The 121,896-nt window shown below is 57.0% G+C and overlaps 2 protein-coding genes across 2 annotated transcripts; both read left to right on the top strand.

The window, feature by feature from the left end:
* On the top strand, window positions 12,792-106,828 carry CFAP46 (cilia and flagella associated protein 46). The gene is made up of 60 exons (XM_018041099.1): window positions 12,792-12,840; window positions 13,221-13,513; window positions 13,661-13,792; window positions 14,247-14,311; window positions 15,153-15,317; window positions 16,289-16,412; window positions 16,844-16,938; window positions 17,857-17,967; window positions 20,574-20,673; window positions 27,524-27,622; window positions 29,252-29,442; window positions 35,400-35,628; window positions 35,723-35,843; window positions 36,451-36,574; window positions 36,698-36,828; window positions 37,340-37,467; window positions 38,316-38,449; window positions 39,655-39,867; window positions 40,751-40,916; window positions 42,677-42,826; window positions 44,038-44,145; window positions 47,587-47,753; window positions 55,520-55,651; window positions 55,976-56,138; window positions 57,747-57,831; window positions 61,110-61,248; window positions 61,938-62,121; window positions 65,217-65,372; window positions 66,199-66,393; window positions 67,646-67,801; window positions 68,402-68,551; window positions 70,318-70,466; window positions 71,307-71,405; window positions 72,256-72,388; window positions 73,045-73,191; window positions 74,606-74,806; window positions 74,890-74,996; window positions 76,087-76,263; window positions 76,951-77,086; window positions 84,014-84,202; window positions 84,847-85,035; window positions 85,932-85,982; window positions 86,350-86,481; window positions 86,569-86,748; window positions 87,170-87,340; window positions 92,027-92,124; window positions 92,541-92,617; window positions 93,251-93,381; window positions 93,568-93,692; window positions 94,416-94,504; window positions 95,049-95,210; window positions 102,380-102,450; window positions 102,572-102,632; window positions 102,702-102,737; window positions 103,183-103,285; window positions 103,861-103,973; window positions 104,670-104,751; window positions 105,282-105,418; window positions 105,517-105,597; window positions 106,397-106,828. The coding sequence occupies exons 1-60, from the start codon at window positions 12,792-12,794 to the stop codon at window positions 106,519-106,521; spliced, it is 8,007 nt and encodes a 2,668-aa protein (XP_017896588.1). The 3' UTR covers window positions 106,522-106,828.
* Window positions 114,180-121,449, top strand: LOC108634002. The gene is made up of 5 exons (XM_018041100.1): window positions 114,180-114,185; window positions 117,841-118,228; window positions 120,065-120,204; window positions 120,460-120,768; window positions 120,878-121,449. Exons 1-5 carry the CDS (start codon window positions 114,180-114,182, stop codon window positions 121,418-121,420), a joined length of 1,386 nt encoding a protein of 461 aa, XP_017896589.1. The 3' UTR covers window positions 121,421-121,449.

A 121,896-nucleotide genomic window follows, 5' to 3' on the forward strand; every position in this document is an offset into this window, starting at 1 on the left:
TAGCGCTTAGGCTTGTTCTCACTTTGTCGAAACTGGGCGTCAATGTTGTTCTGCCTTCATAGTGCTGTCTGTAAGCTTTCCTTCTAAACTCTGAAGCTGTAAATAGCATTAATTATTGATTCTGTTTAAGGAGTTAGCATCTTTGTCATAGTGAATCTTTCCATCCAAAAATATGGCAGTTCCTTCTCTTTTTCTCCAGTCTTCTGGAAGCAGTGACAGTTATGTTTTCCTAGAAGATTTTGCGCACTGTCCCTGTGAAATTGGCTAATTTTAGGGGTGGCTAGTTCTTAACTTGTCCATTGAGACATCTTCTCTCTTCTGGGGTAGATTGTACACTTTACATTTTTCTAGAAAAGCATCCATAGAGCAAAGTACTCTCTTAGGATTTTAAATTTTAAGTCTCTACGTGGTTTCGCCATCATCTATTGTTCTGTGTATTTGTGCTTTCTCAATTTTTCTTAATTAGTGACAGGCTAACCATGTGTTGCCAACAAAGTCCGTCTAGTCAAGGCTATGGTTTTTCCAGCGGTCGAGTATGGATGTGAGAGTTGGACTGTGAAGAAAGCTGAGCGTCGGAGAATTGATGCTTTTGAACTATGGTGTTGGAGAAGACTCTTGAGAGTTCCTTGGACTGCAAGGAGATCCAACCAGTCCATCCTAAAGGAGATCATTGGAAGTGATCTGGGTGTTCATTGGAAGGAATGATGCTAAAGCTGAAACTTCAGTACTTCGGCCACCTCATGCGAAGAGTTGACTTATTGGAAAAGACCCTGATGCTGGGAGGGATTGGGGGCAGGAGGAGAAGGGGACGACAGAGGATGAGATGGCTGGATGGCATCACCGACTCGATGGACATGAGTCTGAGTGAACTCTGGGAGTTGGTGATGGACAGGGAGGCCTGGCGTGCTGTGGGTCATGGGGTCGCAAAGAGTCGGACACGACTGAGCTACTGGACTGAGCTGAACATGTGTTGATTTATCGCTGCTTTGGTTCTCCTGTTTTCTAATTATTGTCTATTATTATCTTAATTATGTCCTTGCATTTTTCTTAGGTTAAGTTGATTCTATTCTAAAACTCGGGTTGGAAGGCTAATATTAGGCTTGGTTTATAATCACAAGCATTTATTTTATTTTTAAGCTCTGTCTTTGGCAAGAAGGTACACGACCTCCCCTCTGGCTATTTTGAAATACTCTATTTAATAGATTTAAGTTTTGATTTCTTCTTGAATCTGAGAGTTGTTTAAAATATTCGTGCACGCTAAGTCGCTTCGTCGTGTCTGACTCTTTGAGACCCCATGGACTCCCAGGCTCCTCTGTCCATGGGATTCCCAGGCAAGAACACTGGAGTGGGTGGCCACTTCCTTCTCCAGGGGGTCTTCCCGACCCGGGGGTGGAGCCTGCGTCTCTCGTCTCCTGCTTTGGCAGGCCGGCTCTTTGCCACCAGCGCCGCCTGGGAAGGCCCTAGAGTGGCCACTGGTGCCGCCTGGGCAGCCCCTAAGAGTGGCCACCAGCGCCGCCTGGGACTAGAGTGGCCACCGGCGCCGCCTGGGACTAGAGTGGCCACCGGCGCCGCCTGGGCAGCCCTAGGATGGCTGGTTCTAGATGCGCTTTGTCTTATGATCAGACAGGTGTCTCCACTGCTTCTACTTTGGGAGACTATACTGAGGGATTGTTGGTAACCCAATTCATGATCTAATAATTGAATGTTCCCTGGGTACTTGAAAAAAAGTTTGTTCTCTATTTTCAGCAGGATATACATATTATAGCTGGATATCTGAGTCTGAGGACTCATTAATATGTAAAATCTTACATTCGTCTGCTGGATCCGTCCTTAACTGAGGCAGAACTAAAGTCTCCCGTACGAATGTCTCTCTCCTGTCTCGACTGGGCTTTTCAGGTTTGATGCTGCCCTTGCCCGACCCCGGATGCTGCCTCAGCTTCCTCCTCCCTTCCCCTTCTGCGGCCCCTGTCTCCTGTTTTCTGTTCGAGCTTCCAGGTTCCTTAATCGTGAGCTTCTTTCAACAGCGAGCAACCATGTTTGTTCTGTGCTCCGATTTGGGGGGAGGGGAGACATGGGGGACAGAGGGGGGAGGGGGCAGAGGGGAAGGGGAGACAAAGGGGGAGGGGGGAAGAGAGGGGAGGGAGGAGGGAGGGGGAGGGGGCAGAGAGGAGGGGCAGAGGGGGAGGGCTGGGCTCTGGAAAGGGGGGCTCAGGCCTCACGGGCACCAGAGTTCCCCCTGGGCAGCGGGGCTCCATGTCCGGCCTGGCCACAAGGTTCGTTCTCGGGAGAAGATGCTGCCAAGGGCTCTGGCCCAAGACTGCAAGCAGCTGGCTGGCCAGGGAGCAGGTCAGGGGTGAGGATTGCCCTGCGAGACCACTGAGGGCCGGGCTCAGCCAGAAGCAAAGGACGTGTGATCTCCTGGAGGTGCTGCTGGATCAGGGTGCCGAGCATGTGAACAGGAGCCCCAGGCCCCTCTGACCTGAGGGCAGCAATCTCCAGGGGGGGGCCAGAAACTGTGGGGCCAGATTTATAACAAACCTCGGTCAGATCACACCTGAAGCTCAACTCTGACCCACAACCTCAGCGTCCAGACCAAACCCGCCAGGACTGCCACCTTCCCCCACGCAGCTCTAACCCACCAGGAAGGCCTCGGGCTCCTCAGCTCATCTCGAGGATGCAGCCTCCCGGGGCCCTGAGCCCCTCCCACTGGGAGGCCTTTCACCCCTGGGCTTGTCTTTGGGACTCCACCAAACCCCGGAGACCTGAACCCCGCTCCAGTGCACCCTGGGGACCTGCCTTCTGTGCCCGCCTGGGGTCTCTGGGGATGTCCACGTTTAGGGGCGCAGAGAAAGGAGCCACCTGTGCCCCCCTGGTTCCTGGGCTGAGGCTGCCTGGGCCCCACTGGCTGTCGATGGGTGTGGGGGCGGGCAGCCAGCCCCTCCCCACCCCCGACTGCCCAGACCGGAGTGACCACTCTCGGGGGCAGAAGTGGGCACGGGTGTGAGCAGTATGTAGAGGGCCTGGCCCTGTCCCCCACCCGGACACCAGCCTCTTCCCTCTGATGAAGCTCCTGGTGGGCTGGGGTCCGCGCAGAGCCCGCGGAACCTGCTGGGTCAGCGCCGCCCCACCTTCCTTTTTTTTTTTTTAAAAAAAGCAAAATAATAACAACAATGAAATCTCTAAACCAACTGATAATTGAATCAAGGAAATAATCAAAGGAAAAGTCAACATACAAAATTAGCTCTGGGAGGGGAGGTTAACCTGGGAGGCGAGGCTGACCTGGGAGGGGAGGCTGACCTGGGAGGGGAGGCTGAATTGGGAGGGGAGGCTGACCTGGGAGGGGAGGCTGACCTGGGAGGGGAGGCTGACCGCAGATGCAGAAAATCACTGCTCGACTGGGTCAGCAGTTTTGTGCTAATGACCCGAAAGCCAGGATGCGAGCAGCAGTTCTCGAGGAGGCCGAGGTGACCAGACACTTCACACAGGAAGACATACAACGGCCCAGAAGCACATTCATTCATCACTAAGGAAACGCAAGCTCAAACCACGATGAGATGCCACTTCACACCTGCGAGAACAGTTAAAACCACAGACAGTAACACCAACGGTCGCCCGATGTCCAGGGAACTCAGGGACCAGGCATCCTCCAGCCTTGGTGGGTGTGAAAAGTGGTGCCGTCTTTCGGGAAAGAGTTTGCGGTTTTTGTGAAGCATGTGTACGGCTGCCCTGGACCTCGGCCTTCCGCTGCTCAGCTTTTGCCCCAGAGAGACGAAAACACTCGTCCAAGGACACCAGCAGTGAGCTCGTGGTGACCTTGTTTATAATACCCGGGCCTACACCACAACATCCTGCAGCGGTGGAGCAACCACGCATGCTCAAGTGAGCACCTCGGGGCCGCGTCAAGGAGGCTGGACTCCACGAAAAGATGGAGCCGGACGAGAGGTGACGACCCCCGGTGCAGAGGGCAGGCCAGTAACACCCACACGCACGAGGTGCAGGACCAGTGGCAGCGAAGGCAGGGAAGCCCCCGGCGGGGTGGGGGGCTGCCATGTTCTCAAAGGGGAGGCTGCCGCGACGCTACTAGGCTGACACGTGTTCGGGCTGACGTGTCTGGCGCCGCACGGCCGTCTCAAGGACGGGTGTGCACCTGCGCTGGAAGGAGCCTGGGGAAACGCAGGGCAGGTGCCGCCCGCCCAGTGCTCTCTGCTCACAGAGGAGCTAAAGCTGCTGCTGCTGCTGCTAAGTCACTTCAGTCGTGTCTGACTCTGTGTGACCCCATAGACGGCAGCCCACCAGGCTCCCCCGTCCCTGGGACTCTCCAGGCAAGAACACTGGAGTGGGGTGCCATTTCCTTCTCCAGTGCATGAAAATGAAAAGTGAAAGTGAAGTCGCTCAGTCGTGTCCGACTCTTAGTGACCCCGTGGACTGCAGCCCACCAGGCTCCTCCGTCCACGGGATTTTCCAGGCAAGAGCACTGGAGTGGGTGCCATTGCCTCCTCCGGGAGCTAAAGCAGCAGCAGGCAAACAGCTTCCAACTTCCATAATAAACTACTGAGCTGAAGAAGAAAGACTCCTTCAGGACAGACGGTCTAGGAAGCAATCCCGGGAGACCTCACCGCTTGAGAAAATGCACCCGACTTGTGAGAGGAGGCGGCTGAGGGCTCTGACTCAACACCCGGCTCTGCCCTCGCCTGGGGAGCGGCAGGCGCAGCTCCGGGGGCTCAGAGCTGGGAGGTCAGGGCTCACCCTGTGGAAAGGTGACGGCGGGCGGGCAGAGAAGTGACCTCAGGCGATGCTGTCACCCATGTGACGCGCACCAGCTGCAGATCTGACGCGGAACCTGATTCACCGCCCCCGCCTCTCAGCGGGATCCCAGGTCCTCCAGCCTCAGACCTCATGGGCATCCACCAGTCTCCTCAGCAACAGGCCAACGGGCACCCTACCCCCCACCAGCTATTAGAGAACCAAGCTTCTACATTACACGTCAGAAATCATGGGTTAGAGCTAATAGAGTGCCCAGATGAAAATTCACCCTTTTTAACTTACATTAACAAGAAAAGGTGAAAATAATCAATCTTGCACCGAATTCAACAACTAAAAATACAGCTAAGTTAAGCAGACAGAAGGCTAATAACTAAAGAAGAAGTGACTTAAAAAATAGAAAATGATCGGACCAATAAATAAATCCAAAAGTTGGTTCTTTAAAGAAGGAAAAGAATAAAATAAAAAATAAGTTAGCTAACAATCAAGAAAAAGAGAGACACACAAAATTAGGAAATCAGAAGCAGTCAGGAGGAGCCAGGTACCACAAACGAGAGTGTCGTCAGAGCCCTACCAGACCCTCACGTGTGCGCCCATATACATGTACACACACATCCATAGAGGCCTGAACATACATGCAGACGTATGTACCCACATATACACACATCACTCAGCAGCTCAAAACAAGAAAGAAAATGTTCTGTTTCACAAGCTCTAGAGAACCTTTAAGAAACACACAATTACAATGTTATGAAACCAGTTCAAGAGTACCAGGGTTGGGGGGGGAAGGAAAGAGAGAAGTTTCTAAATTATTTGTTTGGGAAGAAAGCACAGAACAACCTTACGCTCCAGGGTGAGGCACAGAGGGCAGGTCAGATGTTCCCAGGAGCAGGGTCTTTCCTCCCTCGGCAGCTGGAGCTCCGGCTGCGACCAGACCCTCCCCTCCCCACCCTCCTCCACTCCTCACCTCTCCCCCTCCTCCCCCCCCTCCCCTCCCCCTCCTCCACCCTTCCCCCTCCTCCCTTCCAGCCCCTCCCCTCCGCCTCCCCCGGGCCCTGTGCTCCCCTCGCCCACCCTTGCCATCGATGCAGCGGACCTCTGTGCCACCCACAGTGACCTGATGGCGCTCTGGTGTACCAGCAGGTGCCCAGGGGCGTGCTGCTCCTGGTGGGCACAGGCGCGCAGGGGAGTCTGAGGCGAGGAGAGGCCCGCGGGACCCCCCTGGGCAGACGCCGGGCCCTTCTGTCCAGGCTCCCCCAGGCCTCCTATGTTTGGAGGGAGGGGAGGAGAATTACAGGGGTGAATGCCTGGTGACCCACAATTTCCAACTAGATTTTTGGGCAAATAAAGCAAAGAGCAAGGCTGACCTGAAATGCCTTTGCTAAATGACACACCGTCCTGCAAAAATAACTTTGCTTTCCAGTCTTCTTAATGTTTAAGGCGGCTGCAAACCTGGAAACACAAGTTTTAATATTTAATGCTCTAGGACTCTGGAAGTCTCTTACCACACAATGTCTGTGAGACACTTCCTTGGTGGCAATAAATATTTCATAACTACTGCGCACACGGTGCCTGATGTCTTCATGAATAAACAAAGACTCAGTTGAGAACCATCTGTGAGGACTCATCGCTGGCTGATTCAGCAGGGACTTGAGCCTTCTCCCTTCAAGGCGGTGCACCGCTCTGCACCCAGGGAAGAACGGTATTTAGGTTTCAAAGTGAAGTCCAGAGGGAGCGTTTGCCCCCATGGACCTGAGCATCCATATTTTATCAAGCACTGGGCTCTACACTCTACCTAATAAAACTGTGTCAGAAAGCACGTCAGATGTCTGCCCCTTCCTCCCACTGCCCTTTAGTTCAGTTCCGTTCCGTTGCTCGGTGGTGTCTGACTCTTTGCGACCCCATGGACTGCAGCACGCCAGGCCTCCCTGTCCACCACCAACTCCCAGAGCTTACTGAAATTCATGTCCATTGAGTTGGTGATGCCATCCAACCATCTCATCCTCTGTCATCCCCTTCTCCTCCCGCCTTCAATCTTTCCCAGCATCAGGGTCTTTTCAAATGAGTCATCTCTTCGCTTCAAGTGGCCGAAGTATTGGAGCTTGAGCTTGAGCTTGAGCATCAATCCTTCCAATGAATCCTCAGGACTGATCTCCTTGGTTGGATCTCCTTGCTGTCCAGGGGACTCTCAAGAGTCTTCTCCAATACCACAGTTCAAAAGCATCAATTCTTCGGTGCTCAGCTTTCTTTATGGTCCAACTCTCATATCCATACAAGACCATTGGGAAAACCAAAGCTTTGACTAGACAGATCTTTTTTGGCAAAGTAATGTCTCTGTTTTTTAATATGCCATCTAGGTTGGTCATAAATTTTCTTCCAAGGAGCAAGCATCTTTTAATTTTGTGGTTGCAGTCACCATCTGTGGAGATTTTGGAGCCCCCCAAAATAAAGTCTGTCACTGTTTCCACTGTTTCCCCATCTATTTCCCATGAAGTGATGGGACCAGATGCCATGATCTTAGTTTTCTGAATGTTGAGTTTTAAGCCGGCTTTTTCACTCTCCACTTTCATTTTCTTCAAGAGGCTCTTTAGTTCTTCTTCACTTTCTGCCATAAGGGTGGTGTCATCTGCATATCTGAGGTGATTGATATTTCTCCCGGCAATCTTGATTCCAGCTTGTGCTTCATCCAGCCCAGCATTTCTCATGATGCACTCTGCATAGAAGTTAAATAAGCAGGGTGACAATATACAGCCTTGATGTACTCCTTTTCCTATTTGGGACCAGTCTGTTGTTCCACGTCCATGTTGTTCCACGTCCAGTTCTATCTGTTGCTTCTTAACCTGCATACAGATTTCTCAAGAGGGAGGTCAGGTGGTCTGGTGTTCCCATCTCTTTCAGAATTTTCCAGTTTATTGTGATCCACACAGTCAAAGGTTTTGGCATAGTCAATAAAGCAGAAATAGATGTTTTTCTGGAACTCTCTTGTTTTCCCATGATCCAACAGATGTTAGCAATTTGATCTCTGGTTCCTCTGCCTTTTCTAAAACCAGCTTGAACATCTGGAATTTCATGGTTCATGTACTGTTGAAGCCTGGCTTGGAGAATTTAAGCATTACTTTACTAGCGTGTGAGATGAGTGCAATTGTGCGGTAGTTTGAGCATTCTTTGGCATTGCCTTTCTTTGGGATTGGACTGAACACTGACCTTTTCCAGTCCTGTGGCCACTGCTGAGTTTTCCAAATTTGCTGGCATATTGAGTGCAGCACTTTCACAGCATCATCTTTTCGGATTTGAAACAGCTCTACTGGAATTCCATCACCTCCACTAGCTTTGTTTGTAGTGATGCTTCCTAAGGCCCACTTGACTTCGCATTCCAGGATGTCTGGTTCTAGGTGACTGATCACACCATTGTGGTTATCTGGGTCATGAAGATCTTTTTTTGTATAGTTCTTCTGTGTATTCTTGCCACCTCTTCTTAATATCTCCTGCTTCTGTTAGGTCCATACCATTTCTGTCCTTTATCGAGCCCATCTTTGCATGAAATGTTCCCATGGTATCTCTAATTTTCTTGAAGAGATCTCTAGTCTTTCCCATTCTGTTGTTTCCCTCTATTTCTTTGCCTTGATCAATGAGGAAGGCTTTCTTACTCTCCTTGCTATTCTTTGGAACTCTGCATACAAATAAGTATCTTTCCTTTTCTCCTTTGCTTTTAGCTTCTCTTCTTTTTGCAGCTATTTGTAAGGCCACATCAGACAACCATTTTGCCTTTTTGCATTTCTTTTTCTTGGGGATGGTCTTGATCCCTGCCTCCTGTACGATGTCATGAACCTCTGTCCATAGTTCTTCAGGCACTCTATATATCAGATCTAATCCCTTGAATCTATTTCTCACGTTCACTGTATTAAGGGATTTGATTTAGGTCATTCCTGAATGGTCTAGTGGTTTTCCCTACTTTCTTCAACTTAACTCTGAATTTGTCAGTAAGGAGTTCATGATCTGAGCCACAGCCAGCTCCTGGTCTTGTTTTTGTTGACGGTATAGAGCTTCTCCATCTTTGGCTGCAAAGAATATAATCAATCTGACTTCGGTGTTGACCATCTGGTGATGTCCATGTGTAGAGTCTTCTCTTGTTTGAAGAGGGTGTTTGCTATGACCAGAGCGTTCTTTTGGCAAAACTCTATTAGCCTTTCCTCTGCTTCATTCTGCATTCCAAGGCCAAATTTGCTTGTTACTCCAGGTGTTTCTGACTTCCTACTTTTGCATTCCAGTCCCCTATAATGAAAAGGACATCTTTTTGGGGTGTTAGTTCTAAAAGGTCTTGTAGGTCTTCTAGAACTGTTCAACTTCAGCTTCTTCAGCATTACTGGTTGGGGCATAGACTTGGATTACTGTGATATTGAATGGTTTGCCTTGGGAATGAACAGAGATCATTCTGTCGTTTTTGAGACTGCATCCAGGTACTGCATTTCGGACTCTTTTGTTGACCATGATGGCTACTCCATTTCTGAGGGATTCCTGCCCGCAGCAGTAGATATAATGGTCATCTGAGTCAAATTCACCCATCCCAGTCCATCTTAGTTCACTGATTCCTAATATGCTGATGTTCACTCTTGCCATCTGGTTTGACCACTTCCAATTTGCCTTGATTCATGGACCTAACATTCCAGGCCCCTGTGCAATATTGCTCTTTACAGCATCAGACTTTACTTCCATCACCAGTCACATCTACAACTGGGTGTTGTTTTTGCTTTGGCTCCGTCTCTTCATTCTTTCTGGAGTTATTTCTCCACTGATCTCCAGTAGCGTGTTGGGCACCTACCGCCCTGGGGAGTTCCTCTTTCAGTGTCCTGTCGTTTTTGCCTTTTCACACTGTTCATGGGGCTCTCAAGGCAAGAACACTGAAGTGGCTTGCCATTCCCTTCTCCACTGGCCCACTGGCCCACTGCCCTGGGGCCTGCGTCTGGGCCCTACCCTTCACCCACAGGCACAGCTACAGCCCTGGTGATGGTGTCAGCTGGGCATCTCAGGAAACGCAGGGGCCGCAGGGTCAGCGAGGGGGAAGGCTGCTCCCCCTGCTGTGAGGGCCCCTGACTGAGCAGCCACCTGCATGGGTCACCGGGCTCCTTCCCCCAGCACAAGGCCTCCTTCTCACGGCACAAAACAGCCGCTCAAGCCCCGGTCTTCACAGCCACCCCCCAGCAGCAGCCTAAAGGAAGGGCCAAAGAAAGGCGCTCTCCCCGTGAGGACACCCCCGAGGCCACGGCACAGTGACCAGAACACTGCTCACGATGAAGGTGGGTAGCAGGACCATCCCGTGCCTGGCCAAACCAGGGCTGACTCCTGAGTTCAAGGGGAGGAGAGAGAAGACCTCCCCGAAGGCAGGAGGATGAGTGAGGGAGAGCCGCTCCGCTGCCCCTCAGCCACCGTCAAAGGGCCCACAACACTCTCCTCCTCCCAGGTGGGCCTGCCGGGCTCCTCTGGCCACGTCTCCAGGGCCGAGCCTCTGCCTGCCGGCCCTCCCTCCTGCTCTCCTCGGTCCAGCATTCACAGCCCCTCACCTGCCCCTTCAGCCTCCCACCCCCTGGGCCCCAGGGGACCTTCTCTAGCCCTGGATGTGATTAGCTGGGCCCTGCGGGAGACTCAAGGGGAGATTACCACCTGGGGTTCACAGCCCCCAACCCAGGTTCCAGGAGCCTCTTTTCAGCCAGCCCCCACCCTCCTCCACACCCAGCACCCCTCCCCAGACCACCTGGTCTCCCTCAGCTTCCCAGGCAAGGTGCCCACTGGCTGACCGCTGGTCCTCTCCCCTCTCCTGGCGAAGTATTTTGTTTTACTCAAGGAGCTGTACCCACTTACATTTTTCTTTCAAAGTCTATCTGTGGCCCAGCTCAAACTAGCTCTGTCCACGGTATGATGTGGGTCCCTGGCCACTCCCTGCCCAGCTGTCCTGGCATCCTTGTTGCCAAGACTTGCCTTTCCCTCTTGAAATGGCACGTCTGGCAAGCGCGTGCGGCTCAGTTCTGAACTGTTCTGTCCTGCCGTCTATTCACCGACATAATACTGTTTGAAACACCCCGGCTTTAGAGTAAGTCTCCGAATCCAGGAGTTTGCGTCCCCCACCTTTGTTCTTCTTCCTCAAGGCGATCTTGGCCATTCCAGGCCCTTTGTGTTTCCATGTAAACTTCAGAATCACTGTCGATTTCCAAAAGGCGCTGCTGAGACTCTGAGATTGTGCCAAGAGGAAAGATCAGGCTGGAAGGAAGGATGGGTCACAGGTCAGGCTTGGTTCACGAGCTCGGGGTCCACGGGGAGCTTCTAGTTTTCCCTGGATCAGTACTGACACATCTGGTCAAGTTTATTCCGCAGGCGTTGGTCTGACGCTGTCCTCCTCTGGGCTGTCAGGACACGCAGTTGCCATCCGCCGTGGCGCTGGTCCCGACCCCACAGGATGTTTAACTTCCATCACTTTGTTTATGGATAAGAGCCCATCAACTTGAAAGGTGCTCAGTTGTCATAAACCTTTAAAAGACCGCTCTCCAGACCCCAAAGGCCCCACACCACCTCCCCAGTCTCTTTCTTCCCCATTAGGAGCCGGACTTCTGGACAGAATTATGGATCCAAGTCTTTACCTCCCGCTCCTCCCCCTGCTCACTCTCCCACCCGCCCTCCCCCGCCCCTCCCCCACAGTCCTATTAGACATGCCATTCCTGAGCCTCCTCCTGGGTGCTGTTAAACCCACAGGACTTCTCAGAGCTGACCTCACCGCTGTCTGGGCCTCATGTGACTGGCTGACCCTTCCCTGCCGCTTCCTCTGGCTCCCAGACCCAGCCCTGCCCGGCATCCGGACCAGCTCTCCAGTCTCCCTTCTGTATCCCTGATGCTCTACCTGCTGCCTGAGGCCCAGGGGTCTGCAGGGCTACCTCGGGACCCTGCTCCCCCTCTGGGATCTCACCCGCACCCCATCCCCTCTGCGCACCCCCTACAGGCCTGCACCTCCAGCCCTGACCTCTCCTCCCACAAACGTCGGCCCTGATCCACCTGTCCCAGACAGAAGGCCTGCCACCCCCTCTGAGTCCTCCAACATCCGCCCTTTCCCAGAGCGTCCCAGGGCAACCCCATGCCCCGTCCACCTCCTGGGCGTACAGTCTCTGTGCTGTGGGCCCCCGGCCCTTCCCAGCCCCACAGCCATCACCAACCACTCTCTGCTCCCGCCCTCACCCTGTGTGCCAGCCGGAGGAGGACGCTCCTCACCTGCGCCCTCTTGTCAGTCTTTCCCTGGCGCCAGCACCCCGGTTCAGGCTGTAGGAAGGGGAGCCCTCCCTCCAGACCTCAGCAGAGGCTACTCCCTTGGCGTCCTCACCGCTCCTTTGTCCAGCACTGTCCACTCTTTCAGACTTCAGCTCAACTGCCCTGAGCTTGGGGCGTTCCCCCAGCGCCCTTCCAGGGCCGTGCCTTCTCTACCAAGGGCCAGGCTCCCCGCTTCCCCTGCAGGGCGGGGCACACAGAGACTCGGTGAGGTGTCCTGTCCTCCCCCACGCGGGCGGCCGTCCCTCCCGCAGGCCCGGATCAGCCCCTGCGAGCGGCGGGGGCACCGAACTATTTGCAGGGTAAGTGCGTGAACACGCTGAGGAACAGGGCCGCTTTCTGGGGGGCTGGGAGGGGCTCAGGCGAGGGAGGCACTTGGACCAGCGACACCCAACCGGGACCCCCCGAATCCAGCGCGGACCGGGTGCAGCTGCGGTCTGCAGCCCGGCCAGGGGCGCGGGCAGAGGCAGGGCTGCGGACCTGCCGGCGAGGGTGCGGCCCCGGCTCCGCCCGGCGCCCCCGACCGGCCCGGACTCCTCCCCAGGCCCCTCCCCAGGCCCTCTCCGCGGGGCTGGTGGGCGCCGGCGCGGTACGCCTCGGGACAAGTTTGGTCCCGCCGCCGACCCGTAGTCTCGCGTCCATCCCCGTCGCTAGGCAACCTCGAGGCCCCAGCAGAGAAAAAACCAACAGACCTCGGGGCAGTGGGCACCTCGGACGCCGGCGCCATGGACCTGGTCATAACGCAGGAGCTGGCCCGCGCCGAGAGCCAGCAGGGTGGGCGGGGGAGGTCGAGACCCCCTGACCCCCACCCCCGGGAGGACTCCGGGACCTGCTGGATCCCAGCCCCTGGGGACACCTCGGGACCCAGGGATCCCTGCCCCCGGGAGACCCCAGAACCCGCCCACCACCCGCCCCCAGGGAGGCCCGGGGCCTCGCTGAATCCCAGCCCCTGGGGAGACCCCGGGGCCTACCAGGACCCCCTCCGCACCTTGATGACCCCCGCCCTACCTGATCCAGTGACCCCTTGAAGCCAGCACTTCGAGGATGTGTCTGACCTGGGCAAACTGAGGTGCCTTTTTAAAGGAAAGCTTTCGTTTTTCCTAACTGTTCCTCAGAATCACTTACGTCGCAGGCTCCCGAAGCCTGAGCCGCAGGGCTGCCGCGGGGTTCTCCGGCTGGGCTCCTCCCTGGAGAGGAGCGCACCAGTGGGGCCCAGCCTGCCCGAGTCCAGCCCCGTCCTCCGCCTCCCGACCGTCCCCACTGCTGCTCTGCGGGGCGGTGGACGCTTGATGACCGCCTCTTCCTCACTCCTATCCTGGTAGACACTGACTCTCTGAAGAGGGCTTACCAGTTGATTAAGTCCGCCAACCTGGGCAAGTCCGAGTTCGACCCCACAGAAAGCTTCAGCCCCGACCTGTTTGTTTTATGTGCAGAGCAGGCCCTGAAGGTGATCAGTCCCAGGGCTCCTAGGGAGGCAGCTTCAGGGGACCCCGATCTCCTGGTTTACACCGGAATCGGGAAGCAGGGGGCCCCTGGTGGGTGGTCCAAGGGCTGCTGATCTCCCAGCCTCCCCCGGGGCTCTGTGCTCACGCAGATGGGGCAGCGGGAGGTGAGTGAAGACTGTATCCAGATGTACTTCAAGGTGAAGGGGCCGGTCACCCAGTTTCTGGGCCGGGCGCACCTGTGCAGGGCCCAGCTGTGTGCCCCCAAGTCCACGAAAAACATGGTGAGAGGGGGCCCTGAGCCCGGCGGGCTGGTTCCTCCTGATTCCCGTCCTTCTGAGTGAGGGAGCCCTGGAGTACACCACCTCGAGTCTGCTGGCACGGCGAAGTGCACCCGCAGCTCGCTTGCCATCCTGCGCTGAACTCCTTATTGCTGGCGCTGCTGTGTCTCCCCTGCGTTCCTCTGATTCTCAGAATCCCACATCTCGCCCCGCAGCAGCTCCCCCACCTCCAGCGTGGTTTTGCTGGGAGTTGGGCGACCGGGTTCATCTTCAGTGAATGTGATGCTGCATTTCCATCTGTGCTTTTCCCTAAGCCCCGGGGTCTGGCTTGTGTCCTTTTGACCTCTGACCTTTGCGCCCTAGTGTGTGGTCATGCCTGCTCACAGAGGGGTGTGGGGGGAGCAGGGGGTGGGCTTTCAGGGAGGGGGCTCACTGTGCAGTCTTTATTTTGTTTTAGGAGGAATTTGAAAATTGTGTGACTCAGTATATGAAGGCGATCAGCTTTGCAAAAGGAGAACCGAGGTGGGCACAACGGGGCGGCCATTCCTAGTTGGAGGGTCTGGAGCCGGAGTTTGCCAGGTGGCTCTGCGCAGGCGACAGGCTTTGTCTTCTTTCGCTCGTGCTTTCCTGCAGCTCTGGCGTGTGCGCCCGTCTCCTGACGCTGGAGCCGGCCACGCGCACGCCCATCTGCCCTGGCTGCCTCCTCTCCTGTGCAAAGCCTGTGGCCTGCAGATGGCCTTTGTCTGCTGTCCCTGTGGGAGCCTCACCCTTGGCCAGTCCCTAGGAGTCTCCTTTTCGGTCCTCTCTGGGGGACTGGCACTGGGCCCCCTCCCTGCCCTCCCCCACAGTCCTGTACACCCCCTGGCCTAAGGCTTTGTGTCTGGAGGGGTGAATCTCCTGAAACTCTGGCAGTTTTCCGCTTAGTTAATATTCATCAAAAAGAAGTGTTACTGAAATTGTTAAATCTGCGTACAGACTGGTGTTGACACAGCGTATCTGAGATGGACACGCTCAGCCCTAGGAGCTGCGTGTCAGCCCTGGGATTATTTGTCCGTCCTCCCTGCGTCTGCTGTGGACGGCCTCCTCTGCGCAGGACCTGGGCAGGGATGTCTGGGGGGCGAGGCCTGACCCTGAGCCGAAGCTCTGAGGACAGTGGGTGTTTCTGGAGCCTCGGAGCCCGAGGGGTGGGCGCCCTTGGGAAGGGGCCTGGTCAGTGCCGTGCCCCTCCGTCGCGGCGGGGTCTGAGCTGGAGCGGGGAGCACAGCTGCCCTGGGCGGGGCTGCCGCACTGCTGAACATGAGCCGGTTCCCTCGGGCAGGCCCGGGCAGCCCCGGGGCCTCACTGTCCCCTCTTGGCGCCGCAGGTATTACTTCCTGGTGTACAACGCGTCGGTGCTTTACTGGCAGATGGTGAGGCCGTTTCTCAGGCCTGGCTACCGCCACTACCTGGTCCCCAGCCTGGCCCAGATGGTGAGCGCGCTCAGCCAGACGGAGGAGGAGGACAAGGAGTGGCAGGCAGAGCTGATGCTGTGAGTCCCCCGCCCCCGCCGGCCCCTCCGCTCTCTGGTCTGAACTGGGAACCAGGTTTGGGGCGCCCTGTCCGCAGAAGTTTCTCAACTCTGCCCAAGGCGCCACGGTGTCCCGAGCAGACGGGCGTTATCGCGGGAAGCGTGCTTCTACTCAAAACCCAGGGACTGAAGAAACCGGGAAAGCAGACGTTCTAGCAACAGCGCGCCCCACCCAAGGAAGCTCGCCCCCCGCGCGCCAGGCTGGCTGGGTGGCCCTGTGGGGCCACAGCGAGTGGCTCAGCAGCTGGTCCCAGAGAGCAGGCGGCCGGGTGGGCGGGCTGAAGGGCACTTGGTGACGCTCTCCTGTATCTGGGGGACGCTGTGTGTGGCCAGCAACTGCGCGGGTGCCAGGAAGGCCCAGAGGGCCGGCTGTGAAGTTGGAACCCAGAGTCTGCAGGTGTTTCTCACCTTTCATGCAGTTTGGGGAAGCTTTAACAGAAAATCAGTAAAACCATGCCTTTTCTCTGAAGGCTGTTGTTTGAGGTACACAGAATCACTGCTGGACAGGCCCCGGCCCCTTTGCGAGTCGGGGCCCAGCCCTCTAGGTCTGGGCCAGTCAGGTGAGCCCCAGACCGTGCATGGGGTGAGGAGCTGTCCAATTTCTGCATCTTTCTGAAGTTTGTAAAACATAAAATTAATAAAACATGATAACCCAGGCTGTGCTAGTCGTAAAGAACCTGCTGCAGGAGACCTAAGAGACTTGGGTTCGATTCCTGGGTCAGGAAGCTTCCCTGGAGGAGGGCATGGCAACCCGCTCCAGGATTCTTGCCTGGAGAGTCCCACGGACCGAGGAGGCTGGTGGGCTACAGTCCACAGGGTCTCAAAGAGCTGGACACGACTGAAGTGACTTCACACGCATGTTGCAATCGGTTATTAGACCTTAGTGGCAGCAAATGCGAGTGTCCAGGCCTGACTGCTCCTCTGTCATCCAGGGAGCTCCTGGAGTGTTACCTGCAGGCTGGGGAAAGCGGCGAGGCGGCGAAGTTTTGTGCCACCGCAGCGCCGTTCATCAAGGCCCATGTGCCGCAGAAATACCGGCAAATATTTGCCCTGATGGTGAGTCGGAATATTCACATGTGCAGAAAGAAGTCATTTTGTCTGAAAACAGCCGAGACCATCCGTTGGGATATAGACACACACACACAGGCGTGCCAGCCTAAACAGGACGAAACACCATCTTTCCCTCCTCGTGGCTGAATGTTCCCTTTTTAACCACACTGAGTTTTTTTTTTTTTAATTAGCAGAAACTTCATAAAATAGTTACTGCGACAGTGTGTGTAAAGAGCGCTCATCACCTATTCATTTTATGTATAAAATTCAACTGGAATTATGTGCAGAACTAAGCATAAGGCATATGAAACGAGAAAGTACTTGTCAGTTACAAACGCCGTTTTAAAGGAACAATATCGGCAAAATAATAGCTGAACACAGTACCTGGCCGCTCCCTGACTGTTTAAATCGCGATATTCTGTTCCATCTTATGACAGGTCCAGCACGAGCTCATGGACGAGCCTCAGTTAAAGGAAGAGAGGAGAAGCTCCATCAGCCTGTCTGTCACTTTCCACATTAATATGCTGAAAGCGTAGGTGTTGTGGGGCGGGGACAGACGCCCAGGAGGCTCTGTGCCCCGGGCAGGGGTGTGTGTGCAGTGGCGGCCAGGTTGGAGGGCAGGCCCGACCTCGCCTCCATCTGCTGAGAGGCTCCGGAGAGGCGGCCAGAGTGAGTGCGCTCCTCAGGCAGTACGGTGGGTGGCTTTTAGGGAGCGGGGACAGCAGCCACGTCAGATGCCTCTGACGGCCCTGCCGGAGGAGGCCTGAGACTTGACCATGAGGCTGACAGAATGGTGGTGCTCTGTGCGCGAGGCCCTGATGGGACGGGCGAGGGTGCGGGGGAGAGACTGTACCAGGCAGAGGCCTGCTGCTGGGGCGAGCGGGGGACAGGGGGGTGGAGGACTCGGTGTGTGCGGTGAGGAGATCCGAGTGTGTGAGTGGGGAGGTCCCGGTGTGTGTGGGTGAGTGGGGAGGTCCCGGTGTGTGTGTGGGGAGATCCCGGTGTGTGTGTGAGTGAGTGGGGAGGTCCCGGTGTGTGAGTGGGGAGGTCCCGGTGTGTGTGTGAGTGGGGAGGTCCCGGTGTGCGAGTGAGTGGGGAGGACAGCTGTCCAGAGGGAGGCAGCGGCTGTCTGGGCTGGACCCAGCCGGTGGGAAGGACCCCGCCTCCCTCCCGGGTGGGCTGCAGGTGTGGGGCTGGATCGGGTGTGTGGCCTGTGCACGCCTCCTCCGGGCTCGCTCTTAGCGGCAGAGCAAGACAGAGGCTGGACTGGGGGCGGGCAGAAGAGCTGTGAGGTCACCAGCAGCCCGGCGGAGAGAAAGCAGCAGGTGTTACCTAGGCCTTCTGTTCGTGGAGGACACAAGTTCATAGATAAATTAGTTTTAGAATAATTACTTAAAGAAATATGATCTTTTCGTTATTTAATACTTGATTAAATTAATCTACATTCTAGAAAACTGGATCAAAATGATTTGCCTGAAGACGTCAACAAAATTCTGAAGGACACCTACACACTCTTAAGTCAGTACAATCACCAGCGCTTGCCTTCAGTCAGAGAGGAAAAGTAAGTGTGTGTCTCTCCAGCTTCCCGTCTGTGTACAGCATTTGGAAACTACAGGAAAACATGAAAGAAAAGCGGAAACAACACCGTCACCATAATTCCGCAAGCAAGCGTCAGCCGTATGGAGGCTCTGGGGCCTCTCTCTCTAGTCTTTTTTGTCCTGAAGTTGCACTGTTTGGCAGCGCTTGGGATATGAAACTTCATATTGGACTTTCAAAAGTCCAGTTGCCTTCTATCACAAGTGCTTTTCCAGTCACACCTCACACCTTCTGAAGAGTCATCCCAGTGGCTGAAGAACAACCCCCCCAACCCCGGGTTTCCATCATCAGTTCTCTGCTCGAGTGCTGGGGGGCTGCTCAGAGCTCTGTCCCGGGCGGAGTTCCCGGAGCTGCGGGCTGAGCAGGAGGCTGAAAGAGAGGTCTGGGTGCGCCCAGCGCAGCTCTTTGACCAGGCTCGCGCTCTAACTCAGAGCAGGTCCAGCTGGTCCCTGGGCATGGCCTCCCCAAGGTTTCGGGGGGTAGGGGCTCTGGGGACAGAGTGGACCCAGCGACCAGGACGCCCGCCCGCCTCCTGGGGCCGCGCCCCTCCGGGCAGGCCTGCTGCTGCTGACTGAGTGGAACGGCCATTCATGTATCTGCGAACACTTTTCCTTCTGTTAATTTTCCAGTCCTTTCCTCGCCCCAGCTTTTATAGAGTAGGTTGTGAATCATCTTACTGGAGACTTGCTGCAGCCTCTGCTGTCTCGGGATCTGAGCGCTCCTGCTCCAGCGCACTTACCAGCTGTTCCACTCTGTTTACTCTTTCGGGCTTTTCAGATAATTTTTGATGTCCAGATGGGTTTTATTTAAGATAAGAATTGTTTGAGCTGATGTTCACCCCCCACCAGTGCTGGGCCAGACACGTTTAAGGCCGTCAGGGAGTCCCCGAGGTCCCAGCCCAGCAGCCAGCTCGGTGGGCGGTGACCCGGGTTCCCGGCCCCGGTCCTGACCCTCTGCACCTGCCCCGCACTCTGTGCCCACCCCCCGCCCTCCCGTGCGTCTGTGGCGCCCCTGCTGCCCGTCTCTGTGTTGTGGCCGGGAGGACACAGCGTCTTCTGCTGCGGTTCCAGTGTGTTCAGCTCCGTCACTGCTGCCGCACCTGGAAGGCGCGTGTTCCCTGCTGGCCCGGGTCCCGGGCTTAGCCGCTCACAGCCGCCGTCTGTGAGGTCAGGCCCTCCCTCAGCCCCAGAGCCTCAGCGGCTCCAGGCGTCATCGAGGGGCCCTCTGACCCCTCCCTACCTGGGCTTCAGTGTGTGGCACTCTGGGTGGGAAAAAAAAGGTCTTTGAGTTTAAAGCCAAAAAAGGCCTGAAAACCAGTGATGGGTACCTTGGTGGGTTCTCTTCTTAGCTGTGTGTGGTGGGGCTTGGGAAGGCCAGAGGGTCTTGGTGGTCCAGACTGGGTGGGGCTGGATGGAGGGCCAGGACCACCTGTCCATGCAGGGAAGGGAGGTGCCTTTTCCTGCAAAGGACGAGGGGAGGGGAGGCGCGATACAGGATAGTATCCTCTGAGCTCAGAAGGGTCTTTGAGAACAAAGGCCTAGCTCCATGACACACAGTTAGGAACTCACTGCGGGGGCTGCACACGGAGGAAGGCCTGTGATGACGACCCAGAGGTGTCCTCAGAGCTCAGAGCAGCCAGAGGGGCACGGGGACTCGGGGCCAGAGCTAAAGTGGCGCCTGCCCGCCAGCTGGAGCTGAGGGTTTTCCTCCCCCAGCCCCCCGTGACCACTCACCTTCCGCATCAGCAAAGGGCACGCTCCCATTTGCACGTCAGGTGAAGGTGAGGGGTAGTGTTGATGGGCTCCTCTGGCGTGGTCCCGCCCCTCGGGAGTGGGCAGAAGCTGGGTCACCATCACTGGAGGAGGGCGGAGAATGGGCCTGCCCAGCTGGGAGGAGCTGCCCAAGGGCAGAGAGTGTGTCCCGGCCACAGTCAGGCATCGATGCTGCCTCAGGAAGAGCAGGGACGCCAGCTTGTTCCCAAGGGATGCTGGCGTGTCTGGGGACACTGCTCACCAACCACCCCGTGCAGGCCAGGTCCCCACCCAGCAGAGAACCACCACGTCCAGACGTGAGGGGGTTAGGCTGGGAAGCCTGGCCCGTCTCCCCCACCCAGAACACTGCCCTGATTCTGCTAGTTCTTTGTTAAGCCTTAAATTCAGGGGGCTCATCCTCCCGCTTTGTTCTTTCTGGAGTTGCTCACGCTCCTCCAGGGGCTTTGCATCTCTGCACACGTTAGCCCCAGCCTGTTGGTTTCTGCAGAGAGCTGATCGGCCACTACGACCGCTCTGGTCACCTGGTCAAGGCGTAGGAGGAGTCCGCCTCGAGGACATGTCCTCCCTCGCTGCTCCCCGCCCCGGGGCTGCGGTGCGGACGCACGGGGCTGACAGCGGCGCTCCCTCCAAACCCCCTGTCAGGGCCGCGGCAGCTGGGCTTGGGAGCCCTCGCCGTGGGACTCCTTTGCTCTCCCGTTTTGTTCGTGCCCCAGAGTGAAGGCTGGAGGCTTATCCCACTGCAGGCAGAGGTGTCTTGTTGCCTCCTGTTGACCTAATGATGTTTCATTTCTGTTTCCAGAATGATTTTGCTTTTTGAATTAGCCCATCTTTCTCTGACCTTGAAGTGCTGGGAGATCGCCTCTGATTGCCTCTCAGACCTGAAGAAGATGGACAGCAAAGTAAGTAGTCGCGGCCGGAAGCCCGGCTCCTGCTCACTGTGATCCAGACGCAAAGGGCCAAAAGTAGGCACGGAATTCAGAAGCCCCTCGCCAGGGGGCCTGAAGTGTTGCGTTGTTGCTAAATTCCCTTCTAGCCTTTTTAAAGTGCGTTTCGCATGGTTCAAATGGTGCGGTTTTTGCACCAGTAGGAGATTAGTGGAAGCTGGATCAGTGCATTGAAGAGAACACAGCCTCCATCCATGCGTGCGCTCCCAGCGCTGGAGCACCTGCCTACACCACGCAGACGCCAGCAACCCTGAGAGCAGAGACAGGCGTCGTCACAGCAGCAGCGGGGTCTGTAATGGCCCACTGTCAGCGTGGATAGGTCGCCCAGACAGAAGAGCAATATGCATGTTTTGGGATTGAGCAGAGCGAGCCTAATCGGCACCTCGGAAGGAGGAGAGTGCTCACTCTTCAGGGCAGATCATGTTAGATCACAAAACAAGTCTTAACCAATTTAAGATGACAGGAACCATGCTAAGTGTCTTTTTGGACTGAAATGGTGTGAAACTAGAAATCGGCAACAGGAGGTAAAAGCTATGATTTCACAAAAGTGTGGCAGTCAGATAGCATGCTCCCGAACAACCAACGGGTCAGAAAAGAAGCGAGACGGAAAAGAAGATTTAGAAACACGGGACAACAGAAACACGCCTCACCAAAACCTATGGGCCGCAGCACAGCCGTCCTCAGAGGGGCGTTCGGTACACACGCCTGCAACGAGAAAAAAGGACGCCTGAAAGTGAACCGCCACGTGCACGCCTCACCAAAACCTATGGGCTGCAGCACAGCCGTCCTCAGGGACATTTAGCAGACACGCCTGCAGCAAGAAAAGAGAGCGCCTGAAGGCACACCACCATGTGTATGCCTCAGCTAAGCTCAGCTCAGTCGCTCAGTTGCGTCAGACCCTTTGTGACCCCACGGACTGCAGCACGCCAGGCCTCCCTGTCCATCACCAACTCCTGGAGCTTGCTCAAACTCATGTCCATCGAGTGGGTGACGCCATCCAACCACCTCATCCTCGGTCGTCCCCTTCTCCTCCCACCTTCAATTTATGCCTCAAGAAACTAGGGGGGAAAAAACCAAACCAGAACAAAGCCCGCAGTTAGTGGAAGGAAGGAAATGGTGAAGATCAGAGCGAAAGCAAAGGAAACAGAGATGAGAAAACCAGTAGAGGTCAGTGGAGCCAACAGCGGGTTTTTTGAGGAAACAACTCTGCAAACATTAGCTCAACCAGGAAAAACAGAAGATCGAAATCGGAGACGAAAGAGGAGGCTTACGACTGATAACACAGAAACAAAAGGGATCTTAAGAGACCAGTATGACATGTGCCAGGAGGATGGGCAACCTATACGAAACTGGTAAATTCCTGGAAACATACAACCCTCCAAGACCGACTCGTGGGGAAACAGAAAGCCTGAAAGACCAGTGAGTAAGCAGGTTGTATTAGTGACCAAAAAATCTCCAAGTAAAGAAACACCCAGTGACCCAACAATCCCACTTCTGGGCATGTACGCAGAGAAAATGTGATTTTAAAAGACGCACGTATCCCAGTGCCCACTGCAGCATGATGTTCAATAGCCAGCCATGAAGGCAGCCTAAAGGTCAGCAGAGAAGTGGATAGAGAAGACGTGGGGTACTCGTACACAGTGCAACGTTCAGGCCAGTTCAGTCGCTCAGCGTGTCCGACTCTTTGCGACCCCATGAACCTCAGCACGCCAGGCCTCCCTGTCCATCACCAACTCCCAGAGTCCAGCAAATCCATGTCCATTGAGTCAGTGACGCCATCCAACCGTCTATCGTCCCCTTCTCCTCCTGCCCTCAATCTTTCCCAGCATCAGGGTCTTTTCCAGTGAGTCAGGTGGCCAAAGGACTGGAGTTTCAGCTTCAGCATCAGTCCTTCCAATGAACACTGTGGACTGATCTCCTTTAGAATGGACTGGTTGGACCTCCTTGCAGTCCAAAGGACTCTCAAGAGTCTTCTCTAACACCACAATTCAAAAGCATCAATTCTTCGGTGCTCAGCTTTCTTTATAGTCCAACTCTCACAATGGAATATTACTTGGCCATAAAAAGGAATGAAATTGGGTCATTTTTAGAGATACGGATGGACCAGGAGACACTCATACAGAGTGAAGTAAGTCAGAAAGAGAAAAATAAATATATTAGTGCATATATGTGGAATCTAGAAAAATGATATATTAAACTTATCTCCTGTGTATTTTGAGGACTCCCTGGTGGCTCAGATGGTAAAGCATCTGCCCGTGATGTGGGAGACCCGGGTTCGGTCCCTGGGTCAGGAAGATCCCCTGGAGAAGGAAATGGCAACCCATTCCAGTACTCTTGCCTAGAAAATTCCATGGATGGAGGAGCCTGGTGGGCTATAGTCCATGGGGTCGCAAAGAGTCAGACATGACTGAGCGACTTCACTCACTGACTCACCCAAACTTATCTGCGAAAGAGAAACAGAGGCGCAGACGCAGAGAGCAAGCATGTGGATCCCAAGGGGGAAGGCGGGGTGGGGTGAGCTGGGAGACGCATTGACGGATACACACCCTGGATGCCACTCTAAGAGGCAGCTAGTGAGAACCTGTGGTGCCACACAGGGAACTCTACTCGGTGCTCTTCGAGGAAACCCAGAAAGGGAGGGGCGTGCACACACAGCCGACTCACTTTGCTGTGCAGTACAACAAACCCAACAGTGCGAAGCAACTGTGGTCCAAAATAATCAAGAAAAAAATAGAAACACACACTCAGGATGAGATGACTTCACTGGTGAATTCTATCAAACATTTAGAGAAGAGTTAATGCTGATCCTTCAAAATTCTTCCAAAAAGTTGAAGACAAAGGAATACTCCAACTTGGTTTACAAAGCAAGCATCACCCTGGTACCAAACCCGACAAAATATGAGAAAATAGGACGCAGGAAGGAAATCCAGAAAGAAAATAACCCAGGAAAACACGGGTGCAAAAATCCTCAGCGGAATACCAGCAAACTGAATTCAGCAGCATATCGTAAAGATCAAACACCATGATCAGTGGGATTTATCCTGAAGTCACAAGGGTGGTTTAACGTAGTCAAATCAATAAATGTGACACGTAACAGTGAAAGAATGAAGGATAAAGGAACAATCATCCCGATAGATGCAAGAAAAGCATTTAACAAAATTCAACATCCTGTCATGTTAAAAACTCAACAAAAAGTGTGTGGAAGGAAAATACCTCCACATAATAAAGACCACATGTGACGAGCCCACAGCTAACATTATACTCAGTGGTGAAAGGCTGAAAGCTTATCTTCTAATGTCAAGGACAAGAAGACGCTGCCTCCTCCTGCCACTTCTGTTTAACACAGTACTAGAAGTTCTAGCCACAATAATCAGACAAGAAAAAGAAATAAAAGGCATCCAAATCATAAAGGAAGAAATAAGTCTGTCCCTGTTTACATGTGACATGTCCTGTTTATACAGAGAAAACTCTAAAGACTCCATCAAAAACTATTAGAACTAATGAGCAAATTCAGTAAAGCTGAAGGATTCAAAATCATCATCAAAAAAGCAGTTGTGTTTCTGTCCACTAAAAAAGAAATATCTGAACGAGAAAATAAAACAGTTTACAATAGCATCAAAAACAACACAATACCCAAGAATAAATTTAACCAAAGAATGGAAAGACTTGGACACGGAAAGCTAGAAGACGTCAGTGAGATAAATGAAGAAGACGCAGAATGGGAGCATAGCTCGCGTTCTTGGGCTGGAAGAATGAAAACCATTAAAATGTCGACACTACCCCAAACTACCTACAGATTCAATGAAAGCCGTATCAGTTCCAGCGGCGAGTCTCGCAGGAGCAGAAAACAAGGGCGATTTGCATGGAACCGCAGAAGAGCCAGAGCTCTCGAGAAAGGAGAACACTGGCGGCGGCGTGAGCTGCAGTCACAGCCACAGTGGCCGAAGCAGCGCGGTCCTGGCGTGAGAGCAGATGCAGAGAGCAACGGGGCGGAATCGAGAGCCCGGGAACGAGGCTGCACCGCCACCAACTCAGGTTGACCAGGCACCAAAACACCACGGGGGAAGTGTAGCCTCTTCAGTAAGCGACGCCGGGAAAGCTGAATGGCCCCCTGGGGACGGACGGAACCGGGCTCCTGCGTCACGCCTCCCACAAACGTTGGCTTGAAATGGGTTACAGATTTTAAGGCCTGCGGCTGTAAAACTCCTTTAAGAACTCACAGGGGAAAAGTCCTACCGACTTTGGTCCGGGCCATGATTGTTTGAATACGACAACAAGAGCGAAATAAACAAGGAGGGTTACATCTCTCGAAGAACCGTCTGCACAGCAAAGGGAACAGCGACCCAGCGGAAAGGCGGCCTGCGCCCCCGGAGAAAAGCAGCTGCAAACCACACATCTGATAAGACTTCAGCAGCTGTAGGGGAGCTCATGCCTCAGCAGGGAATCACCGTTATTAGCATCACCTCCATTCTCCAATGGGAAGCAATGGGCTAAGGGCCTAATAGACACTTTTCTAAAGAAAGTATTCGAGCGGTGCACGAAGAGGCGTTCAGCACCGCCAGTCATCAGGAGATAGAGTCAGAACCTCAGTGAGCCTCACCCCACGCCTGCTGGGATGGCCGCTGTCCAGAGACGAGAGACAGCAAGCGCTGGTGGAGATGTGAAGAAAAGGAAGCCCTGGTGCTCCGTTGGTGGAAATGTAAACCAGCAACAGCCTCTGTGGCAATCAGTAAAGCTCCTTAAAAAGCTGCTATGCGATCCAGCAACCCCACTGCCCTGAGCCCAAAGGGACTGAAGTCAGATCTTGAAGAGGTGTCTGACCCGTGTTCACTGCAGCGTTATTCTCAAAGGCCAAGTGTGCGGACGGCCTAAGTGTCTGTCCCTGGGTGAAGGGATAAAGAAAATGCGTGTGTGTGTGATGCAGTGTTATTTGGCCGTGAGCATTCAAGCAAACCGATGTGCATGTAATCGGGGTCCCTGAAGGAGCGGAGATTAAGTGGGGAGCAGAAAAATGTTAGGGAATAAAGGCTCAGAATTCTAAATCTGATGGCCTGTGAAGAGGGGGAGATTCTGTACTGAGGGACAGAGGATGGCAGCAGAGGCTGCCCTGGTGGCCCGGGGGCTGAGACTCTCCACTCCCGAAGCAGGGGCAGCTCTGATCCCTGACGGGGCGCCAGAGCTCACGTGCCACCGCCAAGAATTCACGTGCGGCAGCTAAGAGTGAAGTCAAACAAATGAAAATAAAATTTGTCAAAAGAATGGCAGCAGACTTTTTGTTGGAAACAGTATGAGCTAAGAGATCAGCATCCAAATAGTAAAGTGGAAAAAGCGGAACTGCTGGGACTTCCCTGCCGGCTCAGAGACTGAGGCTGCACTTTCAGTGCAGAGGGCGCAGGTTCAGCCCTCGGCTGGGGAACTAAGATCCCACAGGCCTCACGGTGCAGCCAAAAATAAAAATGAAAAAAATTGTCAACCTAAAAAATTCGCATTCGGAGAAAATATCTTTGAAAATCAGAAGCAAAGTAAATATTTATTAAAATATACAAAATCTGAAAGAGCCTGACTTTCACTGCAGGAAAGTTTCAAGAGCTTTTTTAAGAAGGAGGATGATGGCAGCAGCAATCTGGATCTGCACAAACAGTGAGGAGGACCAGTAAGGGGGCCACGCGAGTCAGAGAGAGCCTGGATACGTAAAGCGCTGGGAAAGGTACTTGCTGTCTAAAGCAGAGATAATAATATGGGTCAGAAGACTCAGCATTATTGTGATGCAGTTCTCCCCAGACGGAGCAGTAGATTCAGTGTGATTCAATCAAAGTCTTGACAGGAGTGTTTCAGAAATTGACGGAGTGAGCATAACCTGGTGGGGAGATGCGGAGGCCCTACAGTAGCCCAGAGCAGCTCTGGGAACTGCGGCAGCGCCAGCAGGTGGGCACGGCCTCACGCGCAGGCCTGGCGTAGGGCCACCGCGGTTCAGCATGGGCGGCCTGGACGTGGAGACGCCCACGGACGGACAGCCAGGACGGGGTCCGGAAAGAGACCTGCACACTCGGGGCCTCAGCCTGGACCAGGTGCAGAGGCTTCCGCTGGAGACAAAGCGTCTCGTCCAGAAAACAGCGCCAGACAGGGGAGGGAGGGTGAGCACCGGCCGCCCTTCATCCCATGGACAGGAATCAACTCAACATGCACCCTAAACCAAAAATGTGAGAGCTCAAATGATAAAACTTCTGGGGGGGGGGGAAACAAACAGAGGAAAAAGCAAGAGGAATCCCTGTGACCTGTTACCTCACAACCGCTCACCCGGTAGGTGGCTCACCTGGGGGCTGACCAGCCCACATGGGCCCGGGAGGGGTGGGAAATGGACCCCTTTGGAAACAGGTTAGCAGCTTTGTGTACCTGTCTGCCCACCCACCCAGGAAACCCCAGGCCCATGCTGCCCCGCCTCCTGCAGCATGACCCCTGTCCTGACCCCAGCGGGGGTTAAGTGAAAGGAATTGTTGTCCAGATTTCATAACAAAGCATTTGTCTGAAGTTGGTGTAGTTATTTAAAAGTTCTATGTCCAATGAAATTAACTGTGAAAAGTAAAAAAAAAAAATTTTTTTCTAGCTTTCTCATTTAAATCTTTGCATCTTTTGGAAACATTTTAAGTTTTTCATATATATATATGTATGTATTTATATTACCTAATTTTTTTTGTTGAATTTCTACCGAGTCCGTGAACTGTATTTTGAAATGTTGTCTGACATTAGTGAATGTGATTGCTTTCATTAAAACTCTCCGTCTACACAACAACTACTGTGCCCACAGGACCCTGCGAGGCTGATTGAAGTTGAGTGCCTGGAGTATGAACTGGAGGCTGTAAGACTGGAAAATAAAATTAAAACCTACACTCGAGAGGCTGTGGAGGTAAGCTGTGGACCAGGAGCTGGAGCAGACGCTGAGCCCTTGTGCAGGTCCCGTGGACTTGGCACCGGGTTTGAGGAGGGGCCCTGATGGGCACGGGCCAGCCTCCTGTGCCCCAGTCTCCCCTGTGAGCGTGGCCTCTCTGGGAGGAAGTCTGGGGGCCGGGCGGCCCCTCCCTGCCGAGGCCGGCTGACATCCTTTCGCCTGGCCCCAGCCCCGCAGCTGCCGGGCCTCCCCTGTCTGGCGGGCCTGTGGGCTCACACAGCCTGTTCTTGGGGCGGGGGCTGGGGGCTGGGATGAGATGGGCCTCCAGCCAGGCCCTCGTGTGGCCTGTGTGGAGCAGCCCGCCCCCAGCACGCTGAGAACACATGCCCTTGGTGAACACCGAGTCCCCTGAGGGCTTCTACCAGCCTGACTCAGGTCCAGGCAAACGGTCATGCCCCTGCCCTAGCGCAGGGCCTGAGGGGCTCCGGGGAAGTGGTGAGGTCATCTCAGGCATGGGGAGGTGGGGCCCCCTGCGGTGGGTAAGGGGAGACCCCTGGGAGGGTGGCCGGAGGGTGGGAAGGGAGGAGAAGAGGGGCCCCGAGGCCTGGCAGCAGCAGGTTCAGAGGACCCTGGTGAGCGTTGCCCCCTTGGTGCCCACCTTGGAGACCGTGGGCTTGTCTAGAATGTTCCACTGGGGGTTGTGAGGCGGGGGGCTGGTGAGTGCGATGGCAAAGTGACAGCGTGAGCTCCGCAACCTGCCTGCCCGGTGCAGTGGGGTGTGGTCCGGCCGCCGCCTCAGAGAAGGAACCCAGCGATGGCTGTGTCTGATGGAAAGGGGCTAAAACGCACTGCGACAGGATGGGGCGGCGGGCGTTGCTCTGGGGCCCCGGTGCCCACTCCCTGGACTGGCTCCCGTGAGCCCTGCCCTGGCCCCGCCCGGCCCGGCCCGGGAGGAGCTCTGCCAGCAGACAAGCAGCCCAGCGGGGGCTCCGGGCCTGCTCACGTGCTCTCTCGGGACCTGGGATGTCCCCGCCGGCGCTGCCCTTCTCGAGGGAGGTCGTGGCTGGCTGCTGGCTGCCTGCAGGTGCTGACAGGCGGTGCTGTGGGACTGCAGGGCTGTGTCTTCTGCCTCTGCCGGCCGAGGGCTCTTCAGGGGCACCGACCGGTTCACGAGGCTTTGATGGACGCGTCTTTGCAGCCAGGAAGCCCGCGGTCTGAACCCAATGCCTGCTCTAAACCCCATGACCTGGGAGCAGCACAGGGCAGGCCCCCTGGAGCCAGAAGCCAGGCCCCCAGACACAGCTGAGTGCAGGAGCCCGCAGCCCCGGCGGGCACTGAGGGAGGCCTGCTGAGGCCGTTGCACAGGCTGAGGCCCGCCGGCCCCTGTCTGCTGGGCAGGGCCACAGGCTCTGTGAATACACGGGACTGGGAGGCAAGCAGCCTCGCCCAGAGGGGCTCACAGAGCAGACGCTGCCGCAGCACGCAGTGCCTGTGCGGGGGCAGGGCCTTCTCCGAGAGATCACGTAGGCAACTTCCACCCGGCAGACTCAGGCCGGGGGCCCGGCCCGCCTGCGCCATCCGGGGCTCGGGGGTGGGCTGAGGCTGCCCGGGCCAGCCCGCCTCACCGGGCCGCTGTGCTGCGTGCAGGCCCAGCTGGACGTGGTGCGGAGGCTGGACGTCACGCTGCAGCGGGCCGTGCGCCTGGGCGAGCCCCGGCTCGTCCACACGGTGTGCGCGACCCAGTGGAACGCGTGCCTCCCGCTGCTGCAGTACAACCTGCGCCACCAGCTGTGGAAGCCGCTGACCAGCATCGCAGACGTCCTGGAGAAGGCGGACAGGTGGCGGCCTGGGCTGTCCCCCTGGGTGGCGGACGGGGGAGCAGAGGCTCGCAGCAGGGGTGGAACCCGACTCATCTGCCCAGAAAGAGGGCAGGAGCCCACGGCGTCCCCCAAAGGTGGCGGCTCGAGAGGCCGCAGGCCGTGGGGGAGGTGCCCTGGGCTCAGGGGCAGGGCCCCGCGGGGCAGACAGGGACACCCAGGTGGCGCCCACCCGAGCTCCAGAGGGGCCGAGGGGAAAGGGCTGGGCTGCGGGGCGGGCGTCGGCGGTGGGCACAGGGGCTGTGGGCGCAGGCGCGGGAGGGGAGGGGTGGGAGGGGCGAGCAGGGAGGGCCTTGGCGTTTCTCCTCCCCTGCCCCGGGCGGGGGCTCCCGGGGGCAACTGTGCTGCAGGACGGTCCCTGGCGGACACGGGCCGCGAGATGGGGACTCGGCAGGGGAGAGGTGTGGAGGGCCACCTGGGAGGGCGTCCAGCCGCAGGGAGGGGCCGTGGGGGGCTGCCCCGCCCCCGTCTGCTTCGGAGATTAACTGTGCCGCGTGCGGAGTTGCTCAGTCGTGTCCGACTCTGTGCGACCCCGTGGACTGCAGCCTGCCAGGCTCCACTGTCCGTGGGGATTCTCCAGGCAAGAACACTGGAGTGGGTTGCTCTCCCCTCCTCCAGGGGATCTTCCCTCCAGGGATCGAACTCAGGTCTCCCGCATTGCAGGTGGAAGCACCAGGGAAGCCCTGAGATTAATCAGGGGTGAATTTTGTCGCCATCCTGAGTCCTCCCTTGGAGCAGGGTTCCCAGCAGGGGAGCCAGGGACCTGATCATCAGCCTGTGGTCTGGCGAGGTTGGGGCCGGTGGCCCTCAGTACCAGCACCATTCATTTCCTGCAGGCACTTGGGGATCTCCTCTGTGAAGAGTTACATCTCTTCAAATCTGGGATTTTTCCTCATTTAAAAATAGTTTCTCCTTATGGAATCCCACAGGGCTGTATGACAGCTCCTAGCCCAGGCTCCTTGTCTCCCTGCGAAACTTCCGCGTTCGCAGCCCCACCCCCTCAAGGGACTCACACCAAATTCTGAAGATTTCATGTAGCCCGTTAGTTCTCTTTAATTTTGCAAATTCTCTAATTTTTCTTCCTCTTTAGCGTGTATTTTTAAATTTTAATGTCTTCTTCCAAAAATATCTTTTTATTTTATATTTGTTTGTTTGTTTGAAATAACGTCTAGTTGCCCTCCTTTTTTCCCTCTGACAGTTCTTTTTCTGATTAACTTTATTGCGATATGATTGCCTACGACAGAAGGAACACATCGTAAATGACCACCTGCTGTGTTGTTTCTTAACCACGGACGGGTGTGGCGTGCTGTTGAACGCTTCTTTAACTATTGAAAGGAGCTCTGACTTTTCTCTTTTGTTTAATGTGGTGAATTATGGTGACTGGGTTTTGAGTAGTGAACCAACCTTGCCTTCTCCTCCTGGTCTCGACAAACGTGCTTTTTTCTATTGCCAGGTCTGATGTTCCTTTAGTGTGCTTAAGGGTTTTTGCCTGTATATTCATGAGGATGTTGGCCTGTGATTTTCTTGTTTTGTAACGCCTTTGCCATGCCGACTTCATTAAATGATTTGGGAAGGGGGGAAGGATTCTTTCTGCTTTGCTTTCTGAAGGGGTTTGTACAATATTGGTGTTTTCTTCCTTAAATGGTGGGCACAATCCAGTGAGACTCTCTGGGCCCATCTGAGGTGCTTCTCTTTCCATCCTTTGGACTCTCATGCTGTGGACCTTTCGGCTTAAAGTGTGGAACACAGCTCTTAACACTCCTGTCAATAGCGTGTAGCTCGGGCTTCTTCTGAAGTCGAGTTCGGTGGTCTCTGCCTTGTAGCTGGGTTGTAGCTGAGCTTTGGGTTCAGTGTAGCTTCCAACTTGTCTCCAGCCCCATCGTTTGTGCCCGCCTGCCCCCGTGCTCTGCTGCTGTCTCCCGCCTCCTCTGAGGCTCCCTGAGTTTCTGCCGCTGTGTTTGCTTCTTTGGTTGGCTTGTTTGTCCCCAGACTCCTGGGCGGGAGGGCGACGCTGGAGGGCTAGCGGCGCGCGTCCCCTTAGCCGGGTCCGTGGGGGGTCAGTGCTTCCTGCCCAGCAGGGGAAGCCCCTCGGCCTGCCCTCGGCCGCCCCGCTGTGTGGCTGCTGTCTTGTCTTTTACGGTGCTGTATTGCTCTTAGCAGCTGGTGGTGGTGGTGTTTTTAAAGAAAATTACAGAAAAAACAATCTTCTCATATACTTGCCGCTTCCTCTGCGATCCCGCAGGCTCTCCCTTCCTGCTCACGCTCAGATCCAGGTTTCTGCCTGCGGGCATTTCAGCCCGAGCAACTTCCTTTATTTCTGCTTGTAGCGCGTAGCTGGTGAGGAATTCTCTTGGCTTTTGTTGGCCTGAAACTGGCTTTCCCTGAGCATCACCTCTGAAGGTTATTTTCACCAGTTGCTGGGTTCTGGGCTTGCAGACTTTTTCTCTTTAAATGCTTGGAAGAGGTCGTTTTATTTTCTTCTGGGCTTCATGGTTTCTGATAAGAACCCAGGAGTTATTTCAAGCCTGGTTCTCCTGTATGTTAGGGGTCTCCCCGCTTCTGTTCTCAGATTTGTATCTCTTAGTTTTTGCTTCCTGCATTCTGCATATTACTTTGCTGACAAAGGTCTGTCTAGTCAAAGCTACGGGTTTTCCAGTGGTCATGTACGGATGCGGAGAAGGCAATGGCAACCCACTCCAGTACTCCTGCCTGGAAAATCCCATGGGTGGAGGAGCCTGGTGGGCTGCCATCTATGGGGTCGCACAGAGAGCTGGACACGACTGAAGTGACTCGGCAGCAGCAGCAGCAGCACGTGTGGATGTGAGAGCTGGACTGTGGAGAAGGCTGAGCGCCGAAGAACTGATGCGTTTGAACTGTGGTGTTGGAGAAGACTCTTGAGAGTCCCTTGGACTGCAAGGAGATCCAACCAGTCCATTTTGAAGGAAATCAGTCCTGAATATTCATTGGAAGGACTGATGCTGAAGCTGAAACTCCAACACTTTGGCCACCTGATGCGAAAAACCGATTCATTTGAAAAGACCCTGATGCTGGGAAAGATTGAAGGCGGGAGGAGAAGGGGACCACAGAGGATGAGATGGTGGGATGGTATCACTGACTCGATGGACATGAATTTGAGCAAGCTCCAGGAGTTGGTGATGGACAGGGAGGCCTGGCGTGCTGCAGTCCATGAGTCAGTTGCAAAGAGTCAGACACGACTGAGTGACTGAACGGAACTGATTCCTTAGAGACTTTAAAAAAAAAGTCTTTCTTGGGGTTTGATGATATACTCAAGTATGTAAGATGATATTTTCATCAAATTTGGGAAATTACTGGCAATTATTTTTTAAGTATACCTCTGCCTCATTCTTGCTCTTTTGGGGGAGTATGAGTTACAACATTGAATACTGTCTTAACTGGTTTCTAAGGCTCTATTCATTTTCTTCTGAGAGTTTTTTTGTGTGGACCATTTTTAGAAACCTTTTGAATTCATTACAGTATTGTTTCTGTTTTACGTTGTGGCTTTTCCGCTGTCAGGCTTCTTGGATTCTTAGCTCCTCAACCAGGGATCAAAACCACATCTCCCACTTTGGAAGGTGAAGTCTTAGCCACTGGACTGCCTGGGAAGTCTTGGCTCTGTCCATTTCTCAGAACGTCTGTTTCAGTGCATTCTTCTGGTGGGATAATCTCTATTGCTCTGACTTCAGGCTCACTGACACTTTCCCTGCTCTCCAGGCTGCTGTTAGGCTCAAGCAAGAGTTTTTTCATGTCGGTTATTACAGACTTTTTGCTGTCCTGTTTCCTTTTATTCTCTCCTGAAATTCCCCATCTGTTCTCTCGTTAGCAATGTTTTCCTTCAACTTTTTGTACATTTTTATTTTTGTATATTTTTATTTTTGTATTATAATGTCTGCATTAAGGATTTACTGCTGAACCCAGCATCTGGCCCATCTTGCATCTGACTGTGGGTCACCTTTTCCTGTTTCCTGGCATATCCTGTGGTGTTTTATTGTGTGCTGAACGTTGTGGTTGCTGCACTGTGGAGTCTGTGGACTCTGTGATCTTTTTAGGAAAGTGATGGTTTTTGCTTGCTTTCGTGGGCACTCCAGTTACTGGCTGAGAGGTGGCTCGTGTTTCCTCGGCTGTGTCTCTGGAAGGTCACCGTGTCTCCCAGCCTGCACCGTGTTCTCTGCGGGCTCTGACGGTACGTTCTCTTTGTGTGGGTCAAGAGCGCTCTCCCCGGGCCTGCACTCCTGGGGAGAAGCCCTGTGAAGTCTCGGCTGACGTCAGGTGAGAGAGCAACACCCAGCTCTCTCCTCTCTGGCGGGCAGGCCAGCAGCGGCTGGTCCGGTTCCGGGTCCAGTTCCACTTCTCCAGCCCCGAGCAGAGGCCCCTCTCTGGACTCCTCTGCCCCAGCTCCATGGGTCCACTCTGCCCTGGCTCTGGGCCGCACTCTGCCCGCCGTGCCTCAGGACACTGTCTCCGGAGGCCACAAGCATGGGCTCCTTCCTGAATTTCCCGGTCCAGGGCCCCAGGCTTGCGCTGCCCAGACCTGGGGCTGTTGGGTCCAGCTTTATGCGTGGCAGAGACCCGATCACCGCTGGAAGCAGCGTGACTCTGAAACTGCTCCCTCCGAGTCCTCTTCGTCTGACCCCGTCCGTCCCGTTTTGGCAGGCCCGGGTTCTCGCGTCTGAGTCTGCTGTCTGGCCGCCCTCATCCCCGCGGCCTCCTTGAGCCAGTGGTCGGCTAGTGTGTTCCTGGAAGGACTGTCCTGCTGTGTTGGTGTTGAGGCACTGTCTTGTCAGACTCCTTGTGGCCCCGTGGACCGCAGCACGCCAGGCCTCCCTGTCCTTCAGCATCTCCCGCAGCTTGCCCAAACTCATGTCCATTGAGTCGGTGATGCCATCCAACCATCTCATCCTGTGTCGTCCCCTTCTCCTCCTGTTCTCAGTCTTCCCCAGCATCAGGGTTTTTTTCCAATAAGTTGGCTCTTCACATCAGGTGGTCAAAGTACTGGAGCTTCAGCTTCAGCATCAACCCTTCCAATGAACACCCAGGGCTGATCTCCTTTAGGATAGACTGGTTGGATCTCCTTGCAGTCCAAGGGACTCTTAAGAGTCTTCTCCAACACCACAGTTCAAAAGCATCAATTCTTCAGCACTCAGCTTTCTTTACAGTCCAACTCTCACATCCGTAGATGACTACTAGAAAAACCATAGTTTTGACTAGATGGACATTCGTTGGCAAAGTAATGTCTCTGCTTTTTAACATGCTGTCTAGGTTGGTCATAACTTTCCTTCCAAGGAGTAAGCGTCTTTTAATTTCATGGCTGCAGCCACCATCTGCAGTGATTTTGAAGCTCCCAAAATAAAGTCTGACAGTGTTTCCACTGGTTCCCCATCTATTTCCCATGAAGTGATGGGACCAGATGCCATGATCTTCGTTTTCTGAATGTTGAGTTTTAAGCCAACTTTTTCACTCTCCTCTTTCACTTCCATCAAGAGGCTCTTTAGTTCCTCTTCACTTTCTGCCATGAGGGTGGTGTCATCTGCATATCTGAGGTTATTGATATTTCTCCCAGCAATCTTGATTCCAGCTTGTGCTTCTTCCAGCCCAGCGTTTCTCATGATGTGCTCTGCATAGAAGTTAAACAAGCAGGGTGACGACATACAGCCTTGGCCTCGGGCTGCACTAGCTCACTTACTGGTGCCGCTGCCAGCGCCCGCGGTGCTGCCCGCCATGACACCTTCTGCCCCCAGCCTCACGGCGCACCAGTGGTCTCTGAGACCTCCCGGGGTCCGCAGGGCCCTCCTCTTCGTCCCTCGTGTGGGTCCTGGCAGCAAGGCAGGCGGCAAGCAGGGCCAGCAAGCGGGCGCCGGGAGGCCCGCGGCCCCGCCTGCCATGACGCCTTCCGCCCGCAGCCTCGCGGCGCAGCTCCGCTGCCAGGTGCACGTGGAGTTGGCGCACATTGAGGAGGACGCGGACCGGCTGGAGCCCGCCATGGAGCACCTGAGGAAGGCCGCGCTGCTGGACGGCCTGGGTGTCTACCAGGACAAGATCAGGAGGGCCCTCAACCGCCTGCAGCTGTGCACCACGCTGTACCAGGCCCCCACACGCGACGAGGACAGGGCCACCATGGCCATCGAGCAGGTGCCGCGGATGCAGCTCCCAGGGCGGGCGGCCGGCAGTTCCGGGGGGAGGGGGGCGGCCGGGAGCCGCTCACCACGCGGGTGCCCCTCTGCAGGCGAAGAAAGCGATGCCCAAGGACAGCGTGCGCAAGAAGCGGGCGCTGCTGGTGAATGCGGGGCTGGCCCTGGCCCCCGACACCTTCCAGATCGTGCTCGACAGTGAGAACGAGGCCAAAGGTGCGCGGGTGCTCTCAGTGGGAGCGCCCGGGGCAGCCCCCGGCCCACGGGAATCTGCGCCCGCCCACCTGGACCTCCGCCTACACGGGCCTCTTTGCCCGTGTGCAGCCGCCGGCCCCGACTCGCAGAGGGGCGCCGGGGAGCCTCTCTCCTGGGCCTGCAGCCCCGCCCAGCGGGAGGCAGTGCCACCTGTTTCCTTCCTGTCCTGCCAGGTGTGAGGGCCTCGGGCCCTGAAGGGTGGTCGCCCCAGACACACGGGGCTGGGTGCAATGCACCCAGCAAGGGCTCGGGCAGGAGAAGCGGGCTGACGGGCAAGGGGCTTCAGCAGGGTCTGCACCAGCCAGCTCCTGAAGACCTGGGCATGGGTGGTGGGCGTTGGGGGCCAGCCTGGCGGCTACAGATGGCAGTCATTCTGCCCACCAGCTGCTCTTGGTGCCTGGAATCCCTTCCCGGACAAGGCACATTTAGGGAGACCTAACTTTCATGAAAAGATCAAAAATCGCCCATGGGAGGCTCCGCCCCAGCCTGTCCCTAGTCCCGCGTGGGCTGGTTCCAGGAGCGGTCCCTGGCCTGCCGTGTCAGCAGCCCGTCCTGCTGGCCCCTGCAGTTTCCGTCGGGAAAACCCGGGGCCGTTTCACTTACCTGTTTGCCAAGGCACGGCACCACACACTCAGCGTGGACAAGGCCGTGGGCCACCTGCGGCGCCTGGGGGGCCAGAACGACAAGGAGCGGTGAGCAGCCTGGGGGGTGCAGGGCCTCGGGCCTGGGGGGCGAAGCGCCGGCCCACCCTCCTGCCCCGCCCGGGTGGCCCCTGGCCGGCTCCCCGAGCGCGGTGTGGCCGCACACCTGTGCAGGATACACATCTGGGCGGAGCTGGCCAAGGTGGCCCGGAAGCAGAACGTGTGGGACGTGTGCCGGACCGCCAGCCGCTTCTGCCTCCTGTACGACAGCGTCAAGGTGAAGAAGCTGGCCAAGTTCAAGCGAGGTGGGTCCCTCCAGCCACATATGGGCACCTGTGCTGGCGGGCTCTTCCCAGGCACTGGGGGGTCACTGTGGGGTCCACCAGAGCTCAGGAAGGGGTCATGGGGCTGGAGCCTGCAGGCAGAGGCTGGGCAGGCGTGGCCCTCCACCGTGAGCCCTGGGTCCGGCAGAGTCCAGCCTGCTGGTCTCTGGAAGCGGTGGTCTTGGGGATGGTGAGGACATGGGGGCATGCCAGGGGTCCCAGGGGGCAGAGACATGGGTGTTGCAGGAGCAATGGGGCTTCTTGAGGGGCAGAACAGCACACACAAAAACCAAGAGCTGAGCTGTCTGTCGGGGAACCAGCTGGAGGTTCGCTGCGGCCAAGCTGGCTGGGGAGCCCTCGCCGCCCCCAGGGCCCTGCACCTGGGAGGTCAGCCTCCCAGAGAAGCCACTCCTCACCCTGCCCCCCTTCCTGGGGACCGTGCCATCCCTGAGAAGCACTTCAGGCTCTGACGGGCAGCGCTCTGGTGTTGCAGGCAAGAAGAAGAAGGGCTGGGACGGCCTGGGGCGGGACTCCTGGGGCCACTCCGAAGCCGCCCTACAGAAGCAGGTGTCCCCCACCCTGCTGCGCAAGTTCGCGGAGGTGGGCTTCATCAGCGCCGAGGTGCGTCCCCCGTATGTGCACAGATGTGACCCTCAGCATCCAGCCCTGCTCCCCAAGTGGCCTGTTGCTTACGAAAGTTTTCCTGCATTCTTGGGAGGTTTTCTGGAAGAAAAATATGTCAAAATGTGTTGTGAGGAGTGTTGATGTTAATTGTACTTTGAAGGAGGGTCTGAACTGTGAGTCCGCAGTGATGTGGGTCCCAGGGGCTGGTTGGTACTGGACCTGGTTCTGTCCTGGCCCGCGAGTAGCTTCAGTAGCACTTTGAGCCAGGTGTGAAAGAGAAACCTGGCTTCTGATGTCGTCTCGGAGGCTGCTGAGGCTGCTGGGGCCCAGCCCGCACAGCGAGCCCGGCCCCCTCCGTGAGCATGCAGAGACCCCAGGCCAGCCGGGTGGTGGAGCGGAGCGGGGACCTGCAGGTCACACAGCGGTGAGGCCGCTTGGGGTGGTTTGTTTTGGGGGTCGAGGGAGCAACCCGGCATAACCCAGACACAACGCTCCTGGGCTTGTTCAGTGAGGGCCTGCCGGGCACCTCCTGAGGGCCGGGCCGGTGCTGCAAGTGGGGGCAGGTGAGCGGGCCCGGGGCGCCAGGCAAGGCACCCACCCCCATCCTCAGTCCCGTCACCCTGCCCAGTGGCCTCGGCCACCTCCGGGGCGTTCGTGCGTGGCCGCAGAGGAAGGGCTGGGACTCGGTGGCCCCTGCAGCGTGGGGGGCACGTTTGTCCTGGGGCTGCATCTCTGAGATGCAGGTGTGGGGGGAGGAGACATCACCTGGGGCAGGGAGGGCCCGGGGTTGGGAAGGCCTGCGGGCACCGTGCTGGCCCTTGCTCAGGGACCGCCGGCCTCCGCAGGCCACCGTCCACCTGCTGCAGTCGGAAGGCGTGCAACTGAACGACCAGCCCACGCCCCCCGAGGACGTGAGCCAGCACCCGACGGGCTACATACCCGAGTGCCCGGAGGACAACGCCGAGTGGATCATGTACCGGTGGGGGCTGGGGGCGCTCCCTGCGGGGCTGGGGGCGCAAGGCAGGGGCTGGGCTGAGCTCAGCGCTGTGAGGCAGGGGCCGCTGCCCGGCGCGTCTCCTGGCTCACACCGGCGCTGTGTGGCCAGTCTCCCCTGTTACTAGTGGAAACGGGGTGTGAGGGGGGCGGCGGTCACGGGGGAAGCTGTCCCGGGAAGTCTGTGATCGGGATGAGGGTCCTCAGGAGACCCGCAGAAGCCTCGTCCATGTGAGAGGCAAGTGCCGTTCAATCAGGAGAGCGAGGTGCTGTTGTAGTAACGGCGTGTTGCTGGTTCATCTGGCGTGAAGTGTAAAGGGAACGTGGCAGAGAGTGGCCGTCCCCGGGGCCGTCACAGGAGCCGAGGCCCTACTGCCCGCTGGCGGCCCCGGCGGCGGGGCCCTCGTCCGTGCCCACTGTGGGCGGCGGGGCCCTCGTCCGTGCCCACTGTGGGCGCTGGGCCCTCGTACGTGCCCACTGTGGGCGGCTGGGCCCTCGTCCGTGCCCACTGTGGGCGGCGGGGCCCTCGTACGTGCCCACTGTGGGGCCCTGCATGCCCACTGCCCAGGAAGGGCTCAGGGAAGGACCCCGACTTTGTGCAGACAGCGTTTGTCTGGAGGTTTCAGAGCACAGCCTGGGGCTAGGGCTGGGCTCTCCACGCCTGGAAGAGGGCCAGGCCGCATCTGACCCACAGCTTTTGTACAGCCCACAGTGGTTTTGACATTTTTTAGTTTGTGAATCTCAATAGCAAAAAAGACACAACAGAGAAGGGACTGTGTAGCTGTCAAACCCCAGGGTACCTGCTGTCTGGCCCTTTACAATAAAGGTCTGCCAAGCCTTGGTCTGAGGCGAGCAGGTCCCGTGTCCACGTGGACCGAGGAGGGCGGCCTGTGTGTGGCCAGGGCCGCGGGCCCTGGGAGGCCGGGGAGGCCAGGGAGACCGGCAGGCAGGTGCAGAGGTGGGCGGGCAGCTTGCAGGCCTTGGCCGGGGGTCCAGCCTCAGACAGGGATGGGCAGGGAGATGGGAGGCCCAGGGGAGCCAGGCAGGTCCTGTCCTTCAGCGAGAATGATGGGCAGCCTCTGACAGGGCAGCCATCTGAGCCCCGGCTCCAGGGACGGCTTCTGGCTGGCGTCTAAGTGCCAGCTCGGGCAGAGTCTGGCTCCTGGAGAGCCTGACGCACGCCTCTCGCAGGAGCTGGGTAGAGGGCCTCTCGCAGTACGCCATGAACTGCTGGCTGCGCTCCGCCGACATCGGGCAGGAGATCCAGGAGCCGTGGATCGTGCAGAACGCCGTGGTCTATGTGCTGAACCACAACCACCACCTCATCAAGGCCGGGCGGCAGCGGGAGCTCCTGGACGCCCTGTACCACCTGCTGGGCATCATGAAGGCCGTGGGCCACAGTGGGTGCGTGAGGCTGCCCAGGCTCTGTCCTGCCACTGCCAGAGACCCTGGGCTTCAGGCTGTGAGCTGGGGGGCAGGCGTGTGTCCCCGCAGGGGAGGGGCGTGCGGGGCCACCGGCACCCAGCAGGGATGGGGCTTCTGTCTTACTGGCTGTGTGCCCCAGGCAGGACACGCACCCTCTCTGAGCCACAGAGCAGCATGGGGGGATCACTTGGGTGCCCTCATGCCCACACGCGGATTCCCAGCCTGTCCCAATCTGTTCCAAGCAGACAGATTCTGGGAAAGGTTGGCAGAGGCCAGGGTCTCACAGAGACAGGAGACTGACCTGGGTGCCTGTGTTTCTTTATCCAGGGGAGAAACGTGAAAAGCATTAAGTCAGGTCAAAGGTCAAAGCTTTCCCTCACAATGAGCTTTTGAAGCCTTCTTTGTGTTTTTTTGGTGGTTTGGCTTTTAGCCTAAACACTCAGATTTAAAGGTTTTGGACAGATGGTGAAGTAGGAAGGCTGGAGTGGATCCGGACCCAGAGATGTCTGCACATGAGCACACAGCCGGAGTGGGCCATGGGGCGGGGGCCTGCCTGGTGCCCTCAGCTCTCCTCTGGGCCCCAGACCCAGCAGGGTCCCCGGGACCATGGGTGCTGGAAGGGGCGGCGTGTCTCTCCTTCTCAGGCGGTCGTCCATGTCTGTGCTCATGCGGATCAGACATGTTTGCCAGTTCTGACGGTTCTGGCACTGAGACATTTCAAAGAGAAATAGGGAGGTTCTGGGCCCGCGGACTCCCCGGGGGTCCCGCCCACGCAGCACAGAGGTCACCCTGTGGCCGGCCCGTCACGGCGCCACCGCGGCTCCCCCTGGGGTGGCCTGGCCTGGACGTGCTTGTCTTGCAGGGACCCACTGCTGCTGGTGGCGCTGTGCAGCGCGCTGGCGCGAGGCCTGATTATCCGCTGGATCCCAGCCCTGGTGCCGGAGAAGGCCAGGAAGCAGGCGCGCTCCAACCCGCTCCACACGCCGCTGGACCCCGAGGCTGCCTCTGAAGTCAGGGCCGCTGTGGAGGTACCGCCCGGCAGGTGGGGCGGTGTGGGGAGGGCAGCTGAGGAAGTGAGGCTGGGGGCTTCTCAACTGCCCGGAAATGGGGCTGGGGGCAGGGGGCTGGGCGGGCCGTGCTTTCTCTAAAAATGAGGACTCTGTAGGATCAGAGACATCCCTGCATGGCCCAGCCCGTAGAAAAATATGATGTGAGGCTGGAGAACAGGGCCAGTGCTGGTCAGAGCAGGACACTGCAGAACCGAACACAGAATGCGGACCCCGGCCACCGTCGGTCCCACAGCGACCAGGGCGGGGGGCGCTCTTCCCCTGACTTTAGCTCCCGGTGGCGGGGACTGAGGTAGCCATCCCGGCCAAGGAGGATGGGTGTCGATGGCACTGATCAACACCCAGTGACCACCAGCTCACCCGAGTCCTCGTGAGGGAGAGCGAGTCCCCGCCCGAGTCCACGTGAAGGGGAGCGAGTCCCCGGCCGAGTCAGCATGAAGGGGAGCGAGTCCCTGGCCAAGTCCACGTGAAGGGGAGCGAGTCCCCGGCCGAGTCAGCATGAAGGGGAGCGAGTCCCCGGCCGAGTCAGCATGAAGGGGAGCGAGTCCCCGGCCGAGTCGGCATGAAGGGGAGCGAGTCCCCGGCCGAGTCCACGTGAAGGGGAGCGAGTCCCCGGCCGAGTCCGCTTGAGGGAGAGCGAGTCCCCGGCCGAGTCAGCATGAAGGGGAATGAGTTCCCTTGGCTGCCCTAAGTCTGGGCCCAGAGCAGCACCTCCTGTGGGGGTACAAAGACCACCTCTGCCCCCTGCTGCAAGCCCGGCCGTGACACAGGACAGGGAGAAAGGACAAAGGAGCTGCTGTGTCAGGCTGCGGGGGCTCCTCAGCCCGGGCGAGCCGGGCTGGCTGCACTGTCTGGGAGGGATGGCGGAGCTGGACGGAGAGGGCTCGGGCTCGGGCAGAGGGCAGAACTTGTGAGGCTCCAGGGATCCCACCAGACAGGGAGGGGTGAGCCTGGGCTGCCCTTGCTGGTGTCTGATGGCTTCCAGACTGTCCTGGAGCGCAGGGCACGAGGCATGACTGGGTCTCCGGCAGAAAGAGCCAGGCCAGCGTGCCCACGGAGGGCAGGTGACTGGATCTGGGATCGATCAACCATGCCCTCCGCTGTGGGGTCTGATGGGAAGGGGTCTTCCCAGGCTAGTCCAGGAAGTGGGTGTCCTCAGCCAGGCTGCTCAGAGGAACAGCAGGGGTGGGCCTGTCAGCCCCCTGGGTTTCTGAGCTGCAGGGTCCTGAGCAGTTCACGAAAGACAGGTGTTCATGTTACACTTCAGGGGAAAAATGAAACCTCAGAAAACGTGGAGCACAGTGGGGCCCATGGTGAGTGCGCGGCCTGGTGGCTGCAGGGGCAAAGCCTGTGGCAGGTGATGGGGTTCCACCCCCAGTGACAGATAGGGAACCGTGGCCTTGGTCACGGCAGGCGGGGCAGGGGGCGCAGTCCTCGCTGTGCGGCCCCCAGAGCCAACATCAGCCACTGGGTCGCAGTCCGTGGGGACCAGCGGTGCTGTGGGGACCTGATGGCAACACCCGGGGCCGGGCTCGCTGCGGGGTGAGGGCACGAGAGGGCGTGGCCGCAGCCGCCGCGCCTCATCGCCTCGGGACTGGGCCTGTGTGGACCGCTTTGCTGGCTGGACCGAGAGCCAGGTCCACTTGTGTTTGCAGATGGGGTCTTGGCCCAGGTTCCCTGTTTGGATTCAGGTGTCCTGAACAACAGCCCCTCCATTTCAGATCTGCGAGTTTGCCCTGAACCTGACCAATGGGATGGAGCCCGAGGAGGTGGTGCCCGTGAGTGCCCGGCAGCAGCTCATTGCAACGTGGGTGAAGGGCAAGCAGCTCCTGCAGCAGCAGATTGGGCCCCGGCTGGGCACCGAGGAGCAGGTGCTGCGAGCGGCCTGGGGGCGGGGCCGTGCTGGGGCGGGGCCGTGCTGGGAGGCTTCCCAGCCGGAGGCTCTGTCCTGGCTGTGGCTGCCACCCCTAGGAATGGGGCAGAAGGCTTTCTCGAGCTGCCTGGCCGCAGCCTCCCCTCCTTCCTCCAGCCGATAGCCATGGTTCTAACTGTCCACCAAGAGTACGGGGCCTCTGGGGCACTGTCCACCCGCTGTGACACCCCACTTTGGCTTATCTGGAGGCGCCTCCAGGCCAGAGGGGGCGCCCCCTTGGCAGGACCCTGCAGCCCCTGAACTGTGAGCCGAAGACCACGGGAGTGAGGGGTGGGGAGCAGCTGGGGACCCAGCAGACGGGGCCGGGACACGGATGGAGCCCACGGGAGGCTCCATCAGCCCAGCTGGACCAGGACACACTGGTTCAGGTGGGAAGTGAGGCTGGCGAGAGTGTGGCCCTCAGGGAGGGGCGTCTAAGCTCGGCAGAAGCGAGCATGGATTGGAGCCGGTTCAAAGGGGTGGCCCACAGGCACAGGGCCACCCACTGCGCCTGGCCAGTTGCCCCCTACGTCTGGCTGGGTCAGCTAGCTGCCCGACCACCTTAGGGGCTGCAATGCCTGTTCCCATTTCTCATGAAAAGATAACTTGGAGACAGGAAGGAAGGAAGGGAAAGCAAAGTCGCTCAGTCATATCCGACTCTTTGCGACCCCAGGGACTATACAGTAGATGGAATTCTCCAGGCCAGAATACTGGAGTAGGTAGCCTTTCCCTTCTCCAGGGGAGCTTCCCAACCTGGAGACCGAACCCAGGTTTCCCACAGTGCAGGCGGGTTCTTTACCAGCTGAGCCACAAGTCCTTGTGGCTTCCCTCATTGCCAAGTCTTGCTTCCCTCATAGCTCAGTCAGTAAGGAATCCGCCTGCAGTGCAGGAGACCTGGTTTGGTTCCTGGGTTGGGAAGATCCCCTGGAGGAGGAAATGGCAACCCACTCCAGTATTCTGGCCTGGAGCATCCCATGGACAGAGGAGCCTGGTGGGCTCGGGGTCACAAGAGCCTGGCGCAACTTAGCGACTACAGCATCTTGGAGACAGACTTTCCCAGTAATTGCTCCTATTGTCGCTGAAGAGCCACTGTGTCACTGGGCTCACATCCCAAGTATTCCAGGTTCTCCAGCCCCGGGCCTCACGGCCTCTGTGACTTCCTCCCATCAGAGCACCAACGAGGACATCAACTGCATGACCAGAGTTCTTGTCGCTCTGGAGATGTACTCCTGCAGTGGGCTGGGCCTCATGGACTTCACTGTGCCCCCCTTAGCCCAGGTAGGCGTCCCCCCACCCTAGAGGTGTCACCTCCTCCCACAGATGTCACCTCCCACCACAGGCGTCCCCTCCCCCATAGGCGTCCCCTCCCCAACAGGCGTCCCCTCCCCCACAGGTGTCCTCTCCCCCACAGCTGTCACCTCTCCCACAGGTGTCACTTCCCCTCACAGGTGTCCCCTCCCCCACAGGTGTCACCTCATATCCCACAGGTGTCCCCTCCCCCACAGATGTCACCTCTCCCACAGGTGTCCCCCTCCCCCACAGGCGTCCCCTCCCCCACAGGTGTCCCCTCCCCCACAGGTGTCACTTCCCCTCACAGGTGTCCCCTCCCCCACAGGTGTCACCTCATATCCCACAGGCATCCCCTCCCCCACAGGTGTCCCCTCATACCCCACAGGTGTCCCCTCATATCCCTCAGGTGTCCCCTCCCCCACAGGTGTCCCCTCATACCCCACAGGTGTCCCCTCATATCCCTCAGGTGTCCCCTCATATCCCACAGATGTCCCCTCCCCCACAGGTGTCCCCTCATACCCCACAGGTGTCCCCTCATATCCCTCAGGTGTCCCCTCCCCCACAGGTGTCCCCTTCCCCACAGGTGTCCCCTCATACCCCACAGGTGTCCCCTCATATCCCTCAGGTGTCCCCTCCCCCACAGGTGTCCCCTCCCCCACAGGTGTCCCCTCATACCCCACAGGTGTCCCCTCATATCCCTCAGGCGTCCCCTCCCCCACAGGTGTCCCCTCCCCCACAGGTGTCACCTCATATCCCACAGATGTCCCCTCCCCCACAGGTGTCCCCTCATACCCCACAGGTGTCCCCTCATATCCCTCAGGTGTCCCCTCCCCCACAGGTGTCCCCTCCCCCACAGGTGTCCCCTCATACTCCACAGGTGTCCCCTCATATCCCTCAGGCGTCCCCTCCCCCACAGGTGTCCCCTCCCCCACAGGTGTCCCCTCATACCCCACAGGTGTCCCCTCATATCCCTCAGGTGTCCCCTCCCCCACAGGTGTCCCCTCCCCCACAGGTGTCCCCTCATACCCCACAGGTGTCACCTCATATCCCTCAGGCATCCCCTCCCCCACAGCTGTCACCTCTCCCACAGGTGTCACTTCCCCTCACAGGTGTCCCCTCCCTCCAGGTGTCACTTTCCTTCCCCCTAGCTCAGGTCGGTGTCACTAGGTGTCTGGTGGGCATATCCAGGGGTTGTGCCCTGACAAACCTACCCGACTCCGGGTGCTTATTTGAATCCTGTTGTTGAGACAAGGAACACGGTAGAGGGCCGAGCCCTGTGGCCGGAGCCCCACCCATGTCCTCGGCACAGCTCTCATCCGCCTCCGGCAGCGCCGAGCTTCCCTCAGGGCCTCCGAGTCTGGTTTCCTGAGGGCTCAGTTCAGTTCAGTTCAGTTCAGTCGCTCAGTCGTGTCCGACTCTTTGCGACCCCATGAATCGCAGCACGCTGGGCCTCCCTGTCCATCACCAACTCCTGGAGTTCACTCAGACTCACCATCGAGTCGGTGATGCCATCCAGCCATCTCATCCTCAGTCATCCCCTTCTCCTGCCCCCAATCCCTCCCAGCATCAGAGTCTTTTCCAATAAGTCAACTTTTCGCATGAGATGGCCAAAGTACTGGAGCTTCAGCTTTAGCATCATTCCTTCCAAAGAAATCCCAGGGCTGATCTCCTTTAGAATGGACTGGTTAGATCTCCTTGCAGTCCAAGGGACTCTCAAGAGTCTTCTCCAACACCACAGTTCAAAAGCATCAATTCTCTGGCGCTCAGCCTTCTTCACAGTCCAACTCTCACATCCATACATGACCACAGGAAAAACCATAGCCTTGACTAGGCGGACCTTAGTCGGTAATGTCTCTGCTTTTGAATATGCTATCTAGGTTGGTCATAACTTTTCTTCCAAGGAGTAAGCGTCTTTTAATTTCATGGCTGCAGTCACCATCTGCAGTGATTGTGGAGCCCAAAAAAATAAAGTCTGACACTGTTTCCACTGTTCCCCCATCTATTTCCCATGAAGTGATGGGACCAGATGCCATGATCTTCGTTTTCTGAATGTTGAGCTTTAAGCCAACTTTTTCACTCTCCTCTTTCACTTTCATCAAGAGGCTTTTTAGCTCCTCTTCACTTTCTGCCATAAGGGTGGTGTCATCTGCATTTCTGAGATGATTGATATTTCTCCCGGCAATCTGGATTCCAGCTTGTGCTTCTTCCAGCCCAGTATTTCTCATGATATACTCTGCATATAAGTTAAATAAGCAGGGTGACAATATACAGCCTTGACGTGCTCCTTTTCCTATTTGGAACCAGTCTGTTGTTCCATGTCCAGTTCTAACTGTTGCTTCCTGACCTGCATACAGATTCCTCAAGAGGCAGGTCAGGTGATCTGGTATTCCCATCTCTTTCAGAATTTTCCACAGTTTATTGTGATCCACACAGTCAAAGGCTTTGGCATAGTCAATAAAGCAGAAATAGATGTTTTTCTGGAACTCTCTTGCTTTTTCCATGATCCAGTGGATGTTGGCAATTTGATCTCTGGTTCCTCTGCCTTTTCTAAAACCAGCTTGAACATCAGGGAGTTCATGGTTCACGTATTGCTGAAGTCTGGCTTGGAGAATTTTGAGCATTACTTTACTAGCAAGTGAGATGAGTGCAATTGTGGGGTAGTTTGAGCATTCTTTGGCATTGCCTTTCTTTGGAATTGGAATGAAAACTGACCTTTTCCAGTCCTGTGGCCATTGCTGAGTTTTCCAAACTTGCTGGCATATTGAGTGCAGCACTTTCACAGCATCATCTTTCAGGATTTGAAACAGCTCAACTGGAATTCCATCACCTCCACTAGCTTTGTTCGTAGTGATGCTTTCTAAGGCCCAGTTGACTTCACCTTCCAGGATTTCTGGCTCTAGGTGAGTGATCACACCGTTGTGATTATCTGGGTCGTGAAGATCTTTTTTGTACAGTTCTTCTGTGTATTCTTGCCACCTCTTCTTAATATCTTCTACTTCTGTTAGGTCCAGACCATTTCTGTCCTTTATCGAGCCCATCTTTGCATGAAATGTTCCCTTGGTATCTCTAATTTTCTTGAAGAGATCGCTAGTCTTTCCCGTTCTGTTGTTTTCCTCTATTTCTTTGACTTGCTCGCTGAAGGAGGCTTTCCTATCTCTCCTTGCTCTTCTCTGGAACTCTGTGTCTGTGCTTCTCCACACTCCGCCCAGGGAAGGGCCGCCCATGTAGCAGGGAGGCGGTGTGGACCCTGGGGCACTTGGCCCCGAGCTACCAGCCCACCCGGGCTTGGCTGAGGCTGGCAGCTAGTGCTTCACCCTCCTGGGTGGCTCAGCCAAGACCAAGTGCCCAGTGGACCCGGGGGAGGTCAGCCTGCGTGCTGGCAGCAGAGACATCCCCCACTCACAGACACCCCCTCCTCCACGCGGGCAGCTGGTGAAGATGGCCTCAGAGTGCACCTGGTCCGACCTCCTGGTGGAGTTGCAGACCCTGATGCGGCTGACCCACTTCACCTACATGGCCCGGGACCATGAGGCCACCATGGCCTGCTCACAGAAGGCCATCCAGATGGGCATCAAGTACCTTCGGACCTTCAATCCGTGAGTCACCCCGGGCCTGACCCATGCCCCCGTGATGAGGCACCCCCACCGGGGCTCAGCCCCCACCAGACAAGCCCCACAGCTGCCCCACCCTTCCCAGCCCCGTGTCTGCCCGGGCGACACCTCATCTGGGGGCCCTGGGAAGCCATGCTCAGCAGCATCCTGGGGGCAGAGATGTGGAAAGGGTCTCACAGCTCAACCCACGGCTCCAGAGAGGAAGCTTTGTTTAAAGTGGTTTTGAGCCAGTGACTTAGGAGGCCAAGTAGATTCAGAAGTAACTAAATGGTGATTACAGTGAAAGGAAAACGTCCCCCATCCCCAACCTGGCTCCTCGTTACCTGAGTGCTGCCGGCAGCCGGCTCTCCAGGCCCCGTGCCGTCCGGACGCTCCCTCGAAGCCTCGTCTGTGGCCCTGTGCCCCAGGCTCCCTTCAGCTCATAGGTAGTCAGGGCACTCAAGTCTTCCTTCTTTGCTATAATGAGTATTTCTGCTGTGAAGACTGTTTTCCTTGAGGCTCTTCTCTTCAACTTACTACCTGAGTTTATTTCCTAAAAGAGGAGGTCCTGGACCCCTAGTCAGGAAGTCACACATTGTGGCAGCGCGGCTAGGCTGGTAGTGCAGGGCCGGATCCAAGTCTTTGCTTGTGAAAGATTTCTAGACGCCGCACCCTGGCCTTACTGCAGGGTGAGGTGCATCAGATGGGGCCACGGGTTCAGGGAAGATGAGGGGGCGGCCAGCCCAGGTGCCCAGGTGCCCAGTGCAGGGAGACAGGGAAGGCGCAGGGGTAATACACAGAGTACCCGGTTGCCCGGCAGGACATCTGACACCAGGCAGGGACTTGGGGTTCTTCTCAGAAGTCTTCCTGGGGTTCCCCGCCAGACACTAGTGCCCACTGACCATTGTAGAGCTGTGCCCGTCAGCAAATAAGCCACGTTCATCACGCATGAACTGAGGTTTCTCAGAGTTTTGAAAAGGTTTCGGCTTTAAAGAGAACACCAACAGGAAGAAATAAGGAAAATTGCTTGGATGAGAGTGCCATAATAAAATAACGGCCAGCTATCTCCCAGGAAAGGCAGGTTCTTTCAGGGAACAGCAGAAGAGTTGCGCGTAGGTAAATGCAAACTGGTGGATGGCAGAGAAGCCAGAAAACAAGAGGGGAGCTTTTGCTTCTTTATGAGAATGGGTGTCAGGAGGGCCTGCAGTGACCGGGCTCATTGGAGGAGCTGGGGGTCTGAAGTGCAGAAGGCTTCGTTTTGGCTGGCTGTGGCCGTCTCTACTGGCTGGGCTGTCAGAGAGTGGGAGGGGCGGAGGCACTTTTTCTGCCTCCATCTGGACAGTAAGTAGAGACACCTGTCTGGGACGTGTGGGCGGGGCGCCCTGCTGTCTGGGGCGTGTGGGCGGGGGGCCCTCCTGTCTGGGGTAACTGAGGTGCATGGGGGGCATGGGACCTCCCCAACAGGCCTCAGACAGCTGAGGCCTCTGTGATTCATTTCACAGATCACATGATGATCTGAGTGAACATTATAAAAGTAAATAACTTCCAATATCTTGAGAAGATGTAACATTTGAAAATTAAAATGTAGTAATAGGACGTCCCTTGTAGCTCAGTCGGTAAAGATTCTGCCTGCAGTGCAGGAGACCCGGGTTCAATTCCTGGGTTGGGAAGAGCCCCTGGAGAAGGAAGTGGCAACTCACTCCAGTATCCTCGCCCGGAAAATCTCACAAACAGAAGAGCCTGGTGGGCTGCAGTCCATGGGGTCTCAAAGAGTCAGGCACGACTGAGCAGCTGACACTCACTTACTCACTTATTATGGAAAAGGAATAAGAAGCAAAAGGGAAAGGATTAAAGAGCTCTTGAAAATCAGAAAGGTAATTTCTGAAAGTGAAAATAAAGTCAGTGAAGAGCTAGAAGGCGAAGTGTGCGGAAATCTCTCAGAAAATGTGTGAAGAAGGACAGACAGAAAGCGTGATGGAAAAGCAGAGGCTGTGTGGGGCTGTACTGGAGATCCAACAGCCAGCTGCTGGAGTCACAGCCAGAGGGAGGAAAGAGCTCTCAAGAGAGCAAGCAGGAAAAGAGCGGCGCAGGAGAGCGCCCTGCGCAGGGGACTGAGTCTCACGACTGACTCTCCAGCACCGCGGCCGGTGAGAAGAATGAAGAGATGCTCACGGCCAAGTGCATCACAGGATAGTCAGGCCGTAAGCATGTCCTGTAGCTGCTAGAAGGAAGCTGTCTGCAAAGAAGTAGGAAATAGCAATGCAGCAGCCTTCTCAGGAGCCATCACTCGAAGCTAAAAGCAAGTAGAGTGGTCTAAGGGGAAGTGGATTTCTACATGCAATTCTAACTCCCCCAGACCTTCAGGCATCCGAGTAAAGAAAGTCACTTTTAAACAGAAAACGTATTTGCCATACATCTGTTTCTAGAAAGTTACTTGAGGATACACTCTGGGAAAATGAAGGAGTAAACCAAAAAAGGGAAAGATGTCGGATGCTGCAGCTAAGAGATTCAATCTGGAAAAGTTGCTGAGCTGTGCTGCTGGCTGCGGGCGCCGCTGCCAGGATGTAGGGGCGGGACCAGAGGAGGAAGAAGGGAGCAGAGGCAACTGGAAACGCCAGGAGACACGGAAGAAATATGCTGCCTGAGCTGACGCTATCGTGGTGTTTATTGATATTTCTGTGTTAGGACTAGCATTTTGTCAAAGAAGATTTATCAACGGTTACCCAATAAAACGTAAGGGCTACCAATTTTGACCGCACGAAGATACCGTGAAAGCACAGCTAACACATTTTAGCAGCGGGAAGAGGGAGAGGACAGGTGTGTAAGACCCGCAGCTGGGATGCTGAGTGGTGGAATGCCACTGGAGAGTCTACAGGATACTCCGAGGTACAGAGACAATAAATGGAAATAAAAGCAATGCCAGGGCCAGCTGTGTTGATCAGTCGGGCAAAGGGCAGAAGGACGGCCTGAGGAGGCCATGCTGCGTGTCCCCCATGGTGAGACTTCTGTCGGTTATGAGTGAAGTTCATAAACTGGGAAACCAGGAAGGAAGCCGCTCTTAGGAGAGAAGAATGTACCCAGGAGGACACAGAGCCGAAGACTGGGGTCAGTTCTTCCCGGGGAGCAGACTGGGGGCTGGGTGGAGCGTTCTTAACCACGTAGTAGGCGCCGCCTTGATACAAACTCAGAAGCTAATTTTGAAAGAAAGAAACAGCTGCGAGAAGTCAGCGCCGCGGTGTCTTCGGTGATTGATGAGGCTGACGTCACTGCTTGCGGCAGGCACAGCAGAGCTTCCCAAGGCCCAGAGTGGGGGGCGCCCGTCCACCTTTGTTTCACCAGTGATCCTTAAATCGAGTTTTATTTTAAAACAGCAACTCCTGGCCTAATAAACTAGGCTCTAAATATAGATGTTTACATGTGGCAATAAAGGGCAGGTCCTCTGAGACTGGAAGCTTGGGTTCCACGTGACCTTTGAGAACTCATTTGTAGACTACTGCTGCCCTCTCGTGGCGGTCGGTGCCACTGCGCCCAGTGGGGCCGCCCCTCCCGGGGCTTGACCACGGGCTAGCCCCTCTCTCACCCACACTGCGCACCGGCTGTGTGCAGGCCTGGAGCTGGGCGCTGAGAGGCTGGAGAGGCGGAGGCCAGCGGTCTCTAAAGGGCGTGCCGCACTTCATGCGGCCCTGCTGGCCGCTCAGAGCCCTGCCCCTGGCCCTAGTCAGCAAGATCCCCACTCAGCTTCAGCCCTGTGGCATGTCCTGCAAATGAGTCACCTTAAAATATATATATACACACACACATGCATTTACACATTTCAAATGTTTATGCTATTTTTTTCTATTTCGCAAGTTATATAAACAGTGTGGAATTGGTCACAGAGTAATTTTTATGATAGCATTTCACAATAGTGCAAATAGGTTTCAGATCTTGGTGAAAAATAGTGCTGTTACTAGCCACCTAGCATTCTCGCGTGGACGCATGACACACAGTGCGGCTCATGTGGCTGTGCTCCGTGCGACCCGCGGACGGCAGCCCGCCAGGCTCCTCTGTCCACGGGATTCTCCAGGCAAGAGTACTGGAGTGCGTTGCCATGCCCTCCTCCAGGGCAAGTCTGCAATTACCAGAATCCGTTTCATGTTTATACTATTAATGTAAAATATAAACTTCACACCGATCCCTAAAGTAAACCAACAGAGGTCACCTTCCTACTTGGTTTAGCATTTTTAGTTAACATGCTCATCATCACTGCTGGGCCTTTCTATATGAATTTGAGTCACTTTCTCTGCACTTCTAGCCATGACACTCGTATGACTGTGCTGCCGCTGCCGAGTCGCTCAGTCGTGGCCGACTCCGTGCGACCCCAAGACGGCAGCCCACCAGGCTCCCCCATCCATGGGACTCTCCAGGCAAGAACACTGGAGTGGGTTGCCGTTTCCTTCTCCAATGCATGAAAGTGAAAAGTGAAAGGGAAGTGGCTCAGTCGTGTCCGACTCTTCGCGACCCCATGGACCACAGCCTACCAGGCTCCTCTGTCCATGGGATTTTCCAGGCGAGAGTACTGGAGTGGGGTGCCATCGCCTTCTCTGATGCTTGTGCTATTAAAACAAAATTGTAGAACTTGATAAAATACAGGAAGCGTCTGTTTCCAGACACTGGCCAGCAGATGGCCCAAGGCAGTGCTTCCTGCAGGAAGAGACCCTCAGACGTGAACCGCACATGCAGCCTCTGCCTGGGGCAGGGAGGCGGAGGAGCCCCGAGAGGAGAAACAGTCGAGGGGGCCGGAGATCAAAGCCGGGGGCTGCCGGGGCAGCTGGACCCCACAGGACGCGAGGCGGGAGGAGGCTCCTGGGGCGAGAAGGCGCGATGGGCGCGATGCATGCCTGGCAGAAGCAAGTGGCGGAGATGAGGGCGTTCCTGTGCCGACCCAGGAGTCAGGGAGTGTCCACTGAACCTCTCGTATCAGGAAGAGCAGGCCTGAGGGGCAGGGCTGTAAGGGCTCTGCAGACGTGCCCTAAAGCCCGACCCAGATCTCAGTCGGATAAGGATGAGCCACAAGGAAATTCACTGGCTGCCGGCTGCCGGAGTGGAACCCAGTCTCCCTTTAAAGGAGGCTATCTCAGCCACGCTCTGAGCAATACAGCCCCCACCCCCACTGCCCAGCACAGCAGCAAAAGTCGCTAGACACGTGGGAAAATGGAAACGTGTGGCCCAGGAGAAAAAGCAGAGCAGGCTCAGACGTGACACGGGTGTTGGAGTCAGCAGACAATGGGCTTAAAACCATGATTATAAATACAAGAAAGAAAGGATTTTCATAGACAAATTAGTGTACAGGCGGGGAATTTCAACAAAGAAATGGGAACTATAATAAAGAACTGGGGAGAATTCTAGAAGTGACGAGTATGATCTCTGACGTGGACCCATCGCTGGGAGGGCCCGGACACTGGCCAGCAGACGATGGAAGCGGAAGCGCAGGAGGGAAGGCGTGAAGAGCAGGAGCAGTGCCTTTGGGGGAGGCGGCTGCAGCCGCGCAAGTGCAGGCGGGGTCTTGGAAGGTCAGAGGCCAGAGAGCAAGGCGGACATTGTCTCAAACTGAATTAAAGATATCAACATAGAGATCCAGGATTTTCAGTGAACCCCAGGCAGGATCAACAGATGAAGGAAACCGCACCTGTATTTATTGTAGTCAAATTGCTGGACGGCACACTCAGAGGCGACAGGAAAGCCCTGAAGGGATGGGGAAGCAGACGCATCCCACACACGGATGAGGTCTGAGTTCTCATCGGGAGCCATGCGGCCCATTGCAAGTGGTAGGAAAGAAAAAGCCTGGTTGATCTAGAACTCTGTGTCCACCAAAAATAGTCTTCAGTAAATGAAGGCAAAATCAAGACATTTTAGATTAACTAAAACTGAGGGACTCCATCCCCAGAAGAGCCAACGCGCAGCGCATGTGCTCGGGAGGCTGTCCTGCCTGAAGCGGGGTGGTCCCTGACGGAGAGTCCGCTCAGGAAGCAGCGGCAAACGCCTGAGTAGCGGGCGTGCGGCTGAGTGTGCACAGCTCTTCCCCCTTCAGTTCCTTAAAAGACACTGGACTGTGTGCTGTGCTCAGCCGCTCCGTCGTGTCTGACTCTCTGTGACCCCGTGGACTGTAGCCCACCAGGCTCCTCTGCCCATGGGGATTCTCCAGGCAAGAAGACTGGGGTGGGTTGCCATGCCCTCCTCCAGGGGGTCCTCCCGACCCAGGGACCAACCCCGCACCTCTCACGCCTCCTGCGCTGGCAGACAGGCCCTTTACCACCAGCACCACCTGGGAAGCCCTTAAAAGGCGCACGCTGTTTTAAAACAAACGTACATCGTGCTGTGAGATTACTGAGAGATGTGGAAGCAAAGTGTGCGACGGTGGCTACGCAGAGGGCGGGCTTGAGAGACACACACGCGTGTGGTGGCCTCCTGTCATCCGTGCAGTGACGTGACGTCAGTTAACCAGACTGTGATCCGTGAAGGTGATCACTAGGCAAGTACTACAAACAGAAGAAAACAAAGGCTTATAATGGAAAACCCAATGGAGAGAGAAAGTTGGATACTAAAAAATATTCAATTAATCCAAAAGGGGGAGGAAAGGAACAGGACACACGAGACAAAAGGAAGACAGCAAGGCGGAAGCCCGCGCCTGACGACGTCAGCAAAGGGGTTAAGAGAGCAGACCAGCGCTCCAGGGAGAACGCAGAGGCTGTCCCACTGCACACAGAAAGCAAGACCCAACTGGAAGCCATTTCCAAGCGAGACCCTCCAAATACAAAGACATGGAGGAACAGATTAAGGGGGCAGAAGATGGGCTCTGCTGGCCTCGGGTATAAGAGCACTGGTGGGGCTGTAGGAAGTGTGATCAGGGAAAAGGTTCAATCAGCAAGAAAATGTAAAATCCTAAGTGTCTATATACTCAACGGCAGAGCTTCAAAAATCAAAGAATTAGACACAGTCACAATTACAGCTGTAGATTTCAACATTCTCCTCCAGCGGCAGGTCACCCAACTGTCCTTGACAGACTGTCCCCAAGGACCCTGTCCTGGTCTTCAGGTCTCCAGGACACCAAGGCCCACTCGGGTGGGCTCTCCCCCACCTCCCGGGGGACAGAGCCAGCTTGCCATTCATCCCTAGAGTGGACTTGACCGGGCCCTGCAGACCCTGATCCTTGCAGGCTGAGGAGCAGCCTCTTTCTCCCCTGGACTCCTGATGGACAGGGTGGCTGGCTGGCGGCTCCTGCATTCAGGTCCCTGGCTTCGGGGTGTCCCGGCCATGGGGAGGTGGGTCTCCCCAGGAACCAGTGCTTTTCTCCTGGAGTGAGTCTGGTGCCCCCAGGCCAAGCTGCAGGAATGCACGTCTTGTGAGTGCACGAGCCGCTGAGAGGAGAGCGCTGCTGGCACCTGACGTTGCAGAGTCTGAACTGTAGGCTCTCAGTTCTCAGCGCAGAGCGAAGGCCGCTGAGCAAGTCGTGCTCCGCGGCACTGGGGACAGGGACCTCGCCTGGGGCGGGGCCTCCTTCCTTTCACATTGCCTTGCAAGACATCCTACAAAGTAGTCATTCAGACATTTCGATTCTGTCTCATGGCTCTGTCTCATGACTCAGAGGTTAGTTCTGGTTCCGGGAGGTTCACGGCTAACTCTGGACGCCCCCAGCATCCTCCCCCACCAGGTGGCTCCTGGGGCTCTCCCCTTCTGCAGCACCTTCCTCCGCGTGGAGCCTCCTGCCAGCCGAGGCGCTTGTCTGTCTCCAGGGTGGAGGTTCAGCTGCTGGCGGAGATGCTGAGCTCGGTGGCCTGCATCCAGGGCAGGAGCATCATGGAGAACCTCAAGGGGCGGAAGCAGCTGCGCCTGGCGGCCGCCAAGGCCTTCATCGAGAGCGCCAGGTGCGCCTCGGCTCTCTAGGGCGTCGCCGCGGGCGGAGATGCTGGGCACCACGGCGAATGGTGCTCTGCGGGGACTGTCCCCAGGGTCCGCCCCTCCCCGCGGGCCCTGTGGCCAGGGCCAGCTCCTGCCCCGTGCAGCGATCCCCAGTCCACCCCCAGGGTCCCGGGCAGCATGAACGGCTGAACTGGGATGGGCCCAAGAAACTGGGAGCGGAGGGTGGTGTGTGGTCACAGCACCACTGCCGGGAGGAGCCCGTCCAGGCCCTGCGGAGCTGACCTGGGCCCCCACCCCCAGCGCCAGTCGAGGCCAGGCCTTCCCCGCAGGTTTGCAGGCATCGCAGGGAGCCCCGCCCTGGTGATGCTGGCCGCCCGGCACTTCTGGAACACCTGGCTCCCGCTGCTGTCCTCCGCCGGCAGCCGGAAGAAGTGCAAGAGCGCCACCCAGAGGCTCATCAGCATCATCAACAAGACGGAGGCCGGGAAGCAGGTGCTGGCGCGCCCGCGTCCTGCCTGCTCCTGCGGAGAGGCGGGCGGCGCGGAGCCGCGAGGGCGCGGCGCACGGTGGCCGCCTGGGGGCGCGGGGAGTGGCATCGCTGAGGCCCCGGGGGGCAGGCGGGGGGCTCCAGCAGGAGAGCGGGGAGGAGGCAGGCTGGGGGCACGGACCGCCCAGGGCCCAGGGAGGCTCCCGAGGGAGGGAAGGCGTCCGGGCCCCGCGGCGCAGCCTCCCCGCTGCCCCGTCGGCAGGTGGGAGGGCGGTCGTGGCCCAGGCGACGGCTTCAGTGGCCCGCACTGAGCGCCTCGCTGGCGGTGACTTTCTCATAGCTTTATTGCGCTGAGGGGTTTCCCCTACTCCTAGTTTTCTGGGAGATGTGATGAACTTTTTTTTGGATTTTGTCAGACAAGCGCCTTTGCTCCACCAGCTGAGATGACCGTGTGGCTTTCTCCTTTATCCCTTGTGCTAATACGATGCCTTCTTTATGTGGGACTACCCCGTGTTCCTGGGATGCGGCTCCCGTGGTCATGGTGGATAGTGTTTTACCGAAGTGTTGGATTCAATTTGCGATTCGGCAGCGTGTTTTGTTGAGAATTTCTGCCTCTATATTCATAAAGGATATTCATCTATCATTTTCTTTTCTTGTGATGTCTTTATCTGGACCCCCTGTCAAACTAATGCTGGTCTCATAGAGTGAGTTAAGAGCTATTCCCTTCTCTTCAGTTTCTTGGAGAATTGAGAAGGGTCAGTGTGGTTCTCTTTCAAAACGTTTGGTAGAATTCACCCATGAAGCCATCTTGTCGAAGAATTTTCTTTATTGGGAGGTTTCTGATTAGTGATTCAGACTTTGCTGTTAGAAGTTTGTTGAAATTTTTTGTTCCTTCCTGAGTCAGCTTGGGCGATTTGAGTGTTTGGAGGGATTTCTCTGTTTCTTTTACGTTGTCTAGTTTGTTGGAACAGAGTTGCTGACCGGTTGGTGGGCTGTCCGTACGGCAGCTCTTTCTGTCACTGTAGGGCTGAGACTTGCTTCCCCCTCCGTTTCTGGTTTTAGTCCCTCGGGCCTTCTTTCTTCCTCTGTCCGTCTGGCTGGAGGTCTGTCCGCTTTGATGCCCTTGCGTTGTTTTCCCTGTAATTTTCTGGGCTCTGTCTTTAATAACTACCCCCACCTTTGGATTTAACTTTTTTCCCCCACGTTCCTTAAGGTGTAAAGTTAGATTGTTGGTTTGAGGTCTGTCTTCTTTCTCAATGCTGGCATTTACAGCAGTGATCTTCCCCTGAGCCCTGCTTTTATCGTGTCCCGTTAAGTTTTCCTAATGTGCTGTTGATCCCGTTGATTCAAAGCTGTAAGGCTGCCTCGGATGCTTTGTGTCATTAAAAGCCATAAGCTATGTTGAGGGGCTAGTCTGTGCGTGTGTGTGTGCTTTGGTTCTAAGTCAGTGAACCTTGAACTGGAGCAAAATGGGATTCCACTTCTTGGGACTAAGTATTTCAGAGGTTTAGCTGTGATTTCCATAATTCGATATGGAGCCAAATGAAAAGCAAACTGATGAAATAATAAATTGAAGCTTTGACATCTGTGTCGTTAATCTGTTTTTACCTCAGGAGAAAGGGGGAACGCTGCTTCTGCACCAGTGGCCCACTGCCGACTTCCAAAGCGGAGGGATGACGGAAGGGAGTTTCCTCCCAGGTTTGTAGGCCGGGAAGTGCGCGTGCCTTCAGACGCTTCCGCAGCCTCTGTAGAGCTGGCACAGCCGCGGCTGTGAGCACAGGTGGTGCCAGTCCAGCGCTGAGCAGGGTGGGCACGGAGCGGGCCCTGCAAAGAACCAGGGACCCCCGCTGTGCTCACAAGGAATCCAAGCCCTGAGGGCTGCTCTCTGGCTTATCCTGGCAGGTACCTCACACGTCTACAGCCATAGAAACATGGAGATACATTTCTGCAGGAAAAAAGTGATCTTAAGACAGTAAATACGCTATGATTTATTTCTAAGATAAGATGACTATCTGCTAAAACAGAGTAGCCCGTCCTTGTCAGCGCAGGGGCCGAGGTGCACACTGGGAAGGCTGAACACGTGGATTCGAGCAGCAGCCGCTCCCTCAGGCACTGCAGAGTCTGTGAGAGAGAAACTCTGATTTAAAATAGTGAACGAGAATGTGCCTGTATATAATTATTAAGCTGAGCTCTAGATCCAGCAGTTCGGACTATTTGCTGATGCGGCCGGGAGAGACGCAGACGGCAGCCCAGACGCTCGGGACCTGCAAGGAGCCGGGCTGTGGGGAGCCAGTACCCCCCGGCGCATCCGGCGCCCCGGCTACACTGTACTCCATGTGCTGAGATATACATCCGATGGCTACAGTGTTAGCAGCTGTAAAAATTCAAACTATAGGGAAAACGAGAAACTGGAATTGAGAAAAGCAGTGTTTTGAGGAAAGATTACTTCCTAAAGTTTAGAGTGGTCAAAAAGGCACACTTTCAGATACGTAAGAATTTAAATGACGAGAGAATAATGAGAAATGCAGGAAGTTAAAGAGTGAACACTGGGAAGGTATTTGCATCCAGCTTGGCAGCTAAATGGTACATTTCTGTCTGTGATGCCTGGGTAGTTGCACTGGTCAGGTTAGGAGATGCTGAGCTGCAGTAACAAATAGCCTGACTGTGAGGAGCCCTATGGCTCAAGCGTGTGGCTCCACGTTGCGCTGGCTGAGGTGTGAGGAGAACCCACATGGTTCCTGCGTGTCAGCTGTCGACCAGCTTATCTGATCATGAGCCTAAATCCAGCTGCTCCTGTGAATTCCGTCCCAGCACTGACGGGAGGGGCAGAGGGGAGGGGAGCTCAGGGCCTGGCGGGTGGGAGTTGCTGCTGCCCTCTTAGCCGGTAGCTGGATGACGTGCCGGCAGGATCCTGGGCATGTTCACCCCTTTGCTATAGTGATTCAAACACAGGAAAGAGGGCTACATGGTCACTGATGTAAAACAGGACAGCCTGAGCATCTGGGACCAGCTGTGGGGCCTCTGCTTTGATGGACAGTGGGGCTGAGGCCACTTTATTGCTTTATTGACTACACCAAAGCCTTTGACTGTGTGGATCACAACAAACTGTGGATGATTCTTAAAAAGATGGGAATACCAGACCACCTGACCTGCCTCCTGAGAAATCTGTGTGCAGGTCAAGAAGCATTAATTAGAACTGGACATGGAGTAACAGACTGGTACAAACTTGGGAAAGGAGTACATCAAGGCTGTATATTGTCACCCTGCTTATTTAACTTGTATGCAGAGTACATCATGAGAAACGCTGGACTGGAGGAAGCACAGCTGGAATCCAATTGCCGGGAGAAATATCAATAACCTCACATATGCAGGTGACACCACCCTTATGACAGAAAGTGAAGAACTAAAGAGCCTCTTGATGAAAGTGAAAGAGGAGAGTGAAAAGGTTGGTTGAAAACTCAACATTCAGAAAACTAAGATCATGGCATCCGGTCCTATCAGTTCATGGCAAATAGATGGGGAAACAATGGAAACAGTGGCAGACTTAATTTTGGCGGGCTCCAAAATCACTGCAGATGGTGACTGCAGTCATGAAATTAAAAGACGCTTGCTCTTTGGAAGAAAAGCTATGACCAACCTAGCTGCTGCTGCTAAGTCGCTTCAGCCGTGTCTGACTCTGTGCGACCCCATAGACGGCAGCCCACCAGGCTCCCCCATCCCTGGGACTCTCCAGGCAAGAACACTGGAGTGGGGTGCCATTTCCTTCTCCAATGCATTAGAGTGAAAAGTGAAAGTAAAGTCGCTTAGTCGCGCCCGACTCTGCGACCCCATGGACTGCAGTCCACCAGGCTCCTCCGTCCATGGGATTTTCCAGGCAAGAGCACTGGAGTGGGGTGCCATTGCCTTCTCCGTGACCAACCTAGACAGCATATTAAAAAGCAGAGACATTAGTTTGCCGACAAAGGTCCGTCTAGTAAAGCTATGGTTTTTCCAGTGGTCATGTATGGATGTGAGAGTTGGACTATAAACAAAGCTGAGCACGGAAGAATTGATGTTTTTGAATTGCGGTGTTACAGGAGACTCTTGAGAGTCCCTTGGACTGCAAGGAGATCCAACCAGTCCATCCTAAAGGAGATCAGTCCTGGGTGTTCATTGGAAGGACTGATGTTGAAGCTGAAACTCCAATACTTTGGCCACCTGATGTGAAGGACTGACTCATTGGAAAAGACCCCGATGCTGGGAAAGATTGAAGGCGGGAGGAGAAGGGGACGACAGAGGATGAGATGGTTGGATGGCATCACCTACTCGATGGACATGAGTTTGAAGAAGCTCTGGGAGTTGGTGATGGACAGGGAGGCCTGGCGTGCTGCAGTCCATGGGGTCGCAAAGAGTTGGACACGACTGAGTGACTGAACTGGCTGGCTGACTGAACTGACTGACTGACCGGACTGGCTGGCTGGCTGGCTGGCTGACTGGGGCTGAGGCCCAGGAAGCGCCGTGCTATTTGGAGTGAGTGGTGCACGAGATCTGGGTTCCAGCCTCCACCCTGGGCCTGCAGGGCTGGGGAAGCCTGGAGAGGCAGGGTGCAGTGGGGCGCCTGGCAGAGATGAGGCTGTGTGGGGAGGGGGACAGCAGGGCAGGGGTCGCCGTGAGGACCCCTGAGCCATTGCCCCCAAGAGGACTGAAGCATTTGCCCCGAGGCTGGCCCTGCAGGGCAGCCCTGTGCGTGTCTGAGGCTCACAGACTGCAAGCGCGTCAGACTGCAAGCGCGTGGTGGCCAGACGCACACGCGGTCCTGCCGGCTGCCCGGCTCTGAGGCAGGTGCCTTGGCGGCTGTGTCCCCAGCGCTTCCTGGGGCTCCTGGTCCTGCGGACGCCTGGGTGGGGTCTCCTCAAGCGGCTCGCGCCCCGCTCCCAGGACCGTCACCCAGCACCCTGGTGTTCCCAGGGCCCCCTGAGCACCCCCTCCCACCGCAGGGACCGAGGACGACCTATCGCTGCGGGCCGCGCTCTATGGGCTGCTCTTCCATAGCCACGCTGACCAGGGCGACTGGGAGGGCGGCCTCAAGGTGCTGGACGAGGCCATGCAGGTGCTGCCGCGGACGGCGCACCGCCTGTGAGTGCCCAGCCCCAGGGAGCCCCCCATAGCCCCCCAGGGTGCCTCCCCCCCCACAGCCCTCCCCAGGGTGCCCACCCCACAGTCCCCCAGGGTGCCTCCCCTACCGAAGCCCCCAAGGGTGCCTCCCGGCCACAGCCCTCCCCAGGGTGCCTCCTCCCCAGCCCCCAGGGTGTCCACCCCACAGCCCTCCCCAGGGTGCCTCCTCCCCAGCCCCCAGGGTGCCTCCCCCACAGCCCCCCAGGGTGCCTCCCCTGCAGCCCCCAGGGTGCCTCCTCCCCAGCCCCCAGGGTGTCCACCCCACAGCCCTCCCCAGGGTGCCTCCTCCCCAGCCCCCAGGGTGCCTCCCCCACAGCCCCCCAGGGTGCCTCCCCTGCAGCCCCCAGGGTGCCTCCCCTGCAGCCCCCAGGGTGCCTCCCCCACAGCCCTCACTCTCCTCTTTCCTCTGGTGGTTTTATTTCCCTCCTAAGAACTCAGCACAAGAAGAGAAAGGATTTAACACCCAACATACACAAATGATGAGTTAACAAGACACAGGGCGACACACGGTTTCCAAGATGCTCAGCTTCTGCTCTGTCTCCTCTGTGCGTGGGAACATGGGCAGACACGTCCGTTCCGCTGCATATTCTGTGTGTTTGCGGCTTTTACCGCTCAGTTCAGGCATTCATTTCTCCCTGACGTTTCTTCAGCCTGATCTTCAAACACATGGTCATCGTGAAGGCCAAGCTCGGCCAGAGCTTCCTGATGGAGATCCAGAAGTTCAGGGACCAGAGCGAGGAGTACCTGGCCCACATGTGGCAGCGCCTGGCCCTCAACTCCAAGAGCGTGCACGGCGAGCTGACCTGCCACCACAATGCCATCCAGGCCCTGCAGGTCAGCGGGGCGCAGCTGGGGGCCCGCGCGAGGGCTGTGGAGGCACCTGGCACCTCAGGAGGAGAGTGGGGCAGGGGGCAGAGCCAGGCCTGAGACGCCGTCCTCCTGCCCGAGGGACGTGGTCCTAGCGAGGCTGCGGGTGTGAGGGGGAGGTGGGGGGTTGGCCAGCAGGTCAGGGAGGACACAGGGCTCTGCAGAGTTTGGGGTCCTTGGGGACAGCCCACACCCCCAGAAGCTAAGACACAGGCTCCTCTCAACGCACTTGGAGATCTGGAGAAGGGCAGGCGCCCCGATTTGAGCACTCTCAGGTTGGGGTGTCCCCCAGGAAAGGGTCTAAGCACAGGCTCCTGTGGTCAAGCAGAGGCCTGGCTCCCCAACAAGGGCCCATGGGCGCCCCTGCACCTCCTGAAGCCAGGCCAGGGCTCCCGAGGCCAGGTGGGCGCCGCTGGCCAAGCTTCTCATAAATTCGCAGGGTTGTGCAGCCCCCGTCTCAGTCCTTTTCAGAACACTTCAGCACCCCCAACCCCCAGGTCGGTTGGCACCCTGTCCCTCCCCACCTCCCCGCCAGCCCCAGGGAGCCAGGGTCACAAGGATGGGAGCAGGCTGGCAGGTACTCTGGATCCGGCCGCCCTCCCTGGGCCTCGTCTGGGGAGGCACACATCAGGGCTTCGCTCCCAGCGGCTGGACAGCCTTCCGTCCTGTGGACGGACGTTGTGGCCCCGGGCCTGTGTGTTGCCCCCACTTACTAGCTCTGTGACATGGGTGTGCAGGAGTTTGCACAGATGCGTGTGCAGCTGTTCTCTTGGGCACATACCTGGGAGTGGACTGCCAGGTCACATGATGACTCTCTAACTACTTGAATCCTGGTATGACTTGTATTTCCCTAGCAACTAATAGCAAGCATCCTTTCATGCCCTTGCTGGCCATCTGCATGTCTTTGGAGAAATGTCAGATGACTTGCACATTTTTAAATTTGGTCATCTGTCCACTTATTATTCAGTTCAGTTCAGCCGCTCAGTCGTGTCCAACTCTGCGACCCCATGAACCACAGCACACCAGGCCTCCTTGTCCATCACCAACTCCTGGAGTTTACTCAAACTCATGTCCATTGAGTCGGTGATGCCATCCAACCATCTCATCCTCTGCCGTCCCCTTCTACTCCTGCCTTCAATCTTTCCCAGCATCAGGGTCTTTTCAAATGAGTCAGTTCTTCGCATGACAAAGATATTGGAGTTTCAGCTTTACCATCAGTCCTTCCAATGAACACCTAGGAGTGATTTCCTATAGGATGGACTGGTTGGATCTCCTTGCAGTCCAAGGGACTCTCAAGAGTCTTCTCCAACACCACAGTTCAAAAGCATCAATTGTTTGGTGCTCAGCCTTCTTCACAGTCCAACTCTCACATCGATACATGACTACTGGAAAAACCATAGCCTTGACTAGACCTACGTTTGTTGACAAAGTAATGTCTCTGCTTTTTAATATGCTGTTTAGGTTGGTCATAACTTTCCTTCCAAGGAGTAAGCGTCTTTTAATTTCATGGCTGCAGTCACCATCTGCAGTGATTTTGGAGCCCGCCAATATAAAGTCAGGCACTGTTTCCACTGTTTCCCCATCTATTTGCCATGAAGTGATGGGACCAGATGCCATGATCTTAGTCTTCTGAATGTTGAGCATTAAGCCAACTTTTTCACTCTCCTCTTTCACTTTCATCAAGAGGCTCTTTAGTTCCTCTTCACTTTCTGCCATAAGGGTGGTGTCATCGGCACATGTGAGGTGATTGATGTTTCTCCCGGCAACCTTGATTCCCGCCTGCGCTTCCTCCAGCCCCGCGTTGGCTTATTGTTGGGCTGTAGATATTCTTTGTGTGTTTTGGATACAAGCCCCTCATCAGACACATGACTTGTGAGCGTTTTCTGTCGTCCGTGGGTTGTCTTTTCAGCTACTTTCTTTTTTCTCGACGCTGTCATTTGCAGCACGAAAGTTTATCATCGTGACAAAGTCCAGTTAATGTATCTTTCCTGCTGCTGGAGCTTGTGCCTTTAGCTTTGTATCCGACAAACGGAACTGCCACCCTCGGCCTGGAGCTTTCCGCCTTTGCCGCAAGGCTGCCGGGGTTGCAGCTCTCATGGCTAAGCCCTGGCTCCATCTGGAGTCCAGTCTTGCGTCCGGTGGGACGTGAGGTCCTGCTCTGTGTGCTGGTCTGTGGCTCCCAGTCTTCCCAGCTCCACTGCTGAAACGACCATTCTCCCTTCCACGCCACTTTCCCCCGTCACCTGCCTTGCACAGCTCCTGTCAAAGCCACCAGTGGCCACCACAGCCATTCTGAGGCCCCATCTGAGCCCTTCTCTGCGCTGACGGTCAGGTGTCACCTGGCTTCCAGGCCGCCCTCTCGCTCTGTCTGCCCACGTCCTAATGAGGGGGAGGACCTGCTCAGGGCTTGCATACTCCATTCAGCAACACCGCCCCCCCCACCCCCGCCTGCCCACCAGGTGGCAGTGTCAGGCACTGTCCTAAGCTGGTCCATCCTGCCCTTGTGTTCCCCCGGCCTGGGTGCCTGCCCCTGCCCTCAGACTCCTGCCCCTCCGGCCACACGTCCTCCTAGGCTCGGGGTGTGGGGCTCAGTCTGAGGCCCAGCAGGTGGAGGATGGGCGGGCTCCTCAGGGCGGGGTCGGGGGGCAGCGCCTGCCATCCTGCGGCAGTGAGTGATCAGCAGTGTCGGGTCTGAGCCGGCCGGCCTCGGGTGCAGCACCTCCCCTGCCCGCTGCGCCCCGTGGGCCACGTGCTAGAGGAGCCCCCGCGCGGAGGTCAGAGCGCGGCAGGGAGCCCCTGAGGCCTCCACTGCCCCGGGGGCGGGCAGGAGGGGCACGTGGAGCCTGCCGGGGGCCTGGCGGGTGGGCCGTGGGGCGTCCACGGGGCGCGGAGGCCGGGGACACTCGCCAGCCTTCCGCCCTGCTGCTCGTCGCCCGTGGCGGTCTGGCCGAGCCTGGTGGGGGCCCTCTGCTCTCGCGGGGGAGGAACCCGACGCCCGCGGTGCGCTCTGCGGCTGCCGCGCGGCTGCCGCGCGTTCCAGCCTTTTCTGTTGGATCCCGAAGAAGCCGGAGAGCCAGTGGCAGAAGGTGGACTACATCATGGAGTTCAGCGAGTGGCTGTACTACAGGCAGTTCCCTCTGGAAGACGTGGTCTTCCACCTCAAGTGGGCGATCGACATCCTGCTGAGGATGCACCCCGTGGGGCGCGTCCCCGAGCCGGCCGGCGTGGGGGCCGCGGGCGCGGAGGATGCAGGTGAGGGGCGCCTCCGGCTGGGGGCGGGCCACCCGCCGCTGGGGGCTCCTGGGCACCGCCGTCCCCACATCCCCCTTCCGGGCACGCTCCCTGCGGGCTTGCCCAGGTTAGGGCCCTGCCGCGCTCGCTGGGTGCCCATCCTCGCGTCCACTAGAGCCCGTGCGCCGGAGGCCCAGCCCAGCGCTGTGAGGGAGGGCGGCGGCTGACGGACTGAGCCGAGCGCGCTTCGGGGAGGCAGTCAGGCGGTGGTGGCCGCTCAGCAGCTGCTCTGGGTGCCCACTCGGGGGCAAGCGCGGGCGCCGTCACTAGAGGGCGGGCCCCACCCCCGGCCCCCGCCCCCCCAGGAGGATGGTGCCCCGAGCAGCAGAGGGCCCCAGGGCGGCTGACCAGCATTCCCAGCCCCAAGGCGGCCGCTTCCTAGACCTGCAGAGTTCAGGATGGGAGAGGGGCCGCCTCCTGTCTGCATCAGCTAGAGGGTCAAGGGCTCGTCCGCTTGGTGTCGAGCCCCTTCTGGGTGTGTCCGCACGCCCAGCTCAGCCAGCTAGAGGGAAGCATGGTGGGTAGGGGGCTCCAAGTAGACCCTGGAGCCCAGACCTCTACCCCAGCCTGGGATGTGGCCAGTGTCCCTGCAGGCAGGCTGGGGGAGCCCCGGGAGGCCTGTCCCTGAGGCCGACCTTGAGTCCTGGGAGGAGGGTGCTGCCCTCTCTGAAAGAGAACCAGCCCCAGGCTGGGGGCCGGCGGGCCCTGGGCCAGTCAGTGGGGATGCCAGCAGTGCCCTGTCTTCCAGACGAGCAGGTGTCCCCTCTGGGAGCCGTGGAGGGCCCGGGGGACCCGGGGCCCCCCTCCCTGCAGGAGCTTCAGAGTGTGCGGCAGCTGGAGACGCTGGCCCGTGCCTACACGCTGCTGGCCCTGGTGGTGTCCCCAGGCGGCGCTGGCCACCAGGACTACTGCCTCGAGGCCTACGCATTCCTGCACCGCATCTGGCAGGTGAGGCCCCTGCCGTGCTCCCAGGGGTCTTGGTCTCTCCTGGGACCACGTCCCTCCCCTCCTCCACAGTGCCCCCTGCCCCCTGCTCTGGAGACTCAAGGGGGCTTACTCCTCTGCAAGACTCAGGCCAGCGCCTTTGCCCAACCACCCCCAACCCCTGCTTTCCCACCGCATTGCCCCTGGGCTTCCAGAGCCTTCTCTGCACCCCTTCACATAGCCGCCTTCCTACCACCTGTCTACAGGGCCCCCAGGGCAGCTTCTGGTGGCCTCGTCTTCTCAGGAACCTCCCTGGGCTGTGACGCCCAGCAGGACAGTGTTGGCAGGACAGGCCTCTCTTCCTGGGGCAGGTTCGCCCCCCACCCCCAGCCATGTGATGGGGACAACGGGGCATCTGGCATCGGGAAGGACGAGGAAGGCCGTCCTTGTCTGCAAGATGCCCCAGGCCCCCTGCCCCCCGTGCAGTTGCAGTTCTTTTAGGAGAACCGTTAAAAGTCACTGGAGTGTGTTCTTCATTAAAGACATTAACTCATTTTATGGGACTGACAAACCCTGCTTAAGGGTCAGCCACGCGTATCTGCAGGCCCAGAGTCCTGGAGGAAGTCCGCTGAGTGCCCGTGGCCTGGCCGCGCCCAGCCGTGGGGTCCTCAGCCTGCTCTCAGATCTGCATGGTGGGAGGGAAGCCCGCGTCTGTCACTGCTGTTCAGTCACGTCAGACTCTGTGCTGCCCCGTAGACCGTCCTCCACCACCCCGGAGCTTGCTCAAGCTCAGTGCATTGAGTCGGTGATGCCATCCAACCATCTCATTCTGTGTCATCCCCTTCTCCTGCCTTCAATCTTTCCCAGCTTCAGAGTCTTTTCCAAGGAGTCAGTTCTTTGCATCAGGTGGCCAAAGTGTTGAAGCTTCAGCTTTAGCATCAGTCCTTCCAATGAATATTCAGGACTGACTTCCTTTAGGATGGACTGATTGGATCTCCTTGTCCAAGGGACTCTCAAGAGTCTTCTTGAACACCACAGTTCAAAGGCATCAATTCTTCGGTGCTCAGCTTTCTTTATGGTCCAACTCTCACATCTATACATGACTACTGGAAAAACCATAGTTTTGACTAGACGGACCTTTGTCAGCAAAGTAATGTCTCTGCTTTTTAATATGCTGTCTAAGTTGGTCATAGCTTTTCTTCCAAGGAGAAAGCATCTTTTAATTTCACTGCTGCAGTCAGACATTAACGTGGCAAATTTGGATTTCTTTTCACAGGTTTCTTTCTCAACAGCAGGAAAATCCTCTTCAGAAAGTAGAATTTCAGCAGTAGCAAGCTCACACTTGCTGTTGCCTAAAAAAGAGAAGGAGAAAAGCAGAGACAGAGACAAGGACAAGATCAGAGACAAGGACAAGGGGAGGGATCCGAAGCAGGTGACTGCACCCTCCGAGCGGGCAGGCTGCATCCCAGCCGCCCCTGCAGGTCCTTAGGCCAGAGGCTGGGCCTCGAAGGGCGAGGAGCACCCTGGCTCGTCTGTCCGCTTTCCTGCCCTGGGAGCTGGGGCGGCCTCAGTGCCCCTGCCCCAAGTGTCAGGAGGCTGACACTGGAGGGTCTGGCTTTGCCCTGGTGATCAGCTGCTTTCCCGGAGCGCTGGCTGTGCAGGGCAGGGCAGCCCTTTCTCTGCGTCCCGTGGGGCCCTGTGCGTGTCACTTCATCAGCTGGAGGGACTGCCTCTACCCTGGCCATCCTGCTGGACTGGACCCTCGGGAGACACCCTGCCTCCTTCCTGCAGCCCTGCTGAGCTGGGATGTGTAGGTGGGGGGAGCCGTGTCCAGGGCACAAGGCTCCGAGTGGCTGTGGAAAGTGGTGTCAGCTGTCGTCTGTGGCTTGGGTATCTCCAGGGAGCCCCACCACACACCCATCCCCAGAGGGGCTGCCTGCTTGGGGCTCACGAACTCCACTGCCATGGGGCCCCCTGGGTGTCTGCCTCCAGCTCCACCTCCCAAAGCAGAGCCTGGCTTCTTGCTTTGCAGTTCCAGAGCCCTGCTCCTGGCAAATGCCTCGAAGACTTGCCCTCAAGCCTCGAAGAGTGGGCTTCCTACGCCTGCCCCGAAGAAGTCATATCTGTATTCAGACAGGATCAGAGCGACTTTACCATCAACTCGTCAACTATCCAGAAGCCGGTGAGTGGACCCAGCGCCTCTCCCCCAGGCCTGTGTCCCCGCATCCTGCCTGCTGGACTTGCTGTGGGCCCAGAGAGTGTGTCGGGCCCCAGGCCCTCCCCAGGCCCCTCCACAGGCACCTGTGCCGCACACATGCTCCCCGGGCAGACCACACCCCTGTGCCTGTGGTCCAGCGGCGCCCCAGGGCGTCTGATGCTGCTGAGTGCTCCAAGCAGCGGGAGGGTCTTCCCCACAGCTCCGGAGGTATGGGTTCAAAGCTTGGGCTGCTGTCGAGGGGTCTGCAGGTCGCACTCCCCACTGGTGCCCGGGAGGGTCCTCCCTGCCTCCACCAGCAGCTGGACTCCCAGGCGTGTGCCTCTGTGCGCACACGGCTTCTGCTCTGTGTCTGTCTCGTCTCCTAGATAATTTCGGTCATTTATCCGTGGCCTCTTTGGATTTTACGTGTGCACGCACAATCTGCACTTCCTCTGCAGACGCCTTCCCTGACTTGGGCTCGTTACACTGCTCCCTTGCCTCACCTTGCTTGCCTGGTTGCCTCCAGCTCAACACCACAGGTGGCGAGGCCTCCCGGTCTTAGCAAGACTCATGTGACCGATGCTGTTGGGTGTTCATAGACAGTCTTCACTGGTTAAGCGAGTTCTTTTGTTTCTATTTGCTAAGAGTTTTAAGCTTAAACAACTATCAAAGTGAAAGTCGCTCAGCCGTGTCCGACTCTTTGCAAACCCACAGTCCACACAGTCCATGGACGTCTCCAGGCCAGAGCACTGGAGTGGGCGGCCTTTCCCTTCTCCAGGGGGCCTTCCCAAGCCAGGGATCGAATCCAGGTCTCCCGCGTTGCAGGCGGATTCTTCACCAGCTGAGCCACAAGGGAAGCCCCACAAACAGCTACAGATTCTTATTAAATATTTTTCTCTATCTATTCAAATGATATTTTTTTTCTCTTTCATTCCTTCAACTTGGTTGAGATGTATTATTCATTTCATTTATCATCAGGTTCGACAGGCTAATGTTTTGTTTGGGGTGTTTGCCTCTATGTTGGTGAGAAAAGTTGGTATTCAGTTTTCCTTTCTCACTACATGCTTGTCAGGATGGGGTGAGAACTTACACTGACCCCAAGCTGGTTTCTGCTCCCAGTGCTTCTGACCCCGGGCGCCTGCGTCTCCACACAGCAGCCAGCACCCCCGCCACTGCGCTCTCTGGGCGCCTGGGTCTCCACACAGCAGCCAGTGCCCAGTGCCCCCGTGGACACCAGCTAGGGGACCACCCCACTGAACTCGGCTCTGACACTTAACCGCCGGGGCAGTGTGGCCCAGGGATCAGGCCTCCCTCGAGGCCTGCCGCGGCAGACGCCCGTCATGTGCATCGGGTCCCCAGACCACTGCATGTCTGTCAGTGTGGCCCCCAGTCAGGGTCCTGGGGCCCTCCCCAGGTTTGATATTTGCTGTGACGACCCCCAGACTTGGGGAAACTTCACTTAGCAGATACGCTGGCCTGCTATAAAGGATGTTGTAATGGATACAGACAAACAGCCCGAGGAGGTCTGCAGGGCAGGTCTGGAGGGTCCCAAACTCGGGAGTGTGTCTGTCCCCGAGGAGCTGGGGGCCACCAGGCCCCTCCCTCCTGGCAGGTGGACGTGCTCACTCGGGAGTCCAGCACCCCGCGTGTGGCCCCGCGAAGGACAGAGGTCCTGGGGAGGCCCTGTGAGCCGGGGCCTAACGCTCCGCACCCTGTGTGTGACCTCGCGTGTTTGCTGTGTTTTGACGCAGACGTACAGTCTGTACTATGTGGACCGCCTGGTGGAGGCCCTGCAGAAGATGTCCCTTCACGAGCTGGCAGTCCCGGCCCTGCAGCTGGGGGCGCTCATCGCAGCCTCCGTGGTTGAAAGCAAGAGCCTCAAGGATCTCTACCACCTCCGGTGGGTGCCCCTGCTGTATTTCAGGGAAGCTGGGAAACGTATACATGGCTAAAGCGGAAATTTGCCCAAAGCAATATAGAGACAAATCAGATCTTAAAACATTAATTCTGTGGTTGACTATTTATATAAACAATAAAGTCTCTAAGATTTGTAAAGCCGAATACATCAAAATACTTAAACATAAAAATATTTTTAATTTTTAAATTTCTACCTGGTTTTTAAGAGAGTATCATTATTTCAAGGAAATACACGGTGAAGTAGGATAAGCAGAGTAAAGGAGTATTGCGTCCTCAACCTACTCTCAAATAGGTCAGGAAAAGAATTACATACATGGAAAAATTTTATGTAATTACACACACATAATTTTATATATTTACACACACTCCTAAGCTATATATAAAATTTATATATAGAGTAATTTATATATATTAGTATAATTTTTGTATTATTGTATATGTAGATAGAGAACCTGGACAATGAAAGATGCTCAGTAATTCTTTGTAGAGTTTGTGTAACTTTTCTGGAAGCTTCAAATTATTTCAAAATAAGAGTGTTTCACACAGAAGGCAGAGCACAGCTCGTTGGCTTGAGGTTGTGATGGGGTCAGAGCGCCGCCAGCCTTGTCTCCACCTCTGGAGGAGACCCCGAGACCCCGAGACTGTGAACGTGTTGAGAAATCTGATGACGGTATCTCTTATTTTCCCCTGGGAACTAGGCTTAGCTTTAAAGATTGTTGAAAACATCCTCAAATTACCTGTTCTTTTTCCATTTGCCAATCTGTGTCAAGCCTCCTGAGCTCAGGGCAGCCTGACTCAGGCCTGACGCTCCTCTCATCCCCAGACTTGCCCTGGCTTGTTCCGAGTTGAGGTTGAGGGAGGCAGCCACGTACCACGAGGAGGTGGTGGGGCAGGCCTACATCTGCGACGTGGAGCAGGCCAGGTGAGACGCTGTGGCTGGTGCAGACCCCCCTTCCCCACTGCGGCAGGGCCCCCTGCTCTGACACCCCCCAGTGTGTGCCCCCCGCTGTGGCAGGGCCCCCTGCTCTGACGCCCCATTGTGTGCCCCCCACTGTGGTGTGGGCCCCCTCCCCCCCTGTGGCAGGGCCCCCTGCTGTGGTGCCCCTCTCCTGGGCCCCCCATGTGGCACAGACCCCCCTGCTGCAGCACTGGCCCCCCCGCCCTCTGCTTGGGCTCCATGTCGGCCCTGCTCTCAGCTGCATCTCCTCGGGCCCCGGGAACCATCTCCCACCACAGGATGTTGGGGGCATCCTGGGCCCAGGAGCAGGTCATTACTCACTGGCCCTCCTGTGTCCCATGTCCACGTACAGGGCTGTGGTAGATGAGGGGCGGGTGCAGGGGTCTGGGGGGCGGAGCTGAGGGAGGTGGTGTCTCGGGCACACGGGGAAGGTAGGGCCCCCAGGAGGCAGGAGCTGGCGGGACTCCACGATTGGTGCCCAGCAGGGAAGGAGGGCCTGCCATGTGGATGGGCTGGAGTTCTGGCTGGAGAAAGCCTGAGATTCGTGTTAAACACCCAGGTTGGGATGTCAGATTAGTAGCTGGCTCGTGAGCCTAGTGTGGGAGAGAGAACAGGCCACATGGGGAAAACTAGAAGTCATCTGTGCTGCTAGACGAGGGGAATTTAAAACAAATTGTGTAAACACGAGAGTGGACAGTTGCCTGTTGTGGCTTTCTATCTTGTATTTCTTCAATTACTACCGAAGTTGAACATTTTCAAGTGTTCTGGCCGTTGTATTTCTTCTTTGGCATAATGCTTGTTTCACTTATATTAGCTGCAGAAAAGAAATTGCCTTGAAAAAGGAGAAAAATAAGGAGCCTCTATTAGAAGAAAGTCTGCCAACACTGACTGAGCCCCCCGCTTCGGCCCCACAGGCAGAGATGAAGCCCCTTGTAGCGCAGGATAAGGTAGCGTCACTCTGTGGAAGCTGCTTGGCCCCTGGCCCAGTGGGAGCGGCGACAGGCCCAGCTCCAGCCACTGTGCTTGGACCTATCCTAGTGGCCGAGGCCTCCTGATCCTTGTGCCGGCTCCTGGGAAATCCAGGGACTGGTGGGGTGTGTCCCTGTCCCTCCAGCCCTCAGGGAAGATGAGACCGCAGGGTCTGAGCTGTGGTTCAGAGAGGACAGGCTGGGGGTGGCTGGTGAGGGGTGGGAGCTCCCACACCAATGGGAAGGGAAGGGCGATCCCTCGAAGTGGGCGCAGAGCAGCTGGGAGGCCTGAGTGCCCCCGCCCTCGCCGCACGCAGTGGGCTTGTCCCGAGGGGCTTGCCTATGAAGGAAATGACCGGCCCATGTGTGCTCCAGGGTCACTTGTCACGGTGGCAGTGCCGTCCCTGGGGCTTGCTTTGCGGTGGGCGGTGCTGGGACCCCGGGATGTGCAGAGTCCCCTGCACCCGGCGCTGCTCTGTGGCCTGGTGGGGGCAGCGACGGGTGTCCCGAGAGGACAGCCTGGCCACGGGCCCCGGAGCAGGGACTGGGCTCGGGCGTGTGTGGCCAGTGGGCAGCCGCGCCAACGGCGCCCGCCCTGCACCAACGCGGCGCCCATGGGCCTGCGCGTCTTACAGATCCTGAAGGTAAACGAAGAGACGGGCAAGGGCCTGGACGGAACGTCCTTCCCGCTGCTGTGGACCCTCAAGGCCGAGGTCCTGCTGGAGATGGACCTGTACCAGCCTGCGCGGCTGCTGCTGTCAGAGGCATATCTGGCCTTCCAGGTGAGGCCGCACCTGCCGGGCCCACTGCACCTGTGGGCCCCCTCCCCAGAAGCAGCCCCCCGGCCCCTGCTCGGCTGGAGGCAGGGCTCTTCTGTGCTGGAGACTGTTCTGCAGCCTCCGTCTGACTGTGGTGGTCTGTCCACGCGCGCCGTCTATCTGTTCCTCTGGCTTCATTACGGCCCGTTTTCTGGAACTGCGGCGGGGCTGTGCTGCGGCCTCTCTTCCTCCTGGGCTGCGGGGCCGCGCGTGTTTCTGAGCGGGCCCTTCACGGTGCATGTGGACGATGGGGCCCTCGAGAGGCCGAGGGCTTCGGTTTGTTCCCAGGACCCCAGCCTGCTCCAGAGCTCTGTTCTGCTCCTGCGTGTGGGCCCTGCGGGTGTCTGGCCGCTCGGAGGTCTCCTGGAAGCCTGGGTTTCGCCAGGGCCTCTCGGAAAGGCTCACTGCAGTGCGGACGCTCAGCCTCTCAGGTCCCTGCTGTCCGCTGGCTTTCGTGAGGCAGCTCGGCCGCTCCCCCGGGAGGGCCCTCCTGTGTCGGCTCCTGCCTCCTCTCCCCAGCCGGACTGAGACCCTCTCCCTGGGCTCCGTGCCCACGAGGACGGTGCCTTGGGAAGGCCCAGTGCAGAGCGGAGCCACCCCGTGCGTCCCTCCCTCCCCGAGGGGGCGGCTGGGCTGCAGCGTCGGTGGCTCCCGGGGCCCCCAACGGGCAGCTCCGTCTCCGTGCGGCATTCAGGATTGTTCCCTGGGAGGGGAGGCAGGGCTGCAGAACTGCTCGAGTTGGCCCTTGCTTTGTAACGGAGCCCTCAGGAGAGAAGCACCTCTAGCTCTGTGTCTCAGGCAGGGGGACCGCGTGGCCAGGGGAGGGACTGAGACGGCCGTGCGGCTGGTGGAGGGGATCAGCCAGGACGGGCATGGGGGTACCTGAAGGGTGCAGGTCAAGGAGGCGGGGCTGCGAGCCGGCTCCCACGGCCCCGGGCACCGAGACCCCGTCCCCCGGCCTGCGCCTGAGCATCCGGGACCTTCCCGGTCAGCCTCCCTCAGACCCACGGAAGAGTGCTCCACGCACTGTCTGCACCTACCCCTGGCGGCCGCCCGGCCCTCCTGCTGCCAGAGGGGCTGCTTAGACTCTGCAGAGCGGGTCTTAGCACGCACAGGCGTTGAGCTCGGCGCTGGGGCCCCATCCTGGAGGCTCATCCCCAGGCAGGCACCCGCACGGCGCCTTGGCTCGCCTCTGCCTCTCTCCGGCTCCGTCTCTCTCCCACCTCCGTGTTCTGCCTCTCTCTCTCTCTCTCTCTCTCTCTGTCTCTATATGTCTCTCTCTCTGCCTCTATATGTGTCTCTCTCTGTCTCGTCTCGTTTCACTGTCTCTCTTGCCCTCTCCCCCACTCCATCCCCCGTCCACGCACCTCCTTTGCAGGAGCTGGGCGACCCTCTCGCACAGGCCAGATGCCTGCATTTGCTGGCACAGCTCGCCAACAAGGAGAAGAAGCACGGGCAGGCTCAGCGGATGGTGGAGCAGGCCCAGCGCCTGGGAGGCAGCGAGGAGTTCTGGTACCAGTCCACCCTGACCCTGGCAGACACGCTGCTGTCCGCAGAGGGCGAGAGGAGAGAGACCCTGGTGAGGGGCTGCTGCGTGCGGGGCGGGGGGCCTGCAGGTGGGGGGGTGGCAGGGCCACGGTGACTCCGCCGGGCCTGCCCCAGGTCTGCAAGCTATTCCAGAAACTCATAGACACCTTCAACGTGCTCAAGAAGGAGAGACCAAACCGAATGCCCATATTGGAATTCCTGACCACAGACCTGGAAGCCAGGTAACTTTCTGTGAGGAAGAATGTTAATCACCATGAAAGTTGTGGTATACTTCTTTCCACTATTAACTCTAAGTCATGTTTCGAGCCTGTGAAGTTCAGAGACTCTCAGGACAAGGCCCTGTGTCTGCAGCCGCCTCCCGTATCCCTTCCTTGGCAGCCAGCCTCTCTCTTAGGGCTGGGCAGGCTGGTGGTTTGTTTGTCCCTGGTCTCTCAGCTCCTCAGAGGTGGCTCAACGTCCAGGAAGCCTCTAAGGCTGGGGAAGGTCCAGCCGCTCCTCTCCCCACAGTCAGTTGGGGCACCCCAGGTGGTCAGCCTCCTCCTGGGGTCTGTCGGTCTGCCCGCCACTCTCCCCTCCAGTTTTCGGCCCGAGCGTCCGCTCCATGGACATAGCGTCAAGCTCTCTGCAGACGCCCGAGGGGCGGGAGGCCGCAGGACAGCCTCCAGGCAGGAACATGCGCGCCCAGACGAGCAGCCCGTCCCTCGGCTGTCGTCCTGGCTGGCCACTGGTCTTCTGGAAAGCGGCCTCCCGTGGTCCCAGCTCCACCTGCCCGGGCCTCTCTCCAGGAGCGCACAGAGCCGGCCCGAGGCCTGCCTGTCAAGGCAGACTTGCCGCTCCCGCCTTCACAGAGCAGCTTCTGCTTCCCGACCAGAGCACCGCCACTGTCGCCTGACTGGGGTTTTCTTCACTCCCCTGCTCTCTGCTGAGAGCTTCCTGTGCTGGGAGAGGGTTCCTCGTGGCTGTTCTGTCCCCACCTCTGGGGGGGGGGGCCTGGTCCCCCCAGCAAATGCACCTGGACCCCCAGATGCAGGTTTGACATGTGAACAGGCTTCATTTCCACCTGGTTTTCTTTTCTTCCCCAGAGTTCTTTAAGAGAGGGATTTGAATTTTCAGAGGGATGTAGAGTGCCTGGGGTGGGGAGAGGTTAGTTTCTAACTTTACGGCATTGTCACCAAACGGCGTGGCTTCTGGTGCGGAGAGGAGTGTGCTGTCCCGAAGGTGCCCCTCCGGTTTCCCAGACCAGAGCTGGTGGTGGGCGGCTGGCGGTCCTGCCCATCAGTCGCAGCGATGCCCCCGCCCCCACCCCCGCAGGTGTGTGAACCTCCAGATCAAAGCGGTCCAGGAGCAGCTGGACAGAGACCCCCTGCAGAACTTGTTTCTGACGCTGGAAATAGACAGCCGCTTGCTGGAGGTCGAGGAGAAGTTTGTCAGCATTGGCCGCAAGGAGAAGTGCATGGACATTCAGCTGGAGCGGGCCCGCCTGAAGAGGTGGGGGCCTGCTGTGCTCCTTGCCCTGGGGAAGCGCGCAGATGCAGCCTCCCACCCAGCCCGGGGCACGTGAGCGCCGCTCATCTCGCTCAGGCGTGGACATGCACACTTTTTCACACTCAACCACACAGGTGTCACCTCAGAGGCCAGGAGCTGCCCGCCCCCAGCAGTGCCGTCACCTCCCCTGACCGCTCCCATCATCTGCCCTCCCCCCTTCTCCCCCGCCTACCCAGGGCCACCCCACCGTGGGGTCCATGCAGGGGTTCAAAACACAGCAAGCAAACCAAAGGCCAGGCATTACAAGTAGCCTTTATGAGGGAAAAGGCACGCGCTGCCTGGGAGCTCCCAGCTAGCAGCTGTGGTTGCCGAAGCCGGTGGGGTCCTTGTAGGGCTTGGGGACACTCAGACACCGGCAGGGAAGTGAGGGGCCCGCCCGGCCCCCGGCACTGCAGCGCGGCCGCGGCGCCTCCACGCGAGCTTCAGACTGCGTGTGCGGTCCTCCAGGCCTCCATCTCTCTTCCAAATAGACCGAGATGATCTTTCCGGGTAAAACACCTCATTATCAGATTGGAGTGCTAATGAAATACACACTGTAATTGCATGAAACTTGCATGCCGCCCACTCTCAGTGCTGACAGTGTGTCGCTTGGACGGTTTTGTTCTAAATGCCGCTCTTCTTCTGATTAAGGTTGTGCGCCCTAAGTGAGAAATACGAAGAGCGGAGAACTGCATGGTACTTGGAAGCGTACGACCTGGCCCAGAGAGCCGTGGCTGGAGCGGTGGACCTGTTTCTCAGCGTCCAGAGCTTACTGTCCCTTCATGACGTAAGGACATTATGTGAATTTTACCTCAATTTTAAAAAATCCCAGAAAGCTATGGGAGAGATGACCAAATATTTGGAAAGTAAATAGCATACACCAGAATAACTGTGGGCCAGAGAAAAAATCAGAAGGGAAACTATTTTGAACTATAGTGTATGTGTGGTCAGGGCAGGGTGCACGTATCAAAATGTGTAAGAAATCTCTAATGCAACACTTAGGGGAGCTTTTGTAGCACCAAATACTTGTGTGAGAAGAGAAAAAAAAAAACCTAAATCACTTTTCTCAACATGAAAGTAGAAAGAGCAAATCAAACTCAAAGTAAGTAGAAGAAGAGAAATTGAAGACCATAGTGGAGCCAACGGAACAGAGAACTGAGAACTGGAAAAGCCAATAGGCCAAAGGCTGTTTCTTTAAGGAGATCAATAAATTGGTAAACTTCTGGTCAGACTGATTAAAAAGAGAGAAAGGATATAAATTACCAAGATCAGAAATAAGACATGTAACATCACCATAGACTCCACATGTTGAAACGATAATAAGGGAATATCATGAAAGACTTTATGCCATATGCTTGACACGGGAGATGAAATGGAAAATTCCTTGGAAGACGCAAACGACCACAGCTCAGTCAAAAAGAAATAGATAATGTGAGTAGCCCTCAATTTATCAAATAAATTGAATTCGTAGTTAAAAGTTTTTCCATGAAGAAAATGTCAGACCCATATGAATTTACTAGAGAATACCAGCAAGCATTGAAGGGCAAAAATCATGCCAGTTCTGTATAGATTGTTTGGGAAAATTGAAAAGGAGGGAAGACATGCCAGCTCTCCTGTCGGGCTGGTGTCAGTGTGATACCAAAGCAAGATAAAGATGCTAAGAAAGACCCTATTGACAGTTCTTCATGATCATAGATAGAAAAATTCTACACAAAATTTGGGAAATTAAGTCCAACAATGTGTAAAAAGGATAATATACCAGGTTGATCCCAGGACTTGTGTAACATTCAAAAGTCAATCAATTTGGTTCACCAGATTTTTTAAAAAATTAAACATTATTGGACTTCCCTGGTGGTATAGTAGATGAGAATCCACCCACCCACGCAGGGGATAGGGGGTTGATCCCTGGTCTAGGAAGATTCCACATGCCGTGGAGCAACTAAGCCCGGGTGTCACGACCGCTGGCCCGAGTGCTGTGGCGCCTGCGCGCCTGGAGCCTCTGCAACAAGAGAAGCGACCACAACTGAGAGTAACCCCAGCTCGCCACAACTAGAGGAAGCCTGTGCACAGCAGCAGAAGACCCAGAGCAACCAGAAGAAAACAAGGATAAGGAGAAAGCATTTAACAAGATCCAACATCCATTCCTGATTAAAGAAAAAAAAGCAAAACCTCTTAGCAAACGGTTAATAGACCTGGCCTTCCTCCGTCTGACTAAGGGCACCACGTGTTGGAAGACTGAGTACTGTTTCCTTAAGATGAGGAATAAGACAGCGATGTGTCCTCCACCACTTTGATCCAGAATGCTATTAGAGTTCCAGCCAATTCAATCAGGCAAGACAAAGAAACGAAAGCATTCCGATTAGAAACGAACATGTGAAACTGTCTTTGTTCACAGATAATGTGGCTGTCTGTGCAGAAACCCCTGTGCAGTCTACAGAATAATACAGCTGCTGGTACTAAGGAGTGAGCTTAAGGAGGCTGCACGATGCAAGACCAGTGCGCAAACAGCAACTGTGCATGTCCAGACACTGATGATGGTCAACTGCACCTTAAATATGACAGCAGACAGATGGAATCTGGCCCAGAAAGCGAAAACTCATACCCTGAGAACCACAAAACATTGCTAGAAAAATTAAACGATACCTAAAGAAATGGAAAGGTATATTAAGTTCCTGGCTCAGGAGACTTGATGTTATTAAGATGTCACTTTCCCCCATAAATTATCTACAATCCTAATCAAGATTCTGCAGGGTTTTTTAAAATAGAAATTGACAAAGTGACTTTTAAATCTATGTGGAATTTAAAAGGCCTAACATAGCCAACACAACTTTGAAAAAGAATAAAGTTGGAGGCCTAACATTACCTGATTTTAAGACTTACTGTAAAGCTATGGGTGAATAATTTAACTCAAATGACCATAATATCTACAACTGTGGGCAAGAATCCCTTAGAAGAAATGGAGTAGCCCTCATGGTCAACAAAAGTGTCCGAAATGCAGTACTTGGATGCAGTCTCAAAGATGACAGAATGATCTCTGTTCGTTTCCAAGGCAAACCATTCAATATCACAGTAATCCAAGTCTATGCCCCGACCAGTAATGCTGAAGAAGCTGAAGTTGAACAGTTCTATGAATACCTACAAGACCTTCTAGAACTAACACCCAAAAAAGATGTCTTTTTCATTATAGGGGACTGGAATGCAAAAGTAGGAAGTCAAGAAATACCTGGAGTAATGGGCAAATTTGGCCTTGGAGTACAGAATGAAGCAGGGCAAAGGCTAATAATAGACTTTTGCCAAGAGAATGCACTGGTCATAGCAAACACCCTCTTTCAACAACACAAGAGAAGACTCTACACATGGACATCACCAGATGGTCAACACCGAAATCAGATTGATTATATTCTTTGCAGCCAAAGATGGAGAAGCTCTATACAGTCAGCAAAAACAAGACTGGGAGCTGACTGTGGCTCAGATCATGAGCTCCTTATTGCCAAATTCAGAGTTAACTTGAAGAAAGTAGGGGAAAACACTGGACCATTCAGGTATGACCTGAATCAAACCCCTTACAATTATACAGTGCAAGTAACAAATAGACTCAGGGGATTAGACTTGACAGACAGAGCGCCTGAAGAGCTATGGATGGAGGAGGTTCACGACATTGCACAGGAGGCAGGGATCAAGACCATCCGCAAGAAAAAGAAATGCAAAAAGCAAAATGGCTGTCTGAGGAGGCCTTACAAATAGTTGTGAAAAAAAAAGAGAAGCGAAAGGCAAAGAAGAAAAGGAAAGATATACCCATCTGAATGCGGAGTTCCAAAGAATAGTAGGGAGAGATTAGAAAGCCTTCCTCAGTGATCAATGCAAAGAAATAGAGAAAAACAGTAGAATGGGAAAGACTAGAGATCTTTTCAAGAAAATTAGAGATACCAAGGGAGCATTTCATGCCAAGATGGGCACAATAAAGGACAGAAATGGTATGGACCTAACAGAAGCAGAAGATATTAAGAAGAGGTGGCAAGAATACACAGAAAAACTATACAAAAGAGATCTTCATGACCCAGATAATCATGATGGTGTGATCACTCACCTAGAGCCAGACATGCTGAAATGCGAAGTCAAGTGGGCCTTAGAAAGCATCACTACGAACAAAGCTAGTGGAGGTGATGGAATTCCAACTGAGCTATTTCAAATCCTAAAAGATGATGCTGTGAAAGGGCTGCACTCAATATGCCAGCAAATTTGGAAAACTCAACAGTGGCCACAGGACTGGAAGAGGTCAGTTTTCATTCCAATCCCAAAGAAAGGCAACGCCAAAGAATGCTCAAACTACCGCACAATTGCCCTCGTCTCACATACTAGTAAAGTAATGCTCAAAATTCTCCAAGCCAGGCTTCAACAGTATGTGAACCGTGAACTTCCAGATGTTCAAGCTGGATTTAGAAAAGGCAGAGGAACCAGAGACCAAATTGCCAACATCCGTTGGATCATTAAAAAAGCAAGAGAGTTCCAGGAAAACATTTACCTCTGCTCTATTGACTCTGCCAAAGCCTTTGACTGTGTGGATCACAACAAACTGTGGAAAATTCTAAAAGAGATGGGAAGACCAGACCACCTGACCTGCCTCTTGAAAAATCTGTATGCAGGTCAGGAAGCAACAGTTAGAACTAGACATGGAACAACAGACTGGTTCCAAATAGGGAAAGGAGTCACGTCAAGGCTGTATATTGTCACCCTGCTTATTTAACTTCTATGCAGAGTACATCATGAGAAATGCTGGGCTGGAAGAAGCGCAAGCTGGAATCAAGACTGTCAGGAGAAATATCAATAACCTCACATATGCAGATGACACCACCCTATGGCACAAAGCAAAGAAGAACTAAAGAGTCTCTTGATGAAAGTGAGAGAGGAGAGTAAAAAATTTGGCCTAAAACTCAACATTCAGAAAACTAAGATCATGGCATCACTTCATGGCAAATAGATGGGGAAACAGTGGAAACAGTGACATACTTTATTTTTTTGGTCTCCAAAATCACTGCAGATGTTGACTGCAGCCATGAAATTAAAAGACACTTGTTCCTTGGAAGAAAAGTTTTGACCAACCTAGACAGCATATTAAAAAGCAGAGACATTACTTTGCCAACGGACAAAGGTCCGTCTAATCAAAGCTGTGGTTTTTCCAATAGTCATGTATGGATGTGAGAGTTGGAGTATAAAGAAAGCTGAGCACCAAAGAATTGATGCTTTTGAACTGTGGTGTTGGAGAAGACTCTTGAGAGTCCCTTGGACTGCAAGGAGATCCAACCAGTCCATCCTAAAGGAAACCAACTCTGAATATTCACTGGAAGGACTGATGCTGAAGCTGTAACTCCATTACTTTGGCCACCTGATATGAAGAACTGACTCATTGGAAAAGACCCTGATGCTGGGAAAGATTGAAGGCAGGAGAAGGGGATGACAGAGGATGAGATGGTTGGATGGCATCAACCGGCTCAATGGACATGAATTTGAGTAAACTCCAGGGGTTGGTGATGGACAGGGAAGCCTGGCGTGCTGCAGTCCATGGGGTCACAAAGAGACACAACTGAGCGACTTAACAGAACTGTAAAGCTATGGGAATCAAGATAGTGTGGTTTTAACGTAAAATTACACATCAGTGGAACTTAACAGAGAATCTAAACACACACACATGCATACAGAAAGAAAACTGACTTTCTGCAAAGGTGCAAAGCGAGTTCAGTGAAGAAGGGCTCACCTTTAAAACAAAGCTGCTTGAGCAACTGGGCGTTCATCCCCCAGAATTACCCTTCCATTCATCCCTCACACCACGTGTAAAAACCCGCTCAAGACTGGTCACAGGGCTCCATGTAAGAGCTGAAACCGTGACACTTTCAGAAGAAGACATAGGAAAACGCCTCTGCAGCCTTAAAGTGTAGCAAATGAGACCGAAATCTTTCTTACCCATGAGACCAAAATCATCCATCAAAAAAAAATTTATAAATTGGATTCAGCTCTTCAAAAGACCATTAAGAAAACGCAAAGACAAGTTGCCAACTGGGAGAAAATATTTACAAATCATTTATCTGACAAAGGTCTTGTATCTAGAATATATTAATGTAAAGAACTTTCAAAATAGACATCAGTTCAGTTCAGTTGCTCAGTTGTGTCCGAATCTTTGTGACCCCATGAATCGCAGCACACCAGGCCTCCCTGTCCATCACCATCTCCCGGAGTTCACTCAAACTCATGTCCATCAAGTCGATGATGCCATCCAGCCATCTCATCCTCTGTCATCCCCTTCTCCTCCTGCCCCCAATCCCTCCCAGCATCAGAGTCTTTTCCAGTGAGTCAACTCTTCACATGAGGTGGCCAAAGTACTGGAGTTTCAGCTTTAGCATCATTCCTTCCAAAGAAATCCCAGGGCTGATCTCCTTTAGAATGGACTGGTTGGATCTCCTTGCAGTCCAAGGCACTCTCAAGAGTCTTCTCCAACGCCACAGTTCAAAAGCATCAATTCTTCGGCACTCAACTTTCTTCACAGTCCAACTCTCACATCCATACATGTCCACTGGAAAAACCATAGCCTTGACTGGATGGACCTTTGTTGGCAAAGCAATGTCTCTGCTTTTCAATATGCTATCTAGGTTGGTCATAACTTTTCTTCCAAGGAGTAAGCATCTTTGAATTTCATGGCTGCAATCACCATCTGCAGTGATTTTGGAGCCCAAAAAAATAAAGTCTGTCACTGTTTCCACTGTTTCCCCATCTATTTCCCATGAAGTGATGGGACCAGATGTCATGATCTTAGTTTTCTGAATATTGAGTTTTAAGCCAACTTTTTCACTCTCCTCTTTCACTTTCATCAAGAGGCTCTTTAGTTCCTCTTCACTTTCTGCCATAAGGGTGGTGTCATCTGCATATCTGAGGTTATTGATATTTCTGCCCACAGTCTTGATTCCAGCTTGTGTTTCTTCCAGCCCAGTGTTTCTCATGATGTACTCTGCATATAAGTTAAATAAGCAACCCAATAATAACTGGCTAAACATCTGAATAGACCTTTCTTCAAAGAAAGTAGGTGGAGGGTAAATAATCACAAGAGAAGACAGCAAGTTTATTAGTGAGTCAGGGAAAAACCACCACACAATTGTTAACACGGCTACAACTTGAAGGACCAACTACATCAAGTGTTATCAGGACGTGAGAGACTGGGACCCCCCCCCAGGCTGCCGGTGGGGACCGCATGAGCGACCACGTCGGGAACGGTTTGGCGGTTTCGTGAAGAGGGAAGGCATGCCTCCGTGTGGCCCAGCCACCCCGCTCCCGGGCGTGTGTCCCACACAGACGCGTGTGCGAACGCTCACTTCAGCGCTGTTCGCCACAGCCCCAAACTGGGGGTGTGGGAGCAAGCGGCAGAGGGCCTCGGCAGGGTGCAGCTCCTCCGTGTGAAGGGACTCACGGACACGCGCCCCGCGCTGCAGTCCGTGGGGTCACAGAGAGTCTGACATGGCTGAGCGACGGAACAACTCCCAGGATGGACACAGCCTGCAGACAGCACGTGCTCTGCGGTTCCATTACGTAAAAGCTGAGGAAGAGCAACTGACTGACGAGCCGGAAGAGAGGCTCGCCTAGGAAGCAGAAGCGGAGGGAGAGGCGGGCGGGGCCTGGCGGCGGGCGGGCGCCTGGAAGTGGCTCCCGCCTTGATGGTCGCACCCCTCAGTTACAGAATGTCAGCAGCCCTTTGATGCGAAGACTCCGGCACCTCAGGCTTAGCCTCGTGGAGGGCTGCCTGGACACGCTGCAGCTCATCTGGGAGGATGCCCGGAAGCGGCGGCTGGAGCAGAGCTCCACGGACAAGCTGCTGTCCGACTTCCTGCAGAGCCCCAGTGACTACACCGCTGTCGGCCTGGTAACGTCCCCGGACACGCGCTGGGGGCCCCCCCACCGTGTGCCTGGCCAGCCATTGGGAACCCAGAAGGTCGGGGTTCACAAACGTCCCCCGAGATCTCTGAGCAGAGGGATTCTCTGCTCTGGTAGCTCCCAGCAGCCCCAAGAGGCCCATCTGACTGGCTAATGAGATCGGGGTCTTCCTGGGGGAGGGGCCCCTTCCCAAGGGGGGGTGCTCTGACGGCTGTGTCACCACAGGAAGGCGTCCATAAAGGTGAGCTGCCATCTGTTAAAAAGATGAGTTACGTCTGCAGAACGATTCTGAGGAAAATGTGTTCTGTTCTTAGACTTTCAGATTTCGTCAAGTGTGGACCCAATTAATTTGACGTAACTAAACGAACCAAACGAGTCCTAAATGGAACTCAGTACATGTCCTTGTCAGTTCAGTTCAGTTCAGTAGCTCAGTCATGTTCAGCTCTTTGCGACCCTATGGACTGCAGCACACCTTGTCAACCTGCCCCAAACTGAGGCTCCTCAGCAGACTCTAGAACCTCCCAGCACCTGAGCTTTGGGGACCCTCGCCACACTGCAGGGCTGCTGGAGGGTGGGGCCTGGGTGGGCAGCAGCCGTGGCCCTTGTTGACTGAGGTTGTTTGTGTCCCTGAAGAAGTGGTTCAACCTGAAGCACAGTCTGGCGCACGAGGTGCTGGCGCAGCTGGGGAGCCTGCAGTCGCTGAGCGCGGACTGCGAGGAGCCACACCCGCGTCTCCTGGGCCTGGCCGGGAAGGCGCTGCACCTGCTGGCCGAGAACTGGGACCTCCTGCACCCCGCCTGCTACTGGGAGGAGAGCCTCTGGGTGCGTTCTGGCTGGCTCCCAGACTGACCACTTAGGCCTAAAAACAAAAATATATTTAGAGCTCACGGGATCTTAGTAAGAACTGGGGTAGAAAACAGGCCTTGAATTGTCTGGGGTCAAGAAGTGTGGTGTGGGCTGTGGAGGGAGGAAAGGCAGGCCAAATGCCTGACCCCCGGAGGAAGAATGGGAGGGGGAGAAGGGGCAAGCAGGACAGGCCATCCTCAGCGGGGCAGCCCACTCCCGCCCCAAATGGGGGTGTCCCCGCGCAGTGGCTCCTGGTGCCTCCTCCACCCCAGCAGCTCTGTGCCTGAGGACCGGGCCCCTGCCCTACCCAGGGATCGGTCCTGCCCACTCTCGCTGCTATCCCCGACTCCCCGCCCCCACCCACCCGCACAGTCCAGGGAAGCCCTCCTCCTGACAGCCGCGCCAGTGCACCCAGGACCGCCCTCTTCTCTCTAGTACCTACCCCTGCCAGGTTGCCCTGCAGGCCTGGTGCCCCTGAGGAAGCCTCTTGCCCTCAGAATGGATTCTGGTGATAGCCGCCACCACGGGAGCTCCTGGTTGTCGTCCTAAACACCTCCGTAGATGTTAGAAGGCACCTGCCCAGGTGCAGCCAGGCCGGCCCCGGGGACCTGGCCGGGTGTACAGCCCTGGGGTCAGCTCAGTGGCAGCTGTCTGGGTCTCCAGGCCCTAAGACGTGACTCACATTTGGGTGAATTGGTGGCATTTTGGCCCTGCATTCAACCAGTATTCACTGAGCACCTGAAAAGGTGGCTCTGAGTCAGGTAGATATGGACCAGACATGTGGCCCCTCTTTGAGCGGGCGTCCGTCAAGGAAGCTGCACTCGCCACACGCCCACTCGGAGGGGCCACCCGCCTCTGTCCTATCCCCGCAGACCCAGGGCTCCCCCAACCTGAGTCTCCTGGGCCCGCTGTCCCCCAAGCAGGTCCCCCTGGCCTCTCGAGGACCCCTTCAGGGTGCCTTGTCCTGCAGAGGAGACAAGAGGAGCCTTGTGATACCTTGGCCCCTGGGCCCCTGGGGCAGATGGGCACCCGGGTCCCCCAGGCCTGGTGCTCGAGGGAGGGGCTTTGCAGGGCCTGAAGGGGCGCGGCGCAGAAGGCCACCCCATGGGCATGCCAAGGCTCCTCCCTGCGGCACCTGCTAGGTGCCGGCTTCTCTGCCAGGCCCCCACTGGTCACCTAAGTCAGCAAAGGATGAGCTGCAGCTAGCCTGCTGCACCCCTCACCCAGGGGTCCTGCAGAGACGCGCATCCACACTACCCCAGGCACTGACTGGAGGGGTGTCCTCCGCAGGGGGCCACTGAGCTGAGCAGCCTCAGGGGTCTGGAGATCAACCAGGAGGACCTGGAACATGAAGGGCCCTACAGTGAACTGCCATCCTTCAGGGGCGCCCCCGAGGAGCAGAGGAAGGGCTGGGATCAGAGGGTACGCCGGCCCCCGCCCAGCCCCAGGCTGCCCAGCCCCAGGCCACCCGGCCCACGGAGCCCGCCTGAGTCTGAGCTCCCCCTGCAGAGGAGGGTGGTGCTGGCCCAGCAGTACCTGGCCCAGGCGTCCGAGGTGCTGCTGCAGTGCCTACATGGGGCCCTGGGCAGCAACCTCCTGGACGTCGCTGCGGCCGCCAGCCTGGAGATGGTGGAGTGCATAGGCATCCTGGAGCCGGCGACCGCCTGTCAGTTCCTCGCGCTGTCTCAGGTGTGCTCTGCTCCGGGCCCGTTCTGCAAGGCCCCCTTGGCCACTGGGGCGAGGGAGGCCCCCCAAGGCCCTGGTGCTCCCTCTGCCGGAGGCCCCACCCACCATGCTGCGACTGGGCTCCGCTTTAAGGATGGTGCTCATTGGAGGAGGCACCCCGGGTACCTGGAGGAGGGGGTCCGTCCCCCCATTGCAGTTGCTGTGGGCACATGAGCAGCAGAAGCCCCCAAGCTTGTGTTCCTGGGGCTCGGGAGAGCAGAGCGCTCTCCTCCCTGCATCCTGAGCCGGCAGGCCCGCAGGCTCAGCAGTGAAGGCCGCCTTGTCCGGCCCCTCGGCTGTGCCAGCCACCTGGAGGAGCACCTGGGTGCCCACCTGCCACAGACAGTGCCTGGGCCCCCCTGGCAACCTCTGTGATCTGTTTCAGAGCTGCTCGGCCTCCGAGAGGATGCGTGATGTCCTGATCGCAGCCACGGCCAACACCAGCAGCTCACAGCTGGCTGCGCTGCTGCAGCTCCAAGACAGGCTAAGGCACCAGGAGAGGATGTCCACCAACCTGTGTGCCAGCGTGGAGCAGAGACTGGCCACCATATCCAAGGTAAACGAGCTGAGGCGGCCCTTGAGCCTGCCCCGCCCCGCAGCTCGGCAGATGCCCTCGGACCAGGCCCTGCTCCCCGCTTGCTGTGCGGTTCTGGGAGAGCCGGAGAGCCGCTCCCCTCTCTGAGCTGCAGCTTCTCATGGGCCCAGCAGGGAGAGCAGCCCACCGTTAGCTCTGGCGAGACTCCGCAAACTCACAGTACAGACACCCAGGCCTGCGACGGTCACGAAGAAGAGAGGGGAGGACAGGGCTCTAGGGGTCCATTTCAGTTCATTCTGTGTTTCAGGAAATGTTTTATATTCAGCCAAGTCTTAGAATTCAATTTTGGAAGAAATTTGCAGGGCATGGTAGCTAATAGAACCTCCTCTTTTATTTGGACTAGCAAATGTGAATTGGAGATTTAAAGAAATTAAACTTGATGAAACTGAATACAGAAAACAGGCCAGAACACTCTGGTCAAGCCCACCCTCCTCCCCCGCGGGGCTGCCACGGCCACTGGTGTGGGCAGACCTCGCACGCTCCATCCAGGCTGCCTTCCTCCTCTGACCAGTAGGGACGGGGTGACTCTCTGTGCGGGCCCGTCCTGTGTGTGCCGGGGGTGTTAGCGGTAGCCCTGGCCTCCGGCGCCTTCCCACGTGACACCCCAGAAATGGCTCCAGGCCAAGAGCCCTGCCGTGACCCAGGGACAGGAATCCCCCTCTTGTAGGGCAGGGCCAGCCTGGAGGAGGTGAGAGGCAGTCTAAACCCTGGGAAGACTCATCAGTTGAAAGCCCGGCAGTCTTCCGCTGAGACACGGTGCTGGAGGGGACACCCCAGCGGCCAGGTCCCCAGCCCGTGAGCGCCAGTGACAAAGCTTCAAATGTGTGAACAGCACCGACTCAGATAGGAGCCAGATTCTCGGCTCCGTGGGGAGGCTGGACCCATCCTCGCAGTTGCTGGTAGAAAGGGAAGATGAACAGAAGTGTGCGGGAAGGTCCCTGAGTGCAGGAGGCCTGCACGGACGTGGCCTGACGTTCACGGAAGGAGGAGCCGAAGGAGCAGGCGCACCTGCCCTCAGGTGTGTGCGGACCGTCACCAGCAGGACGCCTCAGCAGACGCCAACGCGCCGAAATCACGGAGTTTGTTTTCAAACCGCAAGGAAATTAGAACATGAATCAATAACTGAAAGATACATGCAAAAAACCACGCAGTTGCCTTGGAATTAAACGGTACGTCTGTCATCATCAATTGGTCAAAGAAGAAACGACAGTGGAATTAACAAAATATTTTAAATTGACTTAAAGAATGAAAATGCTATATATGAAAGCCTAGGAGACTTGTCTACAACAGGGTTTAGGGGAAAATATACATCCTTGAGTACAAAAAGAAAGCCCTGAAAAACAGTGATTTCAAGAAGTTAGAATAAAAACATCTAAGAAAAAAGGAAAACAAATGAGAGAGAGAATAACAGAAACCATAAAATTAAATCATGCCTATGGCAGAGGAAATCCATAATAGCAAGAATGGGTTCCGAGGGGAAGACTACTAATAGGAAAATTGATAAACACTTAGGAAGCCCTGACAAAGAAAAGAGGGAAGACAGAAATTTCAAGATAGGTAATATGACATCACGAGATCCTTCAGACATCAAAAAACTAATAAGGGGTCATGAAGAGTCGGACACGACTGAAAACTGAACTGAACTGACCTGAACTCTAATAAATTTAACAATTTGAATGAAATGGACAAAAGTCTCAAAAAATATAACCTACCAAAGCTAACAACAGAAAATCTGAATAACTTAATCTCTCTTCAAGAAGTAAAGCCTTAACACCGTTACAAAGAGAGTCCCAGACCCAGCAGGCTTCACCAACAAATTCCCCCAAACGCTGAAGGAAGAAACGATCCTTCAGGGACCAGGAGCAAGAGGAACACTCCCTGACGCTCTTCAGAAGACCCAATGAGGACCTCACATGCGGGAAACCTGTTATCACCATGGACACAAAGTGTCTGCAAGAAGACCCAGCAACTGTGAGAGGGATCACGCAGGAGGGTCAGACGCTGTGCAGGAAGACCCAGCAGCTGTGACAGGGATCACGCAGGAGGGTCAGAGACTGGGAAGGAGACCCAGCAACCCTGGAAGGGATAACGCATGGGGGTCAGACGCTGTGCAAGAAGGCCCAGCAACTTTGGAAGGGTTATCGAAGGAGGGTCAGACGCTGTGCAAGAAGACCCATCGACTGTGGAAGGGATAACGCAGGAGGGTCAGACGCTGTGCAGGAAGATCCAGCGACTGTAACAGGGATAACGCAGGAGGGTCAGACGCTGTGCACGAAGACCTAGAACTGTGGAAGGGATAATGCAGGAAGGTCAGACGCTGTGCACGAAGACCTAGAACTGTGGAAGGGATAACGCAGGAGGGTCAGACGCTGTGCACCATGCAATCTAGTATTTTAACTCACTCAGTACAGTCCACCTTATCAACAGGAGGGAAAGGAGAAAATCGTAAGGCCATCTTGATAGATAGAGAAAAACTGTTCATCAAAATTCAACACCAGCCGGTGATTTCAAAAAATCAAGTTAGGAGATAATATTATTTATTTTTAATTGAAGGGTGATTGGCTTAAAGTGTTGTGCTGGTTTCTACCAAGCAGCAGCATGAATCAGCCTTGGGTTTACCCACGGCCCGGCCCATCTCCCTCCCCGCCCCCCCAAGCCACCTCCCCCCTCGCCCCCCGCCCCCCGCCCACCTCCCCTCCCCTGCCCACCCCTCCAGGTTGTTAGCCAGCCCCAGTTTGAGTTCCCTGAGTCACACAGCAGTTTCCATTGGCTCTCTGGCTTACATATGGTAATGTATGTTTCCATGTTACTAAGAAGATAATTTCCTTAATTTGATAAAAAAATATCTTTAAAACTCTATAGCAAAGATCATACTATACATTAATTTTCAGAAAAATTCTGAAAACTCTTTTCCTAGAGTTGAAATGACACAAGAAAGCTATCACACTTCTATTCAATAGAACAGTCAAGACCAGAGAAAGGGACGAAGGGCAGAAGCATTGAACAGGGAGAAGTGACAGAGATTATTCAGCCAGCCTGACTGTGGGTCAGCATCTCTGAGACGCAACATGCAGACAGTGGGAGGCCACGTCTGACGGCTGTTCCGATGATTGCGCCTCTACACGCCAGTTACAAGCAGTGACAGTGTCTGAATAACAGTTTCCAGTGACATCAAAACCAATCACACACCTAAGGAAAATCTAACAAAAGACATGATCTCTACCCCCCAAACCACAAACCTCTCTAAGGAAAACTCAAAAAGAACTGACCTAGCAGAGAGGCAGCCACATCCGGGGGAGGAAGACTCCGTGTGAATACATCTGTAAGGAAGCGCCAGCTTCCGAAACAAGACAGCAGGACCTGCTTGAAGCCGCAGAAGAGACGACAGAGAAAGGCCAGGAACAGGCCCCCCACACACGCCTGACGCACTTCGAGGGCGACACTCGGGCTGGGCGGGGACGGTGCAGCCCCGCTCAGGTGACGGCTCCCCCTGAGATGACACAACGGAGCTGGCAGAGGACGCTTTTGGAGACGAGCCTCCTCATCACCAGGCAGGAGGTACAAACTCACTGCCTCACCACACGGAGGTGAAGAACCTCGGCTCATCAGAACCACAGCCCCGGAGTCGAAGGCAAACCTCAGAGGAGGCCCGGCACTCCCCCGGGGTGACCGGAGCTGGAGTCCTGTGTGGAGAAAGGAGGGGCCCGCTCTCAGGCAGAAAAAGACTGACCGTCCAGTAGAGGAAATTCACAAGGCTGGGCTGTCACGGAAGCTACCCAAACGGCCAGTAAACTTTTAAAACGATGCCCAGGTTCACTGGTCCTCAGAGAAACGCAGAACTTAAAACCTCACCCAAGTACTATTGGATGTCCACCAGAGGGGCGGAAAGCACCCAGGGCTGAAGAGGAGGGGGCCTCGGGGTGGGGGCGGGGCGGGGGGGTAGGGTCCGTCCACACGTAGCCCCTTGGAAAGTGAGTTCAACCCAGCAACTCTCCCTGCGGGCTGTGGTCCCCAAGAACAGACGTCACAGCAGTATCTGTGCCCGCTGGCCACAGCCGGATGAGAGGCTGTGCCTCCCCCGTGGGACACTGCAGGCAAGAGGGGCAACAGCTGCCACGGGTGCCAGCCTGGAGGGACGCGGGACGCTGGCCGTGGCCGCTGGGGCCGAGGAGGTCTGGCCCCTGTGACCCATCCCCCAGGCTGGGGAGCGCGGTCTCCCCCTGCTTCCATCCGTCTGCTCCGCGGGAACAGGCGTTCCCCGCGCCCTCCGCAGTGGACCTGAGTGGGCACACTGGTCAGCCGCTGCAAACCTGAAGCTCATTTCATCAGAAAGTGGGGAGAGGGTGTGAGCGGCTCCTCTCCGGGGGTGGTCTGCGGGCTGCCTGTGGCTCCTGCTGCAGCCCCGCAGGAAAGGGGCGCGGGGCGGGCGGGCTGAACCGCACCACCTACGGGCTGGGAGAGGCGCCTCCAGGCCTGTGTCTGCCGGGGGTCGGGGAGGCGCCGCGGGGAGCGGAGGGGCGGAGCCGCCGGGCCCGCCGCGGCGCTGGGTCCCTGCCTTCCCGGCGGTGCCCGCGGCGAGGTCCGCGCGCCTCTGCTGTCCCCTGGCGGCGGCCGCCGGCCCGGACTGACCCCGAGTGTCACCCGCAGGCTTGGCAAAACCTCTGGGTCACGGAACAGCACTTTAACCTCTTGAATGACATTCCTCCCACGGCGCGCATCGTCTTTCTGCACCACTCCAGGGACAGGTGAGGCCTTCTCCCCTGTTCCCCAGCTGCTCCCCAGGACCCCGCCTCCTGCTCCGGCGGTCGCTGTGGACTCAGCTCGGGCCGGGGTGGGCTGCCCGTTGGGATGGGGTGGGTGGACCGTCCCTCTGCCAGGGTGACCAGGCTGACGGGTATGACGGCGGGGGGCCCGGCACAGTGCCGCGTCCTGCCAGCACACAGCCCTGGTCTAAAGGGCCCGGTTGAAGTGCAGCAGAACCCCTGGTGTGCCAGCCTCCGCCGCACTGTAGAGTGCCGTGGGGGGGTGGGGGGTGGGGAGGATGCTGTGTGACCCTGTGTCCTGACTTGTCTGAGGTTCAAAGGAGGGGCTTATGTAGGGGGGGTGGCACAGAGTCTGCCTCTTCTGGGCTCCTCTGGGACCCCACCTGTCCTGCCAACAGGACCCATCTGTACGGCGCCTCCTACGACAAACCCAAGTCTATCCCCGCGGCCAAAGGCAGAATACTCCAGACCGGGGGTGAGTCGCGCCACAGCACCGTCCTCTGCGGGGTGGGGGCGTGTCTCGGGGGGCGGGGCAGATAGAGACACATCCAGGCGTCTTTCCCAGGTAGGGAGGGGGCGTCAGGCAGAAGCAGCAGAGCCTGGCCCATGTGCCTCCCACTGGGGAGACCCCCTCCCAACATTGCCTCTCCAGCTCCTTCCTCAGCCTCAGCACTTCATTCCACCTGCCCGTTCATTTACAACCACAGATAGAGAGCCGTTTGCTCTGTCCCAGGACCCCCTGGCTACTTCCTGGTGCCCCAAGGGCCTGTCCCTGCTCCTGAACGTCAGCAAGAGCAACACCACCCGCCTGTCCGCTGCCGGGGGGCCGACCCCCATTCCCTGCTGGCCCCTCACTGTGTCTGCAGAGCAGCCTCGGCACGCTGCAGATGCCCAGTTTCTGTCCACCTTCCTTCCCAACCTCTCTGGCCGTCCCCCCTCCAGCGGGGTTCTGGCGCTGACTCCTGGGGAAGGTGCCGAAGCTTTGCCCATAGCTTGCCACCCCCCCACCCCGTCAAGGCCGGTGGTGCACAGCGCTCCGTCCGCAGCGCTCTCGGCCTGAAGGGCGGCCTGTGAGGCCCAGTGTGGGGACGTGCCTCTGTCTCCACAGGCTCCTGCAGGGTGGCTCGGGTGGCCGTGAGCCCCGCCGACTTCTCCTGCCTGCTGGCCAGGGTCCAGCAGTTCCGGGAGCAGGCCCAGGCTGAGGCCTACAGTAGGGACATGGCCCTGAGCACTGGCCTGGTGAGACCAGAGCCCACGGGGAGGGCGGGGACCAGAGCAGTGCCGCGGGCTGGGGTGCCCTGGCTCTGAGCAGGGCCTTTCCTGGGGATCACCTGCAGGGTCTAGCCCCTTCCCTCTGGCTGCCTGCGGGCTCCAGGGGGTCCCCTCTGACACCTTCTGACCTCTGTGGTTGTTTGGGTTGAGGAGGAGTCAGAAGGCGTGCACCCGATGGGGGAGGACCGTGCGCTGCCGAGGTTTGAGGCGGTCTTGAAGTCCATGGAGCAGTACCTGCAGCCGCTGTTCCCACTGCTCAGCTGCCCCCCAGAGCCCAGGTACTGCCCAGGGCTGCCTCCCGAGGGGCTCAGGACTACTGGACTACTGGAACCCTGGGGGCGGAGGGGCATGGTGTCCCTCCATCCCCACAGGTGTGCACAGGTCCCAAGCATTGTGACACCCAGGGCGAGGGTGGGCGGGGGCCTCCGTGTGAAAGCCAGCTCAGCCTCCGCCTCCGAGCTCCACGGTGAGCTGAGCGGCTGGCTATGGGCGTGGGGGGGGGGCGCGGTCAGAGCTGTGTCCTCTTGGGGACTCTGAAGCCCACAGCCCTGGGCTTCCTTCTGTGTGGAATCGGGTGGCAGATGACCTGGAGAGAGCACAGGCCTTCGGAGACAGAAGCTGGGCTCTGCCCGCCTGCCGTCAAGGGGGAAGTCTGGCCCCACCCCATACCTTTTCTGGGGGACGTCCCTGCCATGTGGAGCCCCGCTGCCCTCTGGTCTGGGTGTGGTGGGAGGGGAGAGCCTGGCAAAGGGCCCAGCCCTGTGGACCTGGGTTTGGGGGGAAAGAAGCTGGAGGGGTCAGAGCATGGACTCCCTGATCGGCCAGCAGGTCAGAGCGTCCTGATCCCAGTGTGTTCACATCCACGCCCCAGTCTCGGGAGACGGCCCCCCAGCAGGGAGCGTGGGGAGCCTCGTGCCCTGATGCTGCCCTGGAGACACGCTGCCCCTTCTCAGTGGTGTTCACGGGGTTTTTTCAACCTGAATCTGTGCCTTTCCTTTCAGAGCACCGATCCCCATGGTTGTTGCAGATTCTGGAAAAACCAAGGGCAAAGACAAGGAGAGGAAAGCGTCCCTGTCCCAGGGTGAGCGGGGCCGGGGCCCTGGCCTGTGGGATGGAGGCCGGCAGAAACCACTCCGGACGGCGCTGCTCGGTGCCCTGGTGGGCCACGTGCAACCCCCCACTGCCCACGCCGCCCTCAGGCGCCCTGTCGGTGCCTGGGCAGGCCAAGGGACAGCAACTATGGCGACATCACCGTCACCCGCGGGGGTGACAGCTGGAGTGGCCGCGGGGTCCCAGGAGCAGCTCTACCCCTCCTCCAGCGGAGCTGCCCCAGCGGCCACGGCCCCCTCTGGACAGTCCTCGGGGAGGGGGACTAGTGCAACTGCCCGTCCCTAAAGGGGCTCCCTGGTGGGAAGAGCCAAGGCTCCAGCACCTGCCTCAGGAGTGCCATGGAGCGTGGGCGGCCCTTGGCATCACAGAAGACACGCTCTCCCCCCACTTGGGCTGTGTCCAGGTCCTGGCTGTGCCCAGTTCAGCCTCCTCCCCAAGTCCCTCGAGGGGTGGGGGTGGGGGGTGTAAGGGGCAGGGGTCTGTGCCTCCAGGGGGCGGTAGCGGCTGTGTCCCCCTCGCCGCAGTGCAACCGGAGGTCGCAGATGATGTCATCCTGATCGCGGACAGGCACCTGCTGGAGCTGCCGCTGGAAGGGCTCTCCGTGTTCGACGACGGGCTGGTCTCTTCGCTGTCACGGGAGTTTTCTCTCCAGATGCTGTGCAATCGCCTCCGCAGAGAGGAGCCAGGTGAGAGCCAGTGGACACCTGAAACGCGTAGACGGCTTTCACGATAAGAGAGTGTAACTCTTGTGAAAAGGCAGTTATCTAAGTCGCCACGCTTTTCGAGGCCTTGGTGCATTTGGAGGTGTTTAGGGAGCACCTTCCAGCGCTCGGACAGCTGCCAGCGCACCTCAGGCAGAACCCCAACTTCCCTCTCGGCCTCACAAACTTCTGTCTCTAAGAAGGGGACTGGTGGTCACCAGCCAACGATAGTTGGTCATCGGTTAGATGGTGAGAAGGCAGCAAGGGAGATGACCAGGAGGCCTGGCTTGGCCTGGGTACAGGGGGAGCCGGGTGTGGTCACATCCTGTTCCATGAGCGCCCAGGCTGTACATTTGTGCCCTGTGGTTTCCGGCAGGTATGTTTCACTGTGATAAATATCAAATTACATTAAAAACAAAGAGATTGGACTTTTATTTTCACCCAAGGTGAGGTGAAAGAGACCAGGTATGCCCTTCCAGCTGAAACAATGAAAACCCAGACAAAAATACGTGAGGCACCAGTTTGCAGATATTGGCAACCAGGCAGTGGGCCCAGCGATCCTCAAGGGAGGAAAACAGGCAGGTGAGCCCCAGCTTTCTGCCTGGAGAGAGTCTCAGGCTGCACAGGTGAGGGGGGCCCAGGCAGAGCCTAGCGGTCTCCCCAAGGTGAGCAGAGGGGGGCTGGGGACATACGGCGATCATGGGAGGAGACACACGCAGAGGGTCCCCTCCATCCCCAGCTGTGAGCCCATCAGTGGAGGTGTGTGTGGAAACAACGCAAGAGCTTATGGTTCCCGGCATCGGGCACAGGGGCCAAGGGTGCTGCCTCTGCCCGTGGGAGCCGGCTTCATTCCCACCACCAGAGCTGAAATACACCTCAAGGCATCAAACTGTTTCCAGGTAACAGTCTCAAAATAAGGTTTCAAATTTTTTTAAAAAATTAAAAATTTAATTTCAAAATTTAAAAAAATCCAGGACCCAACAAGGTAAAATTTGAAATGTCTGACATCCAATCAAAAAGTACCTGCCTTCAAAGACCCCTAAAGAAAAGTCAATCAAAAGCAGACGCAGACACGGCGCAGGTGATAGTCAGAAGTCAGCAGACCGCTAGGCAGGCCCTGGGCCTGTGGCCCACGCGCTGCACCGGGAGGCGGTGGGAGGGGGAGTGTGGGGAGCGGAAACGTGCAAGACGCGAAGTGGACCCGAACTGAGCTTCATGCCCTGGGCAGCATTACTGCAGCGTAGCACAGCAGGAGGGAAGCCTAGTGAGCTTGAAGAGATTGAAACAACAAACTGGGGAAAAAAAAGAACAGAAACCCTGGGGAGGACTGAGCAGCAGTGAGCTGCTGGGCGAGGTGATGCGGGCAGCGCACCTGGCTGCCCCGAGGGGCATGTGAGTGCATAGTGAGCTTTCCCCCAGATTTCATGAAGACTGCAGTCTTGCCGACCCAAGAAGCTCAGTGAATCCCAAACACAACAAACAAAGAAAGCTACAAAGGGACCACTGTAGTCAGAGTGATTAAAACCAGTGGTAGAGTATTTTGCAAGCAGCCAAGGGGAAAAGAGCCAAGAAGAGGTGGCAAGAATACACAGAAGAACTATACAAAAAAGATCTTCACAACCCAGATCATCACAGTGGTGTGATCACTCACCTAGAGCCAGACCTTCGCATCCTGGAATGCAAAGTCAAGTGAGCCTTAGAAAGCATCACTACCAACAAAGCTAGTGGAGATGACGGAATTCCAGTTGAGCTATTTCAAATCCTAAAAGATGATGCGGTGAAAGGGCTGCACTCAATATGCCAGCACATTTGGCAAACTCAGCAGTGGCCACAGGACTGGAAGAGGTCAGTTTTCATTCCAATCTCTAAGAAAGGGAATGCCAAAGAATGCTCAAACTACCACACAATTGCCCTCATCTCACATGTTAGCAAAGTAATGCTCAAAATTCTCCAAGCCAGCCTTCAACAGTATGTGAACCGTGAACTTCCAGATGTTCAAGCTGGATTTAGAAAAAGCAGAGGAACCAGAGATCAAATTGCCAACATCCATTGGATCATTGAAAAACCAAAAGAGTTCCTTTGTTGACTATGCCAAAGCCTTTGACTGTGTGGACCACAACAAACTCTGGAAAATTCTTAAAAGAGATGGGAATACAAGACCACCTGACCTGCCTCTTAAGAAACCTGTATGCAGGTCAGGAAGCAACAGTTAGAACTGGACATGGGACGCCAGACCTGTTCCAAATCGGGAAAGGAGGATGTCAAGGCTGTATATTGTCACCCTGCTTATTTAACTTATATGCAGAGTACATCATGCGAAGTGCTGGACTGGAGGAAGCACAAGCTGGAATCAAGATTGCCAGGAGAAATAGCAATAACCTCAGATATGCAGATGACACCCCCCTTATGGCAGAAAGCGAAGAGGAACTAAAAAGCCTCTTGATGAAAGTGAAAGAGGAGAGTGAAAAAGTTGGCTTAAAGTTCAACATTCAAAAAACTAAGATCATGGCATCCGGTCCCATCACTTCATGGCAAATAGATAGGGAAACAGTGACAGACTTTATTTTTTGGGGCTCCAAAATCACTGCAGATGGTGACTTCAGCCATGAAATTAAAACACACTCGCTCCATAGAAGAAAAGTTATGACCAACCGAGACAGCATATTAAAAAGCAGAGACATTACTTGCCAACAAAGGTCCATCTAGTCAAAGCTATGGTTTTTCCAGTAGTCATGTATGGATGTGAGAGTTGGACTATAAAGAAAGCTGAGCACTGAAGAACTGATGCTTTTGAACTGTGGTGTTAGAGAAGACTCTTGAGAGTCCCTTGGACTGCAAGGAGATCCAACCAGTCCATCCTAAAGGAAATCAGTCCTGAATATTCATTGGAAGGACTGAAGCTGAAGCTGAAACTCCAATACTTTGGCCACCTGATGTGAAGAGCTGACTCATTGGAAAAGACCCTGATGCTGGGAAAGATTGAAGGCGGGAGGAAAAGGGGACAACAGAGGATGAGATGGCTAGATGGCATCACCAAGTCAATGGACATGAGTTCGAGTAAACTCCAGGAGTTGGTGATGGATAGGGAGGCCTGGCGTGCTGCGGTCCATGGGGTTGCAAAGAGTCAGACACGACTGAGCGACTGAACTGAACTGAAAGGGAAAAGATACCTTGTGTATCAAGGAGCAAATACAAGAGGCGCAGCAGCTTCTCAACCGAAATGGCACAAGCAGTGAAGGACGTCTTTAAATTATTACAGAAATATCTATCAGTGTAGATATTTTAAAAAATAACTCTCAAGAACAGTGGCGAAATTCTTTTTCAGAAACAGATGAGCTGAATTCTTCCCAGCAGGCCTGTTCACCCCACAAGAAAGGCTGAGCATGTTCTCCAGGCAGGGAAAAAAGGGTGGGAGTCCACGTCCACGCAAAGGAATAAACACCAGAAGCTGGAAAAGGGTGGGTGGGCATTAAAACTTTTTTCTTAATTTAAAATCTCTTTAAGAGATGTTGACAGTAAAAGTTAATAGCAATGTGTGGTGCGGTTTACAGCGTCATATAAACGGAACGTGTGGGGCAGCAAAGGCTGGGGGTGAGGGTCATGTGCTGACCGACCAGTGACCAGCGCCCAGAGCAGCAACTGGACCCAGAGGCAGGAACGTACAGCTAGTACAGGATGAAGAAGATGGAACAGAGTCATAGAGCAGCAGGCCTGATCAGAAGAGGCCAGGGAGAGGAGACGTGGAGCAAAGCAGAGGCAGGACAAGGAGAAACACAGCAGCAAGCTGGTGCGCTTGCGCCTGGACACACCAGTAACCAGCCTCCGTGCAAGGCCAAAAGGCGAGGACCCCCTCCCTGAATGGAAATGCAAGGCCTGGCCCCAAACGTGCTTCTTTAAGGAAACGCGCTTAAATCAAAGGACACTAACGGGCCAGAAATTAAGGATGGAAGAGATCGCGGGTGCCTGGCCCACTCGGAGCAAGAGCAGGAGTGGGGTGGGTGGGCGGAGCCTGGCACAAGCCCCGCCCACTTGCACCCCTGCTGCTGGGAGTCCCGCCCCTTTCACATTTTCTGGGCTATTTGACGTCTTTGTGAGAATCTGTTCTAGTTTTTCGCCAGGGTTTGCCTTGGGTTTTCCAGGTTTTGCTCGTTAGGTCTGCATACATTTTCCGATCACTTGTCTGAACTGCTGATCCGACTCTGAAGAGGCCCCTCAAGCTGGTCTATTCACTCCTGTGCCTGGTACCTCCCTGTGAACAAAGGATTTGGATATAGTCCAGCGCATCCATCTTCTCTTAACACCTCGTGCTTACGAGGTCTTTTAAAATAAAGTGTATATTTCTTACCTGAAGACCATGGAGATTTTCTGTGATGGCCTCTGTCTCTCTCACCTTTCATGGTTTTGCCTTCCTTCCATCGGATACTGGTCTTTGTGCACAGTGTGAGGTAAGGTTTAGTTTCCTTCTTCCCGCGTGAGGCCCCAGCGGTCTGCACACCATTATTGGAGGGCCTTCCTGTCTGCGCTGCTCTGCATTGCCAGCGTTGTCTGGAAGAGCAGCTCATCCTGCGGGCGTCTGGCGATGGTGCAGGACAACGCCCCAGAGATGTCCCTCTCCTGATCCCCAGGCCCCAAGAGGATGCCGACAAAAGGGCCTTTGCAGGTGTGATTGGTGACAGATCCTGAGATGGGGACACTGTCCTGATTGTCTGGGTGGCCCCGTGCCATCACCAGGGTCCTGAAAACAGGCAGGGGGCGGGCACGGAGGGACTGTGTTGCCGATTGTGCTTAGAGCCTTGAGGAGGACCCGACCCTGCCCTCACCTTGGTTTTAACCCAGTGGGACCCCTTTTGATCTCTGGCCTCTGGAACCACCCTGCATTTGTGGTAATTTGTTACAGCAGCAGCAACACTCATGCAAACTCTCACTGTAGAGCAGCGAGCACACCGCATGAATGTGAGACGTCTTTCCGAAGCAGTGCCGAGCGGGGGTGAAAAGGATTCTGCACACCCCAGATGAGGAGTCCTCAGAGCCTGGCACTCTCAGGCTGGAGGAGTGCTCTTTGAACGTTAATCATTCACGGCAAACCTTTAAGGATACCCAGAAAAGAACATGACTGGGGTATAAATTCCAAACCAGTGAAGAGGGGAAATGAGTAAGAGAGACAAGCGAGCGGAGCCCTCAGCCAAGTTACAAGCAGCCACGATGGAGACCCACAGAACAGCGGGGCGAGGCGCCGAGACTTAGATCGTGAGCCAAAAAGGTGAGTGGGCCCCGCCTGCCACTAAAGGCGAGGGAGCCAGAGAGTGCCAGTCAGGTGCTGTCTGAGCGAGAGGCTCCTGCCCAGAGAGGGGCCACGGCAGCAGCAAGGCAGAGGGACAGACGAGAGAAGCGCCAGGCCCCACTGTGCAGCGGGGCCACCTCCCAGCCTCAGGCCCCCGCAGGGCAGGGCCATCCCTCAGTGACCAAAGAGCCCAAACGTGGGAGGCACAAGCAGCAAGAACCTGCGGCAAGACTGTGGGGCCCACGCTCGAGACGGGAGAGTCCAGCCCGCATCCACCACTGCACGTCGGATGAGCAGAAAGAGCACAAACAGCTTCGCGGCCACATGGACCTTGTGTCTAGAAATTAGAGAAACAGGCTGAGGCCGTGTGTGATTGGGTCAGATATCAATTCCCAAAAGATGGATTTTTTCTAAATCCCCATACTTTTGGAAATTTTATAACAGTGACTTCTAAATAGCTCATGGGACTCAGAAGAAGTGACCATAGAAATGTCAAAAAGACTGGATTACGGCAGAATCAAGAAGGATCTTTTACCTTTATGTTAGGAAAAGGGCTGGAGGCTTTACGCTGAGCATCTAATTTGGGAAGTTAGAGCAAGAACAGCAAAAACAAAACAAAACCAAAAAAAAGAAAAAAATGAAGAAAGCAAAGGAAAGCCTACAAAAAAGACATGAACAGACACCAACAAAATTGGAAGCAAAGATAAACATTGGTTGTTTGAGAAAATAAGAAAAACCTCATAAAGTAGACACATACTTGTGAGAACGACCGAGAAAAAATAAACGCACAAATATACAATATTAGAAATTAAAGACACACAAACTCTAAACAGCATCAGAGATTTAAGATAATAGAACATCGTGAACAACTTTGTGCAATATATTCAAAAATTTAGGCAAATTTTTGACAACATCCTGGGGAAAAAGAACTCGAGATTCACGAAGGAAAGAAAACCCCAACAGCCTTATAGCCAAGAAAGAACGATCAACAGATTTACATTCCCCACAAAAATACAAGTTTTACCATTTTTTTCTGTTGAATTCTACCAAAATTCCAAGAAACCGTTCCTGTCAGTCTGTACATATCTCCCAGGTAGAAGGAAAAAGGCTATCTTCTGCCGGTCACTGGCGACTCTGACACCCGAACTGCTCGGGAATAGGAAAGAAAAATACAACATTTCATCACCCCATCTGACCGTAAAACCTACAGATGTCACAGGTGAAGAGAGTAAAGGGAAAATGGACCTGTAAGCACCTCAGATGACGCAGGTGCTCACAGCAGAGGCTCTCAGCGAGCCAGGAGTGCAGTGAGCGCCATCTGTGGGGGAACTGATCCGAACCCAGAGCAGGCTGCCTCCCACGTGCCTGTAACGTCAGGACTCAGCAGAGAGCCCCCACGCCAGCCCCAACATCTGTGCTCAGCTGGAGGCCTCCGCAGAGACCAGCTCCCTCCACCAGGAGAGGGACGGGCAGGGAGCCGACGGTGTAAATTCTCAGGAGGCAGAGCAGCCAGCAAGCAGTGCCCCGCCCGCGGGGAGTGGGCCAGGGGCACACACACTGGCAGGTGCCCAGCGTGGTGGGTGAGTGGTCAGGCGTGTGGGCCTGGGCGCCTCTGGCAACTGTTTCTTTCTTGAGACCTCCTGGCCCAGGCCTTTCCCAACCCTGGGAGCCTTTACATTTGAGAAATTACTGCCATTTCAGATTTACCAAAATTAAAACCAGCTGTTCCCACTGCTTGTTTTTACACTGAGGTGCGACTCACATAACATTAAGTTGGCCATCTTCAAGTGAGCGGTCCAGCGGCGTCTGGTGCAGCCAGCCCTTGCGCCTCTGTCCAGCTCCATGGCCCCACTTCCTGGCACTGTCTCAACAGAAGGCAACATGAAGAAGGAGAGCCGAGGCAGAGATCTCAAGAAGAGAGGCGCAGCACGGAAGCCCGGGAAGGTCAGTGGTCCAGGCCCTGCTGGGCCCCAGGGCCTGGCGAGCCCAGCGCCCGGCCCCTGGCTGGAGCGGGCCCGCTCTGCCCGCAGGCCGCACCCCCAGGGGCTCCTGCCTGTCGCCACAGGGCAGTGCGCCGCGGATCGTCCCCTCCCACTGCGTCCTCGTCGACTCGGACAGCTTCAAGTGTATCCTTTGGTGGTTCCCCCGCCCGGGACACGGATCCTGGGGCCTAGTCCTCCTTAACCAAGACCCAGTCGTCGCGGACCCCTACGAGGAGGCCCAAGGCCCAGGTGAGCGCTCCTCGCCGGGCACCGCCCACCGCACTGGGAACATCAGGCCTGCGGGCTGGCCTCTGAGCCTCTGCCCTGCCTCCATGTGGCCCTGGGTCAGCTCTTGCTACACTGCCTGGGGGAAGGGGGGCGGTGGCCGTGTGCTCCGAGATGCGCCCTCACTCTCGTCTGCAGCCGTGTGACAGGGACCCCTGAACTGGCAAGGTGCCGGCCCCGGGTGTGGACCTGTGGCAGAGGGCCGCCCCCGCGGCTCTGGGACAATTCCTTGGCTCTTTGGCTGAGATGGTTTTCAGTATCTTCACAGAGGAGGGAAGGAGCGCCACCCCTCCACTCCCCGGGCCCCCTGGCCCCTGAGGAGCCAGGCCCTGGGCGCCCGCCACACCAAAGGCCACCCTGTGCCCGCACCCTCGACGCCCGTTTTGTCACCATCCCATTCCGGTTGCAGAAATGCTGACTCCTGTCTCCGTGACCCGGGAAATTTTGGAAAGATTCCGAGACACGTTCACTGCGAAATGGACGGGGCACCTGGGCAATAAGCAGTTTCCCAGGTTGGCCTCTGGGTTGCGCCCACGGGAGACCCCTTCCCCTCACGCCCTGACCCCCTTGTGTCCTCAGTCCCTTCGTCCCTGCGCGGAAGCGCCTAGAGCCCCAGTGCCCGGATGCGACCTGGGCCCAGAGGGTGCGCGCCCACCAGCTCGGCTTCAAGGGCCTCCAGGCCGCTCCTCGCCGAGGGGCGTGTCGGGGGCGGGGCCCTGGAGGGAGAAGCCTGGGAGAGCGGGGGCGGGGCTGGTGGCGGGGCGGGGCTTGTGGCGGGGTGGGGCGGGGCTTGGGGCGGGGCTTGGGGCGTGGTGGGGCGTGGTGGGGCGTGGTGGGGCGTGGCGGGGCGTGGCGGGGCGTGGTGGGGCGTGGCGGGGCGTGGCGGGGCGTGGCGGGGCCGGGCCGGGCCGGTCCCAGCAGACGCCCTAGGGCACCTGCGCTCCCAGGCTGCAGGGAGGTCCCTCTGCTGCTTCTCAGAGTAACCGCCCGGGGGAGGGCCGGAGCGGACCGCGGCACAGGCTGCTCACGGTGGCGCCCGAGCCCCGTCGCCTCCCCGCCCCCGCTCTCCCTCTTCTTGCCTTGGCAGCCAGGCCGAGTGGGAGCAGCTTCTGGGCAGCTGCACAGGCTTCTTCTTCTACGGGATGGAGAATTTCCTATCGCACATATTAGTGGAAAGGCTGGCCGCCATGAACTTGGAAGGTGAGACCTCGGAGGCCCCCGTCTCTGCTAAACCCACCGGCGCGAGACACAGGTCGAATTCGCACAAGAACAGAGCGTGCCCCTTGGGTCTTATCAGGTGTCTCCTGTCCTCTGACGAAGGGCTGGGGGCTTTAGGACCACACAGCAGGGCCTGGGGGTGGGGCTAAGGCCCCTCCTGCCCTCCGTCCCCCTCCTCCATTTCTCTGAGAGCCCAGGCTCTGGAGTTGGGGCAGTTCACCCTTTAGGACTGGGCATGCAGAGTCCAGGAGGGCTGGCCCACAGTCAGGTTGCTGTGGGGGTCGGCCTCCGTCCGTGGGGCTTTCTCACGCCCACATCCAAGTGCTCCGTTTCCAACACGGGCCCTGTTTCAGTGGGCACAGGAGGCCACCGCCTTGTGAGGGCAGCTGGGAGCTGAGACCCCTTCTGCAGGTCTGGAGATGCAGTAGGCCCCCCGGGTGGACTTCCCGCCCCTCACTCCTTGCCCGGCCTGGCCGCCTAAGGAGACTATGAAGGTGTGGATCCCCTACGGCAAATGACCAGCTTGCCCGTGTGGCCCAGAAAGTGGACCAAAGTCCGAGCCTCGGGCAGAGGGGGCTGTGTTTCCATAGCTGCCCGTGCCCTGGGTGACACCCTGCCCACAGGGTCCCCGCCCCCCGCCCTGGGCACCCGGCCGATGAGCCCTGCCTGTGACCACAGAGTGCCAGCTGGTGGTGCTGCTGGACCTGGCCCAGTCCTACGAGAGCGTACGGCGCCGCGCGGGGTCCTCAGAGAGCAGAAGGTGCCTGGGGTCCCCGGGGAGCTGGTGGGAGACCTGGGGAGCATGTGAGTGGTGGGTTCCATCTGGGGCATTGGCCCTGCCCCATCACGGCAGCCAGGCAGCTGTGACCTGCCCCCAGACCACAGGCCTGGCTGGAGCCTCGGGCCGCTGGGCTTGGGACCGGCACAGAGGGGCCAGTGGGGAGGACACCTGGCTCCCGCTCCCCGCATCACCTGTCACACACACCCCAGGGCTTCGGGGGCTGCGGGCAGTGGGGCTGCAGACCACCCTCTGTGGGGGGTGCTTCCCCTCGCAGCTCCCCCCACGCAGGGAGCCCTCCAGAGTGTGCCGGTACCCTGAAATGACTTTTCTTGCTAAATGGCATTTAATTGTGCGCATGGTGTGAGTGGGCGGGTGGAATCTTGGCTTTTCAAGAAGCTTAAGGACGGTGATTCCATCTACTGGGTCCCACACTTGGTGCTCTTCGGGCTGTGGACGGGGAGGCTCTGGCCGGGCCCCTTGTGCCGGCCCACGATCTCTGTCCCCTGCAGTGAACTCCAGCTGTCCTTGGAGGAGCCAGTCGAGACCGCCATCCTCCTGAGCCTGGTGGGGGTCGGGAGCATCGTGGCGAGCCAGTGGCCTACGGTCCTGCAGGACAACGCGATGCGGGCCCGGGTCCTGTGGGAAAGTGAGTGGTTCCCGCACTGCCACCCAGTCCTGCGGCCACGCGGCCTCCTGGGGCCTGCGGGTGGTGGATGGCCCATCTCAGAGCTGGTTCTTCTCTAGATCTGTTGGCGGTTGGCAGGCCGATCGGGAGAACAGTTCGCCTGCTTCAGGAGGTGGGAGCCAGTGAAGCCGCCCGCCACGGTAACTAGCAGTGGCCTCCCTTCCTCCAGCCCTCGGGCACGGGGTTGGGAGACTCTAGCTCCTCCTGTTTCCGGGGACCCTCAGCCTCCGACAGCCCAGCGTGTGAAATCTGGCATCCAGAGTCTTTAGGGAGAAACACGCAAATGACTAGAACATCTTTATCTTCAAAAGGCTCAAGTCCTCAAACCCTGAAAAGCCCCCTGGGGTGCTCTTGGGAGGGAAACCCACCCACTCCTCCAGCGCAAATGAAACCCTAATGTCCACATGTAGCTTCAGCGCTCCACGTGGATTCTGGTGTGAAAGACCCAAGTGCAGCCCAGGTAGTGAGTTGAGTAGCGCGCTGACGCGAGAATCCGCCGTAACTAAGAAAGAGTTAGCCTAGCTCATGAGGCCTTCAAATACAGAGCGCAGAAGGTGCCTAAAGGGTAAGATCCCACGGCCCACAGTGCTAGGGAGGTGGTACCAGACACTAAATGCTTGCTGAATGAGCAAGGGAGTGCGTGAGCGAGCCAGATGTGCACGTGCATAAGTGAGTGTGTGCGTGAGTAAGCAAGTATGGGAGTGTGTGTGTGAGCAAGTGTGTGAGGCTGTGTGAGTGAGCCTGTAGGAGCAAGTGTGTGATGGTGTGTGGGTGAGGGAGCAATCGCACGGGGGAGCAGGTGAGGGTGGCCCGCGGCTCCGCGGCTTCCACACCTGTGCGGTGCTGGAAGGCAGGGCGCTGGCACCGTCCCCTCCGTTGGGCTGGCCCCGGGCGTCCGTCCCCGTGAGCCTGCATCGCGTGCCCGTCCGCTCTCCCCAGACGAGTCCCTGCACGCTTGGAAGGACCGGCCGGCGGCGCTCCGGCCGCAGCTGCAAGGCTCCGAGCGGCTCCCCATCACCCTCAACACGGTCCTCTATGGGCTGCCGCACCAGGCCATCGTGTGAGGGGCACCCGGCATGCTCCTGGGGGCCTTCAGCATCCTCCTGAGACCCCTGCCAGGCTGTGCAGCGGAGCCCCCACCCCGTTCTGCACAGGGCAGCGCCTGCCCATCTCCACCGTGAAGCCAGGGCCCCGTGGGGGGAGGAGAGTCTCTGGGGCCGGGTGGGGGTACCTGGGCCCACCCTACAGCTGCCTGGACCCTGGGCCCCTTGCTTCTCCAGGCTCTCCCTGGGGCCCCAGGCCTCCATGCCTTTGCTCCTAATGAGGACACGGGTCTGTCCAAGTGCTTCAATAAACAGCTTCATCACCTCTGAGCTGTGTTTCTGTGCCCCCAAAGCAGGGAACAGCCTGGTTCTGCCCCCAGCCTGGCACAGACGCCAGCACCTCCAAACTCACAGGGAGGGCGTGGCCCTGCAACCTGAGCCCCCAGGCCTCCCTGCCCCAGCTTTCCACCCTGGGTTGGGACTCACATCCCGAGTAGAGGTGACCGTGTGTTCAGGACTCCCAGGGGCCCAGCCCGGGACCTCACCCACTGGCCCCGTGGGCTTTGCCAAGGGGATGGAAAGGGCTGGGGTGTCCGCTGCAAATGCCTCGGTGGTGTGGCTGGCATGGGACTTGGCAGCCCTGATGTCCCGGCCCCGTGGCAGGGTGGCCTGGTCTGCGCTCCGACGGCTCCAGGGCAGGCCCAGCTCTGCAGGGCTATGGGGACCAGGAGGGGACAGGCTGGCGGCAGGGGCAGGCAGAAGAACCAGCAGGGAGACTGGGGCCAAGAGCTCGTTTCCCCCGCATCGAGGGACCAGCAGTGGCAAAGCAAGCACGCCGGGAATCCTTGGTCTCCCGTGCGTCTCTGGAAGGAATCTAAAGGGGTGCAGCTCTTCTGGAAAAGAGCTTGGCAGGTTTTCATAAACTGCGTGTGCAGTTAGCACCTGAGCCAGCCTCTGCATGGATCCCAGAGGAATGGAAACTCAGGTTCACACAGAAACAGCTGCATGAACATGGCTGGCAGCTTCATCCCATTAGAGCAAAAACTGGAACCAAACCTCCACCTCGAGTGGTTAGGCAGGCAGCGCACGCACTTGCCGGAATGCCCGTGGTGGGAAGGGGGCCACCCGAGGCTGGACTGGACTCAAGGGCGGCGTGTTGAGCGGAGAAGCCAGCGGCAAGAAGGTCACTCGCCGTGGTGTCGTTCACACAACATCCTCGAAGCTCAGAACAGCAGAGAGAACAGGGCCCACAGGAGCCCTGGGGCAAAGCCGGATTCCGCACCTTGGCTGTGACGGTGCCACAAGTCTACATGTGGGAGAACACTGCGCTGTGCCCTGCCTGCATACAGACATGCACACACAGACACACCAGACACAGACACACACCAGACACGGACACACAACAGACATGGACACACAACAGACATACACAGACACACAAACACACAGACACACCAGACAGACACACAACAGACAATAGACATGGACACACAACAGACACAGGCACACCAGACACACAGACACACACACACAGACACACCAGACAGACACACAACAGACACACAGACACAGACACACAACAGACACACACAGACACAGACACACCAGACACAGACACACAACAGACACGGACACACAACAGACACACAGACACACAACAGACACACACAGACACGCACACACAGACACACCAGACAGACACACAACAGACACACACGGACACACAACAGACACACCAGACACACACAGACACACCACACAGACACACCAGGCAGACACACAACAGACACACAACAGACACGGACACACAACAGACACACACAGACACACACAGACACACCAGACACAGACACACGCAGACACGCACACACACAGACACACCAGACACACAGACACACAACAGACACATAACAGACACGGACACACAACAGACACACACACACAACAGACACACACAGACACGCACACACAGACACACCAGACAGACACACAACAGACACACACACACGGACACACAACAGACACACCAGACACACACAGACACACCACACAGACACACCAGGCAGACACACAACAGACAGACACACAACAGACACGGACACACAACAGACACACAGAGACACACAGAGACACACCAGACAGACACACAACAGACACGGACACACAACAGACACACACCAGACACACGCAGACACACACACACACAGACACACCAGACACACGGACACACAACAGACAGACACACAACAGACACACAGAGACACACACAGACACACCAGACAGACACACAACAGACACACAACAGACATGGACAGACACACAGAGACACACAGAGACACACCAGACAGACACACAACAGACACGGACACACAACAGACACACACACAGACACACAACAGACACACGCAGACACGCACACACACAGACACACCAGATACACGGACACACAACAGACACGGACACACAACAGACACGGACACACAACAGACACACACAGACACACAGACACGCAACAGACACGGACACACAACAGACACACAGACACAACAGACACACAGACACGCAACCGACACGGACACACAACAGACACACATACAGACACACAACAGACACACACAGACACACAACAGACACGGACACACAACAGACACGGACACACAACAAACACACAGACACACCAGACACACAACAGACACACACACACAAACACAACAGACACACGCAGACAGACACACAACAGACACAGTCACACAACAGACACACACGCAGACACACAACAGACAGAGACACACAATAGACACGGACACACAGACAGACACACAACAGACACACAACAGACACGGACACACAACAGAGAGCAGAGAAGCCAGCAGCAAGAAGGTCACTCGACACATAACAGACACAGACACACAGACATGGACACACACAAGCACACGGGCACACACAAACAGAAACACAACACAGACACACAGACACACAACAGACACAGACACACAGACACAGAAGCCTACACACAGACACGCATCACACAGACACACGGCCCGCGGGGGGTGGCAGCACGCAGGCCCCCGCCGTCGCGGCTCCAGCCCGGGCTCTGGGGTTGCGTGCGCTGTTTCCTCAACTTCCTGTGAATCTATAATTAATTCACCGCAAGAAGCTTTTAGAGCTCGTGTTTGATCATGTCGAGGAGATGGTCCCCCTCTTCTGTGTTTGGCCTTTTCTTCTCTTCAAACATACACACATATTTGTTCCGGTTTTCTTTTTTCTTTTTTTTTTAAAAAACCGCTAACTAATGACCGGGTTATAAATTCAAATGGAGCAGCGCTGGAAACACGAGCTTCCCTCTAGAAAGATGCTGGCGCCCACCCAGACAACAAGGATAAAAGCTTCTGGAAATACTTCATCCGCACCGCGCGCATTTGTCACCTGCTGCCGTGCCTCTCCTGTGAGAAATGTGAGTGCTGTTCCGTGCAGCCGCGGCTTCGGTCGCCCTCTGAGTTATGTCCCGGCAACATGACAAATCACAGTATCAATTAGCTGCTGTAACACAAGTGGCATTCTGTAATATATTTAAGCACGAAAAACTGCGGAGGTGAAATTTATGTAACCCTAAAAACTATAAGGAGAGAAAAGATCACTTGGAATTTATTGGTAATAATAGGAGACAATGTAATTCCAACGGTGCACAGCCCTTTGAGAAAGGGCAGCCAGACCTGCAAGTTGTGTGTTCCAGAAAGGACACAGGTGGGTGACGGGGACGCCCCGGCACGGGGACGGGGGCAGCATCCCCTGGAGATCCCAGCCCTGCCCCCGCCCAGCCTCCCCCTTCCTGAGCAGCAGTTGGCTCGGGGCCAGGCTGAGCTCCAGAGTCCAGACAGGCTCCCCGACCTTGAGCCGGTCATCGGCACCCAGGATGGGGCGGGTGGGGGGGGGGGCGCTCCCAGCAGCCGGGGATGGGACCAGTTGGTTTCTGTTAGTCAATCCCCTGCTTCAAAGTTCAACTTGCTTTCTGAATTTACATCTTGGAAATAGTGGTTTCCATATTTTTAAAATACGGAGCTGCTTTTAGCAGTGTGCTTTGCTGTAGGAGATTTACGGGGAAAGTAGAGGACAAAAGCGCTGATTTTCTGTTTCCAACAGCGAGCTCCTGGTGTTTTCACACTTGGTAAAGGCCTTGTCATTTCGAGATGTTAGTCAGAATCTTGCTCAAAGCCTTCCTACCCTCAGACAGGCTGCCTGCAAACACGACAGTTCCAGTGCCCAGGTATGAGGGCCATTGGGTTGGGGGGACCTCTAAATGGGTGAGGAGCCCAGGGTCCCCCTCATGGCTGGGGGTCTGGGGGCTGTGGGCTGTGGAGCCCCGCCAGGGGGCTCCCATTTCTATGACCTGCCCCAGGGGTGGTCCCAGATCCCCCATCCCACCCCGCCGGGCAGCGCCCTTTTGCTCATGGAATCCCACAGAACAGCATCGCCAGGCACAGGCCAAGGTCCGTCTCCAAGGACGTGGCCTCTGCTTTCACCTCGAGGGAGGCCCAGGCCTCCGTCTGTCCTGGCCCCGAGCTCGCCCCTCTGCGTGAGGGCACCTGCCTTGGCCCTCTCCAGAGGGCAGGCCTATGGTTCCAGCCGGGTCCCCTGTTCCCCGGGGCCTCCGGCGCCTGGGCCCATCTTCCTCTCCCAGCAGTTAATTCCCTCTCACAGCCCAAACAGCCCTTCTGGGTTGATCGGGATTAAGAAATTAGGTGGGTTAATAAAGCTAAAATGTTCACAGATGCTTGTATATAAATTTCTATTAAGTTCCCTCATTCAACACTGGTCTCTAATAGTTTAATTTCTGTATTAAATAATTAAAACTCTATTTTCAATTGCTGTGAACAATTGTTTTCCTTAATGATCTTCCTGGAGGAGCCAGTAATTTTATATCTTGTAAAAATGATTAACTGGCATCATTATCCCATATGTCTGAAATATAACTCAGCAACTTCAAGAAAGGCCATTTGTATTCAATTAATGCTCCCTTGCATTAAGACACACAATATTACTTCACGTCCTCTCATTTTATTATGACGATGATGGAGATAGAAACAACCAGTCTCATTATCCCATTTCCAACAGAGAAATCAATTTTCAGTGTGTCTCTGCCCTTACAAAGAAAAAGGTGGCGTGGTTCCTGGGGAGCAGCCGCTGCAAACTCCCTCTGGGCGACGGCCCAACTGCGGGGTCCTGCCCTGGACAGGGGGCTTCTCCGCGGGCAGCCCTTCTGGGGCTCTGGGAGGGGCCCGTGACTGCCTCCCGGGGGTTGTCCTGGAGGGGACAATCTGCCCTGCTCCTCCCCCCAGCATCATCCCCCTCCACCACCGTGGACACCCCCCGGGCCCCCACGCCCAGAAGGGGGTCTCCTGAGAGACAGCCCTGATCCCGGGACCCATGTTGGCCTTGGATGGACCGGGCCCCCACATGGAATCGGAGGGGCTGGGGGAGCCCTGCATTGAGTAGCCCCTTTGTAGGGTGATTCAAGGGACGCGCCCTGCCTCACCACTCAATCAAGGGCGCTGGCGGCCAGGATAATCTAATTGTTTGACGTTTTTATCACAATTCATTGAGACCAGAGGCAGATGACTAGATTAACACCCCGTGCTGTTGGCTAATGGCTGGGACAGAGCTGATGGGGAGCTCTTAAATTCTCTTATTACAGGTTTTAATTCTCTGTGACACACAGAGAGAGGTGGCATCAGGACAACAAGGTGGAGCCTCCTCAGCCCGGTGCCCTGGGATCGGGGTGCCCCCACTCCCTCCCTGTTCTTCTGGCCACCTGCTCTGAGCCAGGCTCTGGGATAGGGGTTCTGGAGGCAAACAGTCCGGGGGGGACAGGGGCCTCCCTGCCTGAGCCCCAGGACCCCCGCGCCCGGGAAACGTGCTCTGACAAATTGCTCAGCTCTTGGGCTCAGAACCGCCCCCGGAAGAAGCTGCGGCTGGAGCCCCCAGACTCAGGGTTGCCGGGGGCCAGCGTCTCGGGGGCAGTTTGGGTGGAATTTCCTTGACCAGTGAGTTGACCATCTTTTCATGTATCTTGTGGCAACTTGGGCCTCCTGTTCTCTGCCTCGGAGGCCAGGAATAGAGCCGGCAGGCAGGGGCCCCCCCAGGGACTCTGCTGGAAGCCCTGGCGAGGTGGACCTGGGGGGCCCAGGCGTCTGTCCTCCACAGGGCCAAGTGGGTGTTCTACAGAGGACTTTCGGCTTACTGTTACATGTAAGGGAAGGTGAAAGTCACTCGGTCGTGTCCAAGGAATTCTCCAGGCCAAAATACTAGAGTGGGTTGCCATGTGCTTCTCCAGGGGATCTTCCCAACCCAGGTCTCCCATGTTGCAGGCGGATTCTTTACCAGCTGAGCCATGTAAGTCACGCATAACATCCGGTGGAGGACACTGGAGGCGGGCGGGGGGGCTGCCGTCCAGCAGATCCTGGGGGGCCGCCTCCAGGGGTCTGCAGAGCCAGCAAGAGCCCCCACCTGGGGTGGCGCAGGCCTCTCGGGGGGGCAGCTGTACTGGACAGGCCCGGCTCTGGATGGGGGCTGGGACAGTGGGGACAGAGTCCCCAGGCAGGCAGTGGAGGTGGGGCATGGAGGGGGACAAGCCTGGGGAGGGGGGGCGTGTCTGACCTCCGCCACTGCAGCCAGGGACCATGTCAGGATGACGTCTGTGTGGACGTCGGTAGTGGCAGAAGCCATCACACCTGACCCCTGACCCCAGGAGTGATGGGGCAGTGACAGGTGATGGGGACAAGTTTTAGGAGCCGGGACGAGTGAGGACGGAGAGCTAGGCGTGGCCACAGCTGCGGCCGTCTGCAGAGGACTGACATCCTGGAGCAGGCTGCCCTCCGAAGGCTCCCACCCTGACTGCCTATGGGCCCTCCAGCCGCTCAAAACAGGCTAGTTTGGATTTTCCCAAAAACTGAGCGCAAACATCATCCTTAGGACCGAAATCTCACCATTTCAGTAAAAGGGGGAAGATTTGTCTGCAGCCTGAACCACCTTCTGCTGGCCTGGCCGTGGCCTCCAAGCCCCAGGGCTCTCGGGCCTCAGCATCTGAGTCCTCTAACCACCCAGGTGTCCCGGCTGCAGGGCCAGTATTATAAAGCTACAAATCACCCCCTGACTTGCTGGCTCCGGAGTCAGTTTGGCTATGCAGTGAGACATTAACAAACGATCTTGCCCAGACGCAGGGCTCCGATCAGCTGCAGGACAGCAGCCTGGTCCTGACTGGAGCTGCCCCAGGCAGGGCATGGAGGGGCCAGATCCGGGGGGCTGTCTTCCTCCCACGCGCCCCCCCCCCGCACCCCCCCATGTCATGCCCCCTTGCAGCCTTCTTGCCCTGCAGCCCACAACCAGGGTGCTTCCATGCCTGCCCCTCGTGGCCTTCAGCCTGTATCTCTAGCCGACTCTGCAGTCCCCTGGAGGAGGCTCGTAGCCGCTTACATGGCGCCCCCCCCCCCACTCTTCCCACCCCCCCACCCCCTCACCCCCTCACCCCCACCACGGGCCAGAGCTCCGCCGCTGGCCCACAGGTCCTCCCCAGCCTCTCCAGGCACGGGCAGTAACTGAGGAGGCTGTCCTGCTGCAGGGACCAGCTCAGAGTCCTGGCACGCCCCGCGGACCCCAGGCAGGCCTCGCGGTGAACGTCCCGCATGGCGGTAGCGGGGTGGAGTCTGCGGTGGAGACTCAGGAGGGCCCCAGCCGAGAGCAGAGAGGCTCCTGCATGAGCCCGGGGCTGCGGCCCAGCAGGTCTGGGGCCCTCGGGTCCAGTCAGGGGGGCTTGCTCAGAGGACCCAGACGTCACGAGCACCCCACAGCCAGAACCACCTCGCCTGCTGACCGCACTGCGCGGCCGCCCCTGGGGCTCCAGCCTCCTCTTCCCGTGTCGCTAGTTTTGCTCACAGACCCGCAGTCAACAGGGCGGGAGAAGACGGTTCTCGAGCTCAAACAGACACAACCCGGCCTCATCCGTCCTGACCAATGGCCAGTCAGCTCCCAGGATGTGGACCTTTGATGTTTCAGTTAATAAAAGGAATCATGTACACAGGAAACCCAGGGAAACCCAGTGGACACCGCAGGAAGCAAAGAAGGCACCAAATGCCCTCTCCCTCCTCTGCAGGCCCCACCCCTCCTCCAAGTCCTTCCCACTTCTCCACAGGCACCACCCCTTCTTCAAGTCCCTCCCCTTTCTCCACAGGCCCCACCCCTCCGCCAAGTCCCTCCCCCTCCTACAAGGCTCTGCCCCTCCTCCAAGTCCCTCCCCTTTCTCCACAGGCTCCGCCCCTCCTCCAAGTCCCTCCCCTCCTACAAGGCTCCGCCCCTCCTCCAAGTCCCTCCCCTTTCTCCACAGGCTCCGCCCCTCCTCCAAGTCCCTCCCCTCCTACAAGGCTCCGCCCCTCCTCCAAGTCCCTCCCGTTTCTCCACAGGCTCCGCCCCTCCTCCGAGTCCCTCCCACTTCTCAAGGTCCACCCCCTCATCCAAGTCCTTCCCTCTCCTCCACAGGTTCTGCCCCTCCACCAAGTCCCTTCTGCTTCTCTGCAGCCTCCGCTCCTCCTCCAAGTCCCTCCCCGTCCTCTGCAGGCCCCGCCCCTCTCCAAGTCCCTCCCTCTTTTCCCTAGGCTCTTCCCCCTCCTCCACAAGCTCTTCCCGTCCCCCCAACCTCTTCCTCCTCCCCAGGCCACACCCGGGCTCCTCCTCCTCTCAGAGGCTGTTCCTCCTCCCCCGCAGGCTCCTCCCCAGGGCAGGGTTTGGTGCCATGGATGCTTTCTCTGGATAAGTGTCCATATATTTAACGATGAAATGACAATCTATTTAATGAAATGATGGCACATTTTCCCCAAGTGCTATTATATTAGATATGCTGTCAGAGCAGGCGGCCCCCATAGTGCACCTTTTCGTGGATGTCTCACGCTTCACACACAGCCCGGGCCCGGCTTGCTGTTCTCCCAGGAGACAAGCAGTCTGTTTACTTGGGTGAAACTGTTGATGCCTGCTTTGTGAATAATGTGCGGTTGCTCCCGTAACTTGGTCGCGTCTCTGTTTTCAGAACAGAGAAGTCAGTATATTCACAAGATCCCAGCGTTGACCGTTTAGCCCTCCAGTCCCCACGTGCGACTCTGGCCATCGTGGGTGAGGAGGGTGAGTTACGGTTCACGACCACAGTTGGGTTTCTTTTGCTTCTTTGGGCATTTCTGTCTCTTTTTAACTCTTAAGGACTTTGGAGCCAGGTCTGTCTTCAGAACAGCATGTAGCTTCCACTGTTACCAACTGTGGCTTTGAGTTGGACCTCAGAGGCCTCACAGTCTGGCCACACACGTCTAGGTCACCTGCAGACTGCCTGGCTGGCAGGGACGCCCCCCCTCCTTCCTCACTCGGACCTCGCAGGCCTCCTGGAGGAGCCCCTGGGTCTCCATGTTGTGTCCTGGCCAGAGGAAGACTGGACAAGCAGCAAAGCAGTCCAGACGACAGAGGGAGAGAACGGGGGGAGCCGCAGGGGAGAGGGAGGCAGGACACAGCGCGTCAGAGGCCGGGAGGCCCGTGGCACTGCTGGAGCCACACCTGTCGGCAGCATGAGTGCGAGAACCGCAAGATCTGCTCAGGGGCTCAGAGGGGCTTATCCCTACACGGCCATCAGGTTTGCACGTGTACCCCGCGTTCCTCCCGGTACAATTGCTAAAGGTGGAAAACTGGGAAGACCTAAGGCGCTGGCATATAGACTGTGGGACACCCACAAAACTGCTTGGGATCCTGGGTCCTGCCTGGCGGTGCCATGCGGGTGCCGGGACACGGGTGGGATGGGCAGACGGGCCTGGACTGGAGAGTGTGTGTGTTAGTTCTGGGTGGGGGTCTTATAGAGAGACTGCCCACGTGTGGCGTCTTTCGTACGCTCGGTGCTTAGGGGTCGTGCCCCCGGGGACCGGGACAGTGCTGGCCCCGCAGGTGCTCAGGCCGCAGTCATGCGGGAGAGTGAAGGGGTGAGCAGAAAGGAGGCCGGTCCTGCCGCGGCGTGGGCGCTGAGCCGTGGCAGACGGCTCCTTTCTTCATCGGGTTCAGTGTTTCACAACTGGTGTCTGTCACCCTCGCGACCAGAAGGAAAGCTCTGTTTGAGAGCTTTTCCACCCAGGTCTTTGTCAACTGTCATTTCTCCAAAGATGCCAGGAACGCTGCCCTGGGCTGAGGCCAGCAAGGACGCCTTGTCAGCAGAGCCAGGATCCACTCTGCCGTCAGTCCGTCCCCACCGCAGCAGGAGCCCCAGGACCCAGGGAGCACCCAGCCTGCACCCCGCACCCTCCTTTGTGCCCGGGAGCCCCCCGTGTGCCCGGGACACCTGCCATGTGTCTGGGACATCCCTGTGTGCCCAGGACTGCCCCTGTGTGCCTCAGACCCTCTCCTCCATGAGCCCAGGACAACCCCTGTGCCCGGGACACCCCCGTGTGCCCAGGACCCCCACGGGCCAGGCAGGAGGAACTCTGGCCAGGAAGGAGGATTAACTTCCTGAGGTGAATTAAATTAGGCACAACCTCTTGGGACCCTTTGTAGGAAGAGGTATCCAGGCTGTGGAACGCAAGCTCACGGGTCCCTCAGACCAAATTCCATACTGATGTCACAGGCCACCAGCCCCTGGGGGTGCCCGCACCCCTACCCTGTGGTATAGGGGTTTGGTGGCCTGGCAGCTGCACAGCTTTGAAGCCCTTGGGAGGCTTGGGGCAGATAAGCCTCTGGGCCCAGCTCACTGCCTCCCCAGCCCTGTGAGACCCATCTCCCAGACGGGGGTGTCCAGGCAGTGGGCAGCCTGGGCTGGGGGTCGGAAAACCCCCAGGCATTGCAGGAGGCATGGGGTGCTCTTTGCCTCACATGGCAGACACGTTCCTCAAAGTCAGGGGGACGGCTGTCCCCGTTGAGGAGCCTAGAGGAGAGGTACCAGCCCTGACCTGTGCGCCTGGGGTAGAGGCTTTCCTTCCACCAAGGACCCCTGCCTGCCGCCCCCTCACCCCAGAACGGGGCGGGGACCTCAGCGTGCTTCCCTGAAACGCTTCCTGGCCCAGCCAGCCGCCCAGTGACCCTTTAAAAGTGCGAATAGTTTCCCATCAGCGGCAGCTCCTCCCCTGGAGATGAACCCCCTTCTGGAATGGTCCTTGGGGTGGCCTTGCCCCAGCTCCCGCCCCCTCACGGGTCTCCAGGAAGCAGGCCCTCCCCCAAGTAGCCGTTGGGCGCCCTCAGTGACGGTGCAGGGGTCACCCTGTCCATAATGCCAACCTGCATCTGTCGGGCTCAGTCGTTAACTGGCCTCCTGTCTGCCGCCTCCACCCGGAGAGGCGTTTTAATACAGACCTGGGGAAACGTGGACGCTCCGGCCTGAGCGCCAGACCCCGCCCGCGGCGGGAGCGGGGTCAGGGGGAGCGTCAGTGCAGCCCCCCACCTCGGCCAACGACAGCGGCGGGGCTGGACACAGCACAGCTGGACCCTCACCCGCCAGCAAGCCCCCACGGCATCCAGAGCAGCCTGGAGCGCAGCCAGAAGCCCTTCCGGAAGCGTCCACTCGGCCAGCGCTGTCCGAGCCATTCTGGGAGCGCAGCGAACAGGCTGCAGCCGCTGCCCTCACACAAATCTTGCGCTCGGCGCCCAATCAGCGCGCTTGGCACGCGGTCAGACCCCCGGGAGAGCAGCCCCGGGGAGAGACCATTACGCGACTGCACGTCTGGTGCGGGGGTCCGGGGCGGGGGGCCTGGGATGGGCTTGGGGCTGATTTACGGCCGCCCTGTCTTTGTCCTTCCCTGAAGGAGACGCAAGTCTTGGGACCCCGAGGAGCTCTCCTGAGGCGCCATGCGGCTGCACCGCCTCCTTGGGGCTCCTTTGCCTGGCTCTCGTTGTCACACGCATGCGGTGAGGAGTGATTTCCAGCTCATGTCAGAACACTCGGGGTGCGTGCCCCAGCTGGACCCGTCCAGGGAGGGAGAGGGAGTCGCACTCCTGAGGTCTGGAGCCCCCCTCCCCGCCCCCCTCTCCCCGCCCCCCTCTCCCCGCCCAGCCTGGATGTGGCTGCGAGGGACTGGGGGCCACGGGTCTCCAACAAGAGCCGAGCACCACCTAGAAGCAGAAAGCAGAGCAAAATGCAACCCCAGAAAGGTGCCGGAGCTGGGGCGCCCACGGGCCTGGAGGTGGAAGGGGGAGAGGTTGAGGGGCAGGTGTGTCCATGCCTTTGGCCTGGACCAGACCCGCAGGGGCCGTTCCCTCCTGAGCCCCCGATACTCTTGGCCATTCCTTTACTCGAGCTCTTAGCAGCCTGGGCCCCTGGTGGGTCAGAGCCTGTCCTGGACCAAAAACCTTGCAGGACCTTGGAAATGAGGAGGTGACCCAGCCTTGGTGCCCGTTGGACGTTCACGCGGAAAGTGTGAGGGGGTGGGTAGCGGACCTGGGGGCGGGGCCCCGGGGAGGGAGGAAGCCCAGGGGGGGCGGGGCCGCGGGGGTGTGGCCAGCGCCGCCCCGGTACAGGGGCGGAGAGGCTGCGGCCCGGCTGCCCATCAGATGGGGCCGCCCTGCAGAGGCCAGGTGCCCCAGTCAAGGAAACTGCAAAGTGCCACCTTCTTAAGAAGCTGCCGGAGAAGAACCTGGAAACAACTGGGCCTACGTCAGCGGAGGGTGGACGTCTGTTCGTACGTGGGAACCTCCCAGTAGGCACGAGAGGCCTGGGGCGCCGGGCCGGCCCCGGCCATCCCCGGAGCGTGGCCCACGACCCGGCCCCGCCGCCAGGGCCGGCGAGCCGTCCACCCGTGTGCCCCCGGGAGGGACTGACCCAGAGTCGTGAGGTCAGGTGACCGTGCGGCCCTGCACAGCCGCAGGTCCCGGGAGGCCACGTGGTCACAGCCGCCCCGTTTCTGTTGGACGGGCGAACAGTCTCAACCTGGTGACTGGGTGCTTCTTTCAGAAGGAAGGTGAGGCCCGCACACAGCATGGTGAGAGAGGCGGGGGTCTGCAGACAAGAAGGAATAGTGTGGTTCTGTGCACTGCTCTCGGGATGTTCCTACGTGTATCAAGACGCCTAACTTTGAAAGAAGTACAGGAGCTGGAGAAGGGGAGCTGGGGCGCGGGGAGGGGCTCTGCAGGGGGGAGACGCCCAGCTGTCCCTCGCTGGGGGCGGGGCTTCAAACCCAGAGAAGCTGCCTCGCAGCGCAAGGGGGAGGGGTGGGAGCTTCTCGCAGGTCCGGGAGCCCTGGCCATTGTCCAGGCCGCCTCCTGCCGGGAAGGGGCGGGCAGCCCGGGCCCCTCGGCCTCTGCTCCCGGGTCTCTGCCGCTTCCTTTACAGACCTACTGGGCCCCTCCCACCTGCCAAGGGTCTTCCCAGGGAAGGTGCTTGGCTCAAAGCCCCGTTCAGGGACTTCCACACGCCCATGGTGTCTGACACCTGAGTACAGGGATCTCCCTGGGGGAGTCCAGGCTTTCGGAAAACCCTGTGAAGCCTGGAACTGAGTTCATCTTCGTTTCTTGACCCTGTAGCACTTAGCCCCCTGGGTGCCCCAGCCATGAGGGGCCCTTGCAGCTAGGTGCCGACCTGACGGCAGGTGCATCAGTGAGGAGGGGCTCAGAGCGTACCAAGCAGAGAGTGAGCCTCAGGACGACGAGAGCCAGAGGACGGTGGTCCAGGGGGTGGTGGAAGGCAGGGCGGCAGCAGAAGGACCGGTGTGGGGTCCGAGGGGAGGGGGCCGCTGGGGCCTGGGTCTGAGGCTCACTGGTCATCTCATGGGGATTAGACCCAAGCGGAGTGTGGGGGGCAGGACTGAGCTACAAGCAGGGGGGAGAGGGTGAGGTCAGGCCAGCGCCCCGCTGGGCCTCCTCTCGTGGCCCCCGCCCCCCACCCCCTGCCCCTCGCCGCCCAGGCCCAGGCCCAGGCCCAGGCCCAGGCGCACCCTCAGCCCGCAGTGACCCTTCAGGCAGTCACCCTGCTGGTGGCGCTGGGGGTCAGCGGAGCGGAGCGGGCAGGGGTTCTTCCAGCTGCCTTTCCAGGGTCGGCCAGGCGAGGGCACCAGCGGGACAGGCAGGGGTCCGGTCTTTCCCGGCCTGGATGTTTGCGGGGGGGAGTGGGGTTCGCGCCCACCCAGCTCCCTTCAGCGTCTGCAGAACCTGGGAGCGCCTGCAGCAGCACAGGCGCCCAGCAGGCGGCCTCTCCGGCTCCAGGGCCCCCACGCCTCCACCCCTGCGCCCCCAGCTGGCAGGCACTTGGTTCTCTTGACCCACCAACCCCTGGTGAGCAGCCCTCTGACTGCCCCCAGGTGCAGTCCCCTCCTCTTGCTCCCGGAGGTCGAGGACTGGTCCCACGTGGGAGGACAAAGCCAGGGTCCTTTGCCTTTTGCAGGAAGCCATCGAGAGGGTGTGCTTGGGGCAGGGGGCAGCTCCACGACTTACCAGCCTCTCAAAATGGAAAATCTTCATCCGTTTGCCAACTCCAGAGCTATCTGCGTGGAGATGGGATCCAAGCTCCTTCCAGAGACAAACCCTCTTCCTCCCCTCCGTCCCCCGGCCCCACGCCTGCCAGGCTCTGACCCAGTCCGGGCTAGGACACCGGCTGGTCCTGGCTGGCCCTCCTGAGGGACCACCTTCCCTGACCTCCCTCTTCCCAGCGGTCACTCGGCCCATTCCTATGCTGCACGGACTTGCGGGGTTTTGTTTAATGTTGAAGAGGGCGGCAGAGGATGAGATGGTTGGATGGCATCACCCACTCAATGGACATGAATCTGAACAGCTGGCAGACAGGGGAGCCGAGCCTGCTGCAGCCCATGGGGCCGCAAAGAGTCCGACGACTTGGCGACTGAACAACACCCAGTCGTGCCCGCCGGGGTGCAGGGTGGCGCTCGCTGTTCACGTGGCTCTCCCCGAGCGCGCCTGGCAGGGAGCATGACCCGATAAATAAACGTGACTAAGTCAAGATTTCTGCCAAACCGCGAGCTCCGCGCTTGCCCGCGACGTCAACGCGAGAGCGCGGCGAGGCGCACGGCCGCCTTCCTTGGCGGGGCTTCTCCTTCCGCACCAGGAGGGGGCATTGGCAGACCCGTCCGTTCCAGCGAAATCGGCTCGGGCGGCGCGACCCGAGGCGCTCCTTACCCGCAGGACTCTCCTCCCCTGGCCGACCCGGGGTGGGGAGGCGTTTCCTTCGGTCTTATCCGGGGGGCGGCTCCCGGGAGCGCCGGAGGAGAAGGTGGGGCGGTGGCCAGGCGCCAAGCGGAGGCACGGAGCCCCGGAGTGCCCAGAGATGGCGGGCCGACAGGTGGAACAGGTGGAGCCTACACACCCGGAACTGGGGCGCTGGGGTCGGGGGTGGCGCTGGGGTCGGGGGTGGCGGTGGGGGTTGTCCCGTGCCACCGCGTGCTGAAGGGT

Source organism: Capra hircus, chromosome 26 (genome assembly GCF_001704415.2).
Source record: "Capra hircus breed San Clemente chromosome 26, ASM170441v1, whole genome shotgun sequence".
In the NCBI taxonomy this organism is placed as follows: Eukaryota; Metazoa; Chordata; class Mammalia; order Artiodactyla; family Bovidae; genus Capra; species Capra hircus.

Excerpts from the sequence above, each read along its gene's own strand:
- CFAP46 (XM_018041099.1), top strand. The coding sequence starts at position 12,792 with ATGGACCTGGTCATAACGCAGGAGCTGGCCCGCGCCGAGAGCCAGCAG. Across the intron at positions 38,450-39,654 it reads GCCGAGTGGATCATGTACCG|GAGCTGGGTAGAGGGCCTCT; the intron begins GTGGGGGCTGGG and ends CGCCTCTCGCAG. Across the intron at positions 103,286-103,860 it reads GGCAATAAGCAGTTTCCCAG|CCAGGCCGAGTGGGAGCAGC; the intron begins GTTGGCCTCTGG and ends TTGCCTTGGCAG.
- LOC108634002 (XM_018041100.1), top strand. Across the intron at positions 120,205-120,459 it reads GGGCGGCAGCAGAAGGACCG|TCACCCTGCTGGTGGCGCTG; the intron begins GTGTGGGGTCCG and ends CCCTTCAGGCAG. Across the intron at positions 120,769-120,877 it reads TCTTGACCCACCAACCCCTG|GAAGCCATCGAGAGGGTGTG; the intron begins GTGAGCAGCCCT and ends TGCCTTTTGCAG.